Raw genomic sequence first — 108334 nt, forward strand, 5'->3', positions numbered from 1 at the left:
TATGCTTGATCTGTAATGTTATACTGCATTATTGCACTTTTGTATTGCTCTTAAATCCTCTATAAATAAATAAATAAATAAATAAATAAATAATGTTGCCTAATAAGTGCAAAATAAATAATGTAAATAAGGTGACAATAATGTTTTTCCCCTTAAGTCCTATCTGTTCCTATCAGGCTGCTTTGCATTTCTTTTGTTTTCATGTCTTTTGTGTTTCCATACACCACACGAAACCTGACCCAGACAGGAAAAATAAAAATACAAAAAATGCTCAGATGAACCTTTAACGACATTTTGCGTCGACTCACAAATAAAAACAGCAGCCTGCGCCTTTAAGGGGGAGGTGAGTGACAGGGAGAGAGAGTGTTGGAAACAAAATAGCAGAAAGTCAGGAGACGGAGTGGGAAGTGCGGACAGCGCCGGCTCCCCTGAAAACAAAGCCCGTCCTCCGCCGCTGACCCGCGCCCCTCCGCCGGCTGCACACCGGCCCAGGCAGCGCCCCAGCCGCTGAAGGAGCCCGTACCGGCGGCCCGCCGAGGACCCGCTGCCCCGGAGTGGTGAGTTCAGAGTTGTCTGTCAGCCTCTGCAAACTCCCGCACCGCAGCGCCACAGCCGGGATCCGCGCTGCGCAGCCAGCTGCAGCCCTGCGCAAACAGACTGCAGCGCCTCGGACAGCGGTGTGCAGCGCGCCGTCTTTCAAATGACAAGAGCGGCAGGCATTCATGCCAAGTGTGATGTATCTGTCATGTATCCGTGCTGGTGTGCAATCCTTTGATTGTGATTAATTTGCCGTGAAATAAGGGTTTGGTTTTGCCGGGAGGCTGCCTGGCTCAGAGGGGCTGTTTGCGGTGCCCGTGGGTGGCCAGTGACCCGACTCTGCACCTGGCGCGGCTGCCACTTCACGGATTGTTGGTGTGGAGGCTGTGCAGACTCCTGCTATGGACACTTAGTTTTTCGCTTTATTTAGACAAGCCTGTTCATGTATCAGTTTACTATCGATTCGTTAAAGGAAGTTACAGCTCTTGAAATGTATCTAACTATGGAGTTTCCATATTTGAAATAATAGTGAAAAACAATCATTCGTTTCTATGATTGCACTTTAATGTCACCGTTAAACATACAGATAAAGCAGACTTCTTGTAGTTCTTATTCCTGACCTGATATGATACTGAAGGGAAATGCTGAGGTATGAGAGCTGTACTGAATGGACAGTTATGTAGTGTTGCACAGTTGCAATTACCCAGTGCTTGGCTAACCTACAAAGAAAAAACTCTTGCCAGGATCTACCTCTTCTTGTCCTGGTGTGAATAAGTGCCACACAGCTGACACTGCCCGTGCAGTCTGGTGCGTGTGTCTTTGCTGTTCACAGTTCCTGATTAGTGCGGTGATGGGTGTGAGAGGGTCAGCGTTATCTACGGAGTCACTGAGCCGGAGCGATGGAGGGAAGGAGGCGGGAGGATGTGTCTCATTAAGGGATCCCGGGGGCGCCTCTCCTCCCCTTTCCTCTCCTGTGGACACAAAGTGATGTTGTCTTGTTGCGCTGGCCTGTTATGGATTATTAGGTCATTACTGCCTTTGTGCGGACTGCCGCTCGGCTCGGGAGAGAGCAGGGGGCGGGCAAGGGGTTAAGAGCGTACCCACTGGTGCGTGATCTCTGCTCTCAGGCGTGCGCACACACACACACACACACACACACACACACACACACACAGGCACAGCAGAGCCGCCACACGGTCTTCGGACCTGTGTCTCTCGCGGCCCTATTGTTGCAGAGCTTGTCGCTGGGCTATTAAAAGGGGATGTTACAAACTGACTGCAAGTGTTGGCTTCACACTGTCTGACTCCGCACAATGCGAGCTGTCAGCGGGGAGCCACTGACCTCCCTCTCTCCCTCCCTCTAACTCTCTCTCTCTCTTTCTCCTTTGCTCTAATTGTTCTCTCTCTCTCACGTTCTCTACATTTCTGTAATTATACCCCCCCCCCCAACAACCAAAACAATAGGAGGACTCGAATGTCTGTGATTAGCCCGTCAGGTGGGATTCCTCTCGTATCTGCGCTCTGCATCTTGCTCGAGGGTCTCTCTTGCCTTGGAGGCTGAAGCAGCTTCTCTCGGCGGGTGTTGTTTTCGTGGAGGGACAAGGTGTAGGTACAGCAGCTCCACGGCAGCCACCTCTCCGTGTGTGAGGCCGTGCTTTCTCACAGCCGTGCCTTTGTTGTCGATTGTATTTGAGGAATGTGACTCCTGTCGTCAGGTGACGGGTTGTCTCCCAAACCTGTCCCGCATGGTGCATTCTGCGGGCACTCTCCATTGTGCCGCTAGACATTGCTGCTGTGTGAGTCTGTGGCCCGCGGGTGTTTGTGGAACAAGGTGAGCTGGAGACTAGTGCGCAGTTTCTTTTAGAAAGTAGTGTTTCCTTCCCCCCCTTGCCTATGCTCTTATTTTCCTTCTGCTAATGAGGAGCGCCACCTCAAAATGTACAGGGGAAGCCAATTAGCGAAACGCCAGACTGTGTGTGCCCAATGGTGAGACAGCTACAGGTGCCACACTGCTATACCTTCCCTGCTTAGTTTCCTGTCTTCCAGTGTGCCCTAGCTAATTTTATTTATTGGGATAAATAACATCCTAAGAATGAAACCGGAAAACAAAAGCAAGTGGTGCTGGGTACCCATAAATGCACATGGAGTGAGAAACTAGAGAAAAACCCAGTAGGTTATAAATTAATTTCAGGTTTATGTGCTGACATGGAGTCCTGTAGGTCCTACTTCCCCCAGAGGACTCTAACCGAATCAATGGCTGATTGTACTGCTCTGAATTACAGCTTATTTCTGTATCTCCTGCCTTTGTGAGTTTTCGGTCCCCAATGTATAACACGCAGGGCTGTGTCTCGGCAGGTTTGTTAGTATCCTCCTACAGAGTGTTGTGCCCTGTGCTATTCAGCTGTAGCGGGCTCTGTGCCAGGGCGTCGTGCGGCTACCTGTGGTCTCGCCGTTATCCCAGTGCAGACTGATGTCGCCCTGCCGTGTATTTCCACGTGTTGTGATTCTGCAGACAGCATGGCGTTCCAGCTGTGCCCGTGCCAGGTTCTGGGCCGGGACGCGGAAGGCGGGTCTGGGGTGAGTCTGGGTGAACAAGTGGCCTATTCCTGAAAGCCCATAATGGGGACAGAGTAATGGTGCAGAACCGCTGAAAATAGTTACACTGGCTTTTCAACAGCACAAACGCAGTGTGTGGGGAGCTAATACAGTTTATATTTGGGATACAGAAGAGTGAATATTTTGGCATTTCCCCTGGGCATGACTTGTAGCTGAGCAAGGCGGGGGAGTGCTCAGCTTCAGTCCTGGAGGGCTGTGGTGTGTCTTTAGAGACCTCGCCTGCTGGTCCCACCCGTTGATTGGCTTGACCAGTTTAACAGCACTGAGTGAATTAGTGGTTGCCCTGTGGGGCTGAAGGTGTGATTGGGCTGCTTCTCTGTTTCTTGGACAGTCCTGTAATGGGTTTTACAGCTGCAGGAGGGACGGCCACAGCTGCTGCCATTGGGCCCCATGGTGCTGTGACTACACCCCCCACACCGGCCCCTCGGTGCCCAGCGCTCTGCTGCTCTTACGACTCCTGTATCCTAGAACAATGGCCTCGTAAACACGTCTGTCTCCTCGCTGGAGATTCGGCAGGGCCTCGTTCTCCTGTCAGCTCTGAAGGGCGCTTACACGGGTGAGGACGATGAGGGCAGGAGGAACACCATGCGGCCTAGTGCCCTTATCCACTGCAGAACAGAACAAATAGTTTTCAAATAGTCTTTTCCTGCAGGGTAGAGGTCATCTCTATACATGTATCCATTTGATATGTTTATATTTATTTTGTCACAGCAGGATAGTGTAGGTCTGTTGTAGTTTGTTGGTTTTTGCATGCGACAAAGCGATGAAAGAGAAGACCATTCAGACCCATAAAAGGAAAGCTGTCTGATAGCCAATCGCTTCGAAAGATCCTGTTCTGCAGAATTAGTATTTTTTTGTCACCACATTTTTCCAGCAGATCAAGATAAAACTCATTCTTTCCAATCATGCTTTTCAATCACGTTTAGTCAGAAGAGAAGTGACTCTCTCTGAAGCTACGGTGTGTGTAATAGCATCTATGAGAGACCAGTAATAACTTGTGTTATAACACATTCATAGATGGTTTCTGTAACTTCTTGGCATTTGAGATCCCCTCCCTTTTTGTGTAGAGCAGGGGTCTCAAACTCAGTTCCTGCAGGGCCGAGTGTATGATGCTGGTTTTCGTTCCAGCCGAGTCCTCAATTACTTAATTTGTCAAATTCATTTTTCAATTATATTTTTCCAAAAAAAATGTGCGAGGTATTTTAGGGTTGATGGTCTAAAAGTGCATTTGATTCAAGGTACAGTTGCTTATAAAATATTCCGGGGCCTGGATAGGTGTTTAAATGTATCTAGCTAATTAAATAATTAGACCAATTAAGACATTGACGAGTCTGTTGGAACAACATCAGCATACACACGGCCCTCCAGGGCTTGAGTTTGAGACCACTGGTGTAGAGTGTGATTAGAGGTGGGTGATGTATCTTTGTGAAACACTTATTATACTTTGTGTAATTCAAGTGCATTTCTTGAACATGGAAGAATATATATATATAAATATATAAATATTTTTATGTGCGTTTGTTTTACGGTGTTAATTCTATCCAAATAGAGGCCTTTGTTTACATTCCATGCACCAGTTTCTCAACTGTTCTCGCTCTTTGTGTGTTACACTGCCTTCATTTGGCACTGATTGAAAGACTTTAATCAGGCCTAACAGGTACTGGATTTCATTCAATAGGCTTTTAGAAGGTTTTAGTACAGGAAGCCATGAATGTGTGAACACCGGGAAATAGAAAAATTGTCAGACAAGGTTCATTTGCAGTGCTTATTTTCATTGTCAGGTGTAGTTTCCTGTTTTCACGTATGAGTGTTTTTGTTTTGAGGTTTTTTTCGGAAGCAAATCCAGCGCAGTTTTTGAAATGCTTCGGGACTGTGCGGTTTGGACCGAATAGGCAGGTCCAGACAAAATCGACGTGGAAAGGTTTTGTTCTGGGGGGTGACGGCGTGCGTAAGGGAAACTAAATCTCTCTGAAGATAATTAAGATAATTAGACGCTGCATCTCTAGCGTAGTTTCTTCACCGGCGTGTTTCCTGGATTGTTCGCAAACTCGCAAACGTGGGTTGATCGTTTATTTGAAAAAAATTAAAAATGCAAAAATGTCACATCTGATACTAAGTGCTGAGAATGTGGAATAGTAGCACAATCTGATCCTGGGCTTGATAAACCTATCAACATCCCCCCCACCCCAACTCAGCTAACCCCCACCCCCAACCCCCACCTCTACCAAAGTATGTACCGGAAATCAGAAGACAGTGCTGCAATAATGGGACACGATCTGTAGATACAGCGACTGCAAACAGGAGACAACAAACGGCAACCCTGAAAAATAGACCTTGCTTCAATTGTTGAGGAGAGTGTATCGGATTCATCTGAACTATTATTGGGTAAGCTTCTCCTGAGCGACTTCTCTTTTCCGTTGCCGTGCCTCGAAGGTGCTGCCAATTAATGCAATTAAAGCCATTTTTGTTAAGAATTGAGGCCTTTAACAAAACTTTTTCAGGGAAATTCCAAGTTGAAATTGATGTAATCTTGCGCCTTTTCTACCCAGCTTGTAATGCATGTGCTGAAAGCGGCACATTTCCAGCATCATTCTCTTAGTCAGTCAGATAGTTAGTTAGTTGTGTGTATATGTGTGTCTTTTAAAAGGTTATTGCAGAATATGAATATGCCGTCTCTGCTGTGTGTGTCTGTCTGTTCATTTGCTCTTGTCATTGAGTTATTTAATGATTATGAATGGCACCCAGCATTTCATTTTGTTTTTCCAGCAAACACATCCTCAGTGTGTTCATTGCCAAAAGATAAATCTGTGGCATTATTTTAGCATTTGTCGTTTCAACAGCAACTTGAGCACGCTCTGAGGCAGCGTCATTAGTTAAACACAGGAGTTGAAAATGTCTCTGAGCTTGTGCTAGACTATGGAGAACAAGCTGCAGTTTTTTAACATCTGTATTTGTAAACCAGGAATCAGGTGCCACTACATCTGAACAGTGAAAACTAAAAAAAAAAATACAAATTAAAATAATATAAACATTTGCCTACACCGCACTACAGTCACTTAGGCTTGACTGCTGTGTCTTGGCTGTTTGTTTAAGTGGCAAAAATTCTCCAGAGTACACTAATGCAACTTGTGCCTAGAAAGTCAAGGGGTTATGTGGTGAAAATCCCCTGCCAAATCTTTTGGGAAGTTCAGCGGAAGTTTGTCAGGCAGAAAACCCTACAATATGAAGGCTCCTAACTGTTAGGTTTTTGTTGTTGTTGGCGGTGTCTTGGGATGTTCTGTTCAGTGCAAGGGAGCTGGCTTGTCCAGTTTTCTGAAATGTCTGAAACTATTTGATCTAAACACTGAGGTCAGAAAACTGTAGGAGAAAATAACATCTCTTCCTCACTCGCAAATTGAAATCAGCTTTTACTAATTTGACAAATAATTATATTCCCAAAGAGCTTAAGTGACATTAACAGTAAACATCAAAATCCCACTCAAGTCAGACACTAGAACAGACCCGTTTAATGAATATGAATCTTCGCCAGGCTTTGTTTTTCATTCCTGCTCAAGTGGGATGTTTGTGCAAATTGTTATTTTCTAATTTTCTCCGTCATTGTCGCAGTCCCGTCTTCAAATTAAAACGTCCCACGACTTCTGCAATGTCTGTGCCGCGGCAGCACGAGACTTTCACTATGATTTATGTATGTATTAATTTGTTTATTTAAAAAAGAACCAGACTGAAATGGGAAAAGAAACCATCAAACCAGTAATGCAAACATTGCAATAATAAACGACAAATAAAATACCATAACGGTGGTTAATAATTTAAATTATTATTCTCGTTCTTGTGCAAATGTGTGTGCGTTTTATGTAATGTGTGTGTAAAAGGTATTTTGTAGAAAACCCACAGAAAGTGTTGGTGGTGAGAAATTTTCTCCTGAACCGGCAGGTCTGTTTGTGCGCTGGGGACAAGGTGGGGTTCTCTGTAGACACGCAAGCTGTGACAGGACCGAGGTGAGGCTTATTGAAAACCTGTCAAAGTAAACGAGTTCCTTTACAAAAGGCTGTGATGAAAAAAAAAAAGGCATTGTTTGCTCAGCCTGGGAGCTTCTCATGAAACCATGCTCCTGCACCAACACCCAGTGACTGACATTATCTCCCAGGGTTTTCACACTTGGAAGGATTTGATATTGACACCAGTACCGCCACCAGGAGATTCGGTCACTCTTAGGATTTAAAACATAAAGTAAAATCGTAATCATAAAAGGTATACAAAATAGATGATTCTAGAATAGTCTATACTAATTAAATGGTTATTTTTATTAATATTAAAGACAACATGCCACAAATGAATACTTTCTTGGGGAACCTAGACTCACAGCTGCACATTTCAACCACTCAAATAAATTAAAATGCTTTCAAATTATTATTAATTTTATTATTAAAAATAAGATACCATTTTTTCTGTGTGCTTGGGAGATGAAACTGTCTTGGCAATCTTTTCAACATATTTAGTACAAATGAAATTTTAATTTGAACTCTTTAAACATATATACGATTTGAGAAAAAGCCAAATAGTTGCTTTCAGAGATTTAAAGTAATATATATATATATATATATTTTTTTTTTTTTTAATGTATTTTTACAGTAAACCGGTTTAATAAACACTTATTGTCATTATAGTAGGTCGGTGAAGATATTACACCCATGTGCGCATAACTGTGTCAATCGACTGTCATTTTAGAAAAATCTTAAGCAATGTTTTTGTGTCATTGACTTAAAATGTGCATCTTTATTTTAAATTTGGTTAATGCTACTAGAATGTGTTTCATAAGCCATGTACTAATTTTTAAAAGACTGTATTTGATATATATATTATATACACACACACATTGCAAAAAGCCATTTTTCATTTAAGCAAATAGGTTTATGTAGGAAATTGATACATCAGATATAATGTAGTCAATAAACCTTTAAAAAAAGGAAAGCAGCTGTTACATTTTAGATTTAAAATTTGGTTGTTTTAAATATGTATGCAAATTTAAAGTTACAGAAATAGATATACATTTTTGATAATTATTAGATTTGATAATAGATTTTTTTGTAAATGATTATGGTGTGCCACGCAAACACGTGTGTCTGACAGGCAGGTGGGCTCAGATCATGGGTGCTGATGGCTGGAGAGACTGATTATCTTGGGGGGAAATGTGAGAATTGAATTGTCCGCATTGATCTGGACGCAGTTGCTCAGGAATAAAGCGCCTTTCAGCAGGAGGATAGTGATCTGTGTGTTGAGAAGTCTGCTCCTGCTGGTGCTCGGGGTGATAAAGTGCCTCCTGGGTGTTGGGCTCTATTCACCAGATTAAATCAACCTGCTTCTTTTCTCAACTTGTGTCCCAATTAAGAACCTTTTCATTCTCATGGAAACTTTATTTATTTACTTACTTACTTTGTTCCAATCATTTATTGTATGCAGACTTTTTCCCTTACCTCCTCTGTGTGTCCCTTTGAGTGTGTGCGACGGGCTCTAATTGAATCTGACACCCTGCTGTGTGCAGTAATTAAAGCTGTGACAGCGAGTGACAGTGTCCAATATTGTGTAGTGCTGCGCATCTGAACTTCTGAAATCTAACATGGCTATTATAAAAATGCGCTTCAGAAACACATGTTCACGGGCATTCATTCACAGACGTGAGAGAAACCCTAATTGAATAATTTAACCATATAGGCTAAATTAGACCCCCCCCCCCCCCCCCCCCCATATAGCACCCATATAGCACCCACACCAAAAAAATAAAAACATACACAAAAAAAAGTTTGCTTTAAATGCAAGAACTGCTGAGATCAGGATAACAGTGCATGGGTTTCCCTTTTCATTCTTTTCTCTCCCATTTCTAAATGATCACCTTAATTTGTAGAAAGTTTAGGTTGGCTTTTCCAAAACACAGATGACTGAGTTTGTTTAAATTTATTGACGTCTTCTGTGTGATCACGTTGTATATAGAAATAAATAATTAAACGCGCAGAATGTCTGATTAAATGGGCTGCAATCAATTGAAGTTTATGATTTTTTGTTTATGTCGACAGTTTATCCGTGCAATGACAGATTGACATCTGCTGTGATGAAGTCATTATTTACAATAGGAAAATATTTCCAGGTTTGTTATTATTATTATTATTATTATTATTATTATTATTATTATTATTATTATGTTCTTTCAAGTGATAACATCAAGACAGCAACACGTTTTGCATTCATATTGTATTTTCTATCCCTACAGTGGCAAAAGCTGTATTGGTGCTGACAGGATGTCTGGATCCATGTGTGCGTATTGTATTTAACATGTTGTGTAATCCCTTGTTTTTTCACAAAAAACAAGCAAAACAGCCTTTTAGTACCTGAAATAATGTTAAGATGGGTCTTAGAAATCAAAATGAAAAATGTAATTGTGGCAGATCTCTTCTGAACTGAATTAGTTACAAAGGAGTCTTTATACTTTTTTGTGTTTAAGTGTTATTCATGTATTTTTACTTTTAATTCAAATCCCAGCTGTTTATTCTTCTATTTTGTATTTTTATGCAAAGTGCTTCTCATACGTACATTTTTCATAGAAAGAGGCCGGGTGGGATAAAAAACAAACCCTTCTGCAGTAGTTTCTATAATTGTAGATGGTGAAAATGTAAAGATAATGGTTTCTACCCAATTAAACCGATCCAGCGCAGCTTCCGCTGATATGAACATGTCAAGGTTAGGACTTTTATGAACAAATACTCACCTGAATGGAAGATTTGGTCAGATTACATATACAGAAGCAGATCGCTAATGTGTATTTCATCTATTTTGTTTAACCCTCCAAAAGACGCTCTGCAGCCAAAGGGAATATCAGTTTCTTGGCTCAGGGTTGCTTCATTGGTATGAAATTGAAAAAGGCGATGTAGGTGTCACTGTAGGCAGGGTGGGTTTCTGTCTCCATCACCTTTGATCAGGAGACCACAACGCCAGCCTCCGAACCAGGGCGAGTGTTTAGGAGTGAGTTGTGTTGGGCATTATTGCGTGTGGAGATGGCTTGTGTTGCTCAAGGCCAACACAGACGAGAAAGTTTTCTGTGTGTGGCGGGGCGTGCACCTGTAATAATATTTATTTATCACCTCGGTAGTGGCATAATTTAACTATAGGAAACTCTCTGTGCAACAATTCGAAATGTTGCTCAATCGGGGTCTTTCTGTCTCCTTCAGTCAGTTCTCTGGCACTTACTTGGCCTGGGTTGTGTTTTTCTCATTTGGTTTCTATTAATAGGTAGGTAGATAGATATTATTCAGCTTATTGAATTGTACCAAGCCAAATGGCCCATATTCAGTGAAGGATTGGTTTTGTTGAATTTAGGGGAACACTTACTGAAAGCCAACCCAGACGCAGTTGGTGGAGTTCGTTCTCTGTGGTTGAGTGCTCGGGGATGCCAGGGTTGAGTTAATGTGGCCGACATTCGGAGCTTGTTTGTATTGGTTTGTGCAGTTTGTATTTGACAGTCGTTCTTATCAGTCCTCTAAATTGTGAAGTCATAGATCAACCTTGAGGCTAAAATGAAATAATCAAGAGATGAGAATAATATCTAGTCACGTACTGCACCGGAAATTCACTGTTGTTTATGCCTCGGATACGTAAAGCCGCAAGAGACAGAGTTTTACCGATAATGCATTGAGATTCAGTTCCTCAGCAATTCAAGCCGACTCACTGTTGCATGTTTGTTTTGTTGTTGTCTGTTGTTGGTCATTACTATGAAGATCCCCAGATCTGCTGGTGTACAAAGAGCTGCAAATGACAGCGTGTAGCGGATGACATGCCGATGAATTCCCTGCAGACAACACCTGAATTATTATTATTTTATTATTTTTATAATAAAGCAACAAGCAAGTACAGTAAGTGAGGTCCTACATCCTGGACAGTAAAAGCTAAGTGCTGTCAAGATGTAGGTCACAGACAAGGGCTATGGGAAAGGGAGCAAGGAGGAAAACAATCAAAAACGCAAGAAGCATAATAAAACTGTGAAGTGCTGTCTAGCAGGGATAGAGGACTAATATTACAAGTACTGTCTGTAAAGATGCATCTTGAGTAAGCGCCGGAAGGAGGTCAAGGACTCTGCTGTTTTGACTTCGGTGGGCAGGTCGTTCCACCATTTAGGGTTCAGGGATGAGAAGGAGCGGCTCTGGAGGAGGGAGAGTGGAGAGGAGGCAGAGTTAGTCTTCTGGCACTGGAGGAGCGCAGTGGTCTGGAGGGAGTGTATGGAGAGACGAGTGTCTGAAGGTAGCTTGTTGCAGTGTGGTCGAGACAGCTGTAGGTGAGGTTCAATTAATCTGTACAACGCACTGTTAGCCATGCGCTCTGCACCCCGTCCGCTCAGAGTGCTTCGCTTGTTATTGCCGAGACATTTTTCACCACTTGTGCTGTCACAAATGGGAAATCGATCTCCAAACCTCAGTCCAACAGCTGGTGCACACCTGGAGGGAAGCCCCCAGCTGCCCAGTGCACCTGAGCAACGCAACGCACATTTAACCAGGCGCATCCTGTGCTGCCCTCATCCTGTGTGAGTGTGAGTGAGTGGGTAACAGTTTCCCCGAGTCTTGGAGGGGGTGAACCACACGTCTCTCTGCAAGCTCAAAGTGATTTAATGAGCCGGTCCACAAGTCTCCGGCTTTTTTTATTTTTTGTTCGTTCTTTTTCCTCGGAGGTGTAATAATCAGAAGTGAGTGTCTGATATCACAGCAAAAACCATTACGGTCGAGCCCACGCTGGTAGAGAAGTGTGAGCAGGGGCCATGTTACGGAGCCACCTGGCAAGGGCGAGATGCACAATCAGCACTTCACTGATTCACTCTGTTTGTTTGTGTAATTGTTTGTTTTCTTCAGTTTGAGATCTTCCTGCTGCTTGTGGTGGGAAAATACAGCAACCCATCGGCTGTGGAAGTACTTTCTTTGCTTCTTGCAGCCCAGAGATCAGACTCTTGTGCTTGATCTCTCGCCGTTGTATTTCGCTGGGTGGTTTTGATTGCATGATAGATAGAAGCCCCAAGTTAATGAATCAACTTATGGGCAGCTTAGTGGTCAGACTTGTGCCTTCACCCACACAGCCGATCCCAGTGTGTGTTTCAGTGAGTGAGTGAGATTATTCTTTTTATTTTATTTTAATTCTTTCCTGTTTCTGGCTGAACCCCAGAAAACTTATTGTAAACTTATTTTCCTACAGCACAGCTAAGTTAAGGACTGGAAATGAAAGGGTAGTTAACCTCCTACAGTATCCAACCCTCTGAGGGGAATATTTAACAAAAAAACTAACAACAACAAGAAAAGGAGGTTAATGTAAAGGTCAGATTAGACTGATTGATGGTTAAAGGTGGGATGTGGATGTGGAACATAGTGTAAGTGTGCAAAGGGTCGAGGTGTGAGGTTTTCCTGTAGAACCACTCGGCGCAAATTCTACGATACTGCGTTTCCAAATACGAAGCCATGCATTTGTTACTCAAACCTGCCTACACACAGACACACACACATACATATACACACACGCGCAGACACGTGCAGCAACCACACAGACACAGGCATCCAGCTCTCTGCCGTGAGGGCATGAAGGACGCAGGACTGCAGGAAGTGTCAGAGTGGGAAACGATCGGAGAGCCGGGGGGGGGAAGACTCGCACTTATTGTAAATGCTACGAGCTTCCTGTAAACACTTGAGCTTTAAAGTGTGGTATCCTTTGTGTGTGTCTGTGTCTGAAAGTGATCCTGAGTTCAGAAACCTGATGATGAATGTATCCACTTTCACCGTGTGCGATTCACTCTGCTGTGCTTTCCCTCTGCTGTGACACAAAAAACCCCTCTTTCACCGTGGAAATCATTCACTTCCTTTTCTAGGATGTGTGGCAGTGGTTGGTAGCAGTTGGTAACCTTATCCCAATTATTTACTGTGTCTGTTTTCTCCAGATGTGAACATGCTGCGACACAGAGACGTGTGTTCATTCTTACCTGATGGGAAGATTTTCCTGTCGGGGGAGAATAACTGGCTTCTAGGTCTCTCTCTCTCCCTCTCCCCCTTTCTTTCTATTTCCTCCTCCTGTCCAGGCTTGTGCAGTGGAGGTATCCTGTTTATGTCAGTGCTCAAGCTGCACACTTCCCTGTGACTCAGAGAGGAGTTTTGGGCGATTTCAGCCATATGCAGGCTCTGCTACAGCACCTTATACTCCATGTTGCCTGTGTTGCAACCCTAGTAATAACCTTTGACTCAAATTACCAATCCACTGACCAAGAACTAAATGAAAACAAGTGGATAATAAGCTCAGGTGCGCTCTCAGAATTCAGGACCGGAGACGCCCCTGTGCACAGAGAGTGGTGGGGGTCTGGAACATGCCACCCAGCTGTGTTATTGAAGCAGGCTGCCTAGAGTCCTGCAAAGAACATCCGGGGGAGTCTGGTGGATCAGTTTACAAAAGACATTGATTTGCATTTATTTTTACAATGGTTTTGTTGTTTCTATTTACGTTTTCAATCAGTTTTAAGGTATATTACTTGCGTAGTAGTAGTAATATCTGACTGTTAATTAGTTAAATGCATCCTACTCGTGCTTTTAAAATGCCTCTGTGTAAGAACAGAAAACCTAAGCATAGGAGCTGGGGGGGTGGGGGGGGATCTGATTAAATCCACTTCTGAGCCCAACGAAGCACTTCTGTCGCACCAGCCTGCTCTCGATTCCCACAATGCCTCTCTGTATCCCCCCCGCCCGTAGCACTCTCTCACTAATTACACAGATCTGAGCAGGTTTATCCTTTTGTGCCCTGTCCGCGCGCCCCCCCCTCCCAGTGCACACACAATACTGGGACCAGCAGGCTGCGCTAAGTACCTGTTGCGCTCGGCTCCTCGGCACACAAAGAGCAGCCGGCATCGCCATGGAAACAAACAGCTGCAGCGCTCCTATTAAAAGGCCTCTGTTTACCGCGCCGAGATTGTGTGAGCCCGAGTGTGTGTGTGTGTAGGGGGGTGGGCCAGCGAGTGGGCAAGCAAAGCAGACCAAGACGAGACCGGGTTCACTGCAGCGTTTCCTTCATTCCTGCCCCCCAACCTCCCTTAAGAAACACAATTGCACACACGGGTGCTTTTCACCCCACACGCCTGTGGGCCGGAGCTCGAGGTTTCAGGTCGTTTCTAATGTCAGTGTGTGTGAAAGGGACCCTTCAGGAGCGTCTTTAATTTCTTTATTCTTTCCCCTCTCTCGCTCTCTTTCACTGTCTCTCTCGCTCTCTTCACTCTCGTTCGCTCTCTTTCACTCTTGATCGCTCTCTCCCACTCTTTCACACTCTCTCTCTTTTTCTCTCTGTGTTTTGCCCTCCCATGCTGCTGGGATCTCAGGACGAGCGCAGCGACACACAGCCTCTCAGCCCCTCAGTTTGCGTAACTTGTGCTCCGCTGCAACCAGAGTGCATAAAGACGCGAAGTCACAGCATCTGTATGGAAGCTGTTACTGCAACCATAACATATTAAACAAAGTATGGCATTTTTCAGATTTGTTTAATCTGTGCTAAAGAAAAGGCCTTCAACAGTGATCTCTTCAGTTTGTGTGGACGTCGGTGGTTGGTTCTCAGAGTTTTGTGACAACAGATGGCAGGTTGGGAAGATTGAACTAAAGGTCAAAAGGTGAAAGTGCAGAAATGTTTAATACCATTCCTTTTTGGTTGTTGTTCTTAATGCTGTAAAAGTAAATAAATAAGTCCTCTGAGTTTTCCGTCCGTCTGTCTGACTGCATTCATAGACATACACTCATAGAACAGGCAAGAACATGTCAGCCATCCCTCCGATGGCGGTTCGCAGACACTGACGTCAGCCAGGGCAGGAACACGGAGGACATCCCCCACTACAAACGCACAACTCTGTGTTTAAGGGCTTCCGTTAGGTGTGTAACTTCTGAGTTCATGGGTGCATGAACACTAACATAAATAACCAGAGAGTTATCGAAACAGCGAGGGGGAGCTGGTTGGCAAATTATAAGGTGGGGGAAGGAGGGGGAATTTTATAATAAATTAGCTTTGTTCTTTTTTTAATCTTTGTTTTTCCTTTTGTGTGCATAAGAAAGGGAAAACATCAGTTCACCTCCTATATGTAAAGTGCATCGGTAGGCCGAGAGGGACTGTCCCCTTGGAGATGGCAGGAAGCGGTGTCGTAGCAGGTATGCACACCAGTCCAAATTCCTATGCTCTTCATCTCTCCGATCAGTAGCAGCAGAGGGATATTTTTATTCTATTTATTTTCAGTTACTTCCTGGAGTCTGGAGAACTATCCATGCCTTGAGAACAAAAGAAAAACTGAGAATTACCAAACACCTGTGGCATCCAGATCCACCCGTCTTCTGGGATGAATCGGTGCCAGGTTTATCGAACACAAACAACCAGGAACAACAATAGCCGCCACCACCTTGTTGTCTTGCTGTCGTTCCGTAGAGATTATAGTGGGTTGTGGTATTTTTCCGCACAATGCAATAGAGGAAATCTATGGTGCTTGTTGAAATAAACCTTGATCTGTACTGGGATGTGGCTTCTACTGGGCTCGACAGACAGGAGAGAGTCAAAGAGTTATGGAGGTGTTTCCCTTCCCCCGGCAATGACTTGTGTGTGTTGTTCACACCCCCACCCCACCTCCCAAGGGTAGGATAGGCACTTGGGGAAAGAGGTGAACGTATCTCTCTCTGAAGGTTTGTAACCTTCAGCTTCATGGCTGCTAAAATTAGCCATGAATTTTTGTGTGAGTGTGTGTGTGAACGTCATTTACTATTGTTATTTATAGTGAATGTCATCTTGGTTGAATTGTGCAAAGGGAACTTTTGCTGTTCTTGCGAACGTGTGTTTGGACCAAGAGCCATTGCTAGACCATCACTTCTCTAACACATTTTGCGACAAAAGAAAAAAATCACAGCGTTTGTAGTAATGAGTTAAGTAGTGAAGAATTCCCATCCTGAATTAGTGTGATGATATACACTGGCCGCCTAGCTATATACTATTGAGCCAGGGACATCATATTAAGTTTGAGAAACCTCACTGCACGGTTATATGTTTATTTGTCTTTGCTAACCTTGGACCCAGCACAAGCAGAGGGCTGTGCCTCTTGCAGTCGACCAACAGAGGGAGCTTGAGCTTGTCCATCGCATCAGTCAGGAGTCCCTAAGCATCGGAGAGCTATAACGTTCGTCTCTTTGGTGCACAATGGCATTTGCATAGATGGTTACATTGATTGCAACATTATTGCGGCTTTTAAAACAACGACAGCCTTTGTGTTTAGTTTGTTGGATTTCGCAGGCCTTGTGCAATGCGATATGTGCAGAGGTTCTTGGGAAAGCAGTTTGTCTGGTTGGTCGTCCCCCTCCACAAGAAACATGTTGATGTTGGAACACACGGGTTCCTGGGCAAGAGTTAGGGCTGTTCCTCAGAAGACGCTGGGCAGTAATTGGGGGTGATGGGACGTGTGGTGTGCAAACTGTTAATTAGTGAGGTGGGTATTATTGGTGGAAGCAGCACGGGCCACTTCACTGGTGCCAGAACTGCTCTCCCCTGAAGAGACGGGGGTATCAGAGCTGAATCCAGGCCAGGAACGACATGCGAAGATGAGCTTTCAGATGGGGGACCTGAGTCAGTCAGCCTTCCTGTTGATTCTCTTATCGCTTTATGGTGATTGTTCATATCGTTCTCATTATTTAATAGAAGCACAGGGAGCAGTAGCACTATATACATTTCTAAGAAACCAATTTTTACATCCTGCTTCATCTTATCAGATGTACAGCCGTGAGATGCGTACTGAGTGTCTGATTTGAGGTGCGTTGTTGCAGTGCGTAAATGCACCGGTTTTGGTTTCGCTCCTACCGGGATTTCATATACGTCTGTGTAGAGAACCTTTCTGTCTCCGAAACCATCACTATGCAACTGAGGCGGATGTAGTTAAGACTCTTTTACTACTATTGGGAGGAAAGCCCATCGGTGAGTGAGCAGCAGGAGCCCAGGTCTCGCCCCAGCTGCAAAGGCAGTTTGAAGCACTCCGCCAGAGATACTCACTCGCCTTTTTAGTAATATCATCCACAACTTGCACGTGACCGAGTACAAAAGGACATACAATGTTATATTGTCTAAGACAGGTGTTAGACCTTAAGCTTGTAGGCAAACCTGGTCTTGAACTGAAATCTATGAATTCTAACTATACTTATCAGGTGTGTACAGACATGTGCCCTCTGTTATCAGCTGTATGGGTGTTGCTTGGGTCTTTCTGTTTGGGCGTCTAGATACTCCATGGAGGTAAAGGCTCCTGAAATATAGACTTTATTCATCTCTGCAGATTAGACAAAACACAGTGTAGACCTTTGGCAGTCTTGGAAGTTGTATTATACAGTTTAAATATAGAGAGGGACATTTTTAGGTTGATCTTCGCACCTATGTACTCCAGAGAACACAAAACAAACGTGGCCCTAGTGTTCTGAAAGTAATTCTCAGTTTTCTTGTTTGTTTGGCATCAGGGTTCATTCCCGCCTCTGTTTGTTCCTTGCATTCTTAAAAAACAGTAAACTTGGAGTTCCGCAAACCCTTGTTGCCAAGAGGCTATATCGAGTCGGTGACCGTGCGAAAGCTTCCCCTGAGTACGTGCGAGTTGAAGCCCACAAGCTCAGGACTCCCCTCTCCATGGCCAGCTGGCGTGTGCGTGGCATTGGGATGCGGTTTGTAGCGGCAGGCACAGCAGCCTCCCCTGCCAGTCTGGGCCACCTCTGGCTGTGTGCGTTCGCTCGGGGCGCCGCCAAGACAGAGACAGAACTGAAAATCCACAAATACCTAGTGGGTTCCGGGCTGCTGTGCCAGTCTGCCTGTGTGCGTATTTATAACACATTGTGGCTGTGGGGGGGAGCGCAGAGGGGGGGGACGCCAGCCCAGTGGCCGAGGCACGAACAGGAGGGAAAGTGAGATAGCATCAGAGACTGCTGACGGCTCAGGAAGAGGGTGGTACTGCCAAGAATGGCCCCAGGAGCTCGTCCGCCGACTAAGAATAGCAGGATACCAGCTGAGCAGTCAGACGCAAACAAGGCTCCCGGAATGCACTTGTTCGCAGCCCCACTCGGTCTCGCTGGACACGCTGGGGCGATGACCACAGGCCCGCGGCCCTGGGACCCGCTCGACCACCCGACGACCGCTCGCCGCACCCCCGCAGCCTCAGGTAGGGCATCGAGGGGGGGGCTTCTGCCGGGCTTGAGTCGAGCCTAGCGGAGCTGTCTAAGCCTGGTTGGATAATTGACGCACAGACACACACTAAAGCCAGAGCACAGAGGGGGACGGTGTCTTGTGCTAACTAGCTCTGATGTTTTGCGTTCCCCAAGGAGTATAGGTGGTTTGAGAAAGGGATGCATCTCTCTCTCTCTCTCTCTCTGTGTATTTATCTGTAGTGTGCAAGTTGGACATCAATGGTATTGGAGATCTTATTGGTTTCTTTTACCAACATCTCGCCGTTTTATTTATGAATACAATTCTTAAACTTTGGCTTGACCTTAAATTCACCTGAGCTTCAGTTCATTGAGCTTGTCCTTCCATCCTTGGGACTGTCAAGCACATTGACCCTAAAAGCTCTCCAGGGTTTGAACATGAAGGTGTACTTTTATGAACAATCATGATAGACCAGCACAGCAGAGAAAAATAGGTGGCAGCATTTGTTTTCATTATTTTTAATATTTACGGGGAAGGAGACCCCCAGGTCAGGTATTGTTGGTAGACTCTATTTCTCCCCTCTCGATCGTGTTGGTCCGGTCTGCGTCTGTATTGTTCTTCCCTCTTGCTTCCTGTGCTGTATTGCTTTTGTCCATCTCATGCCTATTGTACTCACTTCCTTTGTTCTCCTCTTTGCAACAATGGATTTTTTTTTTCTTTGTACTTTTTTTTTTTGGTTGCCTGGCCTGTTTTGTTTTCTAGCCAGTTTGTTTTTCTCTCCTCCCTTCACAGAGGACAATGATTAAATAAGAAAGAAAACTTAGGGTTCACAAAGGTTCACATCCAGTCCTGTCCAGCCGGCCACTTCGATAGGAAGCAGTCACTGAAAAGACAAAAACACTCGCACATAAACACACACCAATAAGCTTTAAGCTCCTGAGAAGAGAACCTGGTTGCCTGTTCAGAAACCACCTGTTTGCATGATGTTTATTTCTCAACAGACTCCCTCGCTACCCCTTTAATGTACTCCTCCCTCCTTCGACGCCGCAGCCCCTGCAAGACCAGCGGCGGCTCCCGGTCTGCAGCTTCGCGGTCTTCATCCCTCTTGAAACGCTGCCCCTTCAGGTGTTTTTTCTTCAGTTTTGGGGAAAAAATGCAAAGAGCTGCATTGTGCGGGGGCTCCGTCTTATTCCCTGCTTTTGTCATAGTGGCTGCTGGCCAGAGTGTCAGTCTAACTCCACTAACAGGGAGCTTCCTCTTTAGGGAGAGAATAGTCTATCTGAGTCACCGGCTGGAGAGGGTGAGATTGTGAGCCCGGCCCGGCCCGGCCCCACAGTGGCATGTCTGCGCCTCCCGGGCCCTCACACCGTACAGCTGCTGTGTTTGTAGGCTCCCTGGCCTGTGCTGACACGACAACACTGTCCGCTAACTCGAGAGGAGCTCGTTTACAATCGTAAGCTGTGTTTGCACCACTACGCGTAGTTCCCAAAAGCTGCTCAAGTTAGCGTTTGCCAGTTATGGTGAGTGGCTGAAGTCGGTGTCTCGTTGTATGGTGATGGTGCGTTCTGTTCTCAGGGAAGTCCCGGCTCGCACGGCAGAGTTTTGGCCTCCTGCTCCGGACTCTCTGCTTCGATCTGTCTTCATCATTCAGTGACGCTTACTTCTGGAATGTCCTCAGTTGCATTCAAAAAAAGAAGAAGAATTGACCTATGTTGTCCTGTGTGTTTTTATGGGATGTTTTTTCTGGTTTTAGTACCCCCCCAGTGAAAGTGTTTAAGGGGTGTTCACTTCCACAAAATCGATCCACTGTGTGAGGCCAGCTGCCCTTGATTCGGTGTCTGACGATGCTGGCTGCCTGCTAGGCTATGATTTCCTGACGACTGTGAACAATTAGAGCCAGCGCTGCGACTGACAGACATTAAATTGTCTGCTGTGTGGGGGCTGCGATATGGCTGTCAGGGCGGCGCTCGGTGCAGGCGGGCCAGGACACCCTTGCAGTCCAGCTGGCTGCAGGATTCCCTAGAATTAACCGGAACACACACCTACAGAGATTATACAGTTTTAGAGCTCAGTTTAGCACATTCCCTTATACAAAATCACCCTGTTCAGTTTATGGCAGGATTTCCACACCTTTCAGAACACAGTATAGCACAGTGAAGACATGCTAAAACCATAGGAAAGCACAGTGAAACTAGGGTACTGTCACAGTTCAACCACATTAAAACTGCAACAACCGTACAATTAATTTACCAGGGTAAACTGGCATCTCACTGCCTTCTTAATAAAACACATTGTTCTGTAAAACTTTCACACCAGTTGTTGTTTGTTGTACTCCACACATGCAAATTATCTTTTTTTTTTCTGGTTCTTTGGGTTGGAAGCGTGAGAAATCATAATTTGAATCTGGTGTAAGGGAAATGAGTTTGACAGCTAGTGACAGTGAGTGGGTCGTGTTACACAGGGAGTGCACCGAGACAGAGACAGAGTGCACAGAGAGGCGGCTGCCAAGACTGTGGCTCTGTGATATTCAGCAATACAACTGAAATGTATGTATTATAACAGACCCACAAGGCAACAACAACAAACCGTCTGGCAGGATCATCGGGAATTGCGTAAAAGAGTAGTCCTGGGTACAGCGAAAAACCACATTCTGTGCAATTTGCATAATTATTATTATTATTATTATTATTTATTTCGTAGCAGACGCCCTGACCCAGAGTGACTTTTTCAAAGCATTACAAAGGGGCAATTAATACAATCTGTACAAAACACAATATGCACAACATCCCAGTACAAATGATCCAACAAGTGCAGACGCAATGGTCCCCGGTGTGTGCCAAGGGGTGGGGCGGGCGTAGGAGAGGTCACCGCAGATTGACAGAAGGGCTCCTGATACGTCAGTGACGGGAACGTGAGGGAGCAGAATTACAGAAGAAAAAAAGAAATTAGATATAATCGTATGAAATATATACTAAAGAAATAAATGAAATGTGCACATAAATGAACGTTTTTGGTTTATTAGTTTTTTTCTATGGCTTTAGTAAGCACGCCTCATTTTCAATTTTGACATGTGCTTCTGCAGGTTGGCTGTGTCTTGCACGGCTTTGATTTTCGGATGGCCTTCTTTCGCGGTCTATTGTGGCGATGTACCGCATGTAACCATAGGGACATGTGCTGCACATTTCCAACAGCCACTGATCGAATTTCACCTCTTCTCCTCCCAGGCGAGGTGAGCCCAGTGTTTGAAAACAAAACATCATGTGAAGCTTCTCGGGAGACTGCTGAATGGGGCTTCCAATAAAATGTCCACCTGTGTGCTGGTCGTGAATTCCCAACGATATAACGCACCTGCCCATTGGTGTGTGAGCGGACACTGCAAGACAGAGTAGCACTAGCTCACGCGCACACACACACGCACAGGGCCATTGAGGGTTGCCAATCAGCCAGGTTTCTTTCTTTGTCTGTATATTTCTTAATTTCTTTAATGTCCCCCCGTTGCAGGATGTGTGACCCTGGCCCCCTTCCCCTGTGTCTCCATGGTACCCGGGATGTGATGATGGTTGGCGTTGGAGTGAAGTGTGAGGAAGAGGAGGAGAGCCGGGCCCTGAGCCGGGAGCCCAAGTGCGCCTCGCCCTGCGATTGGACCGCTCCTCCACCCGCCGCGCGCATGGACCACAGCCCAGCCGGAACGCCCCGCAACACGCACACCCCCTCGGTAAGCGGAACACCCGCGGCCAAGTTAAGAAAGCCCCCTTGCCTATGGGTCCTCCTCACTGTGAAACGGACTTATTTTGATGCCTTTATGCAAAAAACAATACAAATATGGCAGCAATTTAAATCTGGCATTCTGGAGCGCTTGATTTATTCTCTCCCCCAGGTGTTCACTTTTTGCATGTGGGTTTTCTATTGCAGCACTCAGTGTGAGCCAATCAAAAGAGTTCGGTACGCTGGTGCCAGCTTGGTCCCCCCGAGGCTTCACAGACCCCCTCGGCAGCTCGTGCTCTTTGATACACACCCTAATGAGCGTTAAAATCTGCACTCACAATACTAGGGTGTCTTGCATTTCACAAGGAGCACGTGAGGGCGTTGTCCAGGCAGTACATGAGTCACTCCCCATATGCTTTGAATGTAAAGAAATCGGGTTGAAAAGATGCTTGTTGCATCAGAAACCTGAGGCCACAGGGTGGCACCTAGGGGCCCCGCCCTGACAGATCTGCTGTCTCCCCACAGGAGGGCTCGCCGAGCAGGGAGAGGACGCACCGCCGCAGCCCCCTTGTCCAGGACGGCGGACACAGGGGCCACGAGAGGCTGGAGCTGCACCGCAACATCAGCGAGGGTGAGACGCTGGCCTCCACGGCGGCGAGGCGAGGGCGGGCGAACAAAGTTGCATTTGTTAAAGTTAATTTGAGGATATGATGAAGGAGTTTTCCTCCTGCAGACTAAAATAAAATAATATAAAATAAAATGAGAAGAATGTGCCTAAGAATTGTTTTCTAACCTGTAACTTTAAAATTCTATCAAAATATATAAAAATAAAAAGCACAACTGGATCTGTGGCCATTTTTCTCTTAACGCCCGAGTCTCAGGGACTCGGCTGTCCAGTCTAATGGGGTCTAGCGGGTGCCCCTTGAGAGAAGTGAACGTGGCCCTGAGACCGAACTCGCTATGTGTCGTCCTGCAGTGATGCCCACCATCGAGAAGCTGTTGAGCGCAGACTGGAGAGAGAAGCTGCTGGGGAAAGGCTGCGTGTCGAGCAGTGCCGACCTGAAAGGTAAGATGCCATGGCAGCAGGCAGGCTGTCCTGACTCCCAGTGGGATCTGTAGCCATGTTTAGTGAGGACAATTTGGGAACCACCTAGCTTACCAAGGCCCCAATGGTATTAAGCTACCACTTGATTGTAAATCACTCGATTCCAGGAGACGGGAACGACACCGCTTCAGGGCACAGGGACCTGCCTGTTCTCTGTCCTGTCTCCCGTTTCCAATTCCTGGAGGCCAGTTACCATGGTTGGGGTGGGGTTGGCCTGTCTTGACTGGTTCACTTGTAGAATCCCTTTAGATCCCTTCTACCCTGAAATAAGTGTAATACAATGATTGCTATTTTGCTGATGTAAAGTAATGACTCTTGCTTCTGCCTCTCCCTTTGTTTGTCTGTCCCTCTGCTTGTCTGTCTCTCTGCTCCTGTGTCCCTCTGTCCCTCCTGTCTGTCTGCGTCCCCGTCAGGAACCCCCGAGAGCCTGGCGGAGAAGGAGCTGCAGCTGTTAGTGATGATAAACCAGCTGTCCAGCCTGAGGGAGCAGCTCCTGAGCGCCCACTCCGAGCAGAGGAATATGGCCGCCCTGCTCTTCGAGAAGCAGCAGCAGCAGATGGAGCTGGCCAGGCAGCAGCAGGAGCAGGTAACGCTGGGGCGGTGCTGGCATACCGCGGGGAGAGCAGCGTTTTTTCTGCTCTTATTTATTTTTAATCTTTCTTAAAAAGGGGGAATGGGAGATATGTTTGCCATGGTCAGACCACAGCAGAGTCAAGTTGAGGGCAGTGAAACGACAGGTACGGGATGGAGGGACATTAAGCAATGTTTTTAGGGGGGGGTTCTTGTTGGCTCTTGTTGGCTCTTGTTGGTTGATGGGGGGGGGGGGGGGAACTGTAACCACAACGTTACACAGCTGTATGGTAGACATCGTTTTCATGGATATGAAAACAATTATAGATTGTTAGATATTACAAGCATCAGACAATAGGCAAAACAAAAGGGTTAAAGGGGTTAAAGAATGGCCTTTTATTAGCAGATGCAAAACCAAACCACCAGTGTGTGTGGGAACCTAAAACAGTAGTGCAGCGCAAGAACAAAACCCCACAGTCCAGTCCCTGCCTCCCCTTGGCCTTTAACTCTCTCTCTCCGCTTAGGAACGGGGGGTTGCTTAAAACTGATCCATTGGCCAACCTTGCACAAGGAAGATGAGTTATTTAAGATTCAATGGAACTTTCGCAACGAAAAAGAGACTCTGACTAGCTCTGAGAAACTGTGTCCGATATGATTATGCCGTCATAAATCATTTCAATGTTATAGTTTTTTCCTCAACTCACAAGAACAGGTTTAACCTCTCGTAAAGCCGAAAACATTGTTTTTAAACTGAAAAGAAAAATAAGAGTACAAACCACCATATGTATTTATTGATCAAATAAAATAACGGTTGCTTAACGGCTTTCTTCTGTATACAAATACACAAAATTTACAGGTTTATGAGCGACATTAAAATGCAAAGCTACCTGTTTTGTTTATGAACAAGAACACATTTACAGAAGAATGCAGAATTGTCAACATTCACGCTTCTTAAAGAGTACGATTGTCAAGAATTGGGATGCGGTCAGGGACTCTGGAAGATCAGAATCTCCACAAGCTCGTGTCTTCATTTGATTTAAATTTGTTCCACTTATTTACGCTACTGATAGATTCTGTGCGTACTAAATCCAACTGACCCAGTATAGCTGTGTGAAATGTCTGTATTTATGTATTTGTGCAGATTGCCAAGCAGCAACAGCAGCTGATTCAACAGCAACACAAAATCAACCTCCTCCAGCAGCAGATTCAGGTACGTGACGTGATGAGACAAACCGCTAACTAACTGGCCAGCGGTGTTGTTTTTGAACTGTCGTGCGTTCTGGTATCAGGGAGCGAGTGTGTTGACTGCCTGCGCGTCCTGTTTCAGCAGGTGAATATGCCCTACGTGATGATCCCTGCATTCCCTCACAGCACACAGTCGCTTCCTGTGGCCTCCGACCCTCAGATGAGGCTGCCGATTCAGCCCATTCCCTGCAAACCAGGTGAGGGGGCGTGCTGCCGCACATCCCGAGTTAATGAAGGGTTAAGGTCAGGGATGTTTACAGAGTGGAGCTTCTTACTCAGCCTCACGGTGGTGTACAGTAGGGTAAACTGTAGTAAACTGTGTAGTACGCAGCCATAATGACAAGGTGAATAGAATGCGTTAACAAATCGAGTGAAGGTAAAGCATGGTAGCAAGCATGGCAAAGCCAATTCAGCGGCCGGTAGGAGCAGTGTGAGGGGCTGTGTGGAACTTCCCTGGTGGCTGCCTGGATGACGAAGCATGAGGCGGCGTTCGACTGTGGTCTCATGACGAATTGCCAGAGTCCCCTCTCCAGCCTGCGTACAGACGGGTATTGCGTTTTTTGGTCCTTTGCGTGATGGAGGCCGTGTCCGCAGCAGACAGACGGAGGAAAGTGTTGATGTTCTCCAGATCCTCACGACGAGGATCCTCTTTGAGCAACAACAGGAGCCCCCCCGCCCCGTCTCAGCACGAGCCGCACAGTTTGCACCCTGCAGTCTTAAGCCCATAATCTCGTTAGCGCTCGGCGGGCCCCGATGTGTGATTTAATGATTTGTATTTGTTTCCTGTGCCCACTCTTCCTCTGTCTCCGGATATGAGGCCCTGGCTGGTCATTGTTCGTCTCTGGGCTGAAAGGAAGACGAGACAAAGGGACAGGGGAAAGCGCAGGGCCGGTGATGAAAGGGAAGGAGAGTAAAGGAAATTGTAAACCAACCGAAGGTTCCTGGTTTTTCGTTCTCTAATTATCAGCATCTTATTACATTCAGTTTTTTTTTATACCAATCGTCTCCTAATCACCTACTCTTTCGAGAATCAAAACACGCAGGGTAAATTGGCTTTTTTATCATTGGCGAGCATCTGTCAATCGAGTACAAACGAGCAGAATTCGATAAGACAATTGGCTGAATCTAATTGATGGGCCGAGGGCATTGTGTTTCGAGATGTCCCCTTAATCTGAAGAAACAATGAAAGCTGGGGGGGGGGGGGTGGTCGTTCCAGTAGAGGCACAAAGAAGCGTGAACATCCTCAATGTGGTGCAGAAGGAAGGCGTTTAAAAAAAAATGGTGCAATCTGAATCCTTGCACCCTAATGACTATTTGGTCTTGACTGTTTGGAACAAATGGGGAAAGGTTGGATCAGGCCGTGCAGGGCATGCAAATGTTCAGTCCTGGCCGTTGAGGGGACATTATTACGTGGAAATAAAATCTAACGAAAATTAGGTGTTAATTGGCCATTGCCATCAATGGGCTTTTTGTCAAGTCTGTTTCAGTTCAGGTTAAGCATGAAAACAATGCAAATTTGTATTTATATGCAAAGGCTTGTTGTTATGTGTTGTCATTACTTCCTACATCTGCAAGAACAGAGCCCCCCCCCCCCCAGTGCACTGCCTCAATCAGTAGAGAGCGCATCGCTGTGTTTATTGTGCTGGCAAATCACTCAGATTATAATGAGAATATGCCAATCTAATAATACCTGCATTAATCATTACTTTAATGTCCTTGGTTTCCAGTGGACTATCCCATGCAGCTGCTGAGTAGCCCACACTCCACCCCCGTGAAACGGCCCAGTGGACCGGTCCACCTGCAGGTACTGCATCGCTCTGATGTTGCATTTAAACTGTTTACAAATGTGTCAAATAGTCGGTTACCTATTGGTTAGCGATTTGTATGTGCAATTTCAAAATATTGAAGAATTTTTAATCTTCTTAACTGTCATTTCAGATTATTTGCCTCCGTTGAGATAATGCGGCAGCGTGTGTGTGTGTCAATAGATGCATTTCCAAATATTCAAATTCAATATTTCATGCTGTGCACTTGTTTTTCCTTGCAAATTCCCTGAACATAGAGGATTCTTTTTGACATGCTCACAAGGACACAATTAATATTAATAATAATAATATTAATACAACTCTAATAACAATGTATTCAATGTATGTAGCGCTGTTCATTTAAAACACCAAGGCCAGGCAAAACAAGCACACACAACACCTTGAGAGAATAATCTTAAATAAATGATTAAACAATTGTGCATCTCCTGCAGGAGGCCTCCCAGCCCCTGAACCTCACCTCCAAGCCCAAGGCCCCAGAGAGAGGGAAGACCCCCAGCCCCCAGGCCCCGGAGGGCGCTCCCCCCGGACACCTGCCACCTGGCTATGGCACCCCCATGGACCTGCAGCACAGCCCCCCCCAGCCGGGGCTCAGTCTGGGTCAGTCCCCCTCACCCCCGCTTCATCAAAGTCCGCACGAGGCTGCGTGGGTGCCTGTGTGACTGAATGAATGAATGAATGAGCACAGGAAATGTGCCACAACTCTAATACCTTGCTGGTTGAACAGAACCCTTTTCTCAAAACCTCTTTGCATGTTTGTTTCTGTTGCTGTTATTTTCCCTTTTCATGAACTGTTCACTTGGCGTTTATAATGGAGGGCGGCTTGATGTCCGACCGCTGTGGGCGTAGAATCCATCGGCAATCTGTTGAGTCTGTCTCTCCAGTCTGTTCGCTGGTGACCCAGCAGAGGCGCCTTTTGGATCTGATTTGAGTTCTGTGGGTTGTCAGTGCTCTCTGTGTTGTCGCGTTGCACAAATGTGCCGATATATACACTACCTGTGTTGAGGACTTTTTCTAAAGGGCTGAAGTCCAAAGAGCTGTATCTGGGTTCAAATCAAAACCAGGACCCTTCCCAACTCCAAATGTCCATCCCATGGCTTGGTGGCAGTCCACTGTCTTTATATATATTTTCGATGGGTGTGTTGAGGCAGTTGATCGCCGCCTACGCTGCCTGAATCAAATCGCCAGCCTGAGGCACCTCCTTTGACTGCCTGATCCACTTTCTTATTAACACACAAACTTCAATCACTCCCTTACATCAGTTGTTGGCTTTTCTATTCTCTTTCTCTCCCGTTGCACAGCACCTCACTTTATAGTGTTCAATACCTGAAGCAGCAAAAAGGAACCGACACAAAGCATACACAAGCGAGAGGCGTTTAACTGGGTGGTGGAGGAGGGGTTGATCACCTGACCTCTGATGCCTGACCTCTGACTGCGGCTGTATTTGGTGTCCCTCCAGGGTTCCTGGGCGAGGGCGACGTGGTGACGCAGGCCATCCACGACGCGCGGCAGCTGCTGCGGAGCCACGGGGCCGGCGGGAGGAACCAGGAGCGAGAGCGGGACTGGGACAGAGAAGGGAACGCCCACAGGAAGGTGAGTTACAGGCGCCAAGACAGCTGAAATGACTCCAGTTACATTTCCTGGTGGTTTTCCCCTCTGACGTTCCTTGGGTTTGAAGGTGCGACGTTTAAAGCCGTGCACAGTTGTTCATTGTGACAGATTGTTGTTATGCCCTCAGTCTACGGAGGGACTTCCCTTTCTACACATTCTTGTTTTACACACATATACCTGTGCATTGCGTGTTAATATATGGAAATCACTGATAAACTAATGAGCCATGAACCAGATCCTCTCTCGAAAGCTCTGGGTCTGTTTCTTGGAGTGTGCTTGATGGTGTGGGTGTGTTTGATTGATTGTGTGTGTCCTGCAGGAGAGTCACCTGCACCAGGAGAAGGGAGAGGAGGGCCAGCTGGCCCCCCAGACGGCCGAGGAGCCGCACAGCAGCGACTCGGAGGGTAAGGTTGGTCAGGCCGAGCAAATCATAAGAACCTGTGTTCAGTGGTTAAGCAGTTCAACTTTACAGTCTGTGCCAGGTTTCTGTCTAGGGCTGGTTGAAAAAAAGGTGTAATATTTGTTTGTTTGTAAAATCATTTGAATGGCTTGTTCACTGAGATTGTCTAGCAGCAAATAAGAGGTCAATCATCTTAAGAATAATGGGGGTGGGGTGGCAGGCTGGTTTTGAGTGGCTTGCTCTGACTGGCCTTGTTTTCATCGGCAGGACCTCCTTCTGCCAGCGGTTCTGGCGGGTTCCCTGAGGGCCGGGTGGGGTCTGCCGGGCACATCAAGCGGCCGATGAACGCCTTCATGGTCTGGGCCAAGGATGAGCGCCGGCGCATCCTGCAGGCCTTCCCCGACATGCACAACTCCAGCATCAGCAAGATCCTGGGTGAGTGCTGTCTCTGAGGAGGTACCGCGCCCTGGTGATGAAGTGTGTGGTAGGGTCTCCCAGCCACTCTCTCAGTCTTTCTCATGGTGTGTTTGACCACGATGGGGTTTAAAACTCAAACCCAGGGGAGCGTCACACTCTGAGAGGCTCTTTAGCTCCAGTGCTACAGTTTGCTTCACAATCTTTACAGTATGGAAATAAAGAGCCAACACAAAACTCCCAAACGGCTTAAAGAAGGATTTTTTGGGGCTGTTTCTCGACTAGACACACATTTTTCAAGGCAAACTGTTCTTTTGTGGCCAATACACTTGCAACTGTTGATCCACTGCGGTGCTGACAGTGACCTCACCTTGACCAGCAACGTCACTCATGATTAATGCAAAACGGCCAGTAACAGGAGCACTTTTTATTGTGTGTACTCATCTGGGTGCAGGATTATTCTAATGGAACTTTTCATTGTCTCTTCCTCTGTTTCTACACTCTCTCTGGCCTCTTGCACTTGGCTGTCGTTTGCCCGTTTCTCCTTCCCTGCCTCTCCCTCTCTCTCTCTCTTTCTCCCCCCGTTTCTTTGTATGTCCCTTTGTGCTATCTTTGGGTATAACCTCTATCTCTCGCTCCTCGACAGCGTTCCAGCCCCACCGCATTGTTCTCTGTCCCGCTCTCTTGTCTCTGCTGTTGGTGGGTCGGGGGTGTGTGCGTTGGCATGTGCGTCAGGCTGGGGTGTGTGGGGGGGCTGTGAATGTGGGCTTATTTTAGGACTGACACCTGCTGCTCTCTGGCACAGTAGGGTACACAGGAGATGCCTCCCCCACCCCGGCACGAACACACAGAGGCACCACAGAGACTGTCACCTCTCCCAGTCCCCTCTGCTCCCCTCTCACACTTCCGATTTCATAACACTTGCGTTTTGTCCCACTTCGATGTCATTACACGTCTGCCATGCTGCATTCCCGCGCTTGGCATTTACTTATTTATTTTTGTATGTATATATGTATGTATGTATGTATGTATTTATTTATTTTTGGAAGCGTTTAATTGGGAACACTGGGTCACCTGCCCAGGAGACAGCTCTCCCCTTCCTGTTCACTCCTGAAGTCTTTTTGAAACCACACCGGGCTGCTTCAGTGACTTGTGTGTGTGGCTCTGTGTGCCAGGGAAACGCATGCCAGCTTTCAAGGGCTGCAGTAGGACCTCCATTGTGCTTCAGAAAACTCACATTTCAATCTCAATCCCAATTGTAGTGTCAGATCCCTAGTCAACCCCACCTAAACTTAATCTCCACACCATAGGGTGTCTCTCTCTCTCTCTCTCCCTCCCTCTCTCTTTCACCCTCTCCCTCTCTGTCCTTCTCCCTCTCACCCTCTCTCATCGTCTCCAATTAAAAAAGCTTTATTGGCATGACTAATTGACATCAGTGTTGCCAAAGCATGGACAGACATGTCCAGTGCTCAGGAACTGAGGCTCAGTAACACTAATTATACATTTTACCATCTATTTACAGACATGCAATAACAGACCCACCCTCTCCCTCTCCCCCTCTCTCTCTCCCTCTCCCACTCCCCCTCTCCCTGGGGGTGTGTGGTTTCCAGGCTCGCGCTGGAAGGCCATGTCCAACCAGGAGAAGCAGCCGTACTACGAGGAGCAGGCGCGGCTCAGCCGGCAGCACCTGGAGCGCTACCCCGACTACAAGTACAAGCCGCGGCCCAAGCGCACCTGCATCGTGGAGGGCCGGCGTCTGCGTGTGGGCGAGTACAAGGCCATGATGAAGAGCCGCCGGCAGGAGCAGCGCGGGAGCGGCTACTCTGCGGGGTGAGGGACAGGACCGTGCGTGTGTGTGTAGTGTGTGTTTGCATGTAAAGAATGTGTGTGTATAATGTATCAAATCAATTATATGTATGTATGTATGTATGTATGTATATGTGCATTTTGATTCATGTAGACTATATATACATGCCTCTGTGCGTTTGTGAGTACATGTGTCTGTATAATGTAATAACTATAACTGTAAGTACACAAATGTTACTCTAATTAACGGTCCTGACTTTCACAGAGTTACACTCTTAAGACCCCGAAAAGCCTTTGCGCTTGACTTGCTGTGACAGGGTGTCGTTCTGTGCAGGTTGTTGGAAACTGAGGAAGAACAGGTTCAAAGCTTTGTGTATTCCTGGGTCCTCGTCAGTATAACTGCTCGAAGAATTGATAGGCAAATCTGATCATTTGGCAGACTGTGCTGCTCGGTGTCCACTCCATTGCCGCATGTGCCGTCCAGCCCCGCGGTGAGGGTCTGAGGGGGGACTGGCTGTTGCATTCTAGCGTGGCGGATGAGTGTGTCATGCAAACGATCCAATTATTTAAAGAAACCGGAAAGAGAAGAATTTAAACTGAAGAGAGTGCTGCGGAGGCTATTCAAATGTTTGCATTTGCATATAGAAGATTTTTTTAAAATAGAATATGTAAACATGTAAATGACATACAAATGTTTATTTTTGACCCCCCCCTTTGTTTGCTTCTGTGAAAATGCAAGGATGAGGGGAAGAATAGTATCTGTTCAAAGGCAGGTCCGTGCAAAAGATTTGGGCTGCGGCTTTGCCTCTCGTTTTCTGACCTCTCGACTCACGGGCAGTAATAATGTAATGCACTCTAATTGTTCATTTGTTTATGGGTTTATTTTTGGCGTTTGATTTGGCGTTTGTATGTGTTACCGTTTCAGCCAATCGGAGCAGCAGCTGCACCACTATTCTCCAGCGGAGCCCCGGTACCCCAGCCCCCCGGTCTCCATGACCACCCTGCCCCTGCACCCCGCCCTGCTGGAGAGATACCTGCCCCGCGCCCTGGAGCCCCACACCTCCCAGCCCAAAGAGGGAGACAGTGGGCCGCCCCCGCCGCCCCCGGCAGAGAGACTTCCCTATAGCGAGGGCGAGGACAGCGACCCGGGGGACCGCAGCGAGGGAGAGCTGGTAGTACTCACCGACTGAGAGTAGGTCAGAGGTCAGAGGTCAGAGGTCAAGGTGGCGGAAGGAGGACCCCCTGGGGTGGGCATTGCCTCATGCCACGTCTCCAAAGGACAAGACTGAGCATCGGTTTTAATTTTGTTTGTGTTTGTTTCTTTGTTTCTGTTTTTAAATCCTGAACCCCATGCTGTCACACTAGTATTGGGTGAGCTATTACATTTAGAAATATATGTATATAATAGGTCAACAGAAACCTGCACTTAATACAAATTCTTTAGCATCAATTTTGTGTTTCCTGGGAGGTTTTTTATTTTAATTGTATTAATTTTCCCCCCCCCCGAGTGTGTTTTAAAACCAAACCAAAAAACCCAACATAGTTCAGTTTATCTAAGTTGGGCTTCCACTGCCCATCGTTGCTCTGTGTGGGGTCTTCCCTCTCACTCTGAAAAGTGTAGCGGGTGTCGGCGAGAGTCCCGGTCGCCGTGTGGTCACCCGTGACCGGTGCTTTCCAGACTCCTTCGTAACAGGAAGTGGTTCAGCCAGACCCAGACAGAAAGCACTTTGTCTAAGCAGCTCTGTTTATTTATGCTCTATTTATTTATTTAGTATTTAGTGACAATTTTTTTATTTTTATTTATATATATATATATATATATATATATATATATATATATATATATATATATATATAATTTTGTTATGCCTTTGTATAGAAGAATCATAGAAGCCCAACTAGACAAGTCAAGTGTTTTTGGAAAAATGCTCTTGTAATAATGAGTCAATGTTTTTGTCCTCGTGATGATCGATCAGGCAGTCTGTCCTCTCGAGCAGAGGGGACGCACCCCCCAATTCAAAGCAAATGGCTCAGAAACAGAAAGCTGGACGCTATAATACCAAAAGCATTGGGACAAAAATAAATGTCCGTTCACCATGAGTTTGCCTCCCTCCGCCTGCTGCAGTCCCTCTAGCCGGAGCAGCAATGTAGACCAACTTCCTGTCCAGCAGTGCAGCGAGAGGACGTCGGAGTTCCTGGTCTCTCCAGTGGCATCCTGTGACCAGGCTCCCTTGTGTTCACATTCACATTCATGATGTGGCACGGCCAGTGATGTGGTGCTTGTAGATGCATGCGCCGCACCATAGTTCTCCCATCAGCACTCGCCTAAACTATCCCAGTGCTTACTGGTCGTGACGGTGCCCTGCTCAAAACCCAGCAGGTGCAATCGGTCACTGTCCCAGAAGGGGTTTGTCCCAGTGCTTTAGGTAATACATGATTAAGCGTCATGCATGTGATTTGTTTATCTGATGAGGTGCAGAACTGGCGTTGACAACCTCTACAGAAACCTACAGAGCACGAGTGTCTGCCTTCGATAGAGCAGCTTCTGATGTACAGGACTGCTAGGTGGTGACGTTTCACAGTTGTTGTTTTTAACAGTGTCCTTTGTTTTTCCTTGATTTTAATCAACGTGTACATAAGAGTATTTCTTTGGTTGGTTGTTGTTGTTTGTCTTCGTTTTCTGTTTGAAGAAACGGGCTGAATCAAAGATCACACAAAGAGGGAAACTCGGAAAGGCCTTAAATCGAATAACTAACTATGCACCTTCATCCAGGCAGAGGAGTGAGAGAATCATACGAATACACGTGTGTTGCTTAGGGAGGCGCAGTCCTCGGGTCCAGAGCGCCGGCGCAGTCAGGGTACACCGGTGTAGTACTCATCAGTACTCCTAAATCCCAGTGCCGGTCCTGCAGTGCGTCCCATCTCTGCTGCTGCTGTTTGGTTTTGTCCCTGCAAATTCACCGTATTCGTAATTTCACAAGTCCTAATTTGCGAGATTCGATCATGTAAGGTGGTTGCACCTCTGGGGATTCCGTTTTATTTCAGTGCATTTCCAGTTCAATATATTTTTTTGTGCTGGTACAGTGAAATCCCCTGGCTGTGCAGCTCAGCAAACTGGAGAAACAAAACCGAACAAAAACGCATTTCAATCGGAGATGACCGAGAGCTTGGTTGGGTACCGGAAGCGGTACAAAAAGGAGGGAGAGAAGTCTGATGAAAAACATCTGGCCGTAGCTGTACTGGTAACGCCCTTTGTAGGTCTTAACCCCCAGGTCCCACTCCCTCGTTCAGCTGGTCGGTTGGCCTGGAAAAGCGCTCGGCTACTGGAACAGCGACAACAGCAAAGCAAATTCTTGTTCGCTTCTAAATACTACCTCCTGAACCTTGCATTGCCCAGAGTGGACTGCAGATGGCTGTGTTGTGCGTCGTTGTTGTTATTGCTGTTCTTATTGTTTGCTTTGTGGGGGGGTTGTGCTTGGGAAGGATAGGAGATGGAGTTTGTGTTGAGGGGGGAGGGAGGGTGTCATCCCAGCCTGCTGTAGAGTTGAGAGAGAGACAGACAGAGGGAGCCCGGAGTCCCACAGGTCAACGCAGCTGCCGGTGTTCGTAGAACCTGCTTCCCTTCTCACACCAGTGTCACTTCCATCCGGCATCGGAGGAGCATTGGAGGTCAGTGACTCGATCCTGCATTTCCCCAACAAAACCATCCCCGGACTAAGTAACGTTTTTTCAGCAGTAGTGAGCGCGCACACGCACACACACGCACGCACATACAAACGTGCAAACCAGATGTGCATACCTCTGTCTGTCTGCCTGTCTGTCCACCTCTTTCTTTAAGATCTATAAATATGTTTGCATATATAAATAAAATGTTACAATTCATGGCTGTTTTATTAAGTCTTTCTTGTTGATGTGAATGCTCATCTCTGGAGTGCATCTGAGCGGCTGCAGACCTGCTGAACCGCAGACTTCACACTTAGCTGGGAGGTTCAGAGAGTGCAGAAATTGAGGACTCGCAACATGCACACAGTAATGCATCTCTCTTTAGACACACGCAGCGGGGATAAGCCATCTGTACACACACACACACACAGTTACAATGAACATATTTTGATCAGAGCACAGATTAAATTGGCCAGATTATATAACAGTGTCAGGTCTAGTGTTACCAGAAGTAGGGTGTGCCATAAGTGTGTGATTTTAAGGTGCTGTTCTTCCTGACAACAGGCTCAGACAAATGGCTTTCTAGGATACAAAGGCAAGCATTTTTCCTGGATTACTCTTCAGTATAAGTTTCTTCATGTGGAAATCGGTACAAACACAATTGGCAGGCCGAGCGGGAGAGAGCAGGTGACACACTGCACTATTCAGGCAGGTGAGATGCATTATCAGCGTTTACACACAGCTTCCTCACAGGCTGGACCTCTTGTAGCTTTGAATCCTTGTTAAGGTGTATTTAGTATCTTTTTCTGTTATTCTTTTTTTTTAATGTCGCTCTACTAAAATGTTTTTAAAGTGTTTATGAGGAAATAATGGTCTTGTGTAACTGTAAACTGAAAGACAGCTTTAGATCTTGACAGTCCTGTGCCGTGGTCTTGTGATGTGTGGGAGACAGCACCCTCTATGGGTTTTGTAGAGGATATCAAATTTCATATCCAGTGCAGGGGGGGGGGGACTGGAGGAGTAACCTGCTTTGAAAGTAGTTTGGATGCAGCTTTTGTTGTTGTTGCTGTTTTAATACAATCCACTGTTGTTATAATTACATATTTGGCCAATAATGTAATTAATTTTTAAAGCTGCTTTTTTGAATGAAACCATGTGTAAATCCAAGTACAGAGCATGGTTGGCCACAAAGCCATTAGGACTACAACAGAAAATGCACATTAACAGGAATGCAGAGTTACTGCTAGCCAGAGAAGACAACTGTTGCCTTCACAAACCGACCTGTATGAACTGGTTGTGTTACAGAAGTGGGCGTTAATAGCATTTAATAAACGGGAGGAGGAGGAAGCAAGTTGTCTTAGAAGTCTTTCTGCTTAGTTGAGGTCCTGGGTGCCCCCCAGTCTTCAGCCTGAATCCGTGGGTTGTTTTTCCTACAGCCGGTTCCTGCTGTTTAGACCTCTGTGTGAAATCCCTGCTTGAGAGTAAGGTACTGGTGTTTTAAGGTCTGATTCAGCCCCACAGAGCAGACAGTCTCCCTCCGGTCACTGTGGTCACTGACCAGTTTACCTAATGGACTCGAGCCTGAGACTGCTGGACTTACGCACAGGGAACCAACACACAAAGACCACGCTGAGAAATACTGAGCATAAATATACAATGTTTTTTGGTTTTGTATTCTGTTCTGTTTTTTTTTTTTTTTTGTTTGTTCGGTTTTGTTCTGGTTTTAAACTCCAGACAGAACCCAAATGCAAAAATGGGAAAGCTATACATTTTGCTGTAAATACAGACACGGACATTTATTTGTGATGGTAACTTAAGATGTAAATTTCATGTATGTATATCCATGTTTTGAGTGACTTGTGTTTTCTGAGCACAATAAAGATTTCTTATAGCTGTACCATGTTTGGAAAGGTGTCGTGTGTTCATAGTAAAAGTAGTAGTAGTTTAAATGTTTTTATTATTAAGGTTATTTATTACCTTATTACTCAAATTTTAAAGTACAATGCAATATAGTGTCTTACAGTACAGGATGAAGTGTAGACAATTGTATGATGGCAAAAACGGTTACTAATCTACTTCCTTCTACTTTCTATTATTGATGCATACCACTTTTAACCTAAATTCTACTTCAATTACAAACCATCACTGATATTAACCTGCAAACTACCACAAAATAATACATATCCCAAAATATCTCCCACAGAAATCATTATACTCTCACTGTATTCTCAGACACTAAATGATGGTCTCCAGTTGGTTCTTCAGCAGCTGCTCAGGGCAGCGTGTCTGTGTGGTTGAGGATATCCTCACCGTGAAGCCGGTTTCCCCAACACACCATCCTGTGAGCGATGACAATACAAGTCTGGTCAAAAGGAAACGAACCACAGGACAGGAGTTTTTGTTCTCCCGGTTCCCCAGGAGAATGCGGTGGCAGTGACGGAAGAGGCGGTGTTGGGTGAAGGTCATGCATGTCAACACGGCGCAGCCTTCATACATGCAGGGGTATTGTCTGTGCTACACCTGAGCAGTACAACTAGCACCTGTCTTCTGAAAATGTCTTGTTTATGAACTAGATTTTTTTTTAGGGACAGGAGGGCAGTATGAGGCTGATGCACCAGATATTTGATCAGGCAAAAGGGGACTCCTATGTGCATGCAGTTCTGGCCTAAAACATCAAATACAAGTTATTCAAGCAAGCAACCTCGCATGCAGTCCATTTTGGATTACTGCGTGCACGTTTTGCCTGACACCTACCATGCTTCGTAGCCCAAGATGCAGTGTGCTAATCTCTAACATGGCAAGTCTTGACTTGATCCTGCTGCGTCTTCTGAAAATCTGTTGGATGTCTTCAGTTTTTTTGCCAGGGGACAGTGTGAGGTTGATATACCAGACCTTTGACAAGGTAGAAGGCAAGACCTTGTGGCTGACTGAAGGGAGTGCTGTGTCAAACCTTTCAGGACCTTTGTTCAAATCCTGGAAGAGTATCTTTCTTCCACAAATGTGTTGCCTGTGAATTGTTTTAGTGCCATAGAGGGCAGTGTGAGGTTGATAAACCACATCTTTGAGGAAGCAGAACGAAAAGCCTTTGTGGCTAACTGTTTGCAGTGCTTTCCTGAAAGCTGGCAGGACCTGGGTTCAAATCCCTGCAGCAACATCTGTTCCTGCTGTTTTAGTGCTGGAGAGAGCAGTGTGAGGTTGATATACCAGACCTTTGATAAGATGTAAAGCAAGATGCTCTGGTTCACTCCATGGAGTGCCGGTCAGAGACCTTTCAGGGTCTGAGTTAAAATCCCTGGAGTGGCATGTCTTTCTCATAATTTGTCCTGCTGTTTTTGTGCCAGAGTGGGCAGTGATAGGTAGATATACACAATATTGGAGCACTCAAGTATGTAATACCTTGTGGCTCACTGCATAAAGTTCTGTTCTCCTTCCTGTGAGGGTTGGGTTCAAATCCTGCTTCAGCCTGTCTTCTGAAACATAAATTGGTTCTGGTGTTTTATTTTCAGGAGGGGCAGTGTAAGGTTGATATTTTATTAAAAAAGTGTGGGTCGCTGTGTGTTACAGGGATGTATGAGCTACCAGGGCCTGGGTTGAAATCCTGGTTGAACCCGTCTTTTAAATATCTTTTGATTATGAACTAGTACTTTATTTTAGGGTTAGGCGGGCATTGCGAGGTTGATATACCACATATTTGGGCACTTCTTGTAGAAGTCCTTTGTGGCTGAGTCACAGAGTGCTGGGCTTGTAACCAGCAGGACCCAAGATTGAATCCAGACTGAGGAGCTTTGCTGGTGAATGAGGTAAGAACATTAAGGGGATATAATACTAATCAGTGTATATAGAGAGTGGTCTATATTAGGGTAGAATGTAGAAAGGGGTGAAGAAGTGGCAGCTGAGGGGAATATGGCAGCTATGAGGGAGCCATGCCTGGTGGGTAATTTGTTAGGGCAGTAGAGGAGGAGCTATGAGGCAGCCTGCTGGGTGGTTAGTTGTGAGGAAGCCATGAGCCTAGGACAATAGATATGAAGAGACCAGCAGGGGGGAAGGTACATTTAAAAAAAAAAAAAAAAAAAAAAAAAGCATACAACCTTTGCAGTCAGCCAGGCCCACTCTCTTCCTTCACCACCCCAACTAGCTCACTTCCATCTTGGCCAGGCCTAGTCCACTGTCTTGCATCTTATACTACCCCAACCAGCTCACTTCCATTTTATACCATCACATTCCCCTCAGCTGGTAATCTAATTCCACCTCAACCTACTTCTTCACCCCCCCAACCTTCATACTATCATACCCTAACATAATCCACTCGCTAGTTATATTGAGTTGTATTACATCCCCTTAATGTACTTACCAGCATGATCCTCAGCCCAGATTCAAATGTGGGTTCTGCTGGCTACAAGCCCAGCACTCTGTGACTCAGCCACAAAGGACTCCTACTGGAAGTGCTGAAATATCTGGTATATCAACCTCACACTGCCTCTCCTGAAAATAAAACACCAGAACCCATTGAGTTTCAGAAGACAGGCTGAAGCAGGATTTGAACCCAGATCTTCTACGAAGAAGAGCAGGACTTTATATAGTGAGCCACAATTGGAAACCAGGTCCTGTCAGTTTCCAGGAAAGCACTGCATGGAGTGAGCCACAAAGGCTTCTACTATTACTTGCTCAAGGATCAGGTATATCAACCACACACTGCCCTCTATAGCACTAAAACAATGCATTAACAACACACTTTCAGAAGAGAGGGAGCTCCAACAGGATTTTAACTCAGGACTTTCCAGCTTTGAGACTAGAACTCTGCATGGTGAGCCATGAGGGACTTCCACGCAGGAGCTTGAAGATTTGCTCTATCCACCACACAGCAAATCCACTGGCACCAATACACGATAACACATACAGAAGAAAGGCACTGCACCGGGAGTTGAACACGTCTTGTTAGCTTTGTGGCCAGAGCTTCATATGCACTTATCCACAAAGGACTACATGCCTGCTTGCTTGAATATCTTGATATGAACATCAATCTGCCCTCTTTGGCACTAAAACAGCAGAAACTACGATCAGATTGACAGAGAGAGATGCTGCACCAGGATGTGAATTGATGTTGTGCTCACTTTAAGAACAGCACTCTGTGCAGTCAGACACAAAGCACTCCCCTTTTTCATGATCTATCAGGTGAAAGGGGAGTCCTTTGTGGCTGACTGCATGGAGTGCTGGTTGTGTAGTCAGTACAACCCATGTTCAAATCAAGGCTCAGGAGCATATGAATAAAGTAAATACATTAAGGTATGTAATACTACCAGAGTGAAAGATAGGGTAGGTTAAGATTGCGGAGAGGAGTGAGGACTGGGTTGGGTCAGGAGAGGGAGGGCATTGTGGCAGGCCTGACCTAGACTACACACTTAAAACAACATTGGTCTGAATTATTTCAAAGAAAATAAGAAATGTAATATACAGGCAGAAAATCAGACCTGGCATCTCCAACACTGAGCCACAGCCCTGCCCTGGGTGTTATTAATGCACAAGTGGAATACAGGCTACATACAGCCTGTTATTGTATATAACTTCAACATATCATTTTTACACTGGTTCTTATTTTTTGATGTTAGCTGTTGTGTTCATTTGATCCATGTACATTTGCCGCTGTTATAACTTATTACAAATATGCTGTCAGTCAAAAACAAAAACATAAATGTATTTTAGATATAAAAAAATAAATAACGTGGTTATGAGTAGTTCAGTTACAAAATAGTCAATACATTGTGTCATACATTTTGTTCCCCTTTGTACGATGCTATCCATAGTTAGCCTGTAGCTAAGTTAGTACTTAGTCTCCTCTAGAGGCAGCAGCAGTGACTTTGGGGTTTCATTTCAAACCTGGACTGTAACAGAACCAGAATTGGACCCAAACTAACCTGTCTAAAATATACACACGTCACTGAACGAGCTGTGGAGCAGGAGCGGGTCTGTGTCAGCTGTGATCGTGTGTCTTGGCAGGGCTGGTACTGTGGGAGGTACTGTGGGAAGCATGGCTGAGAGGTGGGAGTGTGGTGTACAGAGTGGTCGTGTTGGCACCGCAGGGTTGTTGCCAGGGTCAGAAGAAGAAGAATTGTAAGCAAATTAAAGTGTGGATATCGTGCATTTGAAACAATGTAGTGGGGTGATTAATTTAGATAAGTAAAAAATGTTGATGAGTAAAAGGTATACATGAGTGATATGTAAAGTCTGTTGAACACACATGGTAAAAACTGTACAGATGACATTTAAACACCCTCAAGTTCAGTGACGGGTTTTTTGCTTTGTTTTTCGAGTCACATTAGACTGAATCAGTGTTGAAGTGGGAAAATACACTTTTATGTACTTTATATTCTTTATCTTATAGTTTCAGTTTTGTCTATGAAGCAATCAATTGTTTGTATTTACCCCTTGGGGCAATTACTTTATTAGTTTGCTAAAACATTTTGGTTTGCAGCGTCTTACCAAACTAAGCACGCTACAGCAATCTAGCAAAGTCAGGTTACCGTGCCTCTGCCTTAAGGCACATTGATTCTTGAATGTGTACAGCTATTTTCTTTTGAATACTTAACAACTGTACTAGTATGCATGGGAAAATGAACTCATACAACTGGATTGAACTGAGAAGGCTGTAACCCATTGTCTATCACAAGATACACAAAGGCTTCTGCCAGCTGTCATCGCTAGATCTTTTCTTCACTTCACATGAGAGGAGCTCCGGGGTCACCTGTATTTATGTTTTCTGTAATAAACTTCTTACTTCTTCATCGGTGTATCCTGGGATTTACTAAAACCTCTACAGTGTTGAGCAAATTATGAGATCGTTAAGAAATATGTATAGCGCTCTGACTGATGTGTATTCATTGGATTGCACATTGACATTGTGGTTTGTTATTATTATTATGATGATGATGATGATGATGATCTATTTCTCTGCAGACACCCTTATCCTAGGTGACTTACAGTTTACGTAAGAAACATTTCAAAACATTACATTAAAACAACAAGTGTGGTAATACAATCATTACAAAATACAACAAGCTGACGTCCTGTCTGAGGCAGCAAAGACTGCATGGACTAAGTGTTTGCTTACACAGAGGTACTGTAGATGCCTGGTTCGGCAAGTCGAGGGACGACCTGACATTGTAGCTCTCCTCGAATAGGGTTTTAAAACTTGCTACTGGTTGTGTTGGGGATGGTTTAATTTGTGGTACTGGCAGGTGCCCTGAAAGCAGTGTGCTACCATGTGAGTTTGGGAGCTGTCTGTGTGAGGGAGCGTGGAGCTCTGGGGCTGCAGTTTTCACCACAGAGCAAGAATGTGGGTGCGGTATTGTCGTCATCATAATCTATGTGGACTATGTCAGAAATGGTGTTTGTGCATCGCTGTAGCTGTTGTTGTCTGGGATGTGGAATGTGTGTGTGGCGGTGCGCTGCCAAGAGAATATTAAATATAGGAAAATGTAAGAGAGCTGTGAGCTGGGGTTAGTGGAGGACGTGGAGTATGCACAATGGGAAGTAAAAATAATTTGATTATATACAACCCCTGCCCCTCTACCCTTTGAGCCCCTACCACAAGCCACAGTAAGATGTTACTTCTGTTACACACAGGTTAAACACAAGTACAGTGAGAACAGGCGGTTGCGAATGTTGAATGGAAATTAGTGCGTTGGTGGGATTGTATCTTACGGCTCATGGCTGTGGATTGTGTACAGGCGTCATGCCAAGCAGTTATATCAATGGGTGTGAGTAGGTCTGTAGTTTGGGTAAGCTTTGAACAGCGTTGTGGGGATTTTGAGTTTTATGGACTATGTTTATGTGTGGAAGGTTTTTGGGGGGGGTTGTGTTGCTGTTTGTAAGGCAATCCAGGTGAAGTGTTAGAGTTGCTCTTAATTGTGGGTGGGGGCGGAGGGAGTAGGAGGCGCACGAAGATGCAATAGTTGGCAGAGATGCGATAAATGAGACAATCAACCTTACACGACCTTGGATGTAGTTGTATGAAAGCGTGGGGGGAATAATTGAGCTGTAATGCTCCTGTAAATGCCGTTGCTGGTTGACATATCTTCATCTGTCTGGGAAACGTTGAGTCAAGAGCTCCGAGAGGAAATGTCACCCAGTTTCAAATGCAGCAGTTTGCTCGTATCGAAATGTCAGTCTCTGAGAGTTGTTGTGGGACTTGGCTGGACTTGTTCGGGTGATTAGGATTGAACGAGGCGATGTTGTGGAATGGTGGCGTATCGTCTTTGCCTGCTTCATGGTGAATGTTAGGCGTGGATGTGGAGTGGGTTGAAATTGATGGCACAGGTGTCAGAAAGGCTTGGTGCATCGGCCAGCTGTCTGTATTTACTTTGGCAAGCTGAAAAAGTGCAGACAGTGCCAACAGAGAGAGACAGTGTAATCTGTTGTGCAGTGTAGTGTATCATACAGTGCACAGTATAAAGGGATGATGCATGTGAAAAGTCCAGCAGTGAGTTGGCTGCAGTACGTTTGCTTGGAAAGTAGGTCTCCTAAATTACCTTTCTGGGTTCACAGGTTTTGGTGTGGGCGCCGGGGTGTGAGATGCTTTGTCAAAACCAGACTGTAAAGGTGACTGTCGTTGTTCCCTAGTGCCACTGAAATGTGGTGCAGAGAGACAGTGGTGTGTGAGGCTGAGGAGGCATCGTGGCCAAAAGTTCACCCAGTTGGTTGCAAGCTGTAAAGCACGCACCGCGGAGTCAGTGGATGTCATGGATTTGCGAATGGCTGGAATGTAACGGTTGATGCTGTGAGCACTGATGCGCGACTCTGTACCTAGAATTGATGCGGTTTTGAAGGCAAAGGGTGGTCACGCCAAATATGGATTTGATGTAAATGTTTCTTCTGTTCACTCTCTTTGAATTTAGTTAATTGATAAATATAATCTATTCACATGTCTATTTTTGAAACCATTCTTACTTTACAGCATTTTTTCACTCCTGCCTAAAAGTTTTGCACAGTACTGTATATATATATATATATATATATATATATATATATATATATGAATAATATCGTCGGATTTGACAGCACTTTGACAGAACAGTAAATGTACTTATTCAGCTAACAAAGACATCAAGACCTACATTTTTATAAAACATTGTTATGAAAAAAGGATGAGAACAGGAAAATGGAAGAGCACATCATGGGAGATTTCAATACAAGAACTGGGAAACAAAAACATGATCAGAACTCAGGTTAGAATTAGTCTCAATACGAAAGTGGAAATAAGAAAACTAATGAAGAAACCAAGCAAGACAATCAGCATCACGAACCTTAGAAATCATCAAGCGCAGTACAGATTAGAACTGAAGAACAGATTTAGTGTACTTCATGACCAACAAGGAGATCTAGAGCTGTCACAGTTATGTGATGAAATATTGAGTGACACCATGGGAATTGCAGGAGAATTTGGAGGAACTAGCACATCACAGGAAGATGCAAAACAATGCCTCGGAATAGGAAAGAATCAAATCACTGCCCTGAATGATTATGCCACGACAATCAAAAACAGAGATGCGATTATCAGAAGAGTGGGAGAATTCTACAAAACCATATACAGAAGTATTGACAACAGAAAGAAGAAGACATTAGCAATTTTGTACCAAAACTTCAGGACCAAAAAACATTGGCCAAAATGGTTTAATAGAGGTATGCAAAAAAATATCAAGAGAAAGAAAATGTTGTATAGCACATACAAAAGGGACGGAGACGATACAAAATACATAGAATATGTTGAGCTGCAGAGATCTTAAGAAAGGGATCAGGAAAGCAAAGAGGGAAATAGAAAGAAACATAGCTCTGGAGCTAAAACCAATGCAAAGAGCTTTTTTCAATATTACAACAGCAAGCGGTCAATAAAGGAGGAAGTGAAACGGATTGATGGCAAAAATGGAGGTATCTTGGAAAATTAACAAGATGTGGCAAATGTTCTAAATGAGTATTTCACAGAGGTTTTTACAAAAGAAAAAACAGATGACATGCCACAGGTTGACAATCAGTCCAGTCAAACCCTAAGAGAGATCAGGATAAATGAGGAGGAGGTACTAAAGGGACTAGCAGAATTAAAAACAAACAAATCACCTGGGCCAGATGGGATATTTCCAACAGTACTTAAAGAAATGAGGGAAATTATTTATAGGCCGCTAACTCAAATAATCCAAAAGGCACTTAGAACAGGGGATGTGCCAACTGACTGGAAGACAGCAAATGTCAAACCAATCCACAAGAAAGGGGACAAAACTGAGCCAGGAAATTACAGACCAATCAGTCTCACCTGCATCACCTGTAAAATGTTGGAAAAAATGATTAGACAGAAAATAGAGGAGCATCTTAATGAAAACCATATTCTTGGAGAGAGTCAACATGGGTTTAGACGAGGCAGATCATGTCTTACTAATCTATTAGAATTTTTTGAACATGCAACTGCAGCTGTAGATCAGGTGAAAGCATTTTATATGATATACTTAGATTTCCAAAAAGCTTTTGATAAGGTTCCACATCAAAGACTGATCCTCAAATTGGAAGCTGTAGGCATTCAGGGTAATGTAAGTAGATGTATTATGAACTGGTTGATGTCTAGGAAACAGAGGGTGTCGATTAGAGGAGTCACTTCTAACTGGAGTGAGGTTGTTAGTGGAGTTCCACAGGGATCAGTACTAGGGCCTTTGCTTTTCTAATCTATATTAATGATCTGGACTCTGGGATAGTTAGCAAACTTGTCACATTTGCAGATGATACTAAAATAGGCGGCTCAACAGATACAATCTCGGCAGCACAGGCTATTCAGAGGGACTTAGATAATATTCAGTTGTGGGCGACACCTGGCAGATGAAATTCAATGTGGACAAGTGCAAGGTATTACATGCGGGTAACAAAAATGTCCACTATAATTACACTATGGGAGGAATAGAACTAGATGAAGTAACGCATGAGAAAGACCTAGGAGTCTATGTGGACTCCTCACTTTCTCCATCCAAACAATGTGGGGAAGCAATAAAAAAGGCAAACAGGATGTTAGGGTATATTGTCAAAAGTGTAGAATTGAGAACAAGGGCAGTGATGTTCAGACTGTACAATGCACTAGTTAGAGCTCATCTGGATACTGTGGACAGTTCTGGGCTCCACACTTCAAGAAAGATATCGCTGCTCTAGAGGCAGTTCAGAGGAGAGCAACCAGACTTATTCCAGGTCTGAAGGGAATGTCCTACTGAGAGACTGAGGAACTGAACCTTTTCACCCTGGAACAGACGAGACTACGTGGGGACTTGATCCAAGTCTTCAAAATCATGAAAGGCATCGACCACATCAAACCAGAGGAGCTTTTCCAGATCAGCAGGGACACACGCACCCGGGACACAAATGGAAATTGGGCTTCAAGGCATTCAAGACAGAAAACAGGAGACACTTCTTCACACAGAGAGGCGTCACAATCTGAACAAACTCCCCAGCGATGTGGTAGAAGTTGAAAGTTTGGGAACATTTAAAAATAGACCGGATAGGATCCTTGGATCACTTAGATATTAATGGACACCAAACGAACACGATGGGTCGAATGGCCTCCTCTCGTTTGTAAACTTTCTTATGTTCTTATGTAGATCTCAATGAACACAAATGAAATACAGATGTGATTCCAGAAGAAGTAGGCTGTGCCATAAAGAAAATGAAAACTGGAAAAGCACCTGGAGATGATGATATATAGATATATATACACACACACACACACAGGATCAATCCAACATGCTCCATTGACACACACACCACAGGCTGCAGCTCCACCACCACCCTCAACCCCCTGTACTGTGAGCCACTGCAAACCTACATCAACAGCACCACCCACTGTTAAACTCTGGTTACTGCATGTGACAGAGACAGAGATAGAGATATTATACACAAAGATAGCACAGAAGGACATACAAAGAAACAGGGGAGAGAGAGACAGAGACAGACAGACACTGTGTAACTGGACAAACTAGAGAGACACACACACACCACTAATACTGAGAGATTAGGGAGATCTCAGCTGATGCACAGACCGGCACAAAGCCCATCCAAAGTCCACTCCTTAAGGATTACAAAGTATGAGGGCTATATTTCACCACTAAGCTGAAAATAACTAACTCATTTTTTACCTCACTTTCAAAATTTTCACTTTTTCTGACCCTCCACAAAAATACTTTGGACACATCCCAAAAGCCTTCACATCCAACTCCATGGACACGAACAAAGATATCAATGCAATATGCAACAATTTCAAAGATTTTTCAGAGTAACAAGTTATATAAGGAAATCGGTCAATTGAAATGAATGAACCCATTAATCTTGTGCAGAATTTCTCCGGTTATGCAAACCCAGTCTCATCAGCTATCCTGGTCTCAGCCGATCCCGCAGGTGAAGGAGCTGGATGTGGAGTCCTGGGCTGGCGTGGGACATGTGGCTGTGGTTGGGAGGCCGGTTGGACTTCCTGCCAAATTCCCTTAAATGACGTGGCTTATGATAGAGAAATGAACATTCAAATCTGTGTGAGCAGCTCTGGTGGACATTTCTGCAGTCAGCAGCCAATCCCACATTCCCTCAAAACTGAAGACCTGTGTGTTTTGTGTTGTGTTGTGACAACACTGCACTTTTTAGAGGCCTTTTATTGTCCCAGCACAAGGTGCAGTGTAACGATCATGCCGTTTAATGAGCTTCTGGATGTGCTACATCTGTCAGGTGGATTATCTTGTCAAAGGAGAAATGCTCACGAACATGCATGTAAACACATTATTTGAGAAATAACTGGTGTTTGGAAGGTTTCTTTCATTTCCGCTCATATTTTTGTTCAGTATCGGTATGTATGTTACATCCACCCTGCAGACAAAGTACCCACAGCAAGACATTTTAATTTCACATTTTTAATGCAAAGATGTCCTAACAAATGTAAATTCTCCCAATGAACACGTACAGAGCTGTAAAATTGTCTTCACTGTACAGATGGACTGCTTTTGCTTTTTCACACTATTAATACAATATGTACACAGCCGCACCCTCACCCCCCCTCCACACACCTCAGTCCGCACACGGCACTCCCCCCGACACGGACACCCCCTCGGCAACAACCCCCTCTCGCACACAATTAAAGCAATTAACAGTTGTCAAAAGCATATAATCTCTTGAAACATATAGATTGGAAAAAGGACAGAAAAACAGGAAAAGATCACAAGGTATCTGTACAAGTTTTAATTAAGATCAATCGGTTCAGTACATTCGCAGAGCTAAACCATTTCAGAACAACTCGGCTCCAGCCTCGAGCTTGCTATTTGGTATTCCATATTAAAAAATTATAAAGAAAAAAGTTTTTTTTTTTTAAAAAGGTTAATATTACATTACAAGGGTTTCATTCTGCAAATCTGAAACAGCGCTATAATACAATTTGTACAGCTTGCGTTTCCAGTGCCCCCTGCGCTACAGGCCAGGAATCCGGATTGTTTTGCTCCCGGGCAAACAGTGCATTGTGGGACATGTCAGGAATTGCGTTTTGCCAAAGATAATGCCTGCCTGTACGTTTGTGCTATTCATTGACTTGTTAACAGTGACACACACACGCACACATGCACACGCACACACTCTACCCTGGCCCCTGTTACAGCAGAGGCTTATGAAGCTTCAAAGCGTTCAGTTCACAGCGCTTACATACAACAGTTAAAGCACAACTGTAGTATTATTAGTGCAGCATTTATCTTCACTTCATACGAACACCACAGACACACACACTCTTTAAACAGCACTCACATCAGCCCCCAATCCACTCCTCTAGAAGTGTTCCAGTTACTCGTATTGCTCACAGGACCCCTTCAGGACAGATGAGAAAAAACATGACATCAGAGCAAACAGAACAACAATATAATGATAATAATAACAATAATAATAACACCAACAACAACACTAGATGAACTACTTCACTGCTTTAAAGAGGACTGCTGAATGAGCCGTTTACGCTGCTAGGAAAATTACACCTACAGTACAAACTCCGACTGAGGGTCGGTGCGTCACACAGATCCACACCTCCTCCTCACGAGTGTCACTCAAATACAGTACATTTAATGGACCCTCTGAGTAATGCCCCTCCTCCGCCACACTACACTGTAGTCCGCAGAACCATGAGAAATATGTACATCCGCAGATGATCTGAAATGCTCAAACACACGCATGCGTTACACAGTCTTCTTCCTCAGCAAACAAACTCAGCAGAAGAGATTCCCATTTGCCTAAAAGACCACTTTTTTTTTTTTTTCTTTAAATGTGCAACATTTCCCCAACTGTACAGCCCACTCCATGGCATTTTCAAATCAATTAAACGTCATTCCCCAGCTTGGCCTAAATCGGGGCTCTCAAACACAATTCCTGGACTGCCACCAGTTAGTGTTTTTATCCGACTTTTGTTCCACGTGGAGTCAATTACTTCATTAACTTAATCATTTAATCAGGTACGATTATTTAAAGGCGATTCACAGTCAATAGCTTCCCATATTCTTAAGGGACCAAAACTGCCTCACAGTGAATGAGCCCCAGAAAAACGGCAGTGCCTTAAAATGCCTGGATAGAGAACTTCTCTCCAACGACCCTCACAATCGCTCGGCACCACAGCGAGAGGGAGGAAAATTCATCCTTCCACACAGGGCCTCCACACAGAACCAGGCTCAAGGATAGAGTCAGTGAGAGACACAGCCGGCCTCATGAGCCACACCCAGCGCGATTACACTCGTCATTTTGCTTCTGTCAGGAAAATGAGCCCGGGGAAGGTCACCACTTATGGAATTGTGGTCCAGTGCTTACAACTGCACGATCGCTGATCAGTTCTATCAATTACCAATAATTACTGACCCAAGAGCTGCCCTCCCACCCCCCCGAGGCCTGGGCCGCCGCACAGAACGCCTGCACACACCTTTGGTCACCAGATTTGTCCAGCTACGCTTGCCTGGGATCGAGAAGTGGAAACCCGACCAAGGGGCATCTCGGGTGACGTGGCACTGTGAGATCAGGACAGGGATCACACCGGTAATGCCCTCCCTCAATGTCCCCTCTCACTCTGCTGTAATCACGCGAGTCCTAGCAGTCGATCTCTCCGGGGCTCTACTATCTGGTCCTGCCCGCCAAAGACAAACACTTACGACACAAAATGCTTCACAGTTATCAGAATCAAAGTGACGCTGAGCCGATCGCCCCGAAACGATCTGCTTTATGGAAGTGGTTGTGGGGGGATTTTAATGTTCACAGACATCAACACCAAAAACATTTAGTGACCTTGTACTTGAGTAATATTTTTTTTTAATCTCTCCTTCATTCTTAATCATTACCCACGACTCTGCTGGGAGAGCGAGGGAACGGGGGCCAGCAGGAATTGAGTGCGTCACACTTGGACACTCTCCATTAACACGCCGCCAAAACCTCTCCCCTCCCAGCGAGCCTCTGGAGTCGGCCGGGCTCAGACATCTGGAGCAAACCGGGATTTTCTGCTCTGTGACCGGTGACGGATTTATTTCGCAACACGCAGGGTCAAAAGTACAGCGACACGAGCCGATCCTCCGAGCACACCTGCTGGTTCACCGGCAAAGAGCTGGCGAGGACGGGGCGGGTTTGTGGCACCGACCACTACAGTCACCACGGCCGCTCAGGGCCCTGTCTCGAGGTTGGGTTCAACGACCCTAGACATTCTCCTTTCACCGGAACAACTACGACTGCTGCCACAAATGCAGGGTTGTTTATAGATTCAAAGAACTCCTTTCATCCCAAAGTCTATGCTGACAGCGAAAACCCCGATCTTCAGCGGCCGCTCGGGACAGAGGGCAGCGTCAAAAGCCCGGGCGAGGAAGGAACCGCACGCCATGTTTATACTAAGCAGCCGCCAGCGTCTCCCCCTTCCCCCACAAGTCCAAAAGGCCGAGCAGGCAGACAGGCGGACGAGACGTACCTCTCCGACCGACCTGCCTACCACGGGACGCAGTAAAGACGCACCTCGGGGCATTCGCAGTCAGCGCGGCGTCGGTCGGGTCCCAGAACGCTTTTTTCAAGTGCCCCTCGTTGGACGAACATTAAAAACATAAACAAGCAACCAAAAAAATAACCGTAATAATAAATAAATTAGTACAGAGTCCTACCAGATTGCATTGACCCCCCGACAGATTAAATACAAATAGTGGTTTTGTCTGTGGTCGTCCCACAGCCTGTATTGATCAGCTGGGCCCACGTGGTCAGCTGTGGGCTTGGCGTCCTGTCAGTCTGGTTCCCACTGCGTCAGTTTCAATGTGGCAAGGCTCTGTATCGACCCCCTTCTGTATCGGCAAACACACAAAACACAACAAAACACACACACACACACATCTATAATGACGATCCCACACGGACCGTGGAGAGTAGTGAAATCGCTTGGTGGCCTTGTCAGCTGGTATCGCAAAGCTTTGGGCGGGTGGGGGGGGGGGGTTAGGTAGATGCGTCTCTCACCCCTCCCCTCATCTACACAAACCACACACCCCCCACCCCCCCACCCTGCCCCGCACCACCCCGCCCCACTGTGTAGCCCTTCTGCCTCCCGGTGTCCGCGTCAGAGAAAGGACTGAGAGAAGCCCCCGCGCCGCCGTCATTGGGGAACCTCCAGTGCCAGAACCTCGGGCTTCATCCGGAAGTACTGGGTGAACCGCAGCACTGCATAGCTGAGAGAGAGATAGCACACCATTAACTAAACTTAACAATACGATCGAGCCCTATACATCACACTACTAGCGTTTTATACACAAGCCTGGAAGCCGATCACTTTCTCAGAGTTATGCACCGTCTTTCACATCGCAGTTCTTCCACTCCACGCCTGACAGCAGAGCGATGGGAGATGGGCTTAGCGAAGTGTTTGTGCGTTTCATCACACGAATGAAAGACGTGCGGTATTCTCATCTTGCAAACACAGAAACACATACAAATAAGATGTAAAAGCCAGTGGCTTATAAAAGCAAACCCAGCTGGTCAGGCTGTGTTTATTCAAATTCCGCTTCTCAGGGGTTTGTATACAGACCTACAGAAACTGACTTCCAGGCAACGCAGCATTTTTCATACATTTGTTAAACCACAATAGCAAGTCATATGACCGCAGATCAAAGGAGAAGAATCGAAAAGGAAAACCAGACAGACACCAGTGCCTGCGCGTTGGGGGCGTCTCTGCACAGCGCGAGCGGCGCCCTGCGACCTGGCAGTCAGCCGCGACAAACCCGGCCGGGTCCTCTTACCCCAGGAAGTCGAAGTCGATGGTGGAGTACTTGGCTTGAATGAGAGCCCAGAAGCCCCAGAAGAAGTGCGACGCCTGCCAATGACCAACAAGACAAAACACACATCAGCGCGGACGTCAACGCAACACAGGATGACACCCTCACCCCGACGCTCGCGCTCTAACACTCTCGGACCTCTCAACCGCTCCCCCCTCGCCGTATTACATGACCGCACTCCTGGGAGCATTTCAGCTGCAGGTTCAAAAACACACACGTTCCAGGACCCCCCCCCCTCCTCAAAAAGCTAGGATTTCCAGAGCCATGTTTATTGTGAAATTGGCAGTGACCTTCCTCAAGAGACGGATGACCTTTTGTGTTCCTCAGACATCAGATTATTTTCCCTCATGTGCTTTATTTCAACCAGGAGATGAACGATTCCCCCATCTGGGCCGGGACTTTGGCTAATGTGTAAATCGGTTTTACTGTTGAACTGACACTGACCCCTTTTGCACACTCTACACACACACACTCCCACCACCACCCCCTCTCACACACTGCACACACGCACTCACCAGAGCGAACTTGTTAACCTGCACGTAGAGCGTCTCAATCTCGCGGCCGCTCACCGCCTCGCCCTTCTTGGTGAAGAGCTTGTAGGCCTGCAGGTAGGTGTGCAGCCAGCGCAGCTGCAGCTCCCGGCTGGGGTACAGGGAGTAGTCCACCTCGCTCACCCCTGACACGCAAGCCAGGCACATGCGACACAACATGAAACAAAAATGCACAGGAGAGAAGGAGGGAGAGGGAGGAAACGACAACAAGATTGAGTTTTGGCTCTTGCCTCTAATTAAGGCCTCACGCCGCTGAACAGCCTCCAGTCATTATTCGCTCGGCTGCTCTTCACACGATCATCTCCTCTACTTCAGATGTGGAACAGGGCCTACAGCCTAGTATCTGCACCTCAGCCCCGGGCCAGCAGGCTGCAGCTCTGCTCCCAAACCCCCGGCCTCCCTGGCACCCTGCCCCCCGGGGCCGTCCCCTCGAGCACCTGCTGCTCCTGTATCAAACCCTTGCCAGCAACCGCGGCTGCACTCACCTGCGAACTCATTGAAGTGGTTCCCAATGTCGAACGCCTGGTAATTATAGCCGGCGTACTCGTAGTCGATGAACCGGACGTGGCCTGGGAGAGCAGAGAGAGCAGGAGTGACTGACCGACTGCCATCAGGAAACAAACTACATGCGGATCCACTACACTGCCCAGCCGGGGACAGACCGAGAAAGATCTTTGCTCAGGTTCGGTGAAAATAATACCCCGGTTATGTTTTAGAAATCGTAGAAGGCAGGCTAAAAAGGCCGGAATCTGTCCTTACAGAGAAATCAGAGAGTGTATCTTTTTAATTGTTTGTTTCCGCGGGAAGCCAAGGGGGAAGGCCGTAAGAGAGAGTTTACCTTCTTTCACATTGTGGATGATGTTTTTACACAGGATGTCGTTGTGGCAAAGCACTATGGGAGAGCCCAGCTGCGACAGATGGTCTTTCATCCAGGACATTTCCTGTTCGAGCACTTCCTGGCTTGGCACTTCCTGTTGGATTCTTTGAAAAACACAAAACAAGAAGAAAAAACATAATTTCTCTCTCTCTCTCTCTCTCTCTCTCTCTCTCTCTCTCTCTCTCTCCATCTGTATTATCTATATCTAGATCATACACACACGCCCTCACAGTCACTGTCGCCCTCGGTAAACGATGCCCTCGGCACAGCAATGAGAGTTTCACTTCCTCTGTAGTGTCTTTGGTTATTTGAGGATGTCTCACTGTGTATAGGTGTGAGTGTCTGTGTGTGAGACAGAATGAATGTGAGAGAGAGAGTGAGTGAGTGAGTGAGTGTCTGTGAGAGAGAGATAGGGAGAGAATGTGAGTTGAAACAAAAACTAAACACACGTCCATATACATACGGACAAGCTTGTGTGTTTGTGCGTGTCTGTGTGTGTGTGTGTCTGTGTGTGTGTGTGTGTGCACGTCACCCCCCTGCCCAGCCTGCCCGCCTGTAGGATCTCGCAGGGCTGGTCAGGCCAGGAGCTCCATCCATTCAGACGCTGCCAGGTATTACCGAGTGTCTGGGGCGGCGCCCAGGCGATCTCACCCACACGGCTGACGTGGCGCAGCTAAGCCAATCACGATGGCCGCCCGATACGCTCCCTTCCTAATGGGCTTAGAGAGCTGATCCCCAGACACCCAGCCCCCCCGCTGAGCTCTTGCTCCCAGGCAGTCGGGCAGCACGGACGCTCTCTCTCCCCGTCCCCATCTATGGTGCCCACAGAGGTACTGCCAGCTCTCAGCGCACTAAGACAAAACAACACGGATTTTGACGTCTCTCTCACTCTCCCTCCCCCTCTCTCTCCCTCCCCATCGACAATCCCTCTGCCAGCGCTTCTTTTCTGTGTTTATACAAGAGGGCCGGAGTGGAAAAGTACAGGGCCTTCCCACAGCCATCTCCAGTGACCGTAATCTCTGGCTTTGGTATCCAATACAAAAGAACACATAATCTCTCTCTCGCACACAAACAAACACACACTTGCTGTAGAACTGATATCCGATTCGTTTCAGTATCTTGCCGTTTTCTGTGGTCATCGTCCCCTACCAGCGCCTGCACGACGTCCCCCCAGAGGAGCGTCTTTGGCTCAACCGACCCTGCGGTTCCATTGCACGCTCCCCTCCAAACCAGGGCCTTACCTGAGGTTGGAGGCCTGCTCGGTGAACTCGGTGGCCACGAGGGAGAAGTATCTGCGCATCTTTATCCACAGGTTGGGCTTGGGGATGCAGCCGTTGTGCGCGTGAATGGCGTGGATGCGAGCCATCTCCCTGGCGATCAGTCTGCGGGAGGGAGAGGGAGAGGGAGAGAGAGAGAGAGATTCACACGTTTGCACACGCGAATGTGACCTGCGATGGCACTCAACAGACCGACCGACACATCGTCCAGAGACGGCTGAAGACACACTCCAGTGGCACAAGGCCACGGCGCAGGGGGCGTTACACACTTTTGTGTTGTTTTCCCCCGACCGTCCGTTACCTGAACAGCACGGGGTCCCGGACATCCTGCGGCCCCAGCGCGTCGCCCTGCATGAACTCGTAGCACAGGCCGTTCTGGAAGGTGCAGTAGAGGTGGGGCGCGCAGCCGTTGGCGTGCAGCACCTGGAAGCTGCGCAGCTCGTTGTCCCGGTCCACCAGCAGCTCCGTCTTGTTGCCGTAGACGCGCACCAGTACCACATCGCCCGGGCACTTGTCCACCGAGCAGCCCACCAGCTTGTTCGTGATGCCCTCTGTGAAGAGCTGAGAGAGGGAGAGAGAGACAGAGGATGATCAGGTTCTCGGTGCGAGAGAGCCGAGCGCTGCTGGGATCCGCGGGCGGCCTCTCAATGAATCCCCCCCAGGACTAAATGTACTAAAGTATTACGAAAGCATGGCTTTGAAATGTCACAATAACACAATCCCTTGGGTACACTGCAGCCGAGCTGGTTTATCAACACTGTCTGGCCACCGAAAACCTCCGAGAGCTGCTCCTGTAAAATAAACAGATGCTGGTAAATAAGCAGTTGCCGGGAAACAGATGGAACTCCTTAAAGCCACAGCTCTCTCTCGACTTCATTCATCTCTTCATCTTTCATTCATCATTGGTCATCTCAACACGTCCTCTCATGGATTCCTATGCCTGTTGACACTAACCATCACTTCTGTGCCGACACGATTTAACCAAAATAGCTCGTCATAATTACTGGAGACAAATTCTTGTGCAGAGCGGTGCACAGCTCCTCTGCTCTGATTCTATCGATTTTCTTTGTTTCTTTTTGCCACGCACAACCTCTCACACACACACACAGTGACCCACTCCTACTCTCGCATTCTTGACATTTTCTATGCGGCTGCAGCACACAGACCACCGCACCACATACACTGGCCAAACCCAGCAGCCTAGATGGGCCGACGGCGCCGGTACACTCTCGGCTCAGGGCTGCCGTACAGCGTGCGCGTGTCGGCCTATCCCTCAGACAGCACTATATCGGTATCAGTGTTTTGTCTGTAACTAGGATGTCACCCAAGCGCCCTGGAACCACCCCCGCCGCACAATGTCTCTGTATTGTGCTGCACAGTCGGGCCACAATGGCTTCTGTGTCCTGGCCTGGGTGTGGTCAGCGTGCCCTTGTTCTGTAGGCTGAGCTCGGCCACGATCCTGCAGCATGGTGAAACTCCTGATGCGAGACTTCAATTCAACTAATAAGATTAGATCGGACGTGCTTTTCCGGTTGATCTTACGTCCACAAAACCTCAAATAGAATCATGAAGGCCTAGGTTTGCTTAAGACGAAGCACGAGTGTATGTTCTAGCAAATTATATATACACACATATATATCTCCCGACTGAGAGCACAAACCACCATCAAGTCCCTCCGACTTGGACTGCATCCCTGACGGAGGAGGAGAGTCTCTGAAATAGCCGGGGCGCGAGCACTGGAGGTGGAAGTCAGCGATTCTCCCCTGGTTCGTGTGGCGCGCAGGGCAGAGGCACCGTGCATTTGCATTTTTATTTGTATATGCATGTATCGATTGAATAAGTGACACCGGAGTGATGGCATGACACAGATCGTGAAGTGAAGAGATGCTTCTTCCTGGACATGTGATCACAGGACAACCTGACGCTCTATAAACAAGGCTCACACAATCCGCCTTCGCTGTAATCCGACCCTGCAGACGAGAGAAGGGACCCACGTGCCCTTCAGCAGCAGCAGCACACCCAGTGTGATGACAACACTGAGGAGACAGGACCTTGACGACTGGGACAGAGACAGAGAGCAGGGACAGATTCATTGATACAAAAACAATCCCCCTTCCTCTCCTCCACCACCTTCACCTCAGCTGGCCTGAAGGAGGGACATAAGACTCTCAAATTAATCAATTAGAGCAATTATCTGCTCAATTAGAGAAAGGTAAGAAGTTTTTCCAGGTTGCCGACTACCCCTCCGAGTTCCCTATAAAACCCTCTCTGACGATCATCCACGTCAGCTGATGCCCTGGCTCTGGGAGTTCTGACACCTATAAATAATTGGTTCAATAAAAATAAAAATAGATAAAATAAACAAACACAGCCCAGGCTGGTTATCATGCACAGCGGCGGTGGAAGCAGGTGGAAGTGAGGGGCAGAGGGACAGCAGAAGTTTGGCAAACATTTCAAAAACCTAAGAATGGTATTTACTTAATTAAAAAGAGCCTGTAGATCGTTAAGTGTTTCTGCTTAATTAGTGTGCGCTCTTGCTCGGCTCTCGGCTCCTCCTGCGGTACCAGGGTAACAACTGAAAGCCCCCTCTCTTGCAGCACAAGCCCAGCAGTGTCAATCCGGTTTCACAATCCAGCAGCTTTTATGGGCTTTAATTGGAGCTCAGCTGTTCGTTCATGGACGTGGATAAAGTTCACAGCGCAGCGTGACGTGTCCACGGCCGCGATGGCTCACGGGGTTGGTCAGCAGGGTTTCAGCCCAGCCCTGACCTCACACCCCCGGGATCCACGGACACAGCCCGGCTCTGCGGCGAGGCATGGAAACGGCAGGCCCGGGTGCACAGCAAATACAGCCGCAATCAGCCCCGTCATAAAAGCAGCAAAGTGCAGCGCGACAGCTGGGCTGTGTTTGTCTCCGAGGACAGACTGGACTGCACACGGGTGGAAAAGATGCATTTATAGGCTGCTGTCAGCCCCAGTTGGCAGACACACAACTACACAGCTATGCCTCTACAACAGCACTGATCCACACACTCGCACGCACGAACCCACGGCTGGACAACAGAACCAGAACCGAACCTGACGCGACACCCGTCCGTCCTCCACGACAAACAGACAGCCAGTGTGTGTGAATCAGTGCCAGGCCCATTAACCCGCCGTGAGAAAAATACGCCATCGCTGCCAAGTTCATCCTGCCCAGGATGTCGGTAAAGAGACAATATTTTATTGGCATACATGACTAGCGCAGCACGACGCTTGTGACGAGTGGGAGGGGAATCGTCCCACAGCTCACTTGATACTGAAACGAGCAGGTATGAATACATAGACAGGGGAGGGTCCAGGCGGCTGCTGCGAGCTGACACGGTGCCCGGTCCCACCTTGGTCCGGACCCGCTGCAGGTCCCACGCCGGGCGCACCTCCTGGATGAGCCGCAGCGCCCCGCCGATGACGTCATGTTCGTCCACGCAGACGGGCAGCTTCCTGATGAGCGGCGAGCCCACGGGCACATGGATCTCCGTCTCCATGTCCGGGATCTGCGGGATCTGCGGGATCTGGAGGTTGACCGGTCGGGTCGCTCGATCTCCTCCGGCAGTCGAAGCGCAGGGCTGGTGCAGGCGGAGCCACAACAACATGCAACACAGCAGCGCAGGCCGGCGGAGACGTCGTCTTCCCCCTGGTCGCTGTCTTTTCTTCTTCCGCTCGCCGGTGTGGAGACGCTACCCAGCGGATGCCAGTGTCAGCTGAGCCCGGGACGACGCTCCTGTAACACGGCGGCCCAGATCACCACGGCTGCCTGTCGCCGCTCGCACTGCCGGCTCTCTGTCGCGTCTTGGCACCGCCCTCGCCGAGAATCATCCGATACTGGAGCCTCTGGCCGCGGCGAGCTGTCAAGCCTGTGAGCCGCTGCCGAGGAGAGACGCTTGCGATAGGGGGGCCGGCGAGACACGGGGGTAAACGCCCACTGCTAATATTCAAAACCCGGCCTCCGCTACAGCCAACCCGGCGTGGGGAGGTGGATACCGAGGGGGCTGGAGAGAGAGCGACGCCACAGCCGCGGCTCAGGACTCGCAGCGCCCCTAGTGGCGGGAGGCCGAGTTATATTACAACACAAGAACAAGAAAGTTCACAAACGAGAGGAGGCCGTTCACCCCTTCCTGCTGGTTTGGTGTCCATCAGGGGCGTTTCTAGTTTTCCGTTACTTCATAATCTTATTATTTTTAGGGGGGCTGAGCCTGAATGAAAATACAGGGTTTAGCAATGCCCCTGGTGTCCATTAATAACTAAGTGATCAAGGATCCTATCCAGTCTGTTTTTGAATGTTCCCAAATTCTCTTCAGCCACATCGCTGGGGAGTTTGTTCAGATTGTGACACCTCTCTGTGTGAAGAAGTGTCTCCTGTTTTCTGTCTTGAGTGCCTTGAAGCCCAGTTTCCATTTGTGTCCCGGGTGCGTGTGTCCCTGCTGATCTGGAAAAGCTCCTCTGGTTTGATGTGGTCGATGCCCTTCATGATTTTGAAGACTTGGATCAAGTCCCCACGTAGTCTCCTCTGTTCCAGGTGAAAAGGTTCAGGTCCTCAGTCTCTCAGTAGGACATTCCCTTCAGACCTGGAATAAGTCTGGTTGCTCTCCTCTGAACCGCCTCTAGAGCAGCGATATCTTTCTTGAAGTGTGGAGCCCAGAACTGTCCACAGTATCCAGATGAGCTCTAACTAGTGCATTGTACAGTCTGAACATCACTGCCCTTGTTCTCAATTCTACACTTTTGACAATATACCCTAACACTGCGTTTGCCTTTTTTATTTCTTCCCCACACTGTTTGGATGGAGAAAGTGAGGAGTCCACGTAGACTCCTAGGTCTTTCTCATGCATTACTTCATCTAGTTCTATTCCACCCATAGTGTAATTATAGTGGACATTTCTGTTACCTGCATGTATATTGTTTCCACTTTTATCCAATTATTTGTTTGGGTTATGAAGGACATTTATACTTATATTTATGACATAAAACCACTTTCACTGTCTAATACAACTTCCTTCGATTTGGCAGTTCTATCAACGTAAATCATTTCCATAGCCCACTGATGCCCAGAAAAGACAGATTTCTAAATAACTGTGTGTAAGACAATTATGCCAGGTAAAAAGACCTCTACTGTTTTAGTGTCGAAACCAATCATTCTACATAGAAAATAGCATTTAACTGTCCTCTTCTGACACTTACAATTACTTTTTATTACACCTAGTCACCATGAGGTGTCAGTACAGCTCACTTTGAACTACTCACTTTATTTTTTTGTCTACCTACAATAAAATGTTTTGTAGGACACTTATTGTTATTACAGCAGGGCTGTATGTAAAAACACAGACTGTTGTGTAAAAGCCAAGAGTGAGGTCTTAAGCAGTGGTTGTCAACTTTCCTGGGGCCTCAATGTCCCAGAGGTCTTTGTTCCATCTGAGCTCTCAATTACTTAATTAAATCCTTAATAGTGAATTAATAATGTGCTTAATTTGACTTTTTAATCATTTCACTTACAAAAAGTTGGAGAATTTAAATCTCCAACGTTTTAAAATACTTAAAAAGCTCCGATCAGACATAATGAGATCAATTAAGTGACGGAGAGATTGGCTGGAATAAAGTCCAGCAGGACAGTGGGTCTTAAGGATAATAAAGAGTGTGGTTGGACACCAAACAGCTGTTTCTCACAGAACAGTATGGGACATTGTCACACATGGCCAAGTAAAGCAGTGCTAAAGAAAGAGGAGTGACAGTTAGGTAGTAAGAAGAACACGTAATTTTCCCCACACTAACACTGTCATCTGAACCTTCAACCCTGTTGCCTGGAGAAAGTGCAGCTTTGAAAAGTCCCCCCATTGAACACATTCCATTTCAGGCTTCCTCCACGAGTGAATACCTGGAGAGAGATCAAAAGAGACTTGCTCTTCAAACACACACACACAAAAGCCATTCATATTGGGGAGGAGAGGGGAAGTATATCTTGTGTGTGTGGAGGTTATTGAGAAATGAACGCACTTACCAGCACTGGGGGAGGCGATCTGAAAGCCTGGATGTGCTCTCTCCTCTCCCTTTCCTGAAACGTGAATCTGCCGGAGACTGTGCCCGGACACGCCACGGCCCTGCCTGCCACCACAACACGACAACGAGGCCGGATGCACAGTTCTCTGTAGGTGTCTGAGTGTAATTACGGCGTGATGAACACTGAGGCCTCTGGCAGCGATGTGAGGGCTGCTGGCAGAGGCGGCACCATTGTTTATTTCATTATGATTATTATTAAGATGATTATTATTATGATTTGGGATCAGATCCAGAATAAAACCCCATTTGGAGGGTCTGATCACACTGAACAGCCACAGCTTACAGAATAAATGATCTCTTACTTAAGTTTGAGGTTGATCTCCTACTTTAAAAGGGGCAGCTAATATCTGTTTTTAAAGTGATCCCCACACCCACTCCCACCTGCCTGCCTGGTCTCCAACCACAAGGCCACCATGCCTGTTAGCCGTCAGGGAGGCCCTCTGTTGTGACAAGGAAACTGCATCCCCCCCGAAGGCCAGAGGTCATTCATTAGTTCAGCTTGGGCTCTCACTTCAAGGGGAGCAACTTTCACTAAACAAACAGGTGCCCAGGCCTCCGTCTCAGGTCTGCTAATGCCCACCAGAATGCTGGGCTGGAATGTACCCCTCCACACACACAGACACACACACACACAGACACACACACACACAGACAGACACACACACACACACACACACAGACACACACACACACACACACACACACACAGACACACACACACACACACACACACACAGACACACACACACACACACACACACAGACACACACACACACAGACAGACACACACACACACACACACACAGACACACACACACACACACACACACACACACACACACACACAGACACACACACACAGACACACACACAGACACACACAGACAGACACACACACACAGACACACACACACAGTCTGATCACCATCTGTGTGGACGCATTAGCGCTCCAAGCCTCTTAAACTCTCAGCACTGCAGGGTGGCAGCCCTGCTTCTCTTGCTCCCTGTCTCATTCTACTTTCTGTCTTGGGAGAGGTCCGTGTGGCCCAGAGAGTCGGGCACCATGGCCGCCACTGTAGTCACACTGAGTGGGGGGTTCTGAGGGCTGTCCTCCTTGCATCAGGGGGAAGGGAAGTGAGGAGGAGAGCAAGGGAGAGAGATTAGGTGTGTAGTCCCCGAAAAGCCAGTGTTCCCCAGAAGCCTGTGACAACACGCCCTGCCTTCCTCCGCTACCCAGGCACTCTGCCGAGGTACTGTGAGCTGTAGTGTGGTTTTAGGCGCGCCTGGGGTCTGGCGGCGCTCGGCTCATGGCTGCCATGCAGAGGGGGTGTCGGCGCTCAGCGTTCCTCTAATAGCTGAGCGCTGAGGGAACTGTTTACACAGCAACTGTGTTCCCTGACAGCCAGGGGCGGTGTCTGTTCCTGTCAGCGCAGTTCATCCATCCAACACCTTCCTCACTGCAGGAACAATAAAAGACCTGTGTGTGTGTGTGTGTGTGTGTATAAGAACATAAGACAGTGTCCAACCGAGAGGAGGCCATTCGCCCCATCGTGCTCGTTTGGTGTCCATTAATAACTCAGTGATCAAGGATCCTATCCAGTCTGTTTTTGAATGTTCCCAAATTGTCTCTTCAGCCACATCGCTGGGGAGTTTGTTCAGATTGTGACGCCTCTCTGTGTGAAGAAGTGTCTCCTGTTTTCTGTCTTGAATGCCTTGAAGCCCAATTTCCATTTGTGTCCCCGGGTGCGTGTGTCCCCGCTGATCTGGAAAAGCTCCTCTGGTTTGATGGGGTCGATGCCCTTCATGATTTTGAAGACCTGGATCAAGTCCCCACGTAGTCTCCTCTGGTCCAGGTGAAAAGGTTCAGGTCCTCAGTCTCTCAGTAGGACATTCCCTTCAGACCTGGAATAAGTCTGGTTGCTCTCCTCTGAACTGCCTCTAGAGCAGCGATATCTTTCTTGAAGTGTGGAGCCCAGAACTGTCCACAGTATCCAGATGAGCTCTAACTAGTGCATTGTACAGTCTGAACATCACTGCCCTTGTTCTCAATTCTACACTTTTGACAATAAATGTCAGTGTGTGTCTGTGTATTTGTGTATGTGTCAGTATGTGTGTGTGGGCACATCTGCTGGCAGCTCCGCAGGGGAGAAGGCCCAGGACCAGACTCCAGTCCAACCAGGGCACATAAACCTCCCTCCCCTGTAAATCACCCCAGAGGGGCAGGCCCATTGTCCAGGACCAGCAGGCGTGGGGGGGCAGATTTATAGGAGGCGGGGGGGACATGTGCAGAGCGGCACCCCACACCCCCGGCTGCCGGGATCAAATGGGCCTCAGATAAAGAGATAAAGAGAGAGGGAGGGAGACAATGAAAAGGAGGGATGGAAAGGGAGAGTGGGAGCACGCCATAAATCTGCAGTATCATCTGCCTATGCAGTCCCAGATGCCCATTATAAATGGTTAGACTCACCACCTGGGGCAGGACTGGGCAGAACACAGCAGTGCCCCCCTGCCTCCCATCTGAAGGGTCTGAGGAATGCTCCCTATCCCGTTTCACCGAGAGGAATGCGTGAAATCGGCAGTGCCGTGGAGCATCCAGGAAAATATGGATGTGAACTTGGACCTTGTACTACAGCAGAGGTAAACACAGACATTAGCGCTGTCTGCTCCAATGAATTAGACAGATGTCCCATGTGTCGGTGTGCCTCGTGCAGTGCTGTGGTCTCAATCCCCCCCCACACTGAAGCTCCCAGACCTGCTCTTTTCTCATTTGGTCTCAATTCTATCAGGGTGTATATCTCTTCCCTCTCACAGCCAACAGGGGGCGTTGATGTACATTCTGTTCAGGTCACCCGTAAATCAGCCTAAAACAACACTGACTCTATAGGATTGATCAAGAGCACGCCTGATGATTCTTGCATCATTACGCTACTAAACGTAAATGTTGTCCGTAAACATACATATTCTAAAATTGGGTTCTTACGCATGTCAACAGTCACAGTTGTGTTATCTTTTGGGCACAGCGCACTACGGCTGCAGACCTGGGACACACACACACACACACACACAAGCCCTCTGCACTTTCCCCCGAGGCTCTTATGGAGCGGCCCAGCCCTTGCGGTGACTCGGCCAGGTGTAGTAAAGCAAAGTGAAATCTTGGCCAAGTGAGGAGAGGTACAGCAAACCACGAGCAAGCCAAATTGCTGTGGTGCTTTCTCAGGAGGGCACTGCACTCGATCTTTCTGCTCCAGTGACGGTGCCCTGCTGATACGGCGTCCAAGCTTTACAGCTTCGGCCTGTTAATCAGTAATGAGATCCACACTGGCCTCCATTGTGTCTGCCTGTGATAAACTGCACCTCCCACACTGTCTGCTTTGTGTGTGTGTGTGTGTGTGTGTTTCTTACACTGCACCAGAAACACATATGTTAAAAAAAGATGCATTTATATCTAGACATAGACAGTGCAGACACTCGCCAATACAAGCCATTTACTGGGCATTTTACAGGAAAGGAATACATACACACATGCATATTCATGAGCAGCTTTCCACATAGCTTTACAGCCTCCGTGTCTGAGGCCAGTTTGACACCTTTTTAAGTGATAAGCGAAGGCTGGTCTTGACACAGCAGGCCAGGAGAGTTGAGAGGAGAGCGGAGAAGAGAGGAAGAGAGGAGAGGAGAAAGTGTAGAGAAAGCAGAGGAGAGGGCAGGGAAGGACAGGAGCAGAGAGAGGAGAAGAGAAGGGAGAGGAGGACCCGGCAGATGACAGTGACCAGTCCTAGTCTGGAAGTCAAGGGTCGTGGAAGGATGTTGTTAAAAAAAAAAAAGCTAAACAAAACCGAAGGAAAACTAAAACAAACCCCAGCATCTGCCCGTGTGCAGCTCAGCGCCGTAAATCCTGCCGGGCCTTTATGCCGCGGGAGCCGCAGCCCCGTCCAAGACATATGGCGTGGGCCCGTCCACAGCCAGCCGCACGGCCGGCACTATTGTCTGCACTCCATAAAAACAGAGCGCTGCGGCCCACTCCCTCTGCCATACCCCCGCACCAACACCACTAGGGCTGTCCCGAGCTTTTCGCTTCCAAACCCCTTTCAGCCAGACCCACAGCGCCTCCCTAGAGATGGCCGAGGCACAGAGACCCTTTTTCAGACCCCTCGAAGAAAAACAAAGCAAACAAACAACAAAAACAGCTGCCCATTCATTGATAAAAGGTCTACCAGTACTGGGCTGGGCTGTTGTTTTACTCATCACATTGCTACGTTGAGAACAGGTCTCAAACTGTACTGCATCTCAACAAAATACTAACATCTGACACATAGTTACATCAATTAAACAAACATTTTTAAATCAAGACTTTCAAAGAGAAGCAGTCAGATCATGAACTGAACACTTTTCAGTGTCAACAACTCTGCAGGGAAGAGCTGTTGAGTTATTGTAATATTCAACTATGTGGGTGTGTGTGAGAGAGTGAGAGAATGTGTGTGAGTGTGTGTCTGTGTAAGTGAGTGTGTGTGTCAGTGAGTGTGTGTGTGTGTGTGTGTGTTTCTGTGTAAGTCAGTGTGTGTGTGTTGGTGTGTGTGTGTGAGTGTGTGTGTGTGTGTGTGAATGCTCAGCCCTCAGAAATCATCTGAGCGCCAGTACAATGGGGCCCTGTGTTGCGTTGTTGTGTGAAGGCCCATTGCACAACACTGCCTGAGAGATAATCTAATCACCACAGAGAGGCTCTGCCGAGGGCGGGGCCACGCCTGCGTGCCAGACAGGTGGACGGGATGGGGGCTGCAGGCCGGGCTGCCCCACCCACCTGCTGAGCGAGGAGCCCTCTGCCACTGTCTGATGGTTACAGCTCTGTGCTTACTGGTGCGATCTCAGCCTCTTCCAGTGTGTACTACAGTGAGCTTTGCTGCCTTCGTGATCTCAGTCCAAGCTGCAGCACAAAGCGCACCACGCCCCAACCCCCAATTCTCCACCTGCATTTCAGACGTGTTCTCTTAATGTGTTCGGACAGAAGTCAAACCCATCGGCGGATGACTAATTTCCCCGGGCTTCGGTCCTTTATTACGCTGGAATTCCCGCTCCTGAATCACCCTGCCCTGTGAATGAGAAATGGATAGCCTCCAGACCGGCTTTTGAGAGGGAGTGTGCGATTGTGTGTTTGTGTGCATGTCAAAATGCATTAATTGTCTTGTGGTGGCAGTGGCACAGACAGATCACGGGCCATGACAGAGAGAGAGCGAGAGCCCATGCGCCAGCCCATCCCCGGCAGGTATTGTGTATGTGTGAGGTGTGATTCAGTCACTGGACGGATCCAGGTGGCCATTAATACGTCAAGACAGTTGAAGTGTGACTAAGGTAAGACTATTAATAAGAATAAAATTACACCTTTTTGTGGTTCATTCTTTGGGGAGTTAAATAACGGGATTTTTCTGGTTTCAACTGTGATTTTCTTTACAGGTAAATTGTTGACCTATGAAGGCGAGAGGGGAGCCCCCAAAATGCGAATCATGTGAATCAATGCCTGCTGGATTAACCATGAGATAAACACACACAATACCACCTCCAGTTACATGCACCTTGTTTAGTGCTCTTAAAGCACCCAGGTGTTTGAGAGAAAAACACCGAAGGCTGTGCGTCATGGTTTCTTTTCACAGCTCTCAAAGCCTCACTCCTCTCCTGTCCTCCACATCCTCATCCGTCAGCACAGTGTCTCTCCACGTGCAGGCGGATCTCGCACACTTCCAACTCTTCCACTCAGCCCCCAGGGAGCTCGCTCAGTGGGACCCCCTGCTTTTCAGCATCTCTATCCCTCGGTCATTATTGGGAGATTCACCAGCACTGACTACCTGTGTCTAACCAGGCCCTGGACCTCGTTGACCTCCATTAATGGCCTCCTCTGGCAACTGTAAAGCTCCTATTAATATTAGAATGGTCAAAATGATAATATATGTAATCTATTTGGTGCTAATTGATTACATTAATAATTGACCAATTAAAATTGCTTTTAATGTGTTACTTTATACTGAAACTGAAGCAGAACATGGATAAGTTGTGTCAATAAAACTTTTCTTCTCATATTTAAAACAACAGCTATGGCACCACGGTGATGGGGGGGCGTCGATAAAGAAGGAGAAGTAGAATATAAAGATAAGTGTCTGCAAAAGAAAAGGGAAAAAATGTGCGGAAGGATGGAGTCGTCTGAAGCGCACTCTATCAGTTCGTTATCACTGAGGACCATATAAATTGTTTTACTGCTGCAAACTGCCTGCTGGAGCACAAGGCGTTTATTGTGTGGAAGGAGGCTGCAAAAAATCCACATATTAGTCTTGTGCTGCGCAAACATTATGACGGAATTGTTAAAAGTGTGTCGCGTCGGGCAGGTTCCCATCATTTACTCAACTGCCCTCAAGTGAAGTAAATCGGCTTCAACCCCACGGGCGCCCAGGGGCCCGACCCCCCACACAGGCGGTATTGTGGACACTGTGCGTGATTTTCTGGGCTTACCCATGCGCGTCTGTGTTGTTCCCTGGGCGCAATCGACCGTTTTTAAATGATGTCACGATATAGAGATGTGTGTTTCAAACAAAAATGCAGGGAGACGGTTGACATGACATGGCTTGAACAGAAAGCACTGGGAAGTGAAAACTACACCACCGGTGAAGCCGTGATCTTCAGGTCGTCCAGATATTGTGACGCACACGTTACGCACGGCCAGGACGCGTCCACTATCTCCAGTATAGACTCCCGTTTGATATATACTTAGAAACAAAATAAGTGTATGGCGCTCTTAATAACTACAGGATACTCTCCAAGACCCCTTATATCCATACAAATGCACACACACGTACAGGACGAATTGAACGGGTACGGGCGCATTGAGAAAATGGGCATTGTAAAGACTAGCACGTTGGTGCTGGATGGCACTGGAACCCAAACTGTACCATCTATAAACTCATTGAAGCCACGGCGCTAGGACCCCGCTGTCGGTGTGTTCCCTGGATCCCAGACCCGGGCTGCTCTCCCTGCTCCTAATCCCGGCCCTGACAGCTCCCCGACGGGGGGCGGGGATTGAGCAGTAAATTGAAAACTTCCTCAGTCGGGGCGGCCGGGCGGCCGGGCGGGCAGTGAAAGTGGCAGTGCAGGGAGGAGAGGAGGAACTGGGGGTGATGCTCAGCTGACAGCCCGCGGAGAGACAGATACAATATTTGTACAAAACTGGTACGTTTTACAAATACTGACTTCACATGAAGAGAAAAACGAGTACTGCAATATTTTTATTTTTTTAAAGGATACACCTGCACGGATTTAAAATCAGGCTACTATTAGCATTTCTTCCAATGTATGTATGATCGTTTTATATACATTTAAATACGAAGGACTGAATTACATTCTTCTTAGTGTTATTCACTCTTTGTTTTGTCCTTGAAAGGAAAACTGTTTATGTAGGTTTTTTGCGGAACTTACCGATCATTTTAAAGACTCGGATTCATTTGCAGTGGAAATACAGATGAAACGCAAAAACTGCAATAATCGCCTCTGCTTCTGGACTCGCATCTGGCTGCAGTGGGTGATTGCTTTACCACCCGCACTGAAGTGTCAATGTCCTGGCAGAGGGATATATAAGTATTCATGTGCGTGTTTTATCCACGCACTGTAAATGGACAACTGAATTTTGTGCGCTTTTTATAAATACTTTTGCATTTTTATAGCCAGTATTGCCAGATCAAAGCTGAACTTGTTTTATAAGTTAAGGCAGTTTTCCACACCGCTAACCGGCGCAGCCATGTCTCCGTCGTCGCCCCGGCCGGCCCGCAAGAGCGAGTGGGTCAGAAGCGCCTTAGCCCACCACTACCACCCGGACCCGGGCGCGGAGAACGAGATCGTGGTCCTGGCCACAGGGGTGGACCAGTACCTGCAGGAGATCTTCCACCACTTGGCTTATCCCGACGGGGACGCCCTGGTCTCCGGGGAGGACTTCAGGCTGCTGTGCGCGGTGCTGGGGGTCCCCACGGAGGGCGAGGCGGAGGGGCTGGAGGCGGGGGACGGGGGCGAGGCGCCGGGGGTCTGCGCTGCGCTGCCCCGGGAGCTCGGCTTCAAGGACTTCCACTCCCGCCTCTGCGGATACTTCCGCCTGCGCGCCCGGGGCTGTGGGTCCGGATCCCGGCTCCTGGTGTCCGAGGAGACGGAGCACATCGAGAGGGAGATCCGGCTCCGCTGGCCGAGGGTGCGCCGGAGAAAGTGCGTCAGTTTCGACCTGTCCAGGGACGCCGCCGCCGGGGGGACCGGGAGGAGGTCCATCCGCACCTCGGGGTCCATACTGAAACTGGACAAGCTGCACCGCTGCTGCGGGGAGTCGGGGGAGAAGACAGGTAGGCGCGCACAGCTTAGGTGATACTCGGATGTGCTTTTTTTCTGTTAAGTGGTGATTGTGATTGTGTGCATTATGTTAAACAGACGACAAGGTCATTAGTTAAAAATCGTAAAGGAAAGTCAGCCACCTTGACCAGTGCACACATGCCCCTAAAGAAGCCACATGAAGAGCACACGTGTGCGCACAAGAATCTGTGCTCAAAGATGTTTAACACTCCCAGTGCAAGAGAAAAACGCTTCTCCCTGTTAGAGCAAACATCGCTTTCACAATGCAACACTGATGTTTGAATCATTTAACTCATACCTTTCAAAGTATTCACACCCTGAAACGCTGTTTGATTTGCATAGTTTGAAAAACCTTTGCTAATTAGACTGTACTGTATCGATCAATCATATCTTTTCAGAGTTCATTCAGTCCACAGTAAACTGTCAAGCTGACTGAAAGACAGGGGTGTGGCAGTCAAATGGTTAAAACACCCACTTGTCCTAACCTCAGTCCAACCAGCGAGAAACTTCAGTTTTCTGTAAACACCCTGCCTTTTAAATATGACACAGGCTGGAGAACCTCCCCCCCCAAAGCATTCAAACCCCTCAAAAAACCACATTCCTGACCAAGCACCACTGGCAAATCTCAAAAGGGACACAAACGGAGAGAAGCCAGTGAGGAAGGTCTGACTGACCCCCCCATCAACAGGGTGTACTATTTACCAGCAGGTCTATTTGATTGATTGATTGATTGATTGGTCGATCTGTCCCGGTTGAATTCAGAAGCTGCACCCACCCACAACACAGCCCTCTGACTCTCAACATCTGCGATCTCTGCCTATCAGATTTATCTTTAAGCAATAAAGACAAGGTTGGTGCAGAGCTGTAAACACATGCTCCGCCCCAAGCAACACGGCGTCTCTGAGGGTCTGTGTGTTATCAATGTCTGCGACTCCTGGACATGAAGGGGTCCCAATTTAGCATCCACAGCCCACCTAAACCGCACTGGGGGACTGCATCACCAAGCGTCCTCCTGCATTCACTCACATGGGATTGGCTAACAGAAACCGTGTAGGATCTTTGGTTTCTCTGGGAACCTTTCTAGCTACTGGACTGCACACTTCCCCCTCATAAAGGCTGGAACGCTGTGTACGAAAGTGTGACTCAATGGAAACTCCCTCACTTAGCTATTTTTTACAGTAACAAAAAAAGTAAATAAATAAAGTCCCCGAGATTGTCCGTCTAGCACACGGTTGACTCACGGTTCCCAACCTGGGAAACCTGATAAGAGAGGCCAAGGGGAAGGGGGGATAAAGAAAGATAGTATTTTAGATAAAAATGGGTGACAGGAGGACAAAAGAGCGCGCATATTTGTGGCGTTACTCTAAGCCACTGCGTTACAAGGGAGAAACATGAGAGAGTGTGTCGAGACGCAGGGTGAATTACACACCGAGGGCTGTGGGCACAATAGAATAACCCCTCCCTCAGCCATTAGCACATTTCTCACTCCTCAAGAAGCAGACGTGACAGTGTTCTTTACAACCTGCAAAGACACTGAACACGCTGTTGATCCATCCTGGGGTTACAGGTGTTTTAATCCTCCTTGAGATGAAGCACAGGGGCAGTACACTGAGTGTGCAAATAGTAAAGTTCCCCTCCCACACACTCACACACAGACACAGACACACATACAGACACAGAGACACACACACACAATCAGCATGGCTCTGTAGGGCGGCTCCTGCTGTGGTTGTTCACTCACCCCCCATCCCTCCTCAGCTCTCATTGACCAATTATGTGCCTAATTGGACTGCTATATCAAATCTAGTCTTCTATATTCGTGGTTGTGAGCTGTGGACATGTGTGTGCCACCATTGAACTGTCCTCTCTTCACATCGGTCCGCCATCGCAGACGGCGTGGATCCGCAGGTGGCGGCGCTGACCCAGCTGGAGGTGGAGAACGCCAGCCTGCGGGAGCTGGTGGAGGACCTGCGTGCCGCGCTGCAGGGGAGCGACGCCCGCTGCCTGGCCCTGGAGGTGGCGCTGCGCAGAGATGGGGGCAGGCAGAGCACGCCTGGGGAGACGCACAGGACACGGGAGGCGCTGGAGGCACAGGGGTCTCCCGGGTGGCGGGGGACCAGGGCTCTGCTAAAGGAGCTGGAGCTCATCCGGGCCTCGCGGGACGGGCAGCTGGAGGAGGCCGTGCGCTTCAACCAGAGGCTGGAGGAGGAGCTGAGGGCGGCCAATCGGGAGGCCCAGCAGCTGGAGGAGGCGGCCGCTCAGCTGCAGCAGGAGAACAGGCAGATCAAGAGGAAAGCAGAGGATGCCCGTGCTGCACTGCTGTCGGGACTGGCGCGGGTGCGAGAGATCCAGGGCCGGGCCGGCCTGGTGCCCGCGCTGCAGGGCCGGGTGCGAGAGCTGGAGGACGAGCTGCAGGAGCACAGGTAGACTGAACCGTACCACACACCACCAAACTCCAGCACACCGCACTGCACAGGATTATTAACCAAACTGAAGTTTTATCCTTCTGTTAAGCTGCACAAAAAGAGATGAGCAGCAAATTGATAGTGATTATGGAGATCTGTCTATATCTCATTGCATTAAGGGGCCCCAGTGTCACACGCACAGAGACACAGACACACACATACAGACACGCACGCACAGACACAGACACACGCACACACACAAAGACAGACACACACACACACGTTGGTGTCGCTATCATTATGAGGACTGTCAATAGACATAATAACTTTTATACTGTATGAACTATAGATTCTATCCCCTAACCCTAACCCTAAACCCCATAAAAAAACTTTCTGCATTTATACATTTTCAAAAAAACATCATTTAGTATGTTTTTTAAGCGTTTTGAATTATGGGGACATTTGCAATAAACCACCTTTTTTGCATAATAACCTTGTAATTACCAGTTTGTAACCTTAAAAAAGTCCTCGTAAACCACATAAACCAACCCACACACACATACAGACGCACACAGAGATGCACACATACACGCACATGCACACAGACACTCACACACAGACACGCACACACGCTGCGTGCGCCTCAGGGAGTAATGCAATTACCCAGAGTGAACTCACTATGGATCATTAAATTTGCCTAGATGAGTGGCAGGCCTGCAGCGAGGGCTGGACACACAGGCAGGTCTGGGATTGCTCTGCGTTGAGACTTGGGGCAGCAGGACATGGCTGTCAGTGTGTGTGTGTGTGTGTGTGTGGCAGGGGGGATGGCATTGAACAGATGAGGAAATGTTTGGGATGACTTAATTATATGTTTCTGGCTTGTTATTATTAGGGGAGATTAGGATCTACAGAGCTGGGCTTATTCTCCCCGCCTGCATCCTGGAGGCGGTGAGGAGGACTGTGGGGTTTCCTAATCTCATTGTCACAGCAGAGAGAGAGAGCGAGAGAGAGAGAGGCACCGGCCACAGGCACCGATGAGACCCTGGCTTTATACCTTTCTCTTATGATGGTCCCAGAGTCAACTGTGTTACGTGCAGCTTTGCCTCTGGTCTCAGAGAACGGCCACACTTCAGTGAAGACAGACCCTTAGATCAGGTGGAGGGATTAAATATCGCTCTGCCCCACTGGAGGTGCCACACAAGCTCGGGGGGCAGGGGGACTGCTTGTCCATAGCCCCCTCTCTGTTTCTGCCTGTGTACTGGGCGGACTGAGGCTGCGGTTTGCGAGGAGAGGGTTAGGAACTCCCAAAACGTGTGCGTCGTAAAGAGGAATATGCAAAATACTGGAGACAGTTAATCCCGGCTGTCTTTTCAACACACCGCAGGTCTCCTACACACCCCCCCCCCAACCCCCGCCTACCAGGACCCAAGACCAACGCCCGCCATGCCGTATGAACTCTCTCGACGAGCAGCCGCCAGCAGCGGAGAGAGAGCGCTGTGAAACAACAACTCTGCGATGCCTGGCCTAATGCAGCACTGAAATCTCTGTACTGTGAAGAGGAATCAGGACTGAGCCCAGAATAAACACCCCCCCGCACTAGGAGACAGCAGGCGTGTCTCAACCTGCTCCTCGCTGCACCAACAACAAGGGGAAACCGCACACGCAACACACACACACGGCGTGTCACTGGGCTCCACCATCACCGGCACCGCGTGACCTGACCCTGACCATCAAAGCTCAGTGCTCTAGGGCCCTTTCCTCTGCGTGTCTGGCTCTGAAAGAAACTAACATAACGGTCTGTAGCTCCTCTTGGCCTGCGAGGGAGAGGGCATGACGTGGGGGGGCAGCAGTCACAGGCACTCAGCCTGTGTCTTTCTCCCCGCTGTATCAGCGCACACTGTGCTGTGAGGACAGACACGGGAGGCGAGAGGCCGACAGGCAGGTGGGGATGATTAGTCCATACTAACGAGCTAATTTGCCGAGATCCTGCCCACCTCCAGCTACTCCAAACAAGAGGGTCCTGGGGAGGGATAGCAGTATGATATAGCGCGGGGGTGGGGGTCATGGAGAGGCACAGCCTGGCAGATTTTATAATAGACTGTACTTGTCAGATTGTAATGGCTTGGGATACCAGTTTGTGTTGTGCCTGCCTCGCCCAAGCCATTAACAATTATACTTATTTTCAAAGAACTCTGGGTCTCTCTCTGTCTTTAATTTTCCTTTCTTTTTCTTCTTTCTAGCCAGTAATTAGTTGAGTTCAGGGAGGGGTTGGACAGTTGCTGCAGGGTGTGCGAGAGAGAGCTCAGTTTAGACGATCGCCGAGTGAACAAATGACCTGTTTGACTGATGGAAACTCGGTTGTTGGTGTCTTGGTGCGTTTGCTGCCTCATGGCCCGTCCCTCCCTGCTGTCCCAACATCGCAGTGCCGGTGAGAGCTCGCATCAATACTGCGCCATCAGGGCAGACTTCACTGGCCCGTCTGCCAGAGCGACTAGGAGTAACAATCGAGCACATCCGCTTGCCTGAGAGGCACCAGTTCAAGGGCAGAGGCACCAGCTTAAAAGAGGTGGAAGACATGGCTCAGGAATGACCCTCAGGCCCGGAGGAGAGACTGCAGTCTGACGGGGATGTCCTGGCAGACCAGTCAGCTGGGGGTTAGAGTACTGAGCCTGGTGGGAAAGTTCCCTGATGGTAATTGCCTCCCAGCAGGGCCCAGCTAATCCCCGCCGCTCGCCTACCCGGCTCGCCCTCCGTTCAGCTCTCGACACCCGGGCCCCTGCAGAGACTGGGGGGGGGTGGTCCGTCCACACTCATAGCATCGGGGCCAGGGATGACCGCACCCCTGCTTCTGACCCCCCACAGCCACGGCCCTCACCGGGAGGAGATCCGGTGGTTTTGTCAACAAGGAGCCGGGTCAGGTGTTAATCTGCTTTGAGCACTTCAAAAGGGCACCGAAGCCCCCTGCTGCTCCAGACAAACAAAAAAACCTCGACGGGGAGACTGTTGCCCCCCCCACCCTCTCCTTTCTTTCCTTAAGCTGTAACAGAGCTTAAATTCCCTGGATCACCCACAATGACAAGAATGTAGGCTCTGTTTATGGATAGTCCTCTCCCTGGCGTTGCGAGAGGCAGTTGAAACACGCAGGCGAATGAAACAAAGGGAAACGCAAACACGTCGGATAGACCCTCTTCCTTGGGAATCAAAAGACACGCCACGGTGACAGCCTGTTATTATCCTCAGCCACTGAAGGCTTTGATGTAAAGTTGCAGACACACCGCAAGCACCGTCACGGTCCACCCCAAACACGGTTATTCACTGCTGTGTTCAATGCAATAAAATCTGTGTTGTTGCCGCTCTCCGGGCTGACTTCAAGCCGAGGGGGTCGGCAATTCTATCTGCTGGGGGAATAATGAATAAACATGTCTCACTTTCAAAACTAAGTACATATTCCACAATTTCATCTAATAACAATAAATCATCACCAACAACATTAATCTTGACACTTGTGCTTCCCGTCCCCCAGGGCCCGGTGCACCTGCCGGACGGATTCTCCCGACCAGGAAGGCGATGTCTCTGCGAACTTTGAATCCCGGAGCCCCTCACAACGCCGCTCGCCTACCGGGGGGGACGAATCCTGCTCCGGAGGAGGTGAGCGTGACCGGTGGCATCTGGTGGTGCGGGGGGGCGGGCCGGGGAGTGAGGGAGCGGGGTCAGGTTTTGGGGGGGCACAGTGAGCGAGGGATGAATGCCTGGCCCTCTCTCCACAGCGGAGGAGCAGCTGCAGCGCGCCGTGGAGGGCCGGGCCGCGTCAGACGAGGAAGAGGAGGAAAGGGGCGGCGGGGAGGGCCGATGCTGCCTCCTGGAGCTCAAGCGTCTGATTGGCCTCCTGCGCTGCTGCGCCAAAGGGTGAGACATCGCCATCGCTGCACAGGGAGGCGCTGGAGCGTGTAGCTGGGCTGGGGGGGACACTGGAGAAATCACCTGTCTGCTCGCTCACCTGCCTCTCTCCCCCCCGCAGCTGCCAGAGCAGCGCTGCTCGCCAGCTGCTCCTCCACCAGGCCTGTTTCCATTGCAGCCCACTAGACAGCATCTCCCCCCCAGCATTGGAGCAGAGGGCGGGCAGGACGCGCCTGAGCCACGGCCGCGCTGAGGAGCGGGAGAGGAGCGAGGAGAGAGAGAGCGACCTGGAGAGGGTGAGCGGCGGGAGAGGGGCTGGGTGGGTCACCCGGGTACAGTCAGCATGGCAGCCCAGCGATGAGGACAGAGGGCATTGGCACTAGGTTCAGTATTGAGATGTCCGGAGCCCAGTGGCTGAGCCTCCCTCTCTCCCTCTCAGCTGCTGTGCTCGGTAGGGAAGGACCTGCAGCTGAAGCAGGAGGAGGCTGAGATGCTGAGACTGGAGCTGCAGATGCTGGAGACAGAGCGCGTCCGGCTGTCCCTGCTGGAGGAGAAGCTGGCCGACACGCTGACCCTGCTGCTGCAGCTCCACCACCAGGTAGCACCCTGTCCGTCTGTCTGTCCACCTGAAGAGCACCCCTCAACCCTGCAGCTGTCTGTGGCTTCTCCTCAAACACCTCGTACACGAGTCATTGATCAGGCCCAGTAACTGAGTCAATTACACAGTGAATGGTTGTGATAACGAAAGACAAATCAGTAGAGTGCCTCAACTCACTCTTACACACAAAACAATAATACTGAAAAGGAAATCGTACGGAAAGTCCTCTGCAAAACAAACAAGATGTCCTTTGCCAACATTGCCGACAGTGCCCCCTAGTGTGCACCGAGTGTAACTAAGCAGGCTTTACTGACTCCTGTTTGCAGCTGATTATGGATTAAGCTTTAACTCTTACTGTCTTCCTCGCTCCCTCTCTCTCTCTCACAGAATGTCTCTCGTCGAGCCCTGGGCAAGATCCTGATGGACACTTTAGACGTCTGTGACAAGGCTGGCCACGGTATGGCTGCTCCTGACCCCTGAGCACCGAGGCGTGCCTTGACAATCGCTGGGGTCGTGCCACTGGCAGCTATGAAAGATGCACAGACACAACGCACTCCTGAAAAAGCTTTGCGTTTGTTCAGCTCTTTAAAGAAACCCAGCAGCCAAACATACACACAAGATCAGACACACTAGACCAGGGAGGGCGAACCTGTGGCACGCAGAACCGTACAGCTTGGCACGCAAAGCGAGCAACTATCTGGGTTTTTTAGTTTTTTTTAGTTTTTTCCCTCAATTGTCTAAACTGATTGGCACTTTAGAAAACCAGTCAGTATATTTGACAGTTTTAGGTCGGGTTCTTGTGCGCAGATTATCGCTGTTATGCACAGAATTGCAGAATCCTCCGCTCCCATTGGTGGAGCTGCACAGAGCTGTGAAGAACTGCGGAAATCTATACTTCACGAACGAGATGTTATGATGACTGTTTATGCACTCTGGGACCGGGAGGAAGATGACAGAAAGTCTGTCCTGTTGCGATTAATTGTGGTCGGCAATGGACGTGTCTGTTCAACACGTGGGGGAAAGCATTTTGTTTACCGGTATCTCCTGTATCAAATGGAGAAATGGCCACACATTCAACACATATTTAACACATCGACAAAAACTTCATGAAGTTGGTCTTAAAACATAAGTGCCACACAATGTATATTAATCTACCCGTTTTAGTTATTTTACGAAATGTAAAAGCAGTAGATATTAAGTAAATATACATTGAAAAAAGGTCAATTGATAATGATTGAGTGCAAGTGCAAACAAAACACAAAACAATATGGAAGGGTTACTAATGCAGCCAAATTAACAAACATCTACTTTTTGTATGTAACGGCAGGGCAATGGGAGAATCTGTGGGACTTTGTTTTGGCGGTAGATTGTGATTGGAATGGGGTTTTTAAATGTACTTTAGCATTATAATCCTCAAACTTAATGCGTGATGAAATGTGATTCATGCATTTCACTGCACTGTAGCAATACTGCAGCATTTAAATGATGTATTCATTGTATGATGCACTTATTTTTTATTCTTTAATGTTGTGAAATGCTTTGGCATGGTGCTCCACTATATACAATTAATTTGAATGAGGATTAAAGATTCTCATTGTCCAACATAAAAAGGCACATATTCCAAAAATGATCGAGCTAGTGAAGTGCTATTACTATTGCTTTTTTATTTGTAAATTGACAATCTGTGAGCAAAAATGGAACCTGCATATTTATAATATTTTAGGGGAAGAATATGTGCAACATATTCTGCAGCAGATTCCCATTAGCAGACTGGAGCTGCACTTGCTCTCCAGACTACAGAGGGATAAGGGGGTGGGTTCAAGGTGGGGGGAGGTTGGCAGTGGATGCAGTTGGCGGGTGGGTGGGATGGTTCTACAGTGAGGGGAAAAAGTATTTGATCCCCTGCTGATTTTGTACGTTTGCCCACTGACAAAGAAATGATCAGTCTATAATTTTAATGGTAGGTGTATTTTAACAGTGAGAGACAGAATAACAAAAAAATCCACAGAAACGCATTTCAAAAAAGTTATAAAATGATTTGCATGTTAATGAGTGAAATAAGTATTTGATCCCCTATCAATCAGCAAGATTTCTGGCTCCCAGGTGTCTTTTATACAGGTAACGAGCTGAGATTAGGAGCACTCTCTTAAAGGGAGAGCTCCTAATCCCAGCTCGTTACCTGTATAAAAGACACCTGTCCACAGAAGCAATCAATCAATCAGATTCCAAACTCTCCACCATGGCCAAGACCAAAGAGCTGTCCAAGGATGTCAGGGACAAGATTGTAGGCCTACACAAGGCTGGAATGGGCTACAAGACCATCGCCAAGCAGCTTGGTGAGAAGGTGACAAACAGTTGGTGCGATTATTCGCAAATGGAAGAAACTCAAAATAACTGTCAGTCTCCCTTGGTCTGAGGCTCCATGCAAGATCTCCCCTCGTGGAGTTTCAATGATCATGAGAACGGTGAGGAATCAGCCCAGAACTACACGGGAGGATCTTGTTAATGATCTCTAGGCAGCTGGGACCATAGTCACCAAGAAAACAATTGGTAACACACTACGCCGTGAAGGACTGAAATCCTGCAGCGCCCGCAAGGTCCACCTGCTCAAGAAAGCACATGTACAGGCCCGTCTGAAGTTTGCCAGTGAGCATCTGAATGATTCAGAGGAGAACTGGGTGAAAGTGTTGTGGTCAGATGAGACCAAAATCGAGCTCTTTGGCATCAACTCAACTCGCCGTGTTTGGAGGTGGAGGAATGACCCCAAGAACACCATCCCCACCGTCAAACATGGAGGTGGAAACATTATGCTTTGGGGGTGTTTTTCTGCTAAGGGGACAGGACAACTGCACCGCATCAAAGGGACGATGGACGGGGCCATGTACCGTCAAATCTTGGGTGAGAACCTCCTTCCCTCGGCCAGGGCATTGAAAATGGGTCGTGGATGGGTATTCCAGCACGACAATGACCCAAAACACACAGCCAAGGCAACAAAGGAGTGGCTCAAGAAGAAGCACATTAAGGTCCTGGAGTGGCCTAGCCAGTCTCCAGACCTTAATCCCATAGAAAATCTGTGGAGGGAGCTGAAGGTTCGAGTTGCCAAACGTCAGCCTCGAAACCTTAATGACTTGGAGAGGATCTGCAAAGAGGAGTGGGACAAAATCCCTCCTGAGATGTGTGCAAACCTGGTGGCCAACTACAAGAAACGTCTGACCTCTGTGATTGCCAACAAGGGTTTTGCCACCAAGTACTAAGTTGAAGAGGTCAAATACTTATTTCCCTCATTGACATGCAAATCAATTTATAACTTTTTTGAAATGCGTTTTTCTGGATTTTTTTGTTGTTATTCTGTCTCTCACTGTTAAAATACACCTACCATTAAAATTATACACTGATCATTTCTTTGTCTGTGGGCAAACGTACAAAATCAGCAGGGGATCAAATACTTTTTTCCCTCACTGTATCTCCAGAGGCGTATGACACGCCCCCACAGCACGGGGGGCCCCACAGAGATGTAAGGGCCTCACCCCACATTTAGTTAAAAAAGATATAAATAAATCAAGACAATAATAATAATAATGTTTCCCATTAATTCCATAAAAATTTATTTTAAAATTTTCCCAATCCCCTGGTGATATTTTCCCGTATATTGTCCCATATATAACTTCAATGGGGGGGGATCGCGCTCCGATCTTGCGGGGGGGCCACAATAATTTCCTGTACGCCACTGTCTATCTGTCCATAGTTTTTAGATTTTTCTGTATTGTGGTTTGTTTTGTTGGCATGTTTGCTTAATAACTTAATAACAACAAAAAAATACATATAAATATTGGTTAACAAAATGCCCTTTAGCCCCTGTATATACTTTTATACCCCTAATTTATCATTGGCACCCTTTGGCACTTAGCAAAGTATACAAACCAGACTTTGGGCAAAAAGGTTCACCATCCCTGCACTAGACGCACTACAGCGTACACTCGCTCTTCAGTCCCTGTTGCTGCCAAACCACACGGCTAGTTCCTCACTAACGCTGCCCTCCCTCCCTCCCTCAGGCCCGGCCCACTCGCCTCAGGTTCTGGACACTCTCTGCCGGCAGATCCAGTCCTGTGAGCTGCTGTGCCCGGGCAGCGGCAGCCCGGCGGGCACTGGGCACCCCCAGGGGTCCACCAATCCTCTGCTCATCTCCTGCTGAGCCCCCGGACCCGTCGGGGACCCTGGAGTCGAAGCACTGGGACACCGCAGGGAGCCCGGCCACACAGCAGTGGACCAGGGATGGGCTTTCTACAGCGTGCCACAGGACCAGGCCCCAAACTCTCACCGTGGACAGCCAGGAGGGGCATGTGATCGACCCCCGCACAGGAAATCCCTTAGTACACGAAGACACACGAGATTATACATGCCTGACTGAAAGGCCAGTCAATGTGGGGTTCTGGTGGAGCACCAAGCTGTCAGCTGGAGAGAAGGGTCAACAAGTCTCTAATCATGAAACCAGCCTTTCCTCCATGTCTGTCGATCCTTAATATGATCTTCCCGTGACTATGTACTTCATATTTAGCAGGCCAGTTGTGTACAGAGCTCATATTTATGGATTACTTCAAAATCCCTGTTGGCTATTTTATAGCTCATTAATATTCTGTACATTACACACACAATTGTCCTTGTCTTTTTTTAATGTAATGCCTCTTTGAAGCGCTACTGCCACCTGTTAAAAAGTGTCAAAATGTAAAGCAGTGTGTCCAGGGACAGGAACCGAGTTGTGCGAGCGTGTTCGTACCCTCAGTCACGTTAAACATCTCAATGAATGTACTACAGCAGTATCTCCAACACGTCTCTACATTAGCGCAAATCGTGAATACAATGGCCTGATTGTTTACACCCATCCCAGCACTCCTGTGTCTGCAGGCACTCGATCTTACCAGCATTGAGCTGTGAGCGCCGGGACCGTGAACACAGCCCTGCTGCCATGATCTGGCTTCAAGACCACCCCCCTCAGAGACCACCCACATTTCACACCTGACATTAAGGTCCCGCCCCCATCTCTCTCTAACGCTGGGGGGGATAAAAAGGCAGGCACTTTAAGGTGCTGATCTGATGCCTACGTATCATTGTAAACCGAGGTTTTACTGCCTCTCTCCTCAATAATTGTACGTTGAATAAAACCATGAACATTATCGATATACAAAATACCTTCACCTCAAAATAGGCCCTCCCCCTCCCAGAAGACTCCAGAAAAAGACAGTCTGAGATAATTTCTGCACAGACACATCTACTCATTTCACCAGAACAGAGCCACATCGGAGTGCTACGTTTTTGTTGTCAGTTTATTCAGGAACACAAATGCATGAACACCGGGGATTAGCCGGGCCCCACTGGGAGGCAATTACCATCAGCGAACTGTCGCACCAGGCTCGGTACTCTAACCCCCAACTGACCAGTCTGCCAGGATGTCCCCGAGAGAGAGAGAGAGAGAGAGAGAGAGAGATCCCCTCAGTCAGCCAGCCCTGAAGCTCACAGTTCTGACCCCCCCAGAGCACTAACCAGCTTCAGAGCAGCACTGCTGAACAGCCAATCAGTGCCACCAGTTTATAGAACAAACTAAAACCTGCTCTGTGGATCATTGGAACAATGAACCTAAACCCCAAAGTGAATTGAATTGCTATTGAGCCCTAAACAGAGAGTCCACCCTGGCAGAGTCCCTTCACTGTCAGAGATACGAAGCAGAGACGGATCCTGACCAAGTACAGGCTCAGTGACCACAGCCTGGACGGGCAAGAACAGGCAGAGCTGACTGCCCAGAGAGGACTGGTGCTGTGGTCACTGAGACAGGAGAGGTGGCCCTCCTTCTTTCCAACCCTGGGACGGATGGACAGACAACTTTCCATGCAGCATGTATCGTGCTGCATGTGCTGAGCAGCGTGTGGTGTGTAGAGTGATGTGGCGAGTATGTAGTGTACAGTGTGTAGCACGAACGGGTACACGCATTACATTTAGGAACAGTAATTCAAATTCTAATAACCAAATCGGTCAAATTGACCGGCTCACCTTCTAGTGTTAAGGTGCTGATCTGATGACTGCGCGTCATTGTAAACCGAGGTTTTAATGCCTCTCTCCTCAATAATTGTACGTAGAATAAAACAATGAAGATTATCGATAACAATCTTCATTTTAATTGCACTTTATTAGCAGTTAATTGAAAAAACAAGATAAATAATAATCCATCAAAATATACAAAATACCTTCACCTCAAAATAGGTTACCCCCCTGCACTGAGGGGGTGGGGGAAGAGAGAGAGAGAGAGACTTGACTTTTAACTGCACTTTATTAGCAGTTAATTGAAAAAAAAAAAAACAAGATCAATAATAATCCATAAAAATTAAAAAAAAAAATATGGAATCTTTTTTTCCCATTATTCAACCCATAAAAGTCACCCCCACATCTCTACACATTAAATACAAGTTTGCAATCAACTACAGAACACAGAGCATTGTTACAACACCAAAGCAATTTCATTTCATTTATGCATCAGTGTGTAATAGTTAAAATCAACGGTGATCCTGCACTTCACCTGGCAGTAAAACAACCATAAAACATCACTGGCCCTGCCATCAATCTTGTTTTTCCTGCTTAAATGTATGGCCATTTTGGCTTGGCCAAGCAGGAAGTTGGCTAGTTGGGCAACACATTTTTGTGCGCTTCGTATACATTGTACCAAAAAAAAAAATAGAAGCACTTAAAACCACATTAAAATCCTTAAACAAACTTGCTAAATCAGTAAAAAGAGGGGTGAGACGTGTACACTCATTAAAAAAATGAAAAACGGTTTCCCGACGCCGGCAGAAGGGACATTCACCACCGAAACTGGGATTAAGAAGCGACACAAAGGAATTAATTGCAACGATGGTGTGCAGCACCTCCACTGCAGATCACCAGCTCTTATTTAACGGTGGCTTGTACAAAACCCTCCGGCAGGGATCCGCATCCGCCCCGACCCCCAGCCAGGCTCGCCAGCGAGTGTCAGGAATTGTGGAGAGTAAGGCCTGGTACTGGGACCATACACATGTTCTGTATAGGTCAAAAAGACAGGGCTTCCAGCCCCCCCCAGGTGAGTAGGGACCCTGGGGTGGCAGTTACTGTGATATTGGGGGTGACCAGCAGAGTGTGCGTCCAGAAACTCGCGGCCCTCAAACAGTTCTCCCAGTAGGATTGTATCCTGCTCAAGGAGCACAAAGCGGAGGTGCGCCAGCAGCCTCTCAACACAGCACAGGCCTAGCGCTGCAACCAAACTGTCCGCACCCTTCCAGAACCGCCCATGAATGTCCAACAGGTAGCACAGCTGGGTGATACCACAGTGATCAGCAGGCGGGGGAAACTGGGGAGGATGCGGGTGATGTCCAGGTGCAGGCCTCCGGCTCGCCACAGCAGTGCACAGGCCAGCGACCTCCAGGCCAAGCTGTCAGGACCATACAGCAACCGCTGGAGGGACTGCAGTCAAAAAGCAGCCACCCTACTGCCGATATGAACCAGGCCCTGCCCCCCCAGCTTGCCTCAGCCAGTGCAGCTTGTCCCAAAAGAAATCCAACACCACCTTCTGGAGCTCGGCCAGCAGTAGTGGAGGAGGCAGCACACACAGAAGCCACAAGGTTATTGATGATCAGTGTCCTCCCCCTGTAGGACAACTGGGGGAGCAGCCAGCACCAGCGGCCCAGCCGCCCTTGCATCCCCTCCAGCACACCCTCCCAGTTCTTCTCCTTGGAGGCCTCATCCCCCAGGTACACCCCCAAGTACTTGAAGCCCCCATGCTGCCATTGTAGTCCAGAAGGTAGAGCCAGGGGGCCACCCCTCCACTCCCCCACCAGCACAGCACAGCTCTTGGCCCAGTTAACTCTGGCTGACGACACAGACTCAAAATCCCGTAGCACAGCGCTGAGCCGGTCAATATCCTGCTGGCCCCCCACGATGAACACGATGTCGTCCGTATACACCAAGAGCCTTGTAAATTGTAAATTGGAATTTGTAAAATGTATTATTTTGAATTGCTGTTTTAGCTAAATTGAATTTGTTGCCTTGTACTTCACTGTATTTTTGCACTTTGTTTGCACTTATGTTATAAGTCGCCCTGGATAAGGGCGTCTGCCAAGAAATAAAAAAATAAAAATAAAAATAATAATAATAATAATAATAATAATAATAACAATAATAATAATAATAATAATAATAATAATAATTGTTGGGGTAAAACTGCTTTCCAGTAAGATACTAGTTAAAACTTGCTCTTACGAGGGTTTCTTTGTTCTTATTTCTCAGCTCAGACTTATCGTGTGGCAGATAGAGAAAGTGGACATTCCTTAGGTAACGAACTGAAAAAAAAAAAAAAATATATATATATATATATATATATCACATTCTAATCAGTACAGTGTGTGCTGTGTCCTTGGTACCAGTGCCTTGGTAGCTTATCAATTATTTCTTCCCGTGTCTCGGAACTGCCCCGGGACATATGCCAAGAAAACATCATCCAGGTTGGGGACGGCCCCGAACCTCCTTTGAAATATTGCTTGTAGATGTATAAAAGGCTGTGTGAAACTTTCAATAAACGAAGATAAACTAACTGACATTGTGTTGGTGACTTTACTTCCCGGGCCTGTCTCTTGCTAAGAGTCTAAACTGTTACTGGAAGCGCTCACTGGGGTGCCTGATTCACTGGGGAATCCGAAGGGTTGCTTCAACTGAAGCGTTGTACCTTAATAATAATAATAATAATAATAATAATAATAATAATAATAATAATAATAATACGCCAAGAGCCTGAAAGGCGCTGGGCAGTGAGGGATGACCAGGCCAGAGATCTGTCCACAGCCTGTGGAACAGGGGTTCAATGGCCAGGGAATACAGCATCCCCGACATCGCGCAGCCCTGCCGTATGCCCCTACCCACATGAACAGGAGCACTTAACCCACCGTTAACCTTCACTACACTCTGAATGTCACTATACAAGACCCGAGCCATGGCTATAAAACCAGGGCTAAACCCAAGGCCTCCTATGTGTGCCATAAAAATTTGTGTTCAACCCGGTCAAATGCCTTTTCCTGATCCAGGGAAATCAAACTACAGTGAGGGAAAAAAGTATTTGATCCCCTGCTGATTTTGTACGTTTGCCCACTGACAAAGAAATGATCAGTCTATAATTTTAATGGTAGGTGCATTTTAACAGTGAGAGACAGAATAACAACAAGAAAATCCAGAAAAACGCATTTCAAAAAAGTTATAAATTGATTTGCATGTTAATGAGGGAAATAAGTATTTGACCCCTTCGACTTAGTACTTGGTGGCAAAACCCTTGTTGGCAATCACAGAGGTCAGACGTTTCTTGTAGTTGGCCACAAGGTTTGCACACATCTCAGGAGGGATTTTGTCCCACTCCTCTTTGCAGATCCTCTCCAAGTCATTAAGGTTTCCAGGCTGACGTTTGGCAACTCGAACCTTCAGCTCCCTCCACAGATTTTCTATGGGATTAAGGTCTGGAGACTGGCTAGGCCACTCCAGGACCTTAATGTGCTTCTACTTGAGCCACTCCTTTGTTGCCTTGGCTGTGTGTTTTGGGTCATTGTCATGCTGGAATACCCATCCATGACCCATTTTCAATGCCCTGGCTGAGGGAAGGAGGTTCTCACCCAAGATTTGACGGTACATGGCCCCGTCCATCGTCCCTTTGATGCGGTGCAGTTGTCCTGTCCCCTTAGCAGAAAAACACCCCCAAAGCATAATGTTTCCACCTCCATGTTTGACGGTGGGGATGGTGTTCTTGGGGTCATTCCTCCTCCTCCAAACACGGCGAGTTGAGTTGATGCCAAAGAGCTCGATTTTGGTCTCATCTGACCACAACACTTTCACCCAGTTCTCCTCTGAATCATTCAGATGTTCATTGGCAAACTTCAGACGGGCCTGTACATGTTCTTTCTTGAGCAGGGGGACCTTGCGGGCGCTGCAGAATTTCAGTCCTTCACGGCGTAGTGTGTTACCAATTGTTTTCTTGGTGACTATGGTCCCAGCTGCCTTGAGATCATTAACAAGATCCTCCCGTGTAGTTCTGGGCTGATTCCTCACCGTTTTCATGATCATTGAAACTCCACGAGGGGAGATCTTGCATGGAGCCCCAGACCGAGGGAGACTGACAGTTATTTTGTGTTTCTTCCATTTGCGAATAATCGCACCAACTGTTGTCACCTTCTCACCAAGCTGCTTGGCGATGGTCTTGTAGCCCATTCCAGCCTTGTGTAGGTCTACAATCTTGTCCCTGACATCCTGGGACAGCTCTTTGGTCTTGGCCATGGTGGAGAGTTTGGAATCTGATTGATCGATTGCTTCTGTGGACAGGTGTCTTTTATACAGGTAACGAGCTGAGATTAGGAGCACTCCCTTTAAGAGAGTGCTCCTAATCTCAGCTCGTTACCTGTATAAAAGACACCTGGGAGCCAGAAATCTTGCTGATTGATAGGGGATCAAATACTTATTTCCCTTATTAACATGCAAATCAATGTATAACTTTTTTGAAATGCGTTTTTCTGGATTTGTTTGTTGTTATTCTGTCTCTCACTGTTAAAATACACCTACCATTACAATTATAGACTGATCATTTCTTTGTCAGTGGGCAAACGTACAAAATCAGCAGGGGATCAAATACTTCTTCCCCTCACTGTACATTACGTTTAGGAACTCAGCCCCAGCCCACATCTCACACACTTACAGACAACTCGGGCGGGCAGTGTCCCCAGTTTGGACACTCCAGAGTTTGAGTAACACTGCAGCAACTGCGTTACATCTGACACTTTTTAACACAAGGTGGCAGTAGCGCTCACAGCAGGAAAGTTTACTGTAATATGTACAGAATATTAATAAGCTATAAAATAGCCAACAGGGAAATTGGTTTGTACACATCTAGCCTACTACATACTAAGTACATAGTCACGTGAAAAGCATATTAAGGATTGATAGATATGGTCCTGATAGTAGAGGCTGGGAGAAACGTTTGCTTGGTCTAACAGTTTGCATTCTCCACCTGCCAGCCTGGTGTTCAACCAGAGCCTTACAGGCAGGGGTGTAACGAGTCACCAACATGGACGAAAGATCGACAGACTTTGTAGGTTCGGTTCAAACGAGAACTAATGAATCGTACCGATACGAGTGGACCACAACTCATTAACAAATATAAAAACATTAAACAAGTATTTTATTATGGTTAGCTATAATATTTTTTCATTAACCACTCCAGTTAACCTATAATCCAAAGTGGGGAATCATTTTATTTTATTCTAACCAATGGAAAATGGAAAGCCTTGATAAATCAAACCTGATATGAAAGTCATTGCGAACAGAAATTAATTACACTGGAAATAAATCCAATCTTTCTGTGCATACAAGAAGATGCCATAATAGACGTGGAGCGGCTCCTGCAAAAAAAAACAACAACCTGCAACTGCGGCATCAAGAACGTGGTCAAAATTCTGCACGGGCCCCTATATCGATGCCTTGAAATGAAACTGGTTGCGCTCATGTAGTGCAAAGGTCCCAATGGGATTCTGCAGATCTGTGCAAAACTGCAGACATCTGCGCTACAAGAACACAACCTGTATATTTATTTGCACTTTCAGGTGAAGCCTCTCATACAAATGAGACCATTGAAGGAGTTACAAAATATAAACAAAATCGGTCTCTACGTGGAAACGCTGCACAGTGGTGTAAAATGCACGAGTCGCACTTACACTCCTAGCACAGCATTTAGTGTTCCCCCCAGAAATAATCATACGCTTGGCGGCCCATCACTGAATTGTTCAAGTTAGGGGGGTGGGGGGGTTGAATGCATATGCACTTTAAGTTCTTTAACTTTGTATTTTGTATCGCTCAAGGGGGGCGGCTTGTGCGCTGGGGGAGGGACGGCTATAATGATAGGGGAAACTCTGGAGTTGTTTGTGTACATCTGTGTCATGTGTCAAGGACCTAGGCAGAAGCCCTTCGAAGCAACAGGGTCTGAGACCCAAGCGCCGGGCAAAATATAAATCATATGGCAAAGGAACGGAATAACGAAGGCACCGAGGACAGGGCAACAATCAGAGTCAGGCAGGCAGGAAGTCGCGAGATCAGGTGAAAGCGCTGGGGAAGGAAACCCAAAGAACAGGCTCGTAGAGAGGAAGGTGGATCAGGAACACGATATTGGTCAGAGACGCTCAGTAGTGCAACTATGGAGAGCTGGCAAGACTTCGCCAAGAGCAAAGCAAACAAAGGTGCTTATATACAGGGAACAGGTGAACAAGGAAACGAGACCGGTGTGCAAGAGAAATGCCCCCGAGGACCACAGCTGGGCAAGTGCTGCCACCTTGGCCAATACTGCATGCACAGCTTAGAAAAGGAGTAATGGCTTCATGTACACAGAAAATAAAGACTGCTTTAAAAGGTCTCTACTGAGTGATGTGTTTGATCTGTCCCTGCTCCGAGCTGTTAAAATGCTCGTTTTTAGGAGCTGTTAGAGATTAAATCATGTTTAATTAGCATGATAATCACTGTGGATCGTAGTTACCATTTCTAGATTATATTGACGAGCAGTGTCCTTTTGTTGCATTGTGGTACTATTGTATGGAGCAGTGGTTTTCAATCCCAGTGCATGCAAACCCTGCGTCTGTTTTCATGTCAGTAATTGATAATGTAATGGTGTCAGAGGTGCAGAGGTATTTGCTGTGCAGGGCTCTATCACATGCCCCTACCGGGTGCCCACGGCGTGTATTCAGGGCCTGGTCCTGTGTGGAGGGCCCATCTCTTGTCCGGGCTTTCTGCGGTGTCCCAGTGCTTTGACTCCAGGGTCCCCTACGGGTCCGGGAGCTCAGCAGGAGATAAGCAGAGAATTGGCGGAGCCACAGGGGTGCCCAGCACCCACCTGCCCGGGCACAGCAGCTCACAGGCCGGGCCTGAGGGAGGGAGGGGCAGCGTTAGTGCAGCACTAGCTGTGTGGTTCAGCAGAGAGAGAGAGAGAGAAAGAGAGCGCACACAGAAGCCATTTTATTTCTGGTGAAAATCTTAAAAACGCTGAATTATAACCACAGTGTACATTTTCCATCATGTCCTGCCTCCTGCACCCCTCGCCTAAACCAAACAGCGTCTGACACAACAATCTCCTATTGTGTGCTACATACGTGAAAGGACTGGTATCTGTCTGGACCTGATTCTCGGCTAGACAGCTAGCAGAGCCTTCAAACTGGATCACTTGCGAGGTAAGTTTCCAATGAAATCCATCTTATTTTCAATGTATTACTATGAGTATATTTATACATGTATTTCTTACTGGCCACCGTCAGCGCAACAATCAGCGATTGCTGAGGTTGGGTAATGAGAGTGATTAGCACTACTAAATAGAGAATTATAATTCTCTATTTCAATAAATGTCAGTGTAATGGTCATTAAAATGCTTCCACTTGCTACCATCCAAATTCAAGAAATGTTTAAATAACTTACACTGGTTGGCCCATTTTTGTCTATTCTTTTAAACCCAGTAAAATATTCTGGTTGGACAGTGATGTGCTATACAATCACTTATGTTACATCGTACCACTACAGAACAATGGGAGGAGTTAATACAGATGGTAATATGCAGTGTGTTTTGTTAAAAATGCCTAAGTAATTAAAAGATAGATAAATACCAATTGTAATAGATATTCATTCTGCATGTTTACACATTGTCGTGCAATAGGCTGCCAGTGATAAATGAAGGAATCCATCAAAATGGGTCAGTCTGTGAATCTGAAGAAAAAGCTGCAGCAGCTATACACTCATCCAATTTCTGAACTGTACGAAACTGGTAAGGGCTGTGCTACTTTTGGTTATTTTTTTATATATATGATTTTTAACTATTGATTTTCAGATATCTTGCAAATGTTAATAAAAAAAGGTTACGAGTAATATTTTGAATGTACGAGTGGGTGTATTTTGTTTTTAATACGATGTATGTATTTTGTATGCCTCATGGTTTTCTTTTAAGTGAATCTAAAATTTTATATAAAACAGAGCTAGGGCACTGCTTTGGTTTATTTTAAATTAATTACTAAATCTAATTACTAATTACTAATTAATCAAATCAGTCTAAATCACTGGAGGAGGTTCTCCTCTGGCTGGTGTCTCCAGAGGCCTCAGTCATTTATCCCTCCCTCAGCTTGGCAGCAGCCATTGCCCTCACTGCCCCTGTCCCGACCGCAGACGTTGAGCGTTTGAAAACACCATTCTGAGCCAGGAAGAACCATGGAGACAGGAGAGGTGGACACAGAGAGGACAGTGTGGTCACCGAGAGACAGGAGAGGTGGACACAGAGAGGACAGTGTGGTCACCGAGAGACAAGAGAGGTGGACACAGAGAGGACAGTGTGGTCACTGAGAGACAGGAGAGGTGGACACAGAGAGGACAGTGTGGTCACCGAGAGACAAGAGAGGTGGACACAGAGAGGACAGTGTGGTCACTGAGAGACAGGAGAGGTGGACACAGAGAGGACAGTGTGGTCACAGAGAGACAGTAGAGGTGGACACAGAGAGGACAGTGTGGTCACTGAGAGACAGGAGAGGTGGACACAGAGAGGACAGTGTGGTCACCGAGAGACAGGAGAGGTGGACACAGAGAGGACAGTGTGGTCACCGAGAGACAAGAGAGGTGGACACAGAGAGGACAGTGTGGTCACTGAGAGACAGGAGAGGTGGACACAGAGAGGACAGTGTGGTCACTGAGAGACAGGAGAGGTGGACACAGATGCACTTCCTCCTGCACTGCAGTAAATATCCAAATTAGGGAAGTATTTTTTAATAAATGTACAGCTCTGTGCAATATGGGAACTGTCGAAGTGTGCCAGGCACTCACCCACTCTGGGCTCGGGATGAAACCCAGCGGCTCCTTCAGGCGTCCCGACTGAGCTCCCTGCAATGGGCGCGTCCCGGAGAAAGACAATCAGAGTCGCACAGACGCGGAGGAATCAGAGGTCGAGGCTCATCACCGCAATAGGAAGTGCCACAACATGAACTACACATTCTCATGTTTTACAACACATTATAGGGCTGCCGTTTATATTATGTTAAATATATACATTTTGTGCAGCATATATTTGGTATTTTTGAGAAGTGCTGGTATGCCATACCGCTGTATACCGGCCCATTTTGACCACTGTGCATGCGTGTATTTAGGCTATAAATACACACACAAAAAAATTGCATTTCAATACATAGGGCCCCTCACACATACACAGCTGTCTGTTTCATTAATAAGTATGTGAAAACCCTTCAGAAACTCTGCCTCAGCAGTCGCTGCCAAGGCAAGCTGCTGCACTGTGGTAACAGGCACTGTAGTGCAGCACTAAACAAGCAGGCCATGCCATGCTTTCACCGCGCCCTGCCACTTACATATATTCCCAAATCGGTGGATTGTGTGCACGCATAGTAAACGCGACCTTAAACGCGAGGTACTGTGGTGATGTGTTATATATATATATATATATATATATATATATATACATACACTCACCTAAAGGATTATTAGGAACACCTGTTCAATTTCTCATTAATGCAATTATCTAACCAACCAATCACATGGCAGTTGCTTCAATGCATTTAGGGGTGTGGTCCTGGTCAAGACAATCTCCTGAACTCCAAACTGAATGTCTGAATGGGAAAGAAAGGTGATTTAAGCAATTTTGAGCGTGGCATGGTTGTTGGTGCCAGACGGGCCGGTCTGAGTATTTCACAATCTGCTCAGTTACTGGGATTTTTACGCACAACCTTTTCTAGGGTTTACAAAGAATGGTGTGAAAAGGGAAAAACATCCAGTATGCGGCAGTCCTGTGGGCGAAAATGCCTTGTTGATGCTAGAGGTCAGAGGACAATGGGCCGACTGATTCAAGCTGATAGAAGAGCAACTTTGACTGAAATAACCAGTCGTTACAACCGAGGTATGCAGCAAAGCATTTGTGAAGCCACAACACGTACAACCTTGAGGCGGATGGGCTACAACAGCAGAAGACCCCACCGGGTACCACTCATCTCCACTACAAATAGGAAAAAGAGGCTACAATTTGCACAAGCTCACCAAAATTGGACAGTTGAAGACTGGAAAAATGTTGCCTGGTCTGATGAGTCTCGATTTCTGTTGAGACATTCAGATGGTAGAGTCAGAATTTGGCGTAAACAGAATGAGAACATGGATCCATCATGCCTTGTTACCACTGTGCAGGCTGGTGGTGGTGGTGTAATGGTGTGGGGGATGTTTTCTTGGCACACTTTAGGCCCCTTAGTGCCAATTGGGCATCGTTTAAATGCCACGGCCTACCTGAGCATTGTTTCTGACCATGTCCATCCCTTTATGACCACCATGTACCCATCCTCTGATGGCTACTTCCAGCAGGATAATGCACCATGTCACAAAGGTCGAATCATTTCAAATTGGTTTCTTGAACATGACAATGAGTTCACTGTACTAAACTGGCCCCCACAGTCACCAGATCTCAACCCAATAGAGCATCTTTGGGATGTGGTGGAACGGGAGCTTCGATCCCTGGATGTGCATCCCACAAATCTCCATCAACTGCAAGATGCTATCCTATCAATATGGGCCAACATTTCTAAAGAATGCTTTCAGCACCTTGTTGAATCAATGCCACGTAGAATTAAGGCAGTTCTGAAGGCGAAAGGGGGTCAAACACAGTATTAGTATGGTGTTCCTAATAATCCTTTAGGTGAGTGTATATACACACACACACACACTTCAGTTGATTAATTTTGAACACACAAAAACAAACATTAAAATGCCAGCCCAGAGCAGTCCATGCAGTAGACACTGGTGCTGGTGGTTAAGGCCTGCTGTGACACATGGTGTCAGACTTGACTCCACAGAGAGCCAGTGTAATAGAGAACTAAGGGAGAGGTGCAGGAACAGGCTTGGGTCAGCAAACTGAGGCTGAGACGTGGTCAGGGTCACAAAGCAGGTCAGTTGATTGAGCGTACAAGACAATAAAGGGAAACACGGGAAGGCACACGAAGGTCAGTAAAGAAGATACAGTGAAGAAACGAACCAGACTTTGCACTGAATGCAAGTAACGGGGTTAAATACAGAGCAGAGGGAAGCAGGGGACAGGGATGTGTGGTGCTGGTCCAATGGGAGCAGAGAGTAGATGATGCTTGTGCACTTGGTGCTAAGGAATGTTAGCTGGATAATTGGTATTGGCCTTGATGAATGTTAATTGGATAACTCTGCCCTTGGTGCTGGGGAATGCGAGGGACAGGGTGAGTATTCTGGAGATGATGACCTATGGAGGTGAACTGGGGAGGTGTGGAGAGCAGATTCATGGATGACTGCAAGTGGGAGTCTGTGAGGTCGAGTGTGTGCGAGTGGGAGGACTCCCTACCACAGAAACAAATAGTCTTCCCACGTTCAGCATCTCCCCCTTGGTGCAGGTGGCCGACCGGCCCTGGCCCTGGCAGCTCTGGACGGAGTTCATCGGGGCTGAGGGGCTGCTGGAGAACTTGGTGTCCAACAGCCCCTTTGTCCAGGCGGCGGTTCCATATGAAAGACACCACCCTGGTCACCAGCAGGTCCTGTAGAGGCTGGGCATAGGGGAGAGAGATGGAGAGAGGGTGAAGACGGGGACAGAGAGACGGAGCGGGACAGGGGAGGAGAGGCGGGGGCAGGAGGAGCACTAGAAGTCCCGGCAGAGCGGCAGTTTTGCCGCTGGTGCACATGCTGCCCCTCTGGTACAGAATACACCACACACAGCAGTCTCCCGTTCAGACGCCAAGATGGAGGTTTTCCGCATTTTGTTTTGTGCTCATGATAATCAGATTATTCAGTTACAACATGCATGCATGCAACATTCAGATACTCCGACATTAAAAAGTATGCTCTTTCATGTCAGTTAGTGGCATTGCATTATGGCTAATGACACTATAGGTGAAAAAGCCGTTGAACATACTAACATCCATGGTACTTAATTTGGTAAAACTGACTGAAAACAAAGTCATTCCATTTGATTACACTTTACAGGCGAATTGGATGCCGTGTGTCCGCTGTTTCAAAGCGCTGTCCGCCTTTGTTACGTCAGATTTCTCTAGGTGGAAGAAATCAGGTGAATCTCGCCAGCAGCGTTTAGGACCTGGAGGCTGGAGAGCTCGGGTCCTGGCCCGGGTTCACATCTCTGACACTCGCTCGGTCCTGAGTGTGGGGAGACAGAACCAGTCAACACCCATCTCACAGCCGGGGCGCTGAGGAACACTCATCTGTGGGAGTGCTGGTGTGATTAAACCGGTGACTTGAGACCAACAAACCTACCAAGTGACATGGCGAGGTTCCTCATCCACCCCACAACCTCTCCTCACAGGCGTACCCCAAGGCTCTGTCCTGGGCCCCCTCCTGTTCTCTCTCTACACTCGCTCCCTGGGCCCCCTCATCGCATCCCATGGTTTATTCTACCACTTCTACGCTGATGATGGCCAGATCTTCCTGTGCTTATATTTTCTAAGTCACCCTGGAAAAGGGCGTCTGCTAATAAATAAATAATAATATATAGTGGTCAAAATGGAAATGTAAAAGTGCCGGTATGAAAACACAACCTACTGCTGCAGTCCTGTAGCCCATGTTAGCCGTTTCACCTCTGAGAAAGACACTGGAATATTTTAACTTATACATTAGTTAATATAGCGTTTTTACATTCATTTAAACGTTTTATTTTCTCCAGCCTCTGTTCCCTCCTCCAGCAGCCATGCTCATGTCCTGAGTCGCACTGACGCAGGAGTGTCGCTGCCGGACCGGCCGCACCGCTGCTCTCTGCCAGATCTCTCCATTGTTAGAGAGAATGCATGTCATCTGTGATGCACACGTGTCCTCTGAGAAGTGCCGGTGTGTACCAGCGTGTGTACCGGCATGTGTGTACCGGCCCGCGTCGAGGAAAGGGCGACACGTCACTGCAGACGCCATTTTGTGTTCGCGCGCTCAACGACTGCGGCCATTTCCGCGAGACACGCTAATAACTAATATTAATATATTTAATAATGCCCCGATTCAACCAAATCTTAATAATAATCAAAATAATCGGATGTTACTCACAAGGCGGTTGGAAGCAAGACGGGTCCACTTGCCTCACTGGTGTGCGTAAAAGAGGGGAAAAGAAGAACAAGATGAGAGAAGGAGAACGGGGTTGCGGGACACAGAGGGACAATTGTGTTGTACAGAAGAAAGACGGAGAATGGGAGGAGGAGGGAGGAAAATGAGAGACGAGTGAGTGAGTAGGAAGAAGATACCAATCTGGAGCAATTGGCGGGAAAAGAAAGCGCGAGCCGCCCCCGAAAGCACCTTATATACTCCCTTGTTTTGGGAGACTAAGGCTGTGAAACGGCGCGGCTCAGACAGGCCATCCTCTCCACCGTGGAGGACCAGGCCAGCGGAAACACGCATTTGCCATCAATAATAATTAAAAATACTGGACCCTGGTGTTTTGTGGAAATTGATTTCTCACAGCGATGCCTTTGCTCTGTGCAGTCCTATCAGTTACTTAATGAGGTCGGTGTTGTGTGTCGGGGCTGTGTCTGTGCTGGCGGTAGTTCAGTATTTTGGTTTGTCACACCAAACCCCAGCTGTCATCCCCTGGAGGCCGCGCTGCCTCTCGCCGTGTCTCCGACGCCCCTGGTCGGCTCCAGTGCCGATGCCCAGAGCCCAGTCACTGCGCAGACGCGGGCCGTCGATATCGATACTACTCCTGACGTTTCATCTGAGAATTGATCCTCACATAAATATATCGATACCAGGTGCTTTCTTTAACCAGAGATTTTAATATTTATATTTGATTAAACCGAATGTGTATCAAATGTAGCTAATAGTTATTTTAGGATAAGAACTGCTTCTCCTTCCGCTCCTCATAGACCAGGGGTTCCCAGCCCTGGTCCTCAGGACTCCCATCCTGCTGGACTTTGTTCCAACCGAGCTCTCAATTAATTAATTGATATAATAATTGTGTAACTGATAAAAAGTTGGTTCCTTAATCAGATCAGTTCATTGTACAATTGTATACCTAACTTAAAACCCCTACTGTTTAAAATCATGAAGTGTCTGGTTTAGGAAAGTATTAATAAATTAAGGTTCAATTAAGTGATTGAGAGCTCAGCTGGAACAAAAACCAGCAGGGCAGGGGCTCCTCAGGACCAGGGTGGGGAAGCCCTGATATAGTCCATCCACAGACACAACGAGAGGGAGTGAACCACCTGTGCTGCTCTGCTTTAAGTGTTGGTATAGCACAAGGTTGCAGACAGAAATGCTTCACAATGCAGTTGAGCACGACTGCTGAAAATGCCCGAGAGCAGCGAGGGTTAATCGATGCCGTACCCACCCCCCCCTCCCCTCGGCCTGAACCGGGGATCCCTGGAAAGACCGTGCTGCTCACAGGACTATAAAACTAGCAAGTAACATTCAAGCTACAGCAGTGCTTCTCAATCCTGGTCCTGGGGAGCCCATGTCCTGCTGTTTGTTCTAACTGGGCTCTCAATTACTTAATTGAACCCATAATTGCACTAATCATTTCCTAAATCAGAGCCTTTTCATTATTTCAAACCGTAGGGGGTTTAAGTGTAGAATTGTATAAATAATTTATTAAAGAACAAACTCTTTCATTACACAGTTTAAAAAGTCAAATCTAAGCAGATTGCTACTTCAATTAAGTAATTGAGAGTTAAGTTGGAACATAAACCAGCAGGGTAGGGGCTCCTGCAGGACTGGGTTTGGGGAACCCCTGGCAGTGCCGATATGAAGACTCACTAAATAAGACCCAATTTTACTAAGGAGAGTGTGTGTGAACTGAGCCCACTGCTCACTAGACACTTCACATCACATTGTGCACCATCCCAATTCACTTCAATCTGTATAATGAGACAAAGATCTGTGGCAACCTCAGGGCAGAAACAGGTATTGTAATCGTATTACCACACTTAACTGCATCCTTTCCTATTAAAATGTTCCACTTGACTGGAAACTACACTGCAGGCATCCTTTCAGACCAATTCTGCCTACGTTACAAAGCAGAGCTGATAGGTTTTCTGGATTTGTCCCTGGAAGGGTGCAGCTGTATTCTGCATTTTCCATCCTGCGCCGTCTTCGATTCCTTTAGTTGAATGGATCTTGTGAAATATCTTTTCAACATATTCTTTATTTTTTCAATGAAAACAACTCCCAAAAATCATTTGAAAGGACTCGTTTTTTATTAGTATTTCGATTTACTAAATATTTAATATATTTTGATCCTAAAGGAGAGAGAAAAAAAAAATACAAAAAAAAATTTGCAACAATTGATTTTTGATGCAGATGCCAGAAGTGTTACAAAAATAAAAATTTAATATAATTTAGTTGTATGTATAGTTTTAATTTGTTTTAATTGGCATTATACCCATTATTGAAGAGTCGCCCTTCCCCACTGCATCACAAAATCAAACAACTGTCCAACGCAAGTTTCTGAAACACTGCCGAACAAACAAAACGTGGGGGACACAAACACATTTCTAGGACAGCTATGGGCGGGGGAAATCAAACAAAAAAACACAATAATTTGAAATAAGCACAAGAGTCTCTCGAGCACAAACTGCAGGCTTCACCACACATCCAATCAGATGGCACCCCCTGTTGTTCTGGGAGAGTAATGACTGAAAACTGATGAACACTAAATTGTCCACCAACTCCACTGACAACACAAACCTCTCAGGCACTGCAGAGGGGGAGAGAAACTGTGCCTGCCGTCCGGGTTGCTTTGCCATCATCTGGGACTCTTTAATTTAACACTGAATAAGATGAATATGTCATTGGGCATTTCACCCCCCAAATACTGCTGGGCAATGGGGACAGGAGCATCCTTTATTTACATATTTGGTTATTTAGATGGTTGCTTTCGGGGGAATTGACACTTAAGTTATTACAACCTTCAGCTGCAGGAGTCTGGGGTTGGCACGCCTGCACTTGGTGGGAGGAGATCAATAAATACTTCAATCGGCCCGTGGAAGAAAACTCAGGCTGGGATTGTTGGGGATTTAGTGGTTCTACCGCAAAACTTTTAAATGAAACAAGTAGATTTCACCATGAAGTGAAAATGATATTGGGGGAAATCACATTTTTAGAAGTCAAACTGAATAATTATACATCACTTTTTTATTATTTATTCCCCAGCTCTATCCTACATTCCCTCACCTCAACCAATGCACAAATGCCAATATTTTATTCATAATGAATCTCACAGAGATTGTCAGACACCAAAGAATGGGATATATTAATAATCAGAGGCTCAATCAGACCAAATACCCTTCTGCTCGAACAAGCCGGAGATGAGTTCAGAGAGAGGGAGAGAGCTGCTCGTTCTCTTTGTTTCGTGGAATCTCAAATGAGGGAAGGGCTGCAATATCCAGACCGAGAGAGGGACAGAACAAGGGAGACCTACTTTAAGTTAATCCAAAGCCCTGCCTGAGGACGGCGCAGCGGCCCAGGGAGAAAACGCATGTATTCCCCAATCAGGCTTCCAACTAATCCAGCAGCAAATTAAATGGCTTAACCGAGCAGTTTCTCCTCCCGATCGCGAGTGCTCCTGGGTTTATTTAATGAACCTGCAGTTGGTTAAAGGTAAAAAAATAAAATATTAATAAAAACTGATGAGGCAGCCTGCATGTATTATTTTCCTCCATCTGGGCCGTTAAAAACAGTGGAGGAGGGCAAAGAGCAACAGAGAACAAACGGGAAGCTGGATGCGTCTGTATGTAGCGGAGAGATCACATACCGCACCCAAACACCGGGGGAGATAAAACATAAAATAACAAAGCACACAGTGAGGGCAGCAGGATACAGAATAGGGGATTGGCTGAATGAACCAGACAGGGTTGCGAACAACTGGCAAGTCACTTCAGTCACCACAGCTCAACTGAACACTGAATAGACGGGACGCACCGGAGCGAACCAGGACACAGGGGGGTTTGGGTTCAGGGCCCGGTTTCCTTGGCCTACGACTCTGAATACCTTTAGGACCCACCCCGTCCATCCCCATCCCCCTGAAGACAAAGGACCGAGTCACTGTCCTTTCATTTATACTACGTGTCTTTATTCACGGTTCCTTTGGAGGAAGAGGAGAAAATACACGGAAGAAACCCCTCAACACGTCTCCCGCAGTTTGGAAAGGACCGCGAGGCGGAAGGCGGGCGTGAGGCAGTAGCTGATGGCGTCCTCGGTCTCCTGCACGCGGCGCAGAAAGCGGCAGCGGTCACGGGCGAACTCCTCCCAGGGGCCTCGGCGATCTTCATCGCAGCTGGTGTAGAACTCCTCCACCTCCTCGGCGAAGCGCACCTGCAACACCACCGAACAGACAGCACCGTTACAGATCAGACAGACGGGCCTGGGGAGACGCCACACACAAACTAATGGAAATCAATGGAAAGGCTTGGTGACGCACAGTGTGATTTTGCTCCGTCTCCAAGACAAATCACTGGAACCCCTAACTTCATTTACTGCACAGTAATTAAAGAGCAGGGACTGCCAATGGGGCAAAGTGGTTTATTAGTACAACAAACAGGGCCAGGATGGAATCAGAGCAGCATTCATCTCTGGAGGAAGAGAGACTATTACTGCACCTTCTGTAATGCTTTAAAACTGTGTCAACTGTAGGTGTGCTGACAAATGCATATAAATAATAAATAATATCAATAGAGGTAGGGACCTGGTGCTTAGAGGATTTACAGATCTATCTAAAACAGCTTGAGACAAGAAAAACATTTTCAAGAAAATAACTGGGTTTGCCACCCACATAAAGAGTGACTCAGCACTGACCCAAGAGCGAGCAGGACGGACAGATGGACAGACGGGGATGTATTCAGTCCTCGCTGTTGCTAAGTAGCATGCAAGACTCTCAGTAATAAGAATGGGGAAACATTACAATTAATTAAGTGCAATACATACTTCAATTATACATAAAGACATGTAAATGAATCATTGGACTTAGTGCTCGGGCAAACCGATTTCCTGGTACATTAGCAGGACTGCCACCGTCTGCTCACAACCCCCACGAATGACTAACAACAGAGTCACCACGGGGCGAACGCAACTCGCCTGTAACCTGCACAAGTGTTATCAGCATGAAATCCGAACCTCCCTGCAGACTTGTGGATGCTACTGTTGCATCAGCTGATCACAGTAATGGGCAATCGAGTTACACGCGTTTACATCACTCCACACAGCCCCTCTATACCATGAGGCCAGTATGTACCGTACACACTATTCCCTGTGCTGTGCATACCACAGCGCTTTAGCATTCCCCATCTTCAAAGCATAAAGAGATTCTGTCTTAAAGTTCCCCAGGTTGGGAGCAAAGCCGAGAGGATGCAAAGAGAGAGATCTGGCTGCTCAGCCTGCAAGGGATTGGTCAGCGGAGTTTAAACTGCTTTGTAAACAGACATCCAGTGTTTACCTCATGCATAATTCATCTTAAACCTGCACACGGGGTCACAGGATCTGAACTGCATCCAGTGTGATTTGAAATCGCTGCCAAGCCTCTGTATTGAGATCACAGAACAACAGCGATGCAGGCGTTTATGATTAGGAATGAGATTTGGGATCTCATAAGCACAAAAACTTTAATCAGCTGGTGGAGGGGGAGGTAAAACATTAAATGAATAAGAAATCACTCACTATTAAACATTAACGTTCACCTTTAGAACGGCCACACTGGAATGTGAGATAATAGAGCCGGCGAATGGATTTCAACACTGCGGGTTTCATAACAAACACCTATAAACAGGACAGGAGTCACACGGTGCAGCAATGTGGTGGTTTTCCATTGTGCTGTGTGTCATGACTGCTCGACCTGTGTCCCTCACGTGTCCCCGTGTCAGTTTATTGCATTATGCAGTTGACTGTGAGAGCAGAGTTGACTCTGTCTGTCTGTACCTTGAGCTTTCTGGAGGCAGGTCCGTCATTATCATGTGACCTTCCAGCAAATCATTTCCGATTATTGTTATGTGGTTCAGCTGGGGGGGTGTTAAATACAATCTAAATACAGAATTTAAACTGAACCTCACGTAGGGAACACCAGTGCCCTACACAGGTAACATCCCAGGGGGCTTTTCACTGCCCTCAATGCACTGCAGTCTTGGTTCTGCCCCTTGCTGTAAGTCAGTCTCTTGTGAAATGGCAGTCAAAGTCTCGTCTACGAAGGGAAATTCGATCCTGTGGTGGTCTTTCCAGAGTCAGTGCCGGACCCTGAGAATGGACCAGAAGATCACACAGAGAGTCCAGCGCTGTGAAAACAATGTATCAAAAGCAGGTGGGGGGGGGTGGCGATGTGAACACCATGCATGATTGATTTATCACTCACCTTTTTCAGCTTGGCACACCGTGCGCCGCTCCACTCTTGGGTGCCGAAGCCCTTGGTGAAGCCGCTGTCCAGGCACTCCCTTGCCTTCCTCACCTCCTCCTCCTGCTGCTGCTGCTGCTGCTGGGAAGAGGGGGTGGCAGCTGGCCGCCTGTTGGGGCCCCTCCCCCGGCTCTTGCCTGGCTTTCTAGTCCTGAGTGGAGCCTTAAAGTTGAGGGGGCTGTAGGGGTCCACGCTGCAGGCGAACGAGTTCCACAGCCGCAGACTCTCGGCCTCGTCGGCGCTGCTGGCCTCGTCCGAGGAGTCGCACTCGAGCATCAGGGGCCTGGGGGAGGAAGAGGGGGAGCGGTGGGGAGGGCTGGGTGACCCTGGACACTCGTGACCCCCAAGAGCCGGTCCGTCCTCCTCCTGCCACGAGTCGTCCTCACCTGGGCTCGACGGTGCAGCGGCGCAGGGTCTGGCGGCCGCAGTCTGGATGGCGGCCATGAAGTTGCGGGGGTCATATGGGTCGCTGCTTTGACAGAAAGAGTTCCACAGGCTTTCCAATTCAGTGTCTGCCTCTTCCTCCTCTTCTTCTTGCTCCTCCTCCTCTTCTTCTTCTTCTTCCTCCTCCTCAGACTCTGAATTGGAAATCTCGGAGGAGCCCTCGCTGTCGAAGCCGTCATCGCTGTCCCAGCACTGCTCCTGCTCCCAGTCCGACTCCTCGTCCTCGCTGCAGGGGCTGCCCAGGATGTAGGCGATGGCCTTGTTCTGGCAGCTTGGCTTCACCAGGCAGGGGGGAGACCGGGCGGCCGCTTGGACCTCCAGCTCGGCCTCCTCGTCCTCGTCGGAAGACTCGGAGGCCGAGGCCGCCTCTGTGGCCTCCACGTCCCCCGCCTCTACCTCCACCCACTCTCTTCCCACACTGCTCTCCATCACAGTCTCACTCGGCTGCTCATCCAAGGGGGGACAGTCGTAGCCGGGCTCCTCTCTCTTCCCGCTGTCCCCCTCTTCTACACATGCCTGCCCAGAACCCAAAGCCTCCATAGGGCACAGTTTGGAGCTAAACTGTTCCTCCTCCAAACTGGAATAGCCATTGTCCTGGTCCGGGGTGAGAACAGCCACCTCACTGTAGGTGGCGGCGCCAGCGGTGACAGCATGGGCACCGGGGGGCTGAAACTGCAGCAGTGGCTTTTGCGCAGGGGGCACAGATTCTGGCAAGGCCGTGCGAGAGCCATTGTCCGCCTGCCCTTTGATACAGGGAGGTCCAGCGCTTTCGCTGTTCACAGGACCCCCCCTGTCACCCTGTACTAACAGTCCCCCTGGCTTGACAACGACAGCGGCTGGACTCCATTCTTGCTGCTGGCCCGGCCCCCTGCCCTCACCGGGCCTCCCCGTGAACAGGGACAGCCAGCCCTGGGAGCCCTGCTGGTCGGAGCCCCAAACACCCCCCCACCACCAGTTTCTCTTCCCCTGCGCCGCCACCGAGCCCCCCGAGGCCCAGCCGTCCGGGCCCAGTCCAGGCCCGTGTCCCCGGCTCTCCGGCCCCGAGATCACGTTCATCCACACCTGCGTGACGTAGTTCCGGGCCGTGGCCATGTACCCCGCCCCCGAGCCGTGCTCTTTCGGGTTCGGGGCCCCGTCGGCGGGGCTCTGTATCCCCAGCTCCCGGAGAGAGTCCGCGCTGAGCCAGCCGAGACACCCCGGCGAAGCGGCCCCGTGCTGGTAGTGCAGGTAGGCGAGAGTTGGGGGTCGGTCCGTCTGAGGCATCAGCTCCTCCAACCGGTCCAAAAACGCGTTTTCCCCCTCGAGGCTCTGCTTCAGATCCCCGGTGATCCATTCGGAAGCAGTGTCCGTCGGCACCGCCGCTTTGGGCCGAGCCGGCATATATCTCTGCACGAAGGACAGGGCGGGCCTAGAGACCACGGAGAGCAGGCCAATCCACGAACTCTCCTGACTGCCCGGCCGGAGAGAGGCCACCCCGAGAGCGGCCGAGCCCGCGGTGGAGGAGCCGCTCTCCTTGGAGCACAGTCCGTCTGAACTCATGGCTCTGAACATGGTGACTCACGCCCTCCCCCCAAAGTCCATTATAAATATATAATTATTTAAAAAATAGATTTCTGTTGCAAGTGCCTTTTAAAATAAGGAAAAATAATAATACTCCAAGACAAGGTGTCAATTAACTAGGCTCTGGTGTGCAAAAATAAAAATATACACATAAGGATCGACTTATGCATTGCATTCTTTAAATAAAAATAAATAAATCCCCTTTTGCGACCAGACAGCTGTCACTCTGCACACCTCCCGCCAGTGACGGCTGCACGCCGAGTCCATCCGCGGAGAAAGTCTTTATGTGCTGCACATTCCCGACGCCGGTCCCGTCTCGGTCCGCTCGATGAAGTCCATGTTTAGGAGTTTCTGTGAGTGACGCACCGGCCTCTGTGCTCCCAACGCGCTCCGACCTCCACGGTGGCACACTCGGCACTGCGCACGCTGTTCCTGTCGTTCACCGGGGCTGGGGCGAGCTTCATCCGGGCGGCCAGCTTGGGGGAGACGGGGGAGCACGGGGAGGAAGAGCACCGGAGAAAGGAGCCGCAATCCCGGGCGCAGGCGGAGAGGACAGCCATGTTGTGCAGTCAGTGCGCCGCGGCTGAAGTGCAGCTTTGCAAGTTCTTGCACAACCGGTAATAACCCCCCTCCAAAAAGCGGCGCGGCAAATGCATCAAATCGCCGTTTATTGCAGTGGCAGTCGTGGGCTAATCACTGGCGCAGCCACGCAGCAGTTGCACAGAATAAACCCGTTTCGGTGGCGGTGCGGGTGTCTGGCGGCTCCGGCGCTTTTCTCCGGCTCTCTGCTCCCCTCGCCGCCGTCGGTAAGGGGATTTCATCAGACGGTTAAGGGGCCGTCGACAAAGAGCCAAGCGTGACGGGGCGTCGCGGCGCGTCCACTCAGGGAGGGTCGGGAAATGACCGCACAGGCCCGCACACGCACCGTGCACGTAGCCTGCTCTTGCAAACTCTCCTGTGCGTGTAGGGGATGGAAATTAGGTTTTCTGTTTCTGTTTCCTGATGCCCATCTGTTCTTATTGAAGTGAACATATTTAGGTTAACATCGCCCGCATTGGTGGTGTAATTAAATATCATATCACTGCAATGATGAATGGGTTGCATGCAGTAAACATGCGGCACAGTATGGAGAAAACATGCTTGCATAGCCCAGAACAATTACATTATTATTATCATCATCATCATTATTATTATTTTTATTGAAAGACAAAGGAGAGTCACTAGTAATAAAGCTACACACACAAGCTCAATTACTACATATCAACAAACCTTGGATTTGAGTTAATATTTACTGGGGGGGTGCAAAGTATTTAAATATTTAATTTATAATAAGGATACATACATATAATAAGAGTTAATTCATTTAATAGATTCAAGGAGCTAATTGTTTTTTTCTTTAAGTTGCCTACAAATGCATGCAGGCCTTAAAAGCAATTTGTTTAATTAAGTCCATTTAAGCCCTGCCAAGTGTTTCATTGGTTTAAGATCAGTGGCATGTATATGTAAGGTACATTTAGGAAAACTGCATTGACACACTCTTGCAGTTCCTTTAAAGACAAAACTCCAACACTATTGTGTTAACTGCGAAGGAGCGCCCAGTTTAAGTGTGACAATGATATCACAGTCATAAGCAGTAAATGACTTATTAACACGGCTCTGTCAGCTCAGTCATATGCTTGTATAGAAAGGCTTTCATGAGTGAGTGTGTGTGAATTAAACTACTTATCCTATCCTTGTTTGGATGTGGTGGATGATTACAATTGACTTTGCATCCCTCCCAGTAATAGCTTCCTGTTCTATGGGTCAGTAGATTTAACAATGAACTCATGACAATATACACAGCCAATATCACTTCCTATATTTCCTACTGTGGCATATTTATGTGTGTGTGTGTGTGTGTACACATAGCATACAGCCTATAGGCTAAGCGGTTTGTTTGTGCACTGAAAGTTTGTCCCCCATTTGGAAATGTGCTGAACTTTGTATAGGCAAATCCCAAACAGATTGTGTATCACCAGTTGGACGGGTCTTGGATTCCTTACATGTAATTCTTAGCATCAAGGTCTTTAATTACAGGCCCCTATTCATTTCGGCTAAAGATAGTCTTGCTTCTGAGGTAATCTACATTAAAGAAGAAAAAAATAACACCCCTCTCCCCCTAGCAGGAACCATTGGACTTGATAATGTTTTGCAATTGTTTTGCGTGGCAGACTGCTAATTCACCATAATGGAGACTGTTTCATTCTTCTTTTCAATTTTTAATGGGCTCCTAAAGCACACCCTTAAAGAACTATTTTCAGTGAACAATTGAGTGCCCTCCTACGGAGAGGTGTCTTTTCTGCCAACAATGTAAAACCATTGCATCCCGCAGAGCAACCGTCAAGCAGGTTTTTATAGGTCACCTTAAGTCAATTTATTTTAGGAAAGTGACGGGACAATTCTTGAATGATGGGGTACAGGACTTGACTCATCTGGTTCCTGATTGGCTGCAGGATCTCTGGGCCTGCATTTCAAATGCTCTCCAAGTTACATAAACCAACAACTCATTTGCTAAGCTGGTGAAACCTCAATATCTCTGCGTGTTGGGAATGTGATACTTGGGAATGGTGTGGAAGCTAGGCTGTGCTGGCACAGAAACCGGTTTGGCCAGTCTGGCTACATTCGATGAATTGTGAGCATACATTTCCTTCCAAGAGCCATGACTCAGATGGGCTTTAGTTGTTTTTTGAATGTATAATGAAGAATATGTCTAAATGCACGCAAATACAAATCAGCCAGCCTTAAAAACCTGCACTGACATATCACGGGCCGCATCTCTGCAGAGAAGTAAATACTTACCCTCAGGGTGTTTCTTGGCTGTCTTCATTCCTGTGACTGGGAACCAGCTTATCTCAGGTGCACATTGCAAAGTGTTCGCTCTGTTCACTGTAAACCGTAGGGAAGAGCTTGTCAGAGAAGTGAAACTGTTCGCCCAGGCGGCTTGTGACACTAAATGTGCTGTGCTCCCACATTCCTCACCCCAAACACAAAACCCATGCTGTGAATCTTTGCCGTCAAACACAGCAAGAGTGGAAGAATAAATTACTGTGAACCTCACACCACTCTAGTTAACTATGTCCCGTCGACCTGACCCAGTCCCAGAAAAACATCTTGGCGTTAGTTAGGATCATTGATTAACATGAAATGCATACAGAGTTAATCATAAGAGTGAAAATTAAATGTTAATAATTATTCTAGGATTGATCGCACTTTTAAGGGAACATCTAGTGTGGTTTAGAAAAGAAACTTCTCTTCTGTACCCTTTGGTGAGGCACATCCACAGGTGTGGTGAGAGGATTACGGCAGTGAAAGAGGAATCTGTATGAATGCATGTTGAACATTAACACCCACACCACTGTTGTCATTGTTCCACGACCACTTCCCTCTTTGGATGGACAAGGAGCATCTGGATACCCAGGTCAGAATCCCTCCTGCTCCTGATGTAATTGTTACCTCACCCTATAAATCAGACCTGCGCCCAGCCATGATGCAGTGCCCACTCCTACAGAACAGAGGATTTTACAAACTCATGGAGTCTGCTTGTGATTGACAGAAGATTCATCCATCAATGCAGCCTTTTCAGTTGGGGGTTCAGCTTCGGCCCAAGTCGTTTGGTTTACCTTTCCATAGAAATAATTAGAAATGGGTAGAGAAAGTCCGACTACAGCAAGTTCAGTATGATTTGATGCTCTGCATTGAACATGATCAAGTGAGTGGACCAACACTTACAGATAGCCTTTTGTTCCTACTCACTGCTGTCGAAATAAAAATACAGCATTTGATCTGGTTTATTTTTTTAATTCAAGTTTTAATTATTTAGTGCAAATGATATTACAAAAAAAGTACATTACAATAATTCCAGGAAATCTAAAAAAAAGAAAACAAAACACATACATCTATAATAATAAAAACAAGAACAATAATGATAATAATCATATTTTCAGTATTTACAACACACACAGTCCTGTTCATTTTGAACTTACATTCCATTCCTTTCTCTAAGCAAAGTGCGGGCAGACAGGCCCAGGGCAGCGAGAACGGGCCCATAGGGCTGTTCACGAGAAGCCAACGCCACCTTATCTTTCTCCGAGCTCTCTGTACAGACGCAAACACGTAGCTATAGGAAACAATCTCTCTGTGTCTTTATCAGCAATGCACACACCAGGCAGACCTGCCTCGCCTCTGCTGTAAAAAAGCCAGAACCCTGTGCAGTCTCAGCTTGCCGTGTCCTGCTGTTCAGTCCAATCCTACAACCCCATCCCCCTGGAAAAAGAGAAAAAGGCAGTGCACACACTAGCAGAACACTCCCTTTTTAAAATATATATATGAATTTAGTATCCTCTGGCCATTTGAGATGTTACCTTTACAGCATGTACTACTGAAGGGAAGCTGTCACATGCAAAATCATTCAGGGTAGGAATTCAAGCAGTCAAAACGCCACGTTTGCAAAAAAACAAAAAAAACCAATCTGCTGTCTGGATTCAGGGTTACATAACTATTTTTAGGATCCAAAGTTGACTGATGCGTTTGGCAAGTGCGCTCTGCTGCTCCTATGCCAGACCCTGCTGGATATAACGGTCACCTACTGGACAAGAGGATCCATTAGACCAAAAATCTGCACCCACAGAAACAGGAGAGGACGATTTTAAGAATAATTACAATATCGAATCTTTTCACAACCGTTAATCTTATTTTATTTAACAAATGCATTAAGATACAGTATAAAGGGAACAGATGTCAAATAAATAAAATGTGCCATAATTCCTTTTCTGCCTCTTATCTTCCTGCTGTACCTGGG

The 108334-nt window shown here is 47.4% G+C and overlaps 4 protein-coding genes across 9 annotated transcripts; 2 read left to right on the forward strand and 2 right to left on the reverse strand.

Moving 5' to 3' along the window:
* The first annotated feature begins 373 nt into the window (after positions 1–373).
* Positions 374–36584, forward strand: sox13 (SRY-box transcription factor 13). 5 transcript variants are annotated; one of them, XM_066703230.1, is made up of 14 exons: positions 374–557; positions 21847–22060; positions 22576–22681; positions 23027–23116; positions 23569–23741; positions 24867–24935; positions 25053–25167; positions 26698–26774; positions 27228–27393; positions 28253–28386; positions 28724–28808; positions 29072–29239; positions 30829–31048; positions 31950–36584. In XM_066703230.1, exons 2-14 carry the CDS (start codon positions 21848–21850, stop codon positions 32212–32214), a joined length of 1881 nt encoding a protein of 626 aa, XP_066559327.1. In that variant the 5' UTR covers positions 374–557; position 21847; the 3' UTR covers positions 32215–36584. The 5 variants fall into 5 exon arrangements, with proteins under 5 accessions (XP_066559327.1, XP_066559329.1, XP_066559330.1 ...); XM_066703232.1 differs by having other exon boundaries at positions 25056–25167; XM_066703233.1 differs by lacking the exon at positions 31950–36584 and adding an exon at positions 31464–31938.
* Positions 36585–51235: 14651 nt separating this feature from the next.
* etnk2 (ethanolamine kinase 2) lies at positions 51236–58763 on the reverse strand. The gene is made up of 8 exons (XM_066703248.1): positions 58081–58763; positions 55006–55265; positions 54669–54809; positions 53389–53531; positions 53036–53119; positions 52515–52675; positions 51964–52037; positions 51236–51399 (listed from the first exon to the last, which is right to left on the reverse strand). Exons 1-8 carry the CDS (start codon positions 58333–58335, stop codon positions 51327–51329), a joined length of 1191 nt encoding a protein of 396 aa, XP_066559345.1. The 5' UTR covers positions 58336–58763; the 3' UTR covers positions 51236–51326.
* Positions 58764–67896: 9133 nt separating this feature from the next.
* On the forward strand, positions 67897–82412 carry LOC136749193 (EF-hand and coiled-coil domain-containing protein 1). The gene is made up of 8 exons (XM_066703229.1): positions 67897–69154; positions 71053–71584; positions 75090–75214; positions 75334–75472; positions 75585–75759; positions 75903–76061; positions 76449–76518; positions 80114–82412. Exons 1-8 carry the CDS (start codon positions 68569–68571, stop codon positions 80251–80253), a joined length of 1926 nt encoding a protein of 641 aa, XP_066559326.1. The 5' UTR covers positions 67897–68568; the 3' UTR covers positions 80254–82412.
* A 14881-nt stretch (positions 82413–97293) lies between these two features.
* Positions 97294–104426, reverse strand: ppp1r15b (protein phosphatase 1, regulatory subunit 15B). 2 transcript variants are annotated; one of them, XM_066703227.1, is made up of 2 exons: positions 101455–104424; positions 97294–99431 (listed from the first exon to the last, which is right to left on the reverse strand). In XM_066703227.1, the coding sequence occupies exons 1-2, from the start codon at positions 103486–103488 to the stop codon at positions 99240–99242; spliced, it is 2226 nt and encodes a 741-aa protein (XP_066559324.1). In that variant the 5' UTR covers positions 103489–104424; the 3' UTR covers positions 97294–99239. The 2 variants fall into 2 exon arrangements, with proteins under 2 accessions (XP_066559324.1, XP_066559325.1); XM_066703228.1 differs by lacking the exon at positions 97294–99431 and adding an exon at positions 99443–101339 and having other exon boundaries at positions 101455–104426.
* Between the last annotated feature and the right edge of the window lie 3908 nt (positions 104427–108334).

This window comes from Amia ocellicauda, chromosome 5 (assembly GCF_036373705.1).
Source record: "Amia ocellicauda isolate fAmiCal2 chromosome 5, fAmiCal2.hap1, whole genome shotgun sequence".
Lineage (NCBI taxonomy): Eukaryota > Metazoa > Chordata > Actinopteri > Amiiformes > Amiidae > Amia > Amia ocellicauda.

What these genes read in the sequence shown, in the direction of transcription:
- sox13 (XM_066703230.1), top strand. Translation starts at nt 21,848, where the DNA reads ATGTGTGACCCTGGCCCCCTTCCCCTGTGTCTCCATGGTACCCGGGAT. An exon ending in GCCCATTCCCTGCAAACCAG is followed by an intron (nt 25,168 to 26,697) that starts GTGAGGGGGCGT and finishes CTTGGTTTCCAG; the next exon opens with TGGACTATCCCATGCAGCTG. An exon ending in GCACAGCAGCGACTCGGAGG is followed by an intron (nt 28,809 to 29,071) that starts GTAAGGTTGGTC and finishes TTTCATCGGCAG; the next exon opens with GACCTCCTTCTGCCAGCGGT.
- etnk2 (XM_066703248.1), bottom strand. Translation starts at nt 58,335, where the DNA reads ATGTTGTTGTGGCTCCGCCTGCACCAGCCCTGCGCTTCGACTGCCGGA. An exon ending in TGCAGCGGGTCCGGACCAAG is followed by an intron (nt 55,266 to 58,080) that starts GTGGGACCGGGC and finishes TCCCTCTCTCAG; the next exon opens with CTCTTCACAGAGGGCATCAC. An exon ending in CATCCACAATGTGAAAGAAG is followed by an intron (nt 53,120 to 53,388) that starts GTAAACTCTCTC and finishes CTGCTCTCCCAG; the next exon opens with GCCACGTCCGGTTCATCGAC.
- LOC136749193 (XM_066703229.1), top strand. Translation starts at nt 68,569, where the DNA reads ATGTCTCCGTCGTCGCCCCGGCCGGCCCGCAAGAGCGAGTGGGTCAGA. An exon ending in CGAATCCTGCTCCGGAGGAG is followed by an intron (nt 75,215 to 75,333) that starts GTGAGCGTGACC and finishes CTCTCTCCACAG; the next exon opens with CGGAGGAGCAGCTGCAGCGC. An exon ending in TGCTGCAGCTCCACCACCAG is followed by an intron (nt 76,062 to 76,448) that starts GTAGCACCCTGT and finishes TCTCTCTCACAG; the next exon opens with AATGTCTCTCGTCGAGCCCT.
- ppp1r15b (XM_066703227.1), bottom strand. Translation starts at nt 103,488, where the DNA reads ATGTTCAGAGCCATGAGTTCAGACGGACTGTGCTCCAAGGAGAGCGGC. An exon ending in GGTGTGCCAAGCTGAAAAAG is followed by an intron (nt 99,432 to 101,454) that starts GTGAGTGATAAA and finishes GTGGTGTTGCAG; the next exon opens with GTGCGCTTCGCCGAGGAGGT.